The sequence below is a fragment of the Drosophila sulfurigaster genome, chromosome 2R (assembly GCF_023558435.1).
Source record: "Drosophila sulfurigaster albostrigata strain 15112-1811.04 chromosome 2R, ASM2355843v2, whole genome shotgun sequence".
Lineage (NCBI taxonomy): Eukaryota > Metazoa > Arthropoda > Insecta > Diptera > Drosophilidae > Drosophila > Drosophila sulfurigaster.
In genome coordinates this window covers 36090023-36217447 of record NC_084882.1, presented here as the reverse complement: position 1 = coordinate 36217447, position 127425 = coordinate 36090023, and the positions used below count along the sequence as shown (strand labels likewise).

Genomic DNA, 127425 nt, shown 5'->3' with positions numbered 1-127425 from the left:
AACGTTGGAGCACGTAATGTCCTTTGAAGGACAACAACCATCATCAGCGTTGTTATTGGCATAAATCAATCTCCAACTGCCGTTGAAATTGTATCTGAAATTTAAGAGCAGAGACCAGAACAAGTGTAGCCAAAATCTGCATTCGTCGCCGCATCTTCTCATCGCTTTTGGTAATTAGAAGAATCGTGTCCAGCTAAACGATAAATGCAAAAATGGGCAAAACGTCAGTTGAAACTGCATTTCAATGAGCTTGTGCCGCAACTGCGCCTCTGGCAGCATAATGATGTTGCCACAATTCGGGTTCTGCCTCTGTGTTCTGTTGTGGCCATCTGTCTGCTGTTGCCACTTGCCACCAAAAATTGTACGGAATAACATTTTGCATGCCTATCTGATGGCCAGGCAGGCAGGCAGGCAGCTTCACTGTTCCCAGTTTCGAGGTCGCTTAGCTGTTGTGTCATTGCCATAATGAAATTGGTATGGACGCTACTGCTGTGGGCTGTATTTTCAACCGACATTTGCATAGAGAAAACTCGCTCGTTACGTTATGAATACACCAACAACGTGCAACATGCAACTCGAGTACTCGAGCTGGCTTTTCGGTGCCAAATTGTTGGCCAAATGATACTGTTGTGTTGCCGCTGTGCAGCTGCTCTTGGTTGGCATTTTGGCGGCATTTTCATGCGCGGATATTAAGTGGTTCAGTTTAGCTTTTGATTAGATGGTCCTTCTTTCCCTCCCTTACTGGGTGCCAAGCTGTGTGCCACCAAGTGGCGCTGTTGTGGCTGCTAAACCATGCAGCTTGCATTTCACTTAGTTGACCCACTTTGTAAATCAATTTCGGCACCGAGTTGCGTCTCGCAATTAGCAGGGCCAATTGCTGCTCTTGCTGTTGCTGTTGCGCCACTCCCGGTTATCCGCCCCGTTGGACAGCATAAAACCCATAAAGCTGTTACAAGTATGCTGCAATTAGCATTTAACGAGTGCCACATGTTGACCAACAGCAGCAAGTTTCTCCTTCTGCTCCTGCGAGTGGGTAACACTTTAGACGCCAAAGACGTGCTTGGAATTGGAGTTGGAACTGGGAATCCAACCGAAAACTATGCACATGCCACACCACAACAACAACGACGACGACGACAACAAGCTCGAAAAATGTCATCAACAAAATGCTAGCAGGAAAACGGAAACTCTTTTGTTGTCGCAGCCAGCAATTTTGAATGACTTTCTCATATGCATTCGTATTCACATTCGGTTATTTGGTTTGTTGCTTAGTTAAATATGGCAGCACTTGGCATTAACTTTATTGCCAGAAGGCAACTCTTACAGTTGAACTGGCTTTCGAGTACAATTATGGGGATTAAAGCATGTAATTCTCAATATTTTTCATCATTTCATATTTGTATACCATTTATTAGGCTTTCAAATGCAAATCTTATATATTAATGAGATGCAAGTTAGTCTTTAAAGGTGTTGTATCAAATGTATTTAAAATTGGTATTAACTTTAAAAGCCAACTCTCACAGTTGAATTGGCTTTCGAGTACAGTAATGGAGATTAAAGCATGTAATTCTCAATATTTTTCGTAATTTTTTTTAAACGCAAATTATTGTTTTACATTTATTGCCATATTAAAAGCAAATCTTTTTGTTCATTAAGATGAAAGAATGCCTTTTAACGTCTTCATGTTAGAAGGAACTATTAAAAATTGATATATATTTTACTGCGAGAAAACAACTTCAAATTGAATTGACTTTTGAAAACACTTCTGATTTTTCAAATTAAAACATCTTATTCTGACTGTTGTCCAGCAGTTATTTTTTTTCATTAAAAACAAGTTATTCCATTGTCATGTAAAAAAACTCTTAAAATTATTATTTTTAAAGGCAACTATATAAAATATGTATTAACTTTATTGCCAGAAGGCAACTCTCACAGTTGAATTGCCTTTCGAGTACATTTATGGGGAATTAAAGCATGTAATTCGCAATATTTTTCCTTACATCATTCATAATTTCTTCATTTATTGAATTTATAGTCCTTTTGAATGAAAATCATTTTAGTTATTGAGAAACCAGGATGCCATTTAAAGTGTTGTTCTTATAAGAAAGTATCTAGCTGAATTGCTAGAAGAAAACCCATAGTTGAATTGGCTTTTAAGTAAATTTCTGATTGCTCAAAGTAAAGTAATACTTAACATTTTCCATAACTTCTTTATTTCTTTAAATTAAGTATATATAATATATACATATATTCAATTTATTATTCAGAATATATGATTTTTAAAGTGTGGTTAAACAACTATTTAAAATCTCAGTTGATTGTTATTTAAATTCCTTATCTATTTAATATCTTCTCATATCTTATATCTGAATGCTGTCATTCAGCTTCGTCGTCGCCTCACAATTATTTCTTCGCTAATGTTGGCAATTAATACTTTGTTCTTGGCACATTTGGATTTTACACAACTGTATGCTTGCCTGAAAGAAGTTGTCTTAAATTTCTGGTAAACTTTGGCACATTTTGGGCATTAACCTTTTGAAAAGTTCGTGAGCTCTGCGTGTGCTCTCTTCGATTGCTCGAAATGTGCCACTAAACCGATAAGTTTGTTTTTCGGCGGAAAACTTTAGCATTTCTTTCGCAGGCATTTCGTGGCATTGTTTTTCAGCGTCAAATAACTTCTGAGCACACTCGTCGTATACTCGTTTATTCGCTGCCACACGACGCAGTTCATTAGCATTGGGAGTACCCCCTTTTGGAGTACTCCAGTGTACTAGTGTTATCCAAGGCTAGCATCTTTGGCATCGCCATCGACAATAGCTGAGTTCTTCGCATTATCTGGCAGCCCTTATCTAGAATACATAAATTCCAGCCTAGACTTGCGTTGGCAAACTTTCTTGCGGTTTGCTTTCCTTGTGTGTGTGGCAGAGGGGACGGGGGTAGACTGGGAGTGCGGGGGCGCTAATTAAGACACGCAAAAAGCGGCAGCAAGACAAATGTTTCTGTGGCACGTAAGCGGCGCGTCAATCCTCAGCTGTGAGCTGTGAGCTGTGAGTCTAGCAAACGCCCTCGAGGCAGACATTTTTCTTTCACTTTTCCGAAACATATTTTCCTCCTCCTCCTCTTCATCTTTTTTTTTTGTGTTTGCTTTGCTGTTGTTTTAAAATGTCCGAAATGCCGCGCAATTCGCCGCCTCATAAAAAAATGTCAATGAAGTGATTTATAAAAAAAAATGTTGGGGAATCAAAACAAACAAGTAAGAAAGTTACAGTCGAGTGTGCTCGACTGTGAGATACCCGCTACCCATTTTTAATAAAGGCAAAATATTGCGGTATCATTTTCAAAATATACCGAAAATACTAAAAATACTAAAAATATACCAAATGGTATGTTTGGTATATCGATACAGCACACCATTCAAAATATACCATAGACGACACAATGTACCAGATTGTCACCCAAAGCAACTCAGACCCCTAGTAAGTAGGCGTTTTTGCCCATACAAAAGTATTTCTTTAATAACTTCCACAATTTTTATCTGATCGCAACCAAATTTTCAGGAATCATAACTACTACAGTAATTATTGTATATACCAAAATTCGTAGCTCTAGCTTTAAAATTACACTTGTTATTCGATTTTTTGATTTGCGGGGGCGGAAGTGGGCGTGGCAAAAATTTGAAACAAACTTGATCTGCGTGCAAACATAACAAATGCTGTCGAAAAAAATTATAGCTCTATCTCTTATAGTCTCTGAGATCTAGGTGTTCATACGGACGGACGGACAGACACACAGACACACAGACGGACAGACGGACAGACGGACATGGCTATATCGTCTCGGCTGTTGACGCTGATCAAGAATATATATACTTTATAGGGTCGGAGATGCCTCCTTCTACCTGTTACATACATTTCCTGCCGGCACAAAGTTATAATACCCTTCTACCCTATGGGTAGCGGGTATAAAAATATGCTAATGTGGCACGGTTAATCAGGATGGCCACGTGATCAACTGGGCTGGCCAACTTATTAGCCAGCCTGTTATTTGGTTCGCCAAGCAATGCCCAGCAATTTGTATTCCACATTCCAATAATGTCTTCATACAGCGCCCAAAGCATTTGCTTTGCATTCTCTTTGAAAAGGTAGGTTTATTTTTTAGAGAAGTTCATTACGAGTTGTAGAGAAGAATGTGAGATTATGGAAGAGTCTTTAATTTTGGATTTGGATTCTATCTTATACTTATCTAAAATAAAGTCTTAAGCAATTCATTGATTCAAATTATTGAGTTCATTAAGAAACTCTAATAGTTCTTTAAATAGAATACCATATTGTATTCAATCTTCGTTTCTAAAATAAGTTGTTAACGATTGAATTGATTTAAAGAAAACTTTATTGTTTTATAGTAACTGAATAGAATTACCTATTCTAACTTAATTTTTAGAGAAGTTCATTACGAGTTATAGAGAAGAATTTCGATGAACCTTTATTGAAGCTTTAAACTTCTCTTAAATAAGTTCTTATACATAGAATGTCTTTTTATATATAAATTTTATTGTTTTTAGTAACAGAATAGTATAGAATTTTTAGGGAAGTTTATTACTAGTTGAAGAGAAGAATGTGAGATTATGGAATTGTCTTCATTGAAGCATTAAACTTCTTTGCATAAATTCAAATGTCTTTTTATATAGAAACTTTATTGTTAAGATAGAATAGAATATCTTAATAGTGTATTCAATCTTCGTTTACCTCAATTCCTTCTTGTCATTTGTTTTCTCTATGTATTTTGTTTTTTTCTGTGTTTGCGTGCGCAGAGTCGCACATTAAGTTTTAATGCCATATTTTATGCTAGCAAAATGTATATAAATTTACTCACTGGCCAGCCGAGCTGTTTTGTGGTCGTTGTGTGGTCTAATCAAATCAAAAGTGAGCCAGAGAGAAAGGGCAAATCAGACAGAGCGAGAGAGGAAGAGAGGGCAGCAAAAAAGAGCGAGCAGCAATAGCAATCCATGAATTAGTAAGCAGACATGCAAAGTTTCTCGACCAGCACCTCAGGAGTTAAAACTAAAGAAAAACTTACTCGACTGCTTGCTGCCTACACATGTATGTGTAAGGACTTACATGTGTTTGTGCTATGGGGCATAAAAATACTGTGGAGAGGGAGAGTTGCGCATACGACGTGTTGTCCCAAGCGAAGAGCGTAAAGTTGCTGCTAAAATACAAACAGCAACAGCAACGAGTCCAAGAGGAAGTCGCTTCTAGGAAGGCGCATGTATAATTAGAGCTATGAAGCATGTCCGGTGAAGTTTTGCCATTGAAATGCAACTACAACAAAACAAGAACTGCTGCAAAACACACACACCCATACACACACACACACACACACACACAGTTCTACACTCGCATTGCATTTGCAACTTTTGAATTGGGCAAAAAAGTTGCGCCTTACTGCGATGCAATGCGATGCTATTGCCATAGCTTTTCTCCCCTTTTTCCTATTCCCTTTGTTATTGTTATTGCTATGACTGTAAAGTTGTTGCTCTTGTTGCTGTTGCTGTTGCTGTTATTGTTGTTGTTGGTCAGATATATTTTATAGTGCCAGGAGCATGCATCACAACAATTTCGCATATGAATTTATGTAGCTGTAGTTCACTTTAGCCAGTGCTTGGCCTCGCATTGCATGCTAAGGTCTAGCTGGATAGACCAACGACAACAAGCCCAACTACAAATAATTCCTAGTAGGGAGCCCAGCCACAACTTTATATATATTGTATGTGTTGTATTTGTAGTGTGTGTGTGTGTGTGTGCAGGTTTATCCCTTGATTTATACAATAATAAACATAAATGTGCATGAAACTTCTTTTCAAGCTATCGTTGGCTTTTTCGAGGAATACGACTCTGCGATATCGTGCCTATAACAAGAGTGAGAAGAGGGGGAGAAGGGAAGCTAGTTAGAGGGTATCTGTTAGTCAAACACGAATAGCTGCAGTGCTTGTGCATGTTTGTTATTTACTCTCCTTCTTTTTATACCCGCTACCCAGAGGGTAGAAGGGTATTATAGTTTTGTGACTGTAGGAAATGGTATATCAATATACTATTACATTACATATATATATTCTAGATCAGCATCCACAGTCAGGTTTGTTAGTACTTGGTATATTTTAAATGCAGTAGTATATTAATATACCATTTGGTATTTATTTATATTTTAAATGTAATAGTATATTGATATACCACAGTCAGTACTGTAAATATTTGGTATATTTTGAATAGTATATTAATATTCCAATTTAGTATATTTTCAATGTAATAGTATATTGATATACTACAGTCAGGACTGTCAATATTTGGTATATTTTGAATAGTATATTAATATACCAACTTGGTACGTTTGTAATGTAATAGTATATTGATATAATGCAGTTAGTTTTGTAAATATTTGGTATATTTTAAATGTAATAGTACATTAATATAATGCAGTTAGTTTTGTAAATATTTGGTATATCTTGAATAGTATATTAATTGGTATATTTTTAATGTCATACTATATTGTTATACTACAGTCAGGTTTGTCAATATTTGGTATACTTTGAATGTTGTAGTATATTAATAGTATATATTTTGAATGTAATAGTATATTAATATACCAAATATATGGTATATTTTAATTACTACAATATTTTGATATGCTGAATAGTTGGTATATTTTAAAGCTGGCAGTTCATTAATATACCAAATGTAGCCTTTAGCACATTTCAGTATTCTTAGTATGTTAATTAGGTATATTAGGTAGAATAATACCGCACCTTTGCTACAAAATTCGAGCATTTCGAGTATCTCACAGTCAAGCACACTCGACAGTAGCTTTGTTACTTATTATTAATATCATTTTGTTGAAGTTAAGTAAATATTTTGATGCGCGGCAATTGCAATTTGCTCTAGAAGTAGAAGTAGGACAACAGCTTAAAGTCGCTCAGTTCACTCGCTGCTCGAAACTTGTTTGCATCGTAAGTCAGCAGCTGCACCCATAGAATGTTCAACTTTAGTCCGATTACAAACCCTTTGATGGCACTCCTCCCCCTCCCCCCCTAAGAGCATAGAAGTGCAATGAAACACGCCAACTTTTTTGAACGCCAAACACCGAGCAAAGACACAAATGTTGCCGGCATTTATTTTTATTGAGGCCCAATGGCTGACTATTTGGCTGGCTGACTGAGTTGGTGGCGTGGCTTATGGGCAGCCATTTTTGGGTGCAGCTCGTAACGTGGCGTCGAATGTTGTGCACATTACGGTTAACACCGCTTAAATGCCGCGACTTTAAGGAGCGAGTTTATCGCGTCATGCAACTGACTGTGGCAGCTCAACTCTCATTCGCATTCGTATTCGCATTCGCATTGGGGAAGCGAGAATTGTAATATATTCGACTGGTCGCAGTTGCAGGCGTCGTGTAATAATGTTAAATGTCAGGTGCAATGCAGTTGCAGTTGCAATCGAAGTCGCTGCCGTAGCCAACAGCAGCTAATTAAGTTGCCCCCTCCTCGTCTGTTGCAAGTTGCCATAAAATATGCCCAGAGTCAGCCGCATTCCCCAAGTGCAGAGCGGAGGCAAGGCACTTGCCACTTGGCTTTAGAACCAACAGCAGACGTTTATTGCGAGCAGTTGCAATGTGGCACGTGTATTTAATGGCACTGTGTGTGGCAAGTACAAAGTCGATGCGAGTCATGAAGTTTTCATTTGTTTTGCGCTTCAAATTTACACTCAGCACGCAAACGCAGTTGCTCGCCTCCACTTGACTTGACTGTGATGAACAGAGGGAGGCGGGGGCGTGGGTCAGATGGACAGACGGAAACTCAGCCTAGTATATTAATGTCTTACTTACGTTGCAAGTGGCAGCTTTAAGCACAGCTCACAGTGAGTGCATCGAAGCTTGAGATACATTCAAGTACATTAGCCAAAATGTGTTTGCATTTCCGGACAACCCAACCAACAGTGCCTGCTAACAACTTGTCTACACTGATACTTCTAAGCAGCTTTAAGGTTCTTCAGTGTGATTTTGTTAGCCTTGAAGCACAACTTTTGCCGAATAATTAAGTATATATTATATGTGCCCTGTTATTTCTTTAATTAAACATCGCCCACTCTTCTCTTCTATGTTTTTGGGCCTCTCTGAATTATTGCCCAATAACTTTGTAGGCATTAGCTCATCATCAATTTGTTGCTTTCTGAAATTGGCAGCAATCACGTTATGTTCATTCAGACACACCCACCACACACACACCACATCAGAGAGAAACACATACTTACATACCATATATGTTACATTTAATGTAGATTTGTGTAATTTTCAAAGTGAGTTTCGTTCGCATGACTTATTGGAGTACCCTCTTCGCCCCCTCTTTCTCCTTCCTTCCTTCTCCCATCAGGTCGCACTCCTTTGCTTTTTTTGCTTGCTTTTGCCTTTGCTCTCTAACTCTCTGACTCATTTATATCCTTTCTCGTTGATTAAATACAAAAATTGTTTGACTTTATTTACGCGCATGCAATTAATTAAATTACAGCAGACAATACTATATATATCAGACAAGACTCGAGCCAAATCAAATTCGTACATAAAAAGCGCTGAAAGCACATAACAAACAAGGAGAAGAAAGAAAGGGAAAAATAGAAGAAGGAACACGGTTTTTTCTTTATAGCCGGATATTGAATTATCATTTGACGCGCCACTTAATGCAAATTTCAATTTATGCAGCGCCAAAAAAAAAAAAAGCAGAAATAGGAGTAGTTCGAGTCCTTGGCAGATATCCTCGCGTTTAGTTCAAAGTTTACGACTTTATTTCATGACTTCTTGTCATTTAAGTGTAACACGCCAGTTTTACCATAATGACGGAATTGCGTTTTAGTTTCGACCCGACCCGACCCATACATCATGTATTTTCTATAATATGAAACACATTAAGTCTGTCAGGTCGTGGCACGTGCCGCCAAATGGCGTTGCCAATAAAGTTAAAGCCCTCCTCATATAACATAAAAATAGCACAATGCTAAAACACTAAATATATGCAAGCGAAAGCCCATTAAACAGAGTAAATTTGCATTCAAACAAGAAAGTCGCAACTATCTAGCGAAAGTGACGAAAGCCAAATACTCTAAAACAAATGTCAGACTAAGTGAATGATCTACGCATGCGACCCTCTCTAAGGGAAGGGTATCACGTTTATCCAGGTAGACTTTTTGCACACGTAATTTTGTTTAATTGGATGTGTCAGGCGTGTAAATTTATAATTAAATTACTTGAACTTTAACTACATCGAATGCAATCGCACTTACATAATTGATTACAACAAATTAATTTAGTTAAAAAGTCAGCCTAAGTGCGTGTGGCATAAATAAATACCACCCCGGGCTATTTATATAATTATGTTAATTAGCTAGAATTGCTATTAACTGTTTATAACACGCAATTACAGCGTCGCTCGTGCTAAATAATGCATTCATTATAAAAAACAAGACATCGAGTATTTTAAAAAAGTGCAAAAAACAATTTGTCAGAAGTGGGATTCGAACCCACGCCCTCAGAGAGGACCAGAACGCTCATCGACCCTTCTATGAAAGGCAAGAATGTATCTTGAGTCTGGCGCCTTAGACCGCTCGGCCATCCTGACATGTTGAATCGAGGCTGCCAAAGGGCTGACATTAAGTGCGAACGTAAAATGAATTATACTTTAAATTATTTTTAGAACGATAAGCGCAACGTGCAGAGCAACGAAAATAAGAATAACAACAAAAACACGAGTTTTCGCGCCTCAGCGTCGACGACAGCGTCAGCGTCGCATGTCTGCGGGCTATTTTTAGACACACGCTCTTCTCGTTCTCGCTCTTGTTCTCTCCAACGAGTTGTGGAAGCTTGCGTGTGTGCTTTCGGCTTTCGGCGGAGAGATGTGAACTTTAATTGTTGCATTGTTAAGCAGCAAGTGCTGCATACTTTTAGGTGCATTCGTTTTTCGAACTTCGCATGAGCGAGGAAATTTAAAGCATACTTTTGGGCTGTTCTCATTATGTATTCAGAGCAATTGCCCCAAATGGAACGATGCCATTTAATTTTGTAAAGAATTTAAAGTTTTAATCAAACCGAAAAGCCTCCGAAAGTTTTGGCAAATGATGCTCATTCTCCGATTTTACAATTCGCATTATTGCCTTCCTACTCCACCCACATCCAAACGGGATGATGGCACATTAATCGCCCGCAGAGACACGGACATCTACATTTACAGCTTGGACTGTCGACTGGCGATGCGACCTTCACACAGGCAATTCAATTTCAATTTATCAAATGCTTCAGCAACTTCTCTAATTGAATTCCATCTCGGCATAATTCACAAAATATAACATTTCAATGCAAAGAGAGCAGCACAAAAGGCATTTTGCTGCCCCTCTTTGATACAGTTCAGTCAGCCAAAATGCGAGTACTCAAATCTATTATATGTTGCTCGATTTGCTCCACTGTTGTCATTCCCCCCTCTCTACTCCTCTCTCTGTCGCAATCACGTTGAGCAGATTCCTTGCCACATCAACGCGATAAGTTTGCTTATAAATCACAATCGGCCATCGGCAAAAAGGAGATGGAGCTTTACGAAGGATGCTCGGCTTCGCTCTGCTTTGCTCTGCTCTTGCTTTTAAATCGATGAGCATCGCAAAATTGACAATGATTTTTTAAAAATAATTTTATTACTTCATTCAGTGGGGCATTCATGCAGACAGAGACTGACGCATACACAACGCCGACAACATCAGTCCATCAGCAGGCTTCTGTGAGGCTCGCTTGTCCTGTGATTGGATGCAGTCATGCGCGAATGTAAACGCTGTGCTTCGATCCACTCGAGAAGCACTAATATAAATTATGCCAGTTTTCGCTTTCGCTTGGCTCTTTAATTAAATGCTCGACAACAGAAAAAAACATAATCTAATAATTATACATAAAATTATGTTTGTTCTTGGCAGTACTTTTTCGTACCTCACTTATTATCTACTCTCCTTTTTGGCAGTGTTTAAGGCCAGCGTGCATCGTACTGTTTGATGACATAAGTCAGCTTCTTAATGGCCAATTCCACCTGCTCGTCATCCACCTGGTGATAGAGCACCAGACGCATAAATTCCCAATCTCTAGCGCTGGCTTTGAGGACAATTCCTGCTCCCTGCTTGTCGGTCACTCCGGCTGCGATCTCCTCGGGCTCGATGACGGCCAGATGCTTGGCAAACTCATCGGCAGCGAGCTTGGGCTGTTTGATCTGCAGCAGCAGAATATTGGTCTGCACAGTGGCCATGTCAACAACGATATTCGGACTACGCAGCTTATCCACGCCTGTCGGAAATTAGCCAGATGAATTGATAAAACACTGAAGCACAGTCGAGCGAATTACCTTCTGCGATGAGCTTAGTGTGCTCATGGTCCTTCCCCAGCAGCGGAACCACCTGCTCCAATGCCACGAGGCCAGCGGCAGCCAATATGCCCGCTTGCCGCATGCCACCTCCCAAAGCTTTGCGCAGACGATGAGCTCTTCAGACAGAGATGAAATAGATGAGACCAGGGAACGATAGCAACGACGAACGATGAACAGCGAACAACGATTACTCACTCTGCAATGAAATCCTTAGAGCCCACCAAAACAGATCCCACGGGCGCTGACAAGCCCTTGCTGAGGCAGACGGACACCGAGTCAAAATCACGAGTGATGCGCTCCACGCTGACGCCCAAAGCTGCGGCCGCGTTGAAAACTCTCGCCCCATCCATGTGGAGGGCAATTCGAGTGGTGCCCACACCAGGTTCACGGACCAAAGCCGCCAGCTCATCGAGATAGGCGAGGGGGAATCACCTTGCCACCGCAGATGTTGTGGGTGTTCTCCACGACAACGAGCGAGGTGATTGGCTCGTGGCAGTCCTTGTAGTTGCGTATCTTGTGGCGCAGCTCCTGCAGACTAAAAGTGCCGTCCGGCTGATTTCTAATCGTGGCTAATTGGACGCCAGCCAAGTGTGAGGCGCCACCTAAAGACAGAGAAAGAGGAGGAAGTGTTGCAGTTAAAAAGTACTCGGAATTATTGGTGAGTGTTTACCTTGTTCATACAGAAAGATGTGCGATAAATCCCCAACAATAGCTTCTGCGCCACGTCGATGGCAATGAACCATAACTGTAAAGAGAATCGAGGGGGGGGAAAACCAGTTGCAAGTGAAGTTATGAGGCAAGAAAGTACTATAGTACTTAGTGCATTTTCACTTTTCATAAAATGAAAATTCCATTAGAAATATTAATTCACGAAGCTGACTTCACAATGGACTCGACATCGCATCGCATCGCTCTGCATCGCTGGCAGGGCAGCACGTCCAATATTTAAGTACATAAAAATAAAAATTAATGTTATGTATATGGTCGCCCTTAACCTTTACGATTATGAGCCTGATGCATGATACGAGTCGAGTTCTTTTCTTCATTTTCGTTCGCTCGCTCGTTTTTGTTTTTGTTTTCCCATCACAAGGCGCGCTCGAAGCCAATAAACATTAGCGAGATAGGAGCCCACACCCACACCCACACAGCTAGAGTTTAAACTCGAGAGTCCGAGCAGAGTCCTTATTAAAGATTCAGAGCTCACATCGAGCCTCTTCTGTGCTCGATGTTATTTATGTGCACGTCGTGCCTTACTTACCCGCCAGTAGATTTCCCATGGTGCCGCTGGGCACAAAGAGGCCCGCCTCCTTGCCGAAAATGGCCGCCGTTCTCGTCTCCAGTTCGGTGACAGTCGGATCCTCGCCATAGACATCGTCACCCACTACAGCCTCAGCCATGCGTGCCCGCATCTCAGCCGTCGGCTGGCTGACAGTGTCCGAGCGTAGGTCAACAACGGTCGTAGACATTATGCACTGACTGTGTTAGGGATTTTGTGGGTAGAGAGCAATGCGGAAGTTAGCTATACGTTTACACAGAGAGAAACCAGAACCTAGATTACAAAATTCTTGATTTACAATCTTAAGTAAAGATATTTTGAAAAAATCTTGATTTCAAATCTTGGTTTAAGATGTTTTCGATCTTAAAAAGAACCATCACGAAATAAGATTTTTGAGTTGAAACAATCTTAAATCATGACTTTTACATTTTAAGATTAAAAAAACATCTTATTGTGAGATTAAAAACTTGATTGGAAGAAGTTTTTCTTCTAGATTACAAAGGAGATTGCAAATCTTGATTCAAGAATTTCTTGATTTTGAAGGAAAAAAATTTGGTTTCCTGAGAGGTCAGAATTCCTTTTCCTTAAAATTAGAACTTTATTTTGATCTTTTTTGCCGTTAGCTCAGTAAGTAGAGTTGCCGCAAATCTTTGTTCTTGTGATCGTTAGTCTTGGGTTCAAGCTCTAGTCGTGTTAATTATTTGTAGATTTTAGAATAAGCCTTCCTAGTTCAATTTTGACATGGAAACAATCTTGATTTAAGATTTTATTATTGATTTTAGCACCTTTTTTCTTACTGTGTATGTATGTTATGTACTCTGGGTATTGAATGAGCTGGGCAGCAAATCGAGTTGATTTCGAATTTGCATAAATGATAGATGCCAACTTGACTTGACTTGCACTCTATTCCTGTTTTGGGCGGTGTCTAGCCTTCTTGCTCCTTATATAGCAAACGACAAACGACTGACAACTGATGAGTGACGACAAGTGGCTAAAGGCAAACGGCAAATGGCAATTAAAGTACATTCATTTGCATTATCATTCATGAAATTGATAAGCTTGGCCTGACGTGGTTGTCGGTTTGCCTTAACCACGTCCTAAGAACACGTAAACATTTACAGATAAATCCGAATCGAGTGCAATTCACTTTATTTATTGATAGCAAATTACAAAATCAAACAAACATCAATCGAACGACAACCTTCTAGACGCCAAAGCGAATCACACGTGTTTTTGTTTTTGTTAACTATTAACTTTCGATTATCAGTTCGACGACCGAATTTTCCACTACTTTTCACTTGCAATCACATAATCAGCGACAAGAGCAACACGTGCTTTGATTTTGAGAGAGGAATATAAATAAACCTTTGCCACATTCCGCTGACAATAACAACGCAACCACAATTTGCACTTCACTTCAAACCAAACTGATTTATTTAATAATATCAAATTCGTTTCAGTAAAAAAAGAACAACACAAACAAAAACAACTCACAGATTTGGATACTAATTGACGAAGAGAGCGCAAAGCGACACAACTTGCTGGGAGCGGCGACAAAAAAACACTAAACAGCTGGCAACAACTGGGAGAAGTTCCCTGTCGAGTCTCCAGCAGAGCACAAGAGAAACGGTTGTTCTATCAGCTGAGCGAGAGCGGCGATCTGATGACCGCGTACAGTGGGACAATGCTGTCAATTACTGAGCAAATTCCAATTGCATGAAATTTTTGTTTGTAATATATAATCTAACTTAGGAAGTAAGTTAAAACTGAGAAATTGGGAAACTTTCGCCAGTTCAAGGATTATGAAGATGATTTCTGCTTGAAGGAATACTCTCTATGTAAGGATCAAAAATCGCAAATCCTTGCACTAGTTAATTTGATAAGATCTCCTAATATGTTAATAATATGTAATATGTAATAGATAGCTCAGATAAACATCCTCGCATTCACACCTATCCTTTGGAAGACTATGATGTGTCCAAAGGACAATTAAATAATCCTGTCAATAGCCAAGATTTCGTAAACTTTATGTAATTGTTTAATATGTGGATGATGTTTATAAAATGTATTAAAAAATATTATCTGTAATAGATGTAAATAACAAAATATAATCGAACAAAACTTACCCCGATGTCCTGCGGCAGGATATGCCCAAGAGATAAGCTAAATACGTAAAATGACCTTTTCACATTAGTCCTAACGCTTTTGTATCCTTACAAATTCAAAAAGGACCTACATTTTTGTACTCACAGCATCCAAGGCTATCGATCTGCATTCAACGATAATTCAAATTTTATAAAAAATCTGACTAAAAATTTTTTAAAGGGGGGAGCATAGAAAATTTGTAAAAAAATCTGAAAATACGCCGTAACTCCGCCATTTCAAGGACGATTGCGATGTCCTTTGGTCATCAAATAGATTTTCATAAACGAAATCGATTGACGCTGGAAAAAGGACGAAAATCCTTACAGGAGTTGAGATAAAAGGACATTTTAAAAATTAAAAAAATAGCTATATCTCGGGAATGTCCTTGCGTATAATGTCGAGTGATATGTCAAACTAAACCTATCATCAAGGACTATCATCCTGCCAAAAGACATCAAAATCGTCCTTTCGGTTCTCGAGATATTCAGGATTTTGTAAATTTTACCAGTTTCTTAGCGACCCGGAACTCAAATTTCACAAGTGTTGGATTCTTAGATGACCCCATAATGTTTTGATGCAAATCGATAGAGTTCGTTGTCCTGATTCCAGCAAAATTTATCCCAATGTCCTGCGGCAGGATATGCCGAATTTATGAGCAAAATTCGTTAAAGGACATTCTTATTTTAGCTCTACCGCCTTTGTATCCTTACAAATTCAAAAAGGACCTTCGTTTTTGTTCACAAGAGACAGGACTATCGATCTGCATTCAAGGATAATTTAAATTTTGTCAAAAATTCAACCCAAAATTTTTTACAGGGGGGAGCACAGAAAATTTGTCAAAAAATCAAAAAATACACCGTAACTCCTCCATTTCAAAGACGATTGCGATGTCCTTTGGCCACCCAATATCTTTTGGCAAGCGAAATGGAATGACGTTGGAAAAAGGACGAAAATCCTTACAGGAGCTGAGATAAAAGGACATTTTTGAAATAAAAAAAATTAGCCATATCTCGGCAATGTCCTTGCGTATCCTGTCGACTGATATGTCAAACTAAACCTATCATCAAGGACTATCATCCTGCCAAAGAACATTCAAATCGTCCTGCGGGTTCTCGAGATATTCAGGAATTTGTAATTTTAACCCGTTTCTTAGCGAAATTTTTTAAGTTTTGGATCCTTAGATAACCTTAAATTGTTTTGATGCAGATCGATAGAGTTCGACGTCCTGAGTGCAGCAAACTCAGTCCCGAAGTCCTGCGGCATGATATGCTGAAGTTATAAGCTAAATTAAATTGGGTAGTAAATAAAAGATCTCGTTGCATTTCTTTGGTATTTTTTATTCAATGTTTCTGAAATTTTCACTAAAATTGTTGCTACTTCTAACATTTTTGCATTTTGTTTTTGTTTTTGTGTATGTTATTGTTTTTGTTTTTGCTTTGTTACATTGTTTTATGTTTTTTTTATGCTCTCTCTCTGTGATTGGCCAACAAACAAAGTGCAATGCGTGGCATTGCGTCAGATTCAACTACATTAGGTACGATTCAAAAATGTACATTACTTTTGTAAAAACGAAACGAAATTAACTATAGTTATGGTCGATACAAGTAATTAATGGTAATTGTTAACAGTAGTTTGATAACTCTTGAAGTACATCTTTTTCACGCTGGAACTAATTCGACTAACTAATAAGACAAATAATAAACACAACATGACTCTCAACTCTCAGGAAGAGTGCCGTGGTACGCATTCTGATAAAGCTACACGTCTGATATCGATCGATATAGTTTAGTATCTCTTATCAACTAAATTTGCAACTTGAGGGTTGTGGGGAAGGGTTAAGGGAAGGGAAGTATTATGCATTAAATTTACATATTATAAATATACATGTTTGTTGTTGTTTGTTGTAAAATGTATGAAACAATTATAAATAAATATTTAGCAAATAGTTGTTTTTTTGTTATATAGTCTTTTGAAGAAGTTTAACTCGAGTGCAATGCATGATTTAGTTTTTTAGTTTACACTTTTTTTTGTATCAATTCAAGTTCTGCTTTTGGCACCCACTGTCGTGTGTGTGTGTGTGTGTGTAGGTGAGTAGATTATTGTTCTAACTACACGATTTTTAGCTGCTCAGGAAGATGAACCAAGAAAATGCACACAAGATATAGTACAACAATGATTTGTTTGCTTGTTTCCCTTATTGTTTTCCATGCTTCGCTTTCTTTTCTGTTTTTTCTCTGTTCTGTTTTTGGTTTTTGGTATGTGCAAGGATATCGCTGGGCAGCGCGACCTTTTACAAAGGTCTTCGTCAACGCTTACTTCTAGACAGTACACAAGACACACTCAACTAATAGCTAACTTTAGACTCTAACTCTGTGCTTAGCGCTATGACGACAAATCCGTCTCGGATGCATCGAGTTCGCCGGGCGGATTCCGCTTGATGCAATCCCGTATGCTTTGCAGTATGATGCCAACTCGTCGATCGAGCGCCTCGAGATGCGGTTGCCACAGCACCGGGCTGACTGGATCATTGCTCAGCGATTCGCCCATCACCTGTGAGAGCGGCTTGGGTCCATTGTGGAATCTGAATAAGAATAAGAAACAACAAGAACAACAAGTAGTTGGTTTATCAGTTATGGTAAGCAAACATCTTTGCTTTATGGTTACTCACTCCAGCAGCTTGGTGAGCGTCGTCTTGCGTATCAGGCAGCATTGCAGAACAGGCGCCAGAATGGAGAGCTCATCGTGGAAGGGACGGCCAAAGCCACGGCCGTGGTCCAAGTGGAGGGGGAAAGTTTCGTTGCCATAGATTCTGCAAATGGTAGAATAATGGAGGCAAGTGTGGTTGTCAAATTGCGCATACGACCCATGATCAAGGCAGTGTGGCATAATTGCCAGCAAATGTGATTAGAGAAGGAAGGGAGGGAAGGGAGGGGAATTGGCTTAGCTTTAGGGCGTGCAGCCAACCAGGTGTAAGCGGACTCCAAACGATGTCATCGTTATGTGTGTGGCAGACGCTTTTGCATAGCAAACAATGTGGCAACTGGCAACGGGCAACCAGCAACGGGCAACGTCTGCTGTCTTCGACTCGCAGACAGATTCTGGTTTACCTTATGCATCAGCTGCATGAGAATATCTTTCCGAAGCATTGCTCCCAAACGCTTAACGTAGTCCTTGCCAAATGCATGCGCTTACTCACAGCAACAGACGGCAGACTGCAAGCATACGGAGCGTATACGTAACGTGCATAGTAGGCATGAAGCCAACAACGCCATTTATGCGGAAATAAGCCAATCGCATTATGTGTCTCATGCCAAGAGAGACTCAACCATTTATGCACACGCCTCAGCATTACCCATTATCCATTACCATTCCCATTCCCATCTCCATTCCCCCCAAACTGGGTCAATACTCACTTGAATGTCTCGTAATGATGGCGATCCATGTTGCCGGTGAGAAAATCAAACACAGCCATATCCATAAGGTCCAGCAGACGTCGACCTTCATCGTAGGGCGGAATATCGCGTACCTAAAGAGAGAGAGAGGAGACAAAATCAAAATGTGAAATTAAATTGCAGCTCCAAGGAAATGAGTATAAGGAAGCAAAAGGAAAGGCAAAGAAGGATGCTGGTTGAAAGAAGAAAATAAGGACTTAATTAAGTCAAAGGCGATTGCCAAGCCTGCACAATACAATCTGAAGTAGCAGATTCCAGTGGCAGAGGAGAAGGCAACTCGAGCAGAAGTAACAAATAAAAACATTTGCATTCCATTCGAGCTGAAATGCAAATTACAAGTAAGTAAAAGTAACCGCAGGAAGCGCTGCAGACGACAAAGCATGGCGAGGACAACCGGAAGTGGAAATGAAAATGGCACACAAAATTGGGGTAAACTCCAACTCCCCACTCCCCACTGAAGTGAAGTAGAAGTTGAAGCTGAAGCTGAGCCACTCGTTTACTTACCAGAGCACAATAATTGGCATCTGTCTCCCATTGAGCCTTCTTGCGTTTGTGATAGGAGCGTCGCCAAGGATGCCGCCAGAGCTGCACGAGAAGATGAAGATAGAGATGAAGAAGACGAGAAACCAAAATCAATATCAATTTGAGCTGTTTGAAGAATATAAAAATCCAAAGATGCTTCTACTGCTGCTTCTACTGCTGCTGCTTCTGTTGAGTGGCATTAATATGCCACACGAGTGTGGCAGAGGCGGGCAGAGGGAAGCAGCTAAAACATTTATTTCTCATCTCGCAATACGACAATATTATTTTTTATTCAGTTTTTCACTCGTTTTCCTCTGCAGCAGCACTACAAGCGAAATTAATTTTGCTTAAATGAAATTATTTGCGGGGCTGCTGCCAAGAGAAGCAATAAAACTTTCTCTCTGACTCTCTCTCTCTTGACTCCCCTCTCTTTGGTCTCCCCCAAAATGGGATAGCAAAACTTACCTTTCGTCCCTATGCATTTGGCAATGGGGCAAAGAGCGCGGCGCGTTCAGGGAAGCATTTTTGTGGGGGGGAATCGCAAGGACAACAACAACAACACAGTTACCAAAAATATGTAGAAAAATTAAACAGAAAAAAAAAACGTTGAGAGTGGAAAGAAAAAATCATAATAAAAGCGCTGGGCAAGTCTGTGTAATGACCAGAATCCCGCACTTGCCACAAAATGCAGCAAGGAGGCAAAGCAAATAGAAAGCGGCGCACAAAAAAAACATAATGCAAGCTGCCACAACGGCAAAAGCAGAGGCAAAAGCCGAGGCAGTTTCAGTGGCAAGCATGAACGGCAGCAAAAAGCAAACACACACACACACACACACAAAGCGAGCATATAAAAAATAAAGCACGAAATGTAAGGTAAGTTAACGGTTACACGGTGACTATGGAATATAATGGAAAGAGATTGTTTGCATATAAAGCAGCAGCAACCACGCCCCATAAACTGCATAAATCAAGCAAAATTAAATTCACGCTGAAAGACAAGCAAACGCCGGAATGTGGCATACAACTACTGCGATGGGGCAAGCACTTTGTGGCACGTTAAATGCTCACAAAAAAAATCGCATTAAAGATTATCAAATGCATTTAAATGATGGAAATTGCGGGGTGCTTTTCGGATGTGGGATGTGGAATGTGTTTTAGGTGGATGGGAGATGAGATTAAGCCAAAAAAAATATGATAAAGATTTCATTGTTAAGATGAAATTAAAAAGCATAAAAGCTAAGCCAAAGATTAAACATCCTAAACGACAAAACTCACTCGTAATATGGGTAAAAAACATATACCAATACAATTTTTTAATTGTACTTTAAGTAAGGATGACTTTTATAGCTCTCGATTAACATAAAGAAGAGCTAAGAATAATTTTGGAAGAATTTTTCTTGTTTTAAGATAATTGTAAAAAAGTATGAATTCATACTCAAACCAAAATATTAAAGAAAAATAGTTCTAAACTTCTATTTTAAGAACACAATTTTTAAGATGAATGTTGTAGTTTGTTCAGTGTATTTTCTAACAAATGCCTCACCTATTAAAGGCTGAGCAATCTATTCTCTAATTAGCAAACTAATGACACAAACACACCTTAAGCATTGAATGCATAACATTCACTATAAAAGTCAAGTAATGAATCTCTTAAATACAAATTTGTATAATAGTTGTGTCTTCCATATATTCCTCTGTTGTATTCTAATTCCCCTATAGAAATTAACAAGCGTGCAAATCAAATTTGCAACTTAATTAAAATTCCGCACAGTTACAACATTGTTTGGCGTTTTCTTAACTCAGTTTTCTGTGGGGGCAAGCAAAAGCAACTCTTAAAAGGATAATAGTAAAAGTGAATAAAAACCGAAACAACAATAGCAGCAACAATAAGAGCAGCAACAACAACAACAAAGACAGCAACAACACCTCTGCATTTTTCTCTAAAAACGGTACTAAAGAAAAATGATCTCCTGTGCATAATTTACAGTTTTGCCTTACGCTAAATCTCAAGTATACACTTAACCATTTTCTACTTGTTAACTGCAAGAGAGCCGAAAGCCCCAGCAAAAACAAAAACAAAGGCGTAAACAGAGCGAGAAAGTCGCCAGGAAGATACCCTTTAGTAGTGGCTATAAACGCTGATGTGGGACATCTCGAAAACATGGCTTAAATGTTGTTTAACTTATTCATCAGTTTGCATATTTTAACTGCTACCTGTGCTTAGGCTTAAGTTGTGTCTGTGTTTCCCCCCTTTGGCAGCTTACAGGGTATACACAACAAAAAAAAGAGAACAGAAAATAAAGAGAATTATTCCTTTGAGGCACGAGCCCAGCCCTGTAAAAATAAAAATACTTGGAGAGAAAAATGTTTTAGCTGCGGCAAATCTGTCTGCAAAATGCTGGGGGACATGGTCAAAGGGATAAACCCTTTTCTCTAAGCCAAAAGGTGGCTGAGTCGGCATTTTGTTGCTGCTCCTGCTGCTGCTGCTGCAAGCTGATGGAGTTGGGTTTTTGGTTGAAATTTTCAGTTATTTGCATTTAAAAGCCGTTGCTGTTGCCGTTGCCGTCACAGTTGCCTCTGTTCCCGTTTGATGGAGTGGACTCTAGAATTTATTAACGTCCGTCTGTCTTTCTCTGGTCTCCGTCCGGGTTGGTTGCATTTATATTTCATTTTACGCTTTACGAGTTGCTGAAGAACTGATACAATATTTTTGTTTTTAATTCAAGCAGCGGCGCAGGCGGCAAAATGAATGAAATGAAATGAAATTGCCGAGCTAGGAGCGACGAGTGCTCTGCTGACTCAAACAAAGGATACACAAAAAGTAAAACAACAAAATAAGTAAAAATAAAAAATTATGCAAATTAAAAGCGACTTTTTTTCTCTTGTTGTGGGGATGGCAACATGAAACATGAGGCGAGAAGCGATGAAGTGCCACATCCCACGAAGCACGAGTAACTAGTTAAAATTCTCCCCCGGTTTGCTGTGAACTCTGGCAAATGAACTGCTTCTGTCCCAGGGGTCAGCTTATAGAGCTTATTTCCAGATACAAGAGAGATACCTGTTGCGGGCGGCCACTTGCCGCATGCCACATGCCACACACCACATGCATGCTCTTCTAAGTAAATAATGTGATTTGTTATTTAGTTTGGCCAAGCGAACGAAATTAGTAATGAAAGCGAGGGCCAAGCATATAAATTGTAATCTGGGCGCTACGTTGAGAGTTGAGAGTTTGCCGTGCATTAATCAAATACCACTTAGCAGAGAAGAACCACCATGAGTTTTCCCTTTTTCACACTATGACTAGAGATGAGAGTGAGATGGAAGTAAATACACACAACATACCTTGCGATTCGATGAGTCCAGGCTGGGCAGAAAGGCGGCAAATGAGCCCTCGAGCATGTCCGGATTGCCACAAATGGCATGCGAGGTGTCACAATAGTACGAGCACTTGCCATGGAAGCATAAATTAAGCGATGGCGAGACAAAGAATGTCTTCAATAAATTTTCGTCGGCCTTTTGATATATTTCGGTCGTAATGTTCAGCGTCCGACCTGCCACAGGCATGGCGCGACGAAATCCGAGAACTCTGCAAAGCAATGAGAGAAACAGCAATGAAGAAAAACAATACAAAACATTCGAGATCTGAGTGTGAAATAAGCGGTAAATAAAGCGACCAACAGCAAAAACAGTTATGCTAAGAGTTGGTTAAACACAACACAAGAAAGAAATCTATAGTCGAGTGTGCTCGACTGTGAGATACCCGCTACACCCAATTATATTATTATACTAAATTAATATACCGCAAAAATACTAAAAATATAACAGAGTGTCTATTTGGTATATTGATATGGTACCAAATTACTATTCCTCAAAATATTATATTGTTATAATACTACATTTAAAATTGTGGTATATTTTATTGCAAAATATACCAGACAAAAGTATTTCTTAAACAACTTATAAACCAAAATTTTCAGGAATCATACATTACAAGTGCTGTCAAAAAATTATATCTCTATCTCTTATAGTCTCTGAGATCTAAGTGTTTATACAGACGGACGGACAGACAGACAAGCAGGCATTGCTATATCATCTCAACTGTTGACGATGATGAAGAATAAAATATATAAAATATACCGAAAGGATAAAATTAGTATATCGATATATACTTCAATCTACTTTCAACGTAACCATGCTCTTAAAATATACCGCAAAAATACTAAAATATACTGAAAATTGGTATATTGATAAAATATTTCTATAAAAATATGCCTTGGAGTACAAACTATACCAGATTGCTAAAAATATTGAAATATACCGAAGTAAATATTTGGTATATCGATATAGTACTACAATCAAACTATACCAGATTGTCAGCCAAAACAACAAACCCCGATCGCAGCAGCAAATCAAGAATATATTATGATCGTTTATATTTTCTGCCTGTTTAATACATTTCCCTTAGCCTCAAAGCTATAAATACCCTTCTTCCCTATGGGTAACGGGTATAAAAATGCGAAACTGGGACATTTTTCTTTTGCCTCATATATCAATAGTCAAAGATTTTTCCTCTCTCTGGCTGGCTTTATAAAATTTATCTTTTTCACATTTAAAATTTGGCTTCAATTTAATGCTGAGCTCTGAGCAGACTGTATCACAGCAACAGGTGAACAAACACAGCAGTGGAGAGAGGAAGGAGGGAGAGAAAACATGTTTGTTGACCAAAAATTCTTTAGCAACAATGAAAAATGTTGATTGCGTGTGCGACGAGTGTCGCCTGAGGTTATCAGTGAAATGCCATAATTTTATTTTGTTTCAGTTTCAGTTTTGCTGTTGCTTTCGGTTTTGTACGCACTTTAGTTCATTGTTTTGCCGGGGTCAACAAGTTGGTCCCTTTTAGCAAATTGCAAACTCTAGAAAGTGAGACTTGACTTGACTTGACTTGATTGTATGTGCGTGCAAGTTGGTGCTTGGTGCTTGGGACTTTCCTCTTGTGTTGTCTGACAGCAACAATTACACAAGTTCTGATGTTTATCTAAACTCAAAAATGCTATACGCTCAGATCTCTGTGTGTGTGTGGAGTGGTCTCGTCTGGTCAGTATAATGGCCAAAAGCAAGCAACTGCCAACTATGCAGACAATTTGAATCTAAATTAAGGCTAAACATGTCAGAATGGAGAGAGTTGGTCTGCTCCTCTCTCTATCTGTGTGTTTGTACAAGTTAATTAGTCATTAAAAAGGTCGTTTGCCCTCTCTGGCAGCGAGTCCTGTGGGTCATCTCATTATTTGGATGAGACTGCATTTATTTCCATATGAAATTTATTCTTAAACAGCATAACATATATATTTCTCTAGATGCTGTGTGTGTTCGTCGTAAATCATTTTATTGCCACCATCGTAAATAATAAACATAAATTGATGGCACCTTTTGCTTTCCCCCTGAGGCTATTTGCGGATTACCACAGACTTCGTTCCCAATCTAACAGAGCCAGACGGACTCATAAACCTAGACTAGAGCCTAGCATTAGCTAATTTGATTGCTTTAAATCCGTAAATGGAGCACGGATTTGTCAGGTGTAAAGAATGTTGTAAATAACATTCGATCGATCTGTCTCTTTCTGTCTGTTTATTTTCTAATTGAATAACGTAATTCCAATTGCTGTACAATTTGCATAAATATTTGCGTTCGTCAGAGACGAAATGTAATTAAAAATGAAATTTAAAATAAATATGCATTCATTTCGAATGCAGTAATGAGAGCGATGCAATGAATTTTATTGCATAAATTGCACTTGCATTCAGTTCACTGCGTACTCTCATTTCCAATGGCCTTTACAAAGGAAAGAGAGAAGGGAAGAGAAAAGAGAAGCAGAAGGTAAACTCACCTGTCCAAATGGAAGGCTGCAATCTCGGCATTGTGACGCTCGTAGTCTGTGAAGTAGAAGTGATTGGGCAACGTTTGCTGGTCCCGCGGAAACCTGAGAGAAACAGATGTGCAACGGCATAAAATAATAAAGCGATAAAATAATGCAAATAACAGAAAGTAAATGAGAATTGCGAAGTGAGAAGTGCGAAGTGTAATGCAATAAATTGAATTTAAAGTGCGGGTGCCAATTGAATGCATTTGCATTTACAGCTACATTCAAGGCGAGGCACAGAAACAGGAACAAGAACAGAAACAGGACCAGGTAGAAAGTCCTGTCAGCTGGCAGCTTAATTACTTACACGACGACACCGCAGCGCAATTCACAAAAACGTTTCATTTAAATTGCAAATGAAGAACATTAAAAGGACACTTTACACTTTGGCAGCTGCTGTGGTTTCTCAGCTGCTGTGGGCTGCTTGACCAACTCCAACGTTGCAGCGCGTTTAAATCTCATTAAAAAAAAAAAAGAGAACGCGCGTATAAATAATTTAAATTGCGAGCTGCTTGAAGTGCCACAGCAAACTTAACATCGCAATGCTCGATGCATCGCAGTACATCAACGAATTGTCCATTTGCGTGGCCACAGAAAAGTCAGCATTGCCGTGAATAAATTATATTTACTCAACTCAACTCAACTCAGCTCCGACAACCGATGTCGGTTTGAGTTTTTATCAATTATTGCGATTCACTTGCACTATATACATATATGTGTGTTCTCTCTTGGCATTTTGATTGCCATTAAACTTACCGCATTGGCTTCATTAGAGCCTTGATGTCATTCGGATACTCGATGATCAGTTTCAGTTGTGTTCCGCCCTCCTTTTGCACTGTGAAATACACAATTAATTGAAATCAAGTTAAGTAAAAACTCGCTGCACTTGCATTTAATTACGTCCAGAGTTCAAAATTCGCACATCGTTGCACAATTATTTTTGGAAGAAGCTGCCACAGAATTAAGGGCGAGGCAGAGGCAAGCGGATATTGCAATCATTGAAATTGCATCAAGTGAAAGTGCATGAGCAAATTACACTTGACTAAATTGCAATTAAAATGCAAGGCATACAAGCTTACAAAAATATTGCGTATACGCAAAGTAACCCCACAAAGAAACCGACACGAAAATGCTGACCTCTTTTGTTGGCCCTGTGCACTCAACTGGGCATTGCCCAATAATAGACACATCAAAAGCATATTTTTGCTACCCGTACAAGTAAATGTAAATGTAATTAAAAGCAAGTTTCTCTCAGCCATGCAAACCACATACCACCAACAACAACAACAACAATTGAAACAAAAACTAATCTCATTCTGCATTAGAATGCAAGTCGAATAAATGGACAATACTTAACAATAAAAACAAAGCCAAAAAGGGAGCAGTTGCTTAACCCAAGCTTAAAGGAGGTGAATTTTGTCGTTCAACACTGCGTATGATAAATGTGCACCGATAACTAAAGTTTGCGACTTTAAAGTGTCATTGTTGTTGCTGCGAATGAGTTTAGACTTTGTCTTGAACATTTTAATGTTGTTGCGTAGTTTTTGCGCCTCGTGCAAAAGTTTATTATTAATAAATTACGGCCAGAGCAAAGTTTCGAATGAAAATAGTTTTGCGTGCCACCTTGGCGGAGGTCTCAATAATCCCGGGCAACTTTTGTGCAGCTCCTTTGCATAATTAAGTTAAATGTGCAGCCAGCCAAAGGGCGAATGCAGACGAGGAGCGAGAGGAGTAAGAGAATGAGAACTTGGCGTATTTATGGCTTTACAATATGTGTTGCGATTGAGAGACAAGCTCGGGCTTCGTTTCGTACTTACCCACATGCTCGATTGGCAGCTTGATCATGTCACGTAGCACCGCATCGACCAGTGTATCCTGTTCGCTGTAGAGCTCCTTCTTGGTAATGCGCAATTGGAATCGCTCCAAATTGCTGGCGTTTGCTCTGCAACACAAGCGTGAAATAAAAGAAACTTTTTAGTCAGACTCAATCACACAATTGGGGATGTGCAGGCGACTGCGCTTATAAGTATGCTACGGAAATGCTTTGGGCCAAAAGCACACACACACACACACACACACACACAGACACTCGTGTACTTGAGAATAGGTATCAAGTTGCCCTAATGATTGTCACATTGATTTGTCAAAGCAACCAACGGCAGAAGGCAATCGCTAGACGACGTCGTCAGCTGGCGCAGCAAATCTTTTGCCTCTTTGTGTTTTTTCAATGCCAATTTGGCTTTCAAATGCATTCTCCGCCCGCTGCTTCCACTTCCATGACTCTCTTTCACATTCGCAGACTGAGATTGAAAAACTGAGGCAGAGAGAGAGACGGGGACAGATACAGAGAGATAGCGATAGCGATTGAGATACGCATTTTTTACGCTGTAATCTCTCAAGCCTCAGAGGAAACCATCTCCAACTTCTTATGCGTCTGCGATGGCCAGCAGAAAAAAAAAAATGGACTTTACTTTTATCATACACCATGTTGCATATTTCCTTCTTCCTTCCTCTCTCTCTGGGGTTTAGTTTTTTGTCTTTTGACTGCTTTTGCTCTCGCATTTGAAACAGTTTATTTAAGCACATTTTTGCCCAGTTTACTTTTAGTTTTGCTGTCAAAGCATTAAATCCGATTGGAAATTGCAGTTTAAATGCGCCGCAAACTGTTTAAGTGGCTTTGCCTCGATGTTGCATACTTTTCGTTCGTATCGAACTGCAGAGAGTGAAATTGCTGACAGTCCACATAGAAAACATCTAAGTAAGCTACAGTCGAGTGTGATCGACTGCAAGATACCCGCTAACTGTTGTGAATAAATGCAACACAGTACTAAAACGTATACCAATGGCTATCTTTGGTATATTGATATACTATAGTACTACATTAAAAATATACCATTTCAAATCGTAACATATACCATGTTAATATACCGCAAAAATACTTTAGGAAATACCAGACTATACCTAGTATATTGATATAGTACTGTATTCGAAATATACCATAGTATAAATATACCGAATCAATATACCACAAAAATACTAAAAGTCTAACATGGGTCATATTTGGTATATTTATAAAGTGATACATTAATTATATACTATTTTTAAATATACCAAATTAATATAGCACAAAAAATGTAACAAACAATTTTGGTATATTTATATTTATACTACATTCAATATATAACATTAAGAGTAAAATATACCATATTGTCAGCTAAATCAATAATCATTGGGTAAAAGAGACGTAAAGACAACTTAGATAAATGCCAAGAGAAATATAAGAATGACAAATTGAATTGTTGCAATTTGCTGTTGCTGTTGCTGTTGCAACTGCTGTTGCAGTTGCCGTTGCAGTTGCAGCTGTTGCCGGTCAGTCAAGTTGCCAACTTGAAAATCTGGCCATGGACAAAAAAGGGTTGACAGCTAGCAGCAAAGCATGTTTGCGGCATTGTGCGGCATGTTTATCACGAGATAATGTAGTCACCATTCGCCCAACTCTATCCATCGCTTGGCTGAGCTCACGTAACTCCCATGGCCATATTCCGTAGACGTAGTCAACGTCGTTGTCATCGTCCTTTTACCCGTTGTCATTGTCATTACTGCCACTACAATGATTGCTGTTGCTGTTGCTGCTGTTCCTGACTTGGCTGCTTGGCTGCTCGACTGTCTGGCTAGCTGCTGCTGTTGGCCCAAAGTCAACTCGCTGGAATCCTTTTCATAATTTGCTTGATGACGTCTGTGATACTTTACGCAGGCAATGCTTTAATGCTGTCCCTTCCTGGTTGCTGCTGTTGCTGTTTGCCAACCTTTCAACTTTTTGTCGCCGCCACTCGCTCCTCAACTCTAGTCGACTCGACTCGACAGGAAGGAAACAAATGTCTGAGAGCCAAGCCCCTTGTGCAACGAGCAGCACAAAATGACTTTCAATATTTTAACTTTTTATGGAAATGGCGACAACTTCCTGACTACCTGGCCTGAGCTTGTAATGAGTCAGTTTTCTCTCCGTTGCACTTTAAATTCTTAAAGCGACTGTAGGAATATATTTGGACTGCAATTAAGCATTAGTTCCAATGGCTATTTCTTGGCAACAGTCGGCAATTGTCATGAGCTGGTCAAGAGATTGACAAGGGTTCAGTTTCTATTTTTTTTTTTCTGTCTGAGGAAGAAGATTACGAACGCAGCTGCTAAGTGCGGTCGACACTTTCCAACCACCAGCAACAGTAAGGCAGCAGGCAGCAGGCATCATCATACTTCATTCGAGTGGCTCAGACTGAGTCCAATTTCTGCGCATGTTTCATTTGTCAAATGCCACAGCGGGGGGCAAAGCCAAGAGAGGGAGAGCTGAGAGTTGTGTAATTGATGAAGCAGCTCGCCCGGACATTGACTAAGCACCGACCACTGTCCAGAACTGGCAATATGTTGAGGTTAGCGGCTTCTTAAAACATTTCGCCAGTTAATGCGAGTTTCGAGTTGCTTTCGATTGCAATTGAGTTGCAACTAACTTGCCGCCATATGCTGTCCTTCAACAATAGCGAAAGCGATCACAAATCCCTTCCATCCATTCTACTCCTCCTCAAAAACTGTCAACCGATGTAAATTTGATTATGCAATCCGTTGACAACTTTCAGTCTCCTTGTTCACAGTTGACAGTCTCCAGAAATAGCCAAAGAACTGACACAATTTTGTTGGATAATTTATGAACAAAGTTCGGATGCGGATGATGCTCTGCTTTGAGTCACTTTTGATGGAAATGAAAAGGAAATCAAAAATGTTCAAGCACTTCTGAGCAAAGCCAACAAATTAAACTAATTGAAAAGGGATAAACAGAGGGATCAAATGAGTTTTACTGATAAAAATATGAAAAAATTAATGAATGTTATATAAGAGTAGATTACAAATGAAATAAAAAACTGCAATAAACATTAACTGCATTCTATATTTTAATATTTCTATATTGGTGAAGTAAATTGAAATCTTCTAAATTGCTTTCTCTATTCTAAATCGATTTTTCCCATGGTGCAAATGTGTTGCAAACCTTTAACTTTTAAACAAACATTTCAAACAACAAAATGTTGCCGTAGCAGAAAACTTTCACTTGAAGTTTCTGTGCTTATCGTTTATATATATTTTTTTGCGTTTTCTTATATATTTTTCGTTTTTTTTTTTCTTGCGATTGCAAATGTTTTCTCTCTGTGGCCCTAGTAGATATAATAACAGCTGTCAGTCGGCATGTCCCGGCTCTGTCCTAAGCCCTGTGCTCGGCTTCTCGTCTTCTCCGTCTTCGTCATCTTCAAGCTCCGCCCCATAATTGTTTCAGCATAAGAAAATGTCAGTAAACTTTGCCATCGCTGATTTTGCCGTGCAGCTGCTGCTCCACAGGGAGAACGAAAACCAGGAGCAGCAGCTCAGAACTAAAGCCCTAGCCGGAGTCGGAGTCAGCGCCAGAGACAGAGCTATAAGCAAACCACAGGCACTTCTAGAGCAGCTCGACGTCGTGTGCTTAGAAAGTGAAAAAGTTTGTGCGTGTGAAATTGTGGCAAGGCGGCAACCAAAGAATCGCCCAACAAGGCAACCGCGGCCAACAATCCGGCGACGCGACGACAGCAACGACTGGCGAATGGCGACTCTAGAGTGTAGAGCGGAGAGCGGAGAGTGGAGAGCTGGCAACCACGGGCGGACATTTTGAAGTGAGTTACAAGAGAGCAACAAGAACAGGCGAACGCACAAGAATGAAATTAAACTTATATTGTTGCGTTTGCCGGTCTACAAGGATAAACTTTAGCAGCGAACGCGAACATTAAAACCACTGACAGCAGCAGCAGTAGGAGTAGAACAACTAAGAAAGCTACACTCGAGTGTGCTCGACTATGAGATACTCGCTACCCATTTTAAAGCAGTGCTGTATTAATTTTAATATATCAAAGACTATATTTGGTATACTGATATAGTAACATTTAAAATATGCAATTTTAAAATATACCAAATTAACATACTGCAAAAATACTATAAATATACCAAAGGCTATATTTGGTATATTGAGTACTACAATTTAAATATACCATTATCAATTTTACAGCATGCCAAATTAATATACCACAAAAATTATCAAAATATACCGAACACTGCCTTTGGAATTTCAGAAATAAAAGAAATTATAGCTATTATTGTCTGTACTAAAATCCTAGACTATATATACAAGATTACACTTGTTATTTGATTTTTATCCATTTGCGGGGGCGTCACAAAAATTTGAAGCAAACTTGATCTGCGTGCAAACATAACAAATGCTGTCGAAGAACAATAATATCTCTATCTCTTATAGTCTCTGAGATCTACATAGGTGTGGTGGCAGACAGACAGACAGACGGACAGACGGCTATATCATCTCTTTACTTTACTTTATTGGATCGGAGCTGCATCCTTCTGCCTGTTACATACATTTACTGAAGGCACAAAATTATAAAACCCTTCTACCCTTCTGGGTAGTGGGTATAAAAAGAGGAGGTGGAATTATAGCATGAGTTGGAGTCGGAGTTGGAGTTGGAGAAGGTGGAGCAGCTGCAACTGGGAACTCGCAAAATGTCAGCGCACTTTAGTTTTACACACTCGCCGACATTGAGCATAGTCTTTTATTACGACGCGTCTGTATAAACCGCATCGCCATCCGCAGTCGCATCCGGACCAGGAGTTGAGCCGGGGCCAACAGCAGCTGCTTAACTTGCAGTTCGAGCTTAATTCTCTCTTCCTTTTCGCTCTCTCTCTTAATTTTTTTTTTTTCGGTTACTTGGTTTGTAATTCGCTCGAAATAAGATTGCTGTCCCAGCTCAACGCGGTCGCAATTGCAGGCTAATTAAAAATTTGTCATACTAATTAAACGCACGCCACCGCGTAGACGTGACGAAGAGAAGAAGAGCGACAACGACAACGACAACAACGATGACAACGACTACGATGAAGGCCAAAAGGACATCGGGACATTGCGGCTTATGGTAAATCAGTGGCACTCGCTGTGTCAGTTCTTCTAACAAGCACAAATTTTTGTAATTATATTTCAGCTAATGGAGAAGCGCGAGACCCACTGTGCGCTCTCTATCTCTTGTCTCTGCTCATATTTCATATTATAATTTTTAGGGGAAATTTGCATTTTTTCGTGTTACGAGTAGTTGCATTTCTTTTTTTTTGCAAAAGAGATGAAGATAGAGAATCACCTGCTGCCTGGCTACAGTGCAGTGCAGTGCTGTGTTGCAAAAGTGCTGACAAAGCTGCCACTTGCGCCACCCTCGCTGCTGCCTCGTAAATATCTTCAGCATGCATAGCCAAGACAAAAGGCGGCCTAAACCAACCACACGAGCTCGGAGTGAGCTCGGCACGCGCTTGGCAACAAAAGCAGCAAGCGGCAGCGAGTTGACAGAATTTTAATGAGATATCTCTGATGGCAGCAGAAGCTATGCTTGGGATCCAATTTAGGCTATATCCTAAAGCCTTCGCCAGCCAGAAAAGGTATCCTCACATTGTTATAAACTTTGTCACAACGTGGCAACAGATGTGCGAAATCTTGCCAGAAAGTTTCATTCTTTTCTATATAGCATTAACGCTGCTGAAATTTTAAGCTGCATTTTGACTTAGGACTTTGCAGCTTGTTAAGACTACTTATGACTCCACGCGGTGGAAAGTAAGTGTATTTCCATTTCTACCACATGATGCATGCTCTACACTAACATACACTTTGCTATTTCTTTGATTTTTTGCCTCTTTGTGCTGTGGCAATTTTGCTTGTTAATGAAATTTGCATTTGTGCTACGTGCAGCGCAAAAGAGCATTTTGGCTCCGTTTCGGTGATGTGCGATAAATTAGAAAATCAAGCACTTTTATGCTAATGCCAAGAGCGCAAAGGCAAACAGCCGCCTCCAGGAGGCAAACAACGCCTAGAACAACATACTTTCAGTTTGACAAGTTTTAACCACTTTGCATTTTCCCCCATTTGCGTTTTATTATCATTACAAGTACGAGTATTTTTTTTTATCCTTTTCACTGTTAAACTATTCGAGCAAATGAAATCACTCATACGCCACGTTTTCAATTTTGATAAAGACAGCATGAACAATCGCTTCTACTCTACGTAGAGGAGGGAAAGAAGGAATATACCTAAGCTGATTACTGTGCAAGGAAATCAAATGAATTCGCAGCGAAATAAATTTCATTGCTGCACTAAGTGGAAGAGAAGCTGAAGCTGCGAGTCAGAAAAGTCTGAAGCAGCTCGATACGGGAATCCGCATTGATTTCTTTATTGCAGTTTTATTTGATTGCGCTCATATGAAATTACGTATACGCAATGTTGAGACAAGCACACACTGTAACATTGCGCTAAACTCTCATCAGCGTTATCAGCGAGTGGCATCAGACAACACCAAACCACAGTCGGAGGGGAGACAGACGGACAGACAGAGAGACAGTCAGCCAAGACGTAAACGTTAACGTTAGAGCAAATATCTAAAACGTAAATGTGTCACGTAAATGGAGCGTAAATTTCAATAAAAATCATTTCAATTTCACCAAAGCCAAAAGGACTCGTAACTGCTTCAAACGCACACACACACCGCATCGCATTGCCTAGGAAGAATTTGGGATTGGAATGATTTGGGAGAAAGAGAAGGTGAATGGTTGTCTACTCGGTTGTCTGGCTTTGGCTTTGCTACCCCACAATTACAACAGTTACAACAACAGTTGCTGCTACGCGTGCCTGGCAAATCTAAGCGAGACTGTAACCAAAGCAGAACGAAGCGAAAGCCAAAGCCAAAGTCAGGAAGGTAAAACACTAAGCATTATGCCTTCCGCTTAAGGGAAATTGAATTTTTCGTCCAGCTTCCGTTCATCTGGCATTAACAATCCTCGGAACACAAATCACAAATCACGAATCGCACTTAACTACTCGACACACTCTTTAACTATCATTCACTCACCCGACTTGTCGATGCAGCATCTCGCCTAGAGTTGGATTGTTCACAGACACATCTGGAGCATTGTCCACAATGACGTGCAGATATTCATCGCTGAGCAGCAGCTTCTGTAGATCGATGTAGCGATCATGTGGCGTTGGCTTCCGTGTCGAAAGCGTTGAGCCAGCGACGACAGCTTCTTGGCCGCTGGTTGTGCCACCGCCGCCGCCATTTTGACTGCCCGATGCTTGGGCCTGAGTGGACGCCTCCTTGGAGCCAGAAGAGTTGCTGCAACGAGAAAAAAGAACAAGAACGAAAGAAAATAAGATGAAGGCCATAATTAGTTTGACGTTGAGGCGCACTTGACAATGGACCAGCCACTTACACTTAATTGCAACTCACAAGTGGCAGTTTATGATGCACTGTGCAGCAAATGGAAAACGGCCAAGAGACCGAACGAAGGCTGAACCCTGAACACTGAACACTGAATGCTGAAAGATGAGAGACGAGAGCCGAGTGGCTCAAGTTGAGCATTTAAGGACATGCTCCACAAGGTAAGTTGAAACTTTGACTTTTGCCTAGGACTTAACTATCTAAAGCCCACACGCATTTACACGTAGACACACACACTCACACACATACGCAGCTGGGCTGCAATAAACCAAAATTACAAGCACTTTTGATGGAAAGTGCATGCCGTAAGTCGAGGCTGCACAGTGGCCTAAAGTGGCAATTATGCTGGGCAAATTCTAAGCAAATATAACTTATTGTTTCAGCAGACTAACTTTGGCATTTAAGCCAAATGTTTTGCAACTGCGAGCAAGCCTTAGTAAGCCATTAGTTCTCTTGGTCATCAATACAACGTTATTCATCTGTTAAAATCAGATTCAACAAATTTGAAATTACTTTTGAGTTCCATGTATTTCAGTCAGTTCTTTGTATTTCAAAAACTTTGCTTTCTCCGATTGAATTTTAGAGCCTGCACAGTTTTGACCGACGCTCTTAAATGGAAAAGACATTTCACAATTCGTCATCATAAATTGTCTCCCGAAATAAGACAACACGTAAAAAACATCCAGTAGAATGTTTTAATTTTAAAATATACCAAATTAATATACCCCAAAAATACTTAAAAATATTTTAAAATCAATATTTGGTATATTTGTATAATGCTACATAAAAAATTATATTTACAAATTTTGAATATACCGAATTAATATACTGCAAAAATTCTACAAATATACCAAAGGAAACTTTGGGTATATTGGTATAATACCACATTCAAAATATACCATAACGTGCAAAATATACCAGACAAAAGTATTTCTTCTTCTTATGTAGGCAAAATTGTGACTCTATCTCTTATAGACTCTGAGATCTACATAGGTGTTCATACGGACGGACAGACAGACAGACATATGAACTTTGACATTTAAACTAAATGTTTCACAACCGTGAGCAACCATTAGTTTACAATTAGTTCTCTGTATAGTTAATGGAATTCTCTCAATACAAAGTCATTCATCAGTTGAAATACTTTGACCTACAACGTAGAGCGTGTGCATGTATTTAAAAGTATATTTTAATTACTTTAGACTATCAGCAACTTTTGCTATAAATACTTTGATAATTATTTCGTTGCACTGCCTTGACTTTTGACCATTGTACTTTGTCAGTGAAATAAGCAGCAGTTGAGCAGTGCTTAGAACTGATATAAAGTTGCTGCACTTTGTGCTCTCCCATAATATGATACACACACACACACAGCTTGGTTGGCCGAACTGTTTTATATTAAGGTTTAGTAACTTTTAGATTTTGACTAAAGTTGCCACCATTGATGGAGCAGCAGCTCTTGTTGCTGTGACTGTTGTCAGAGTTACCTTAACCTTGGCCAAGATGCTCAGCAAATTGCAGTTGCTCGTTAGCACAATTTCAATTTCATTTCGAGGAGTGGCAGCTTTGGCTTCTATCGTAATTTGAGTGCTGGCTTTTTTGGCCATTAAAATGAATCTCAAATCTCTGCAAATCTCTGCAAATCTCAAATATGCCTATGCGACACAACAAGAGTTGTTGCCCAAAAGGAGTGTTGCATCATTAAGCGAAGGGCTTCCAGGATGAGTTGAGTTGCGTTGAGTTGAGTGAAGACCTTGAGCCTGAGCTGAGCTCAACTGAGCTGAGAACTCGAATCAAGAAGTGCAAATTGTTTTGCCTTAGCCACAAAACTTTGCACATTGTCGTTTAAATTTTTAATTGTTGCAGCAACAATTTGCGATGCGTGCGCTCCAATGGATATATTCCTCCTCCTTCCACCTCTGGCTTGCCACCCTCAGGTGAGAGGATGTCTGTGTTATGCTGCTGTCTCTGGCTGTCACTCAAAAGGAGGCATGCCACATGTGCAGGCGCCCAGGTAAAGTGCGAAACTTTTTCAATTAACAGTTACCAGCAAGCTTTAAACTTTACAGCCGCAACAGCCTCCTTTGCCCCTCTCTCTCTCTCTCTCTCTGTCTCACTCTCTACTTGCCACTTCTGAGTTATCTTTGCCGCAAGGCTTATTACGAATATCTCATAACGAGCTTCAGCAGATTTAACGCATTTAATGCCATCGCAACACACACAAGAAGCTGGCAAGCATGAAGCATGCCACATAATAGCATTTTATGCGGCAATAAGAATTAAAAGCTTACTTTTGTTTGTCTCGCCCCACTCTCCTTTTCCAATTCTATTCATTCTTTGCAATTTTTGATATTTATGCAATGCTCGAAATTGATTTTGTGGACAGCGTCAGATTACACGCTGGCTAACAAGCTGGCCACGTGGCAGCTTAGTCTTTTAGTCTCCTCCTAGTCTGGTATTGTTTAGTAACGACTACGTGATGCAACGGGGCAACTACAAAATACATTTGTGACATTTGCACCGCCGTTTGCCGCAGATCGATGCGACAGCTTTGCTCATTAAACTGTCACGTGACATGCGTAAAGCAGGTGGCACGGCCTTTGGTCGCAGCTCACGGGCCTTCAACTGGACATGCAACGCGATTAATTAAGCGATTGCTGCATTGTCAAGTGCAGCCGACATTTGCCCCATATCGTTGCCATGTAAATCAACAGTCGCGATGTTCTATGCTTCAAAAGGGAGCATAATGACGAGCTGTTCTAGTGAGAGCTTAGTAACGAACTGCATTGATATTTGATGTGTATGATAAGTGTTATCGCGTATTGCGTTAATAAAACATAATTCAAGATATGGCAACTATACCAAAAATATACCGCAAAAATACTAAAATATACCAATGTCAATATTTGGTATATTTTAAGATAACCACTGTACATTTTAATAAGATTCAAGATATGACAAAGATACCAAAAATATACCGCACAAATACTAAAATATACTAAAGACTATATTTGATATATTATGAGAAATCAGCTATCTATTTTCAATAAAACCAGATTTTACAAATATGCCAAAAATATTCCGCAAAATACAAAAATATACCGAAGCCTATATTTGGTATATTCATATAGTTCTATATTCAAAATATACCAAAATATATCAGATTATCAGCCAAAGCGACTAACTTTGAGTGTTTCATACGGACAGACAGACAGACAGACGGTCAAGAACATTTCCTGCAAGCACAAATTTATAATACCTTTTTTCTATAATTATTAAAATATTTAAGGAGAATATCACAAATAATGAAATAGATCATTGGTACCAATTTTGATATAGTTAACGATTAGTTATTAGCCTGCTGAATGCTCTAAATATCACATCGATGTTCTCTCGTATAATTCATCAAAGTAATACCCTATATTTATATTCTTTTCTCAAATTACAAACAACATTTAAAGCTTCATCGCGGTGATCACGTTGAAATGCGAAATGAAATAATAAATAATTCAAAATAAATCGCGAGCCGTCAATTCGGGATGCTTTAATAGAATTTATTACACTGCACTGCACACTGTCTTAGCTGAGGTATCATAATTTTGCATTTGCCACACAGCACAAAGGGACGGACATGGAGGCAACACAAACTGTACAAAGTTTTCCAAAGGGAAACACGGAACACGGAAATGTGGAAACCGTTTTACAGGCGACGGCGGCACCAGGCGACCGACTTATGAATTAATTAAATATTTACTAGCAAAATATTGGCGTTTTATGTTCCCCTGTCAGTTTCACCAAGCAACCAGAAGCAAATGGTGTATCGTGAACGCCTTCACGGCTCGACAGACTGCCTGACGCCCTTCTGACTGCCTTCCTGACTCCCTCCTGACTTCCTCCTGACTCCGTTTCTCCTTCCCTCCTCCTCCTGGTTTGCTGACTTGTTCCCTGTTTGCCTGGCTGGGCCCAGCCTGAATGTCTTGAGACTTGGCAAGCGTATCTTGCTGCGTCTTGCTGCGTCACTTTTTATGCTTTATTACATAACTTCCGCCAACCACCAGCCGCAGAGCAACACACACCCACACCCACTCACACACCCACACGCACACACACTCCCTGCGATTATGTTGGTGGAAAGAAGAAGAAAAACGCAGGAGCAGCAGGTCGACGTCATCGTAAAAAAGCGCAAATGCAACCCCGCTATGAGCTCACACTCACACACAGGTAACTGCTACAGTGAAACTTCCCTAAGAAGTACAATTTATTTTTCTTTTTATCTAATTATGCTACAATTTCTGAGTAGCAAAAGTTGTCTTTATTAAACTTCCTCTGCTTCGAAATAGATTTAACTTAACGAAAGGTTTCACTGTACCTGCAACTTTCCACAATGTGCAACATCCTAAGCTCTGCCTGCTCCCGCAGCACGTTTAGCTAGTAGCAAATTGCGTTTTAATGCCAGACCAAACAACTTTTCTATTGCAACTTTTGTTGCATTTGCTAAATTGAATTATGTACAATGCGCGGCCGAAGCTCCTCTGGGATCTGGGATCTGGCCGTGACGTGCGGTTGGCTTAGCAACAACATTAGCAACAATCTAGGGAGAGTCCTCAGTAGAGGTCCGAACAGATGCCGAAAAGTGTGCTATCAAATAACCCATTATTGAAAATTAAACTCGATTGCACAGCAACGAATTCAGTACTTCGCATTACCAAGGATTCCATTGAGCGATTAGTTTGTTGCATTACAATTATTTTGTGATAAGAGAAGCAGACTTTGTGGAGAGTTTACTTGGTTACATAAATATTTATGTCGAATTAACCATACAGAATTTTCAGATATATTCATAAACAGACAAAAGTAACTGAAAACTTACCAAATTAGAAGCTTGAGCTTAAGGTTGAGCTCAAATAGATCCCTATAATATATTATATTATTGTGTTGCTGTTATACTGATTCAATTACTTAATTAAGTCTAATATATAATAATAATAATAAAAGATAATAGATAAATTTTAAATTGCATCATTACAATCTGCACCTTTTATGGCATTAATCAAATATGATATATTTTAAACTAAAAAACGAATTATCACCCAATTAACAGATAAGCTAGCTCCGTATTAGACTTCTGCATGAATGCATCCAAAACGACAAATGAATCATTTATTCTAAATGTGGGCACACTCTTATTTCTGCACAGTATATTTGGGTGTGAGTGAGTAGGGTAGTATTGTCTGTTTTGATTGACAGTGTTCTCACTCATTCCATAGTTGTACAGCTGTTATTGAGTACAGCAAAATTGGTGTGCAGCAGTCAACATACTGTACAGTATTTTGGTGTGCAGTTTTCTTACTGTACAGTGAGTGAAACTTCATGACTGGTACATACACACATATATAGTTCTCGTGTGTATGTATGTATGTTCGTTTTAAATGTATTTATTATAAAAAAAAGAATTTAGAAATTATTATTATTTAAATTAAAACTAATTATAATATTTATTTTATGTTATTAAGAAATCTATATTTAAATTATTTATATTGTAATGAAGAAACATTATTTTATTTACTATGTCTTCAGCAGTGGCAATTTTTGACCGTTTTTCGCAAATTAAATTTTTGGCAATTTTTTTTTTGTTATGCTGCAAATGAGTACATTCATGCAGAAGTCTACTCCGTATTAATTTCTTCATTTATGTTGTATTACTATACAGACATGCATAGCAAACATTCTTATGTAGAATAATCTGATACATAAAACCTTTAAAATAAGTAGCGGTCAAATGACGTCACTAATAGTCGTTATATCTTTGAAATCGTATTCTTGTCTGAATTTACTTTGAATAATCATAAAAATAACAGTTCAACAAAGACTGTGTTAATTGAGTCAAACATTCTATAAATTCCTGGAATAAACTAATGTTAAATAAGCAACAATCGAATGTGATTTTGACTGTCGTTTTCACCGCTGAAGTAGTCATTTAAATATTTATGTTCTTTCCAAATAATCCTAAATAATAAACATTTTACCTACGTCAAACTGTATTGCTCTTTCTTGCATACTTATCTACACATAAGTATTCTTGAATAGTATAAATTAAATCATCTAGAGAATTAGTAGATATGGAATAATATGACTAATAGTTGCTCTACCTTTATAATCTTATATCTGAAAATCTAATCTAAAACTGATCACAAAAACAGCAGCAGGCAAAGTTTGTGAATTGATTTTCATATTTTATAAAATTCTTGAATAAACTGTTGATACATGTTCTTCTATCGCATGCGATTTTCACTGTCACACTTTCATCAGTTAAGTAACTTTATAAATATTAATATTCTCTTCATACTAAACCCATATAATAACCACTTCCTCTACACCCAATCATATCGCTTTTGCTTGCATAATTCTCTACCCAAAGCTGCTTCTTCATTAACTTAAATTAGATGATCTCTAAACGCACTCAATTTCCATGCTCACACCTTTATCCTTTGCATATTTGTTAGCTTTTCAATCACCCGCTCTCAATTTTGTAGTTGATTGAGAGCAGCTTTAATAAAGAACAAAAACAATTTGCAACCGCATCGCTACTCACCTCTTCTGCAGGAACTTGCGTTTGAACTCGTGCAACATTCCACCGCCTCCTCCACCTCCGGTGTTTCCTGTTCCCAACTCGTTGTAGTCGTTGTTGGTGTTGCCGAAGCGGAGCTTTTGATGCTGCTGCTGCAGCAGATGGCGATTCGCCACACCGAAATCCATTTGCACATCGACAATGAGGAGCAGAGTGAGCAGCACGAGCGTTGCACCGAGGCTAATAGCCAGGCGCTCTTTAAGCTTCATAGTACGCAGGACGGCCATAATGGGATTAGTATGGGAATCGAGGGGGGATTCGAGGGGGGAATTGGCTTTCCTCTTGCTCTTCTCTATTTGACTTTGAGTCTGTGCTGTGTTTGGCTCTCGGAAACTGAAATTCCGCAGCCTTGATAGCCAGCCGAGTCGAGTATTTGGTTGTTGACGTTCGCGTGGCTTCAACTCCTCCACAGGATGCTTGCCGGCTGAACTCGAACGGACGCGTGTCGAGCGCACAATGCGACGCTTGATGAGCACACGTCGTCGCGGTCCAGACGCCCCAGATGCCCCCGATGCCGCTTCACTACCGTCGCTCGGCTGTGGCAGCAACAGCGACTGTGGTTGCTCTAACGCGTCACTCGAATATCGCGATGCGGCTGCATCAACTGCAGACGCAGCACTGACACCAATCGAATGCCAAGCTGCGGTTTGCCAATTGTTATTGTTATTACTATTGTTGTTGTTGTTCTGCTGCTGCTGCCTATGTAAATTGGCAACGGTTACGTCTATTTGTTCAGCTGATAACTTGAAGTTGTCGTCGTCGTTGCTGATATCAGCGCTGATGTTGTAACGCTGCTGTCGCTCCCGGAATCGCTGCAGGCGCTCCGCAAGCGGCGCAGACTGCGCACAGCTGCTGAAAGATAGATAGAGAGAGAGAGAGGAGAGAGAATTTTATTAGCAAAACGATAGCAGAGAGTCAGTCAATCGCAAGCAAAGCGAATGCAATAAAACCAACTGTGAACAATCTGTGTGCAGACCGAAGGGAATTTTATTGGCCAGCTAACAGCATTAGCCACAGTTCGACAATCGACAATCGAGGAACAATCGATCGACCCTTCTTCTATGCAACTATGCAAGTTAAAGACTTTAAAATGAGAGTAATTGGCATATTCATGTGGCACAGCGAAATGTGATTATCTAACATGAATGCGGAGATTGGGCTGTCATAATCCTAGAGGGGACAACAAATGGCCGCCTTGACAAACTTGTTAAACTGCGCTTTCCAACAGCAGTAAAAATATGAACAGCCTGTCAGAGTTGGCTTTGGGTTTGCTATGCTCTCCTTTCTGTCTGTCTGTTTTTTTTTTGGGTTATGTGGCGCATAAAACGGCGTCACGACCATCCGCCATTCGGTATTCGCTATTCGCCATGTTGACTGCTGCCGGAAATGCGCCAGAGTCCATTTCTTTTTTTTTTTGCCAGCCGTTCGTTGTCGCTTTTGTTTTCTATTGTCTGGCGCACAATTTTTTCGTTGCATCAAGCATATTTTTTTTTTCATTTGTCTCGTGTGTGTGTGTGTCAGTCAGAAGCATAACAACGCGAGTTGTTCTCATTGTTGTTGCTGCTGCTGCTGCCACTGATAGCCAGGGCAAAGTTAACGAAGCTTGTCGCTAGCCCACTTTAAAAGCCAACATTGCTTGCTAGCTGATAACAACAAGAGCAGTGTTTGTAACTCAGTTCTAACACTTAATTGCATTAGCACACAGCATGAAAAAAGTGCTAAAATCAAGAATTAAATCTTGAATCAATATTGTTGAAATGTCAAAATATAACCAAGAAGTTTTATTCTTAAATCAAGATCGAAAATCTGCAAAGAAATCTAGCATACAAATTTCTTGATTTAAGATTGTTTCAACCTTAAAATTTTCTTTCAAGATTGTACTTTTTATGATCGAAAAAATGTGAAATGAAGAATTTTATAATCTATATTTCACGCTGTACATTAATCATGCAATGAGTTGACTCATCTTCAGTTACGTAAAGCCCGCATAAACGCGGACTGTGAACGAGTTCAAATTTGACGGCTGTGCTCATTGCTGTCAAAAATTGGCGATTAGAGGCGATGGCTGACAGATAACATGACAAAGGCGCCTTCAGATTACCCACAGCACAGCAAATCGCAAATCGGAGAGGGATCAACTGCACTGCATTGCATTGCATTAAACTTTGCCATCGAGGAGGGAGAGTTCTTGTCAGAAAGCAATTCAAACATTGTGCCAATTGCCAATTGGCAATCGTCGATGCAGCCTATCAAAGTTGCATATCACGAGGCGCTCGGTGCGATGACGATTTGACAGGCACATCCAGAAGGAAGCGAGACCTGAAGACTTGAAGCAGGGGCAGGCAGAGATACCATCCAACAATCAAATCAACTGCAGACATCGGCATCGACATCGACAGCAACAGCGACGAGGTTGCCACGTTAAGCAGCAACTGCAACTGCAACTTCAACTGCAACTTCAACGTCAGTCAGCAATTGCAAGCAACGTGACCCGAGCAAATGGCAACGATGAGTTCAAAGACAAGTATATATACCAGACACACACATACTATATACATATATATATCGAGTACAGCAACAACGACGTGTGATAAGCGACAGCCACAATGGCCCTGCGAGTGATTGAGGGGAGAGTGTTAATAGCAATTGCTATCGCTGCACGTTGCTGTTGCCGTTGCTGTTGTTGTCAATGTTGCTGTTGCTGCTGTTTGATAAAATTGCTGCGTTGCATTAAATTAAACTGATGCGGTGTATTAATGATGGAATGGCTCGATGGCTGGGACCGAGGGAACGTCAACACCAACAACAATAGCAACAACAACAGCGACTAGCAACAACAACTTCGCTTTAATACAATTGCCGACAACGCAACGGCAACAACTTAAGTGAGTGACAGCAATTTCCCTTGCAATTTGCAGATCTGTTTTTATTAATCACATAAAAAGAGAAAACAACAAGAAAGCTACAAATGAGTGTGCTCGATTGTGAGATACCCGCTACCCATTGTGATTAAGAGCGGTATTAATTTTTAGATATACCAAATTAATACTTCTAAGTACTAAAAATATACCCAATAGCAATATTTGGTATATTTATATGCCCAAATGTATCATGGAGTGTAGAATATACCAGATTGTCAATCAAATTAATTTACCACAAAAATACTAACATTATACCAACGAATATATTTGGTATATTTATATGGTCAAATCTACCATGTAGTGTAAAATATACCAGATTGTCAGTCAAATTAATATACCACAAAAATACTAACATTATACCAACGAATATATTTGGTATATTTATATGGTCAAATATACTATGAAGTGTAAAATATACCTGATTGTCAGTTAAATTAATATACCACAAAAATACTAATATTATACCAACGAATATATTTGGTATGATATATTTAGTATAACTTTCAAAATATACGATAGAGTGAAAAATATACCATATTTTCATAAAACTATGGTAGGAATCATAAAAACTTAGATATTATTATTGTATATGCTGTCGCAAGAATATTATCTCTATCTATTATACACTCTTAGATTTATGTGTCCATACGGACAGACAGACAGACGGACATAATTAGATCTTCTCAGCTGTTGATGCTGATAAGGAATATATAGTTTATAAGATCGTAGTTGCCTCTATCTTCCTATTACATACATTTCATAGAAGCACAAAGTTATAATACCCTTCTACATTATAGATACCAGGTATAATAAAGCAAAAAGCAAAAGTAGAGTTAAGGGCAAACAAGTTCAATATCTTCATTTCTTCACTAAAAATATCCGCACATGTGAAGAACGTGCGAAGCGAGCAAATAATTCACATAGATAAGAACGAGAAGAAGAGAGAGTGAAGAGGTGAGGAGACGGCGGAGAAGGGTCAACCGAGGGCAACAGAACTGTTTAAAAGTAGAGAGGAATTGACTTCGCTTGTTGGCCTCATTATCATCGTATTCGCAGTATAAATCAAACTCACTTTCAATCAAATGACAAATTGCTTTCCGCTACCTTTCTCCTGCTCAATTAGCTGGCAGTCAGTGAACTCGTCGACAACAAGATTATGCATTTTCCCCTCCACCACCCCTCTTCAAGCTACGCATGATTGATTTTTGGATACAATTCCCACTCAACTATATATATAGAAAAGACTCTGTGTTTGGCAATTTGGTTCGATGAGTGGCAAAAGCGAACGCGTAACCCGCACAATCTTGACTCGCAAATCAGCAAAAACTCGAAATCAAATCAATGGCGATTGTGCAACAGCTAAAATTGACACGCTTAATGCATTCAGCATGAAGCAGAGCAGAGTGGCAACTGTTTGTTGCATGCCACGCATCAATGAGGTTGAAGAATGTCATTCATTCTGCTTTTGCTGTTGCTGTTGCTGCCAAACAAATCGAGAGTGGCGGGCGGGCAAAAGACTTATCGATTTGCAATGCGATTCGTTTCGATTCGATTCGATTGTTGTCAGCAGTTGCACTTGAGCTGCTTACGACTGTCAACAACAACAACAACAACAACAGCAATCAGGCAATCGAGCAAGCAACTCAAGCCAATTGCAATCCGATATGCAAATGTCTAACTGTTGCGATTCGATTCGATTCAATTCGCTTTGATTTCATTCACCAACAGGGTCAAGGTTGCAGTTTGTATTTTCTTTGGAAAAATAGCAAAATGAAAAGCGTGGAAAACTTCCACAGAATTTTGCTGCTTTACAAATTAAACAATGATTCATTCAGCTGCTATTTATTCAGTTTTGTTGTAAGCCAACTTACTTCTTGCTTTTGCTGCCTTATCAAACTGTTTAATGCAAATGCTGCTTGTAAATTAGCGAAATTAATAAAAGCTAAATTCAGCTGCTTAATCCATGCTTAATTCATTTCACTTAAAGTTTCCCTCAGCTTCAGCTTTGCCTTTGCCTTTGAGCTTTGTCAATTTACCTTTCGCTGTGCACACTTTGACGCTGCTGCAACTTATCAACCTCATCCGCATCCGCCTCTGCATCCCCATTATCATCATCGTCCTCGTGCTCATAGTAATTGTAAGCCGGAGCTGCAGCTGAATACATGAACATTGCTGGCTTTTGGTCTGCTTTGGCGGCTGGCGAATCCTGGCGTACTTCCAGGTGATTCAATGTCTGAGATTTCTCTGTTGCACTGCCCCAGGTCATTTCATTACCATAGTCAACAATGTTGTTGTTGCTGCTGTTTCGCAAGAATCCAGCCAACTTAAGCTCCAGCAGCTCCTGCGGCTGTTGCTGCTTCTGTTTTTCCATGCTGCTGTTAATAGAATTTTCCGACTGACTCGCTGCACCCAGCCAGTTCTTTCGCTCGTGCCAGGAAAGCGATGGGCGACGAGGCGTCTCTTGCTGTTGCTGTCCTGTGGCCAATTGCAGTGCACTGTTGTCCCTTTTGCTAAAGCCATACTCTGACTCAATTCCATACTCATGCCCATTTCCATTCTGATTCCCATTCTCATTCCTATTGTCCATCGCATTGTCTGAGCGCCAGTCATGGCCCATTGAATTGCAGTTAACGCCATTGTATTGTTTCATTGCTGATTGATTCCTAGTCATTGGCAATTGATTTATGCCTGCTCCGGCTGCTGTTGCTGCTGGTCTATTGCTCCCCAGGCGTATGTTCTGCTCTCCCCTGATAATCGCCATTGTTCAAGCTCGCATTATTCCCATTGTAGCCCGCAATTTGTCCCATGGAACGTCTCAGCTTGCTGCTGCTCATCAGCAGGTCAGTCTCCAGCTTCTGTTCCTGCTCCTGCTCCAACTCCGGCTTCGATTGTTGCCGCTCCAGGCAAACGCTGCTCTGGCTGCGCTGTCTCGCCGCCTTCCGCTGGGCCAAAGTTGCCGGCGAGGGCGCAAACAGACTTCGTATGTTGGCATTGCGTTGAGTGACGTTAATTTCAGTGCAGCTGCCGCTTCCACTCAAGCTGCCTCTGCCAGCGTCGCTGCCTCGCTTAACCTGAATAATTGTGAAATGTTTGCAATTGGGGTTTTCATTGCTTTTTTAGCTGGGAGCGGCTTTTGTTCTTGGCCGTTTAACATTGTTAATTGGATTGGCTCTGGCTCTGGGAGAAACCATGACGCTCAAGGCGATTCATGCGCAAAGGAAGTTGAGCAACAAACAACACGAGTTGTGAGTTCTTTTTTACATTTTGTGTTAGTAGAAAAACGCAGCTAAAGAAGAGACTGAGGAATGATAACTCGGCAACGTCAGTGTCAACGATAACGATAACAATTGTTATAAGCAAGGCGAGCGAACGAACAAGGAACGAGGAGAAAAGGACACGTGAAGAAGCTAAGCCAACTTTGGTCAACTCAATGGGCAAACATAATCGGATGAGTTATTTGTGGAACAGTTTAAGCGACAGCAACGAACAGGAACGGAACGGAAACGGAAGTACTTACACTGCTTGCCAGCGATATCCTTGAAGCAAGTGACATCGAAGAAGACGTCGAAGAAGAAGAAGTCTCTGGCAACAATTCAGAGGGTCATCAAGTACCTTCTATGCACACTCTCTCTATCTCTAGATGGATGTCTCGTATGGATGTGCTGTGCTCTGTATTCTTGAAAGCCGGCTCAATCTGTTCATCCGTGAAACACTGAAACTGGCAATGCCAAAACACACACACACACAGACAGTAGCGAGAACAAGAGAGAAATCAGTAAAAGACTCGCAAGATAGATGGATGGAAAAAAGAGAGAGAAAATTTGAAACGTAAGACAGATTAGCATAAGCGGATAATTCTCGCAGCAATGAAATGGTAACAAAACAGCAACTTCAACACAATTGGGAAGCCCCAACTTTATGTGGCAAGCAGCATGTGGCATGTGGCGTGTGTGAAGCAACCAAGTGCTGATGCTAAGTAATTCTCAAATGCATAACAAACAAAAAGCTTGCACCGAAAAAGACAAAGCCACATTCCATTCCATTCAAATGGATGTCTGCTTCTTTCCAGGCATCTTCTTCTTCTTCTGTCTAGATTTACAGCATTTTCGCAACGGGATAAACGCATGTGTTTGGCGCCCAAAAGTATGCAGCAATATTTTACAGCCAGCTCAGACAAAAGCTGAGCAAAGCAAGCGAGAGCAATCAACGTAATCAGCTCAACTCAAAAGTATTGTTGCATCGCATCATATCAATATTTGAACTGCACTTGTAATTGCAATTGAGAGAGATTCCAGGCATTCACTCCGAGCTCTGCCTAAGCTGATTAGGTTTAATATTAGCCAAAGAAGAGTCGAAGAATGTTCGATTTTATGAAATGAAATGAAATTTAAAAATGAAATCTTCATGCACATTTTTGTTTGTTGGCAATCAGTCAGGCAAGCGTCAGTTTGTGGTTGTGATATGTGTATGTGTTTCGATCGGAGATTGCCAACTGATTCACTCAAGGTTCAGCGTGCCAATGATTGTTTATTTATCCAAGTAATGCTGCTGCTCCTCTGCCATGTTCCCACTTATCCCTAGTTTTGGCATTTCATTCACATTCACATGCAGCCAAGTTGCTGTGAAATACGAGCACTCTTTTCTATCTTTTTTTTATTTCGCCTGCAAAATAATCAAAACTGGGACACACACAGAGACACAGACACAGACACGAAGCAGAGAGTCAGATAAAATGTGAAACTGGATGGAAGACCTTATCTGATGGAACTTTACATCTGTTTGTTTGTCCCACAGAACGATGTTGTTGCTGCTGCTGCTGCTGCACACAAAAAATTGCATGTCAAGTGAAATTACTCGTTTGCTGTGGCAACAAATGGTGATAGAAGAGGGGGGGGAGTAAGGAGTAAGGATACGCATATGCCAGGCTTAGAGCACAGTGATATACGCAGACGACACTTCGATCTGTTCGGATATGTGGCTAAGAACGATAAATTGAGATGAATGTCTGGCAGTTTCTCTGCTCCTGTTGCTATTCTTTATTTTCTGTGATGTGAATAGAGTACATTTGCCTGCTCTCTGTCTATCGTGCTGTCCATTGAAGGCGACGCATGATAAACATTTTTGGCACTTCTCGATCGAAGGCTTTAAGATGTTGCCCAGCTATTGAACTGTGCGCCGTACGCCATAAATATTTTATAGTGCACTTCATAGAGCCAAGGGCCATAAAAAAAATGGAATCGAGTGGCAGAGAGCAGAGGGCGGTGCAACCATTAAAATGCAACACGCATTGCAATTGCGACGCATTGCATAATTTAAGGCGTTCGCGCACGCAGTCAACTGCAACAATCAGGAACAAGCCGAGGCTGACGTTGTATTCACGAGTTGCAGTTGCAGTTGCAGTTTGCTGATGTCGACCATAAAATATTCATTTAAAATGCAACATGCAACACTTTGCATGACGCATTCAACATATTCACTTCACCCACTCTAGGGTGTCACATGCAAATGCCAGCCTTGTGAATGTTGCATGCCCCGATGACAGCTTCAAACGGACAAATGAACAGTTCCCTACCCTATCCTGAACCTTGAACCATCCTCGCTTCTAATCCATCCTGACAGCAGGCATGATACTACTACGTGTATTTGGCCGGGGCTTGGCCTTTAAACAGTTTGCGATAACAAGCGGCATAAAACAAGGCAAACATAAACAGAAACCGAAACTGAAAATGCAAATGGAAATGGAAATAGGAACGAGCACTTACCAAATAACAACTGCCAACTGCTGTCAATTGGATGATGCCACTCCGATTGCTGCTGCTGTTGCTGCTGCTTGCCACAAATAAGCCGAATCATCAACTGCAAATAAAGCAAACACATGTTTAATTAGCATTTCAATTAGTCAAAACTGAAGCCCACTCTCTGATTTATAATTATGCTCAAATGTGAATTAGATACTCTCTCATATCTTTGAAATGATTAAGTAATTTCCATTGGATTGCAATCAATATTCAATTCGGAATCGAGCTCAAACAATAGATTTGACTTGTCAGCTGTCATTCGAATTGCGATTGCAGTCTGGTAATTATGTGTCTCTCTCTGTCTCCCTCTCTCTCTCTCGACGCCATTTGCTATGTTGCCTGATAATGCACAACAGTTGTTTGGCAAGAATACGCCATATTCGTCGATGGCAGACGCCATTATAATGGGTCGCATATTAACATTGGCTTTTAAAAGCAATATCACGTTTGGATATCCAAAGGCAAAGACGATGCAGGAAACTCTTGCCCTCTCTTGCCTCTGCAATTATCCAATTCACTCAGACGTGGCAAGATAGTTGTTATTGTCGTCATCGTTGATCGGACAACCGTGTTCCTCAGAGTATTTATACTTGCTAACTATAAGCTAAAAGGGTATTATAACTTTTTGCCTCAAGGAAATGTATGTCCTATAGTATTTACTTGTATATGATTCCTAAAAATTTGATTGCGATCTGATAAAGATTGAAAAAGTTTTTTAAGAAATACTTTTGTATTGTATTTTGTATTTTGCAATTGGGTCTTAGTTGCTTTGGCTAACGATATCTGGTATATTTTGTACTCTATAGTATATTTTGAACTATATCAACAAACCAAATATATCCGATGGTATATTTTTAGTATTTTTGGGGTATATTTTGTCGGTTATGGTATACCCCAAAATATACCGCAACAATACTGAGATATCCCGAAACCTTTATTTGGTATATAGATATATGAATATACCAAATATGGGATATTTTTAGTATTTTTCTGGTATGTTTTTGGTATATTTATAGAATGTAATTTATATAAAAATATACCGAATGCTATATTTGGTATATCGATATTATACCATATTCAAAATATAACTTAGAGTACAAAATATATCTGATTTGCAGAATATAGTTTTATTGCAAATGATTAGCGGGTATCTCAGAGTTGAGTACACTCAAATGTAGTTTTCTTACTTGTTTTCTATAAACGCAAAAATTTATAGCTGAAATAGCCATCGGCTGTGCCTAATTATGCTCTGCTGCCGTAACAATTTTGCGAGCTATAGATTCAGTTTGAGATTCACGATGTTCACGTTTTGCCTTTGCCTTTTGCCATGATCATGGCTCTCATGGCTCTTATTATGAGCCCAGCTAAGCCAAGCCACGTTTTGCACAAAAAAAAAGCGAAAATGCAGCAGCAAGAAAAGGGGGAAAACTCGAAAAGGGAAATTTTTGCTGTGCTCACGTAATTGAATTGCAGGCAGCCAGCTAAATTGGCATTTATTATAATAAAAGCAAATATGCAATTTCACTTTTTTTTTTGTTGTTGACTGTTGTCTAAAAACGTCAACAAGGAAGCAGATAAACTGAAGACAGAAAGGCAGAAACTCGTTTCAGCAAAAGGTGAGAGGATAAACGAGACGTGTCAAATAAGCATTTGATTATACTTCAGGTGATAATGGGACAGCAGTTAAAGAGTGAACTAAACTATACTCTAACTGCCACACAAAGTGAAACTCAAAGAGAGCACTTAATCAGCTTACGAGTAACTGCAATTGTCATACCCAAAAATGATGCTTTACTCGTAATGCGTGCAATCCTCTTAGAGAGTCAGTCTCTCGATAAGTACATTTTTAATTAAACGCACATTAATCTGATTTTCTTTATTAATAAATCATTAAATATGGCAAAGGGGTCGCTTGTTGTTGTTGTTGGTTGACAAACATTTCGAATTGATTGTGGGACAACACTCACTCGATTTCTAATACTCAACGATTAGTTTATTGGCCACCGCATTTATTTAGATTTCCAACACCGAGGATGCACCACAAAATGCACCGCAATCTGCATTTGATATACGAATGAATAATTAAACAGGGTATGCGGTAAATGTGCCTTATTCGTGAATGCAAAATATCGAAATTAGCGAATGCAAATAGTACACAAATCCCATAAATATTTAAAATGACAAAATGCCAACGTCAGAGAAATAATTAAATTGAATCGAATTGAATCGAATGGCGATTGCGACTGCTAAATTGTGTAGCAAAAATTAGAATTTTAATGAAATTAATTTATGCATAAATTATTATTAATTGAATGCTCGACCATTCATGCATTTTTCAGTCATTTACCGCTCTCTCTCTCTGTGTGTGTGTGTGGACTAATTCGATTATATTTATGCGAGCACGTCGAAAAGGATTTACTTTTGAATTTAAATCGCATTAGAATGCATTTCTTTGAACTCCCGCAAATCCCGAATTTATTTTAAGCCAAAGCAACGTTATCGCGACATCGATTAAATGGGCTAAATCTGTCTCTCTCTGTCTCTGTCTCTATCGCTGTCTCGCTTTCGAGTTGCACATAAATTTGGCAAATGCATTTATTTTCCAATTTTCAAATTACGAATGCGGTTTGCTCATTTTCCAGCTCGCATATTGAAAGCAATTATACCAAATAATTGCGTGAGTGTGTGTTGCCAACTCAAAGTACAGACAAGTATCTAGACTGAGTCGTTATTCATCTCAGACACAGAGACTTGTGGATACTCTACCAAAGAAGTGACTAATGAATTGTCTGACAAACACTGTAGTTCACTTTTAGTTAACTGTTTTCAATAGTTTACACGCTAACCAAGAGTAAAAGGGTCAGGCAGGAATATATAGTATATGGTATATATTCTTAACAAATACCGAATAATATACCACAAAAATACTTAAATACACCGAAATCCGATCAATGAAGGACTGATATACCAAATATGACTTTTGGTATATTTTAGTATTTGTGTGGTATATTAATTTGGTATATTTTAAAATATAAAATTTAATTTTTTAATGCAATACTATATGAATATACCAAAGATAGGCTTCGCCATATTTTAGTATATTTGTGGTATAATAATTTGGTATATTTTAAAATTTCAAATTATATATTTTTATTGAAGTATTATATGAATATACCAAATATGACATTTGGTATATTTTAGTATTTTTGTGGTAATATACCACATTTGGTATATTCTTAAATATAAAATGTAATTATTTGAATGCAGTACTATGAATATGAATATACCAAAGATAGCCTTCGGTATATTTTAGCATATTTGTGGCATAATAATAATAATAATAATAATAATAATAATAATAATAATAATTAAAATCATATATTTTTAATGTTGTACTATATGAATATACCAAATATGACCTTCTGTATGTTTTAGTAATTTTTCGTAAATATTTTAAGAATAACAACGCGCTGTGTTGCTTATATTCAGAATCGAGTACACTCGAGTGTAGCTTTCTTACTAGTGGAAAGAGTATCTCCGCTTTTACGCTCCTCACTTCAAGTGCGACAATTGAGTTTTCCATTGCGCCACACAGCAAACAATTTCCGCATTTAATTACATTAATTATAGGCAGGGATTTAGGGCTTTCGGTTTAGTGTTGCAGCATTGAACTTGAAACTGGTTGCAAATTGCCAAATGGCTTGCTGCTAGTGCCACAATTAGTTGCCATTTGTGAGGCGGGTGGCAACACTTTCATGCTCCGTCAATTGGTGGCGAAGCGCGTGAAATGCTGACGTTGTTGTCAACAAAGTTAACGCTTTTGCAAATTGTTATAATTGTGTGTGTTGTGTTGTGTGTTGTGTGTTGTGTGTTGAGTATGAGAATTAAACAAAATCCATTAACTCATAATTTTCTGCTATGTTGCACTCGCTGCGAATGCAAACAGCAACAGCAACGAGAGAACACACTGTCGACAATTGAGCGTTCAGTTTGTTAAGCCAAAAGGCAAAATTGTGCGCAATTTAACGGCAGAGCGCGCTTTGCCACACCAGACCAGAGACGAGAGGCCAGAGGAGAGGAGAGGCCAGACCAGAGACCAACAAAAGCGATGCGCACGTATCCGTGAAATATTGTGAAAATACTCACAGTATTCACAACGTTGCTCGTGCTGCCAACTCCAACAAGCAACAGCCAACAGCCAACATCCAACAGTAGCTACAGTCAACAGCAAGAACAACAACAACAACTTCGACTCCAACTCCAACTCGTACTCGCAGTTAAGAGCTGCCACTGCAATTGCGGCAACAAGAAATCTTTCCAAAAGTTGAGGGAGATCGCTTCAAACAAAATTCACACGACGTTGTCGTTGTTGTCGTCGTCGTCGTCGTTGTTGTTGATTATGGGAACCACTCAAAACGAGTTTTATTGTTATTATTGTTATTGTTGTCGTCGACTTTGTCGTTGCCGTTGTCGTTGTTTTTATACTTGTTACCCCATAAGGAAGAAGGGTATTATAAATTCGGGAGTGCAGGAACACAAAGAGGAAGTCATCTGAGTCACTGCTATTTTTTTGTTTGATTAACAATCTGGTATATTTGATACTTTTTAGTATACTTTCTATTTTATGGCATATTTAATACTTTGTGGTATATTTTGTACTTCTGGTATACTTTTAATGTATTACTTTATCAATATAAGTTCGGTATATTTAGGTATTTTCGGCTGACAATCTAGTATATTGTCTACTTTTGGTATATTTTTAATGTAGTACTTTTTTTTGATACACCATATATAATATTCGGTATATTTAATGTATTTAAAGTATCACTTTATCGATATATATTCGGTATATTTAAGTGTTTTCGGCTGACAATCTAGTATATTGTGTACTTTTGGTATATTTTCAATGTAGTACTTTTTCGATATAGTCTTTGGTATATTTAAGTATTTTTCTGACATTTTTAATTGGTATATTTTTGGAATATGGTATATTGAAAATGGTTAGCGGGTATTTCACAGTCGACCACACTAGATTTTAGCTCTATTTACTCTGTTGTCGTTGTCGTAATTTGACTGTTGCAAGTGAGCTGCATTGTGTGGGCTGCATTTACTTTGCATATGCTTTATATACAACTGCAACTTGCCTTTATTTCTTGCTCTGATGATTCACTTTTTCGCCACACTGTGTCAGTCATAAATCTAATGCTAATTAGCAATTCGTTCGAGCTTTTTCACAGCTAAACAAAAAGCGCTTAAATCAATCTCAGCGCAAGTTACTAATTAGCAAGTTAATAAACTCAAAAAGTGTAAAAAGTGTATTCACTAGTCGTATTTCCGTTAAACAATCGTTTTGTACAGGAACTAATTGAATTTGTTTACATTGCGCTTTGTCTCACACAATTCGAATTCACATTCGCGTGTGTTTTTGTTTTTTATTTATTAACTGTAAATTGCTGAATTAAAAGCAATTACATAATTTCATAACCAGACAAAGTCACACGTCAGCGGCAGACAAAACGACTTTATTAGCAACGCAATTGCCGTAAAAACTTGGTCCGCCCTTTGCTTCGATTTGATTTGCAACTTTAGCGGACACAATTTAAAATAAATATATTATGTGTACTTATTATAATTTTTGTTGTTATTCCGTGTGTGTGTGTGTGAGCGACAACATTGAGTTGACAGGGGAAAATAAACTTTTTCTTTCTTTCTTTCGGAGGGGAGAGGAGATTAAGTATACGCAGTGTCGCCAGCGTCGTCGGATATGAAGATGGAGATGACGATGATGCCGGCCGGAAACTAACGGAAATCATTAGACCCTGCACAAATGACTCGAAGTGCTTCTGCTTTTACTGCTGTCACACTCTCGTCGAGTACGATGGGAATAAAACGAAATTACGCAATAAAACTGAATGCGAGTTCATAATAGAGAGCCAAACTATAAAGCAAGTTTATATGCATATTTAATGATGATTTCTAATACCAAATAAAATGTCAAATTTCAGCATAGAAGTTGATATACTAGTTTTGCAATTTCATTATAATTCTTGGTATAAAATATATTTTATTTCTATCTTTTCCATAGTGCGTTGCTCTACGATATTCTTTGTATGTTGTGATATTTTCGTTTGCCCTTCGCACAAAAGGCAAGATGTGCCTTTAGAGGCATTATTGTTATTGTTGTTACTAGTTGTTGGCTCTCTGGTTGCTGGTGGCTGGTTGCTAGCTGTTGGTTGCTGGCAGCTTATGCTCGAAACTACTCAAATATCCGGAATCATTATTATAAGAATGTGCCAGGGCAAAAGAGAGGGCAAAGAGCGACAGAGAGCGGACGTACTGGGGACAGGAAGTAATTAGAGCAGTGCACATAATTGGTAAATTATTTGCGCAGCCCGTTAAACTCCTTGATGGCCGTGAAAGGGAGCTGCGATTTAGCTGAAACAGGTAGCGTTAATTACGCCAAATGAGTCGAAGTCAGCGGGGAGCTGCTTCGTGGTAATACATCACAGACAGCCAAGCGCAAACTAGGCGGGAACTTTAAAAAATTACCCCTAATAAAATCAGTAGCGCCAACGACAACGTAGCGTATACGCAATGTGACTGGAGAGAGGGGAGGGGAGGAAGAAGAAACGTTGCCCGTAAAAAATAAAAAGCAGATAAAAATCAAATTAACAAACGAAGTGAGCACACCAAAAAGAGGAGAAAAATGTTCGCACAAGTAAATAAAACTGCCCCAGCAGAACGAGAGTCATCTGATAAAATAAAAAAAGGGAGCTGCTGATGATGCTGCAACACCTGGAAAGCTGGGAAGCTGCTACAAGTCGCTCTAGCTTGTCGCTTGGACAGAACCAATTTATATTTATGTATATGCAAACATTTGTTGTTGCCGCTGATTGCGCGAGTGAAATGAATTCAGCTGCTGAGAAATGAGAGCCCAAAATGCTGACTGGACTCTCGCTACTGACTAACTGACTCGACTCAGCTCGACTCGACTCTGCTCGATGGATGGCAGGATAGCTCGCTAGGTGGTTGGCTTGTAACGTGTGTCGCGCGTTGGCAATATAAAAACCCAATTTAACAATGACCAAAAGGACATTTACAGAAGCAAAATTTAATGACGTTGGCGCGAAGATAAAAACGGGAAAAAGGAAACCAGGTGAATTAAATGAACACACACACACAGAGGCAGAGAGTGACAACGAGGCTGCTGCTGGCGAAAAGTGTCCTTAATCTGTTTAAAAGCCCAACGTTGCCACCGAGCGAGGGCATCAAAATTAACGACAAGAAATTTAAAATGTAATTGACAGGCCAACTGACAGAGCAACTGACACGGCAGCGCAGCTCGGCTCCGGCGGCAGTTATTAAAACACACACAACGCGTTGCGTATACGCAACGTGGGCCCGCAAAGCCGGAAACGAAAATGCAGCATTAAATGCAAATAAAGCAAAACGACAAAGGGAATGAGGACGAAGATGTGAACAAGTGTGGGTTGAGGACACTTTTCGCCGCCTGTGTTTGGCCGTTAATGTCGCTGTGAGCTGCTCGTAATTGCTCTCAGTGGAGGGCTTAGCCCTTAGTCTCGTTCTCTCTCTCTCTCCCTCTCTCTTTTGCCTGTTCATGTGTTGCTCGCCCAATGCTTTATTTGCGTTTATCGCGATCATTTCGGACGCCGCTTTCCGCTTGCTGCCGCTGTCCTGTTAATATGCCAATTTACATTTACATTATTTTTATTGCACCCGCGTCCCTCGAAATATATATTTGTCATATTCAATGTTGGAAAATGTGGCAATGAGTGTGCGCTTGTGTCAAGCATGTTGTGTGCTTGCGCTTATCGCATAATTGCATTGCACTCAAGTGCTGCGCAAAGTTAAATTTAAATGCTGCCACAAAATGGCAGAGAGAAGCCCAAAGCCATAACAATTAGAAGCAATTGCTACTCGCTGCCAACAGCGAACTGTGAACACAGGCGAAGCAGGCAGCAATTTCACTTTTCACGTGCAACTCGTCACTGGAGTGGCAACTAGCGGCGACGAGTGGCAACACGAGTGGCAAGAAGACTCTGACTACCGACGACCGACGACTGATGAATGACAGCTGCCTGGTGGCATCGTGGCATCATTGTAAAGGTAAACATTAAACGTAAATCTCATGGCTGCAGCTGCTCAACTCAACTCAGCGAGTCTTTAGCCGGAAGCAACGACGCATGCGAAAATTTCACTTTCAACTCTTGACTTTATCTACAAGTTGGACAACAGAGCGCGACATAGTTAGATACAACGTTAGAGACAACGACAACGACAACATCGCTGACTACAGCAGCATCAAAGACAACAATAACAATGAATGTGTTGTAGCAACAATGGATGAAGCGCGGTGTGGGGCACAGCCGAAAGGCAGAAGTAGCTAAGACAACAAATCTCATGTTTCCATGCAACACACACACATGTGAGGGAGGCAGAGGTAAGTATTATGTGACAGCAGCAAGTCGAAGGATGCCGTCATATATCTTCAGTCGTAAAAGAAAAGAAAAAGAGTTGAGGCACCAATGCAAGCGACATACACTCTGTCCACTTAAAGTTAGTTGCAACTGGCAACTGGCAACAAAGTTTGTCAAAATTGCAACAATGGCAACAGAAACTGCAACAGCAGCGCGTACGTGCAACGTGCAACGTGGAGCGTGCAACGTGCAGCGTTTGGAAGATGAGCTTAATTGCGAAAGCGAGAAATGTCAAAAGGAAAATTATGAGGAAATAAAACAGCTAATTGGTAAACAATTAACCTGCAAAAGCTGGCGTTAATGCGATTCAGGATTAAAGCTGCTTAAAGCTGTTTAAAAGCTGCTTAGACCAGCTATAAGCAGCTTAAAGCTCATCAGCTGTTTCTCAGCTTCTCTTCTCTCTGCTTATGACGAATGCCAATAAAGCATAAAACAGCTTCAATATAAAAGTGTTTTTTCAACATTTATCTCGCATAATATCAAATTAATTGCACTCCTCTCTCTCTTACACTCTCTCTCTCTCGCTCGCTCTCTCTCTCTCTCTCTCGCTCTCTTTTTCTCGCTTTTCCCACTGACGTATCACACTTCGAGAGCAACAGCAGCAACAACAAGCAAACAACAAGTGCAATCAATTGCATCTTGTGCCGCATGAATGCTCGACTGAATAGGAGCACATTGCGTGTTCTCATCTGAGTGCCCCAGCCACTGCCACTGACTCTGCCACAGTGTTCTTGCAACTGCCCCTGGCAGCTAGCTGGGGTAATAAATAGCTGCAAAAAAAAGTTTCAAGTGCATTGCATGCGGACTGCATGAGTGAGTGAATGCTGGGTGAATAAAGTGAATGAATGCGTGCTCCACACACATCTACGTTGAAGTAAAGGATTCAATCCATAAAAACTACGACTGACCCAACACAGCAACACAGCAACAACAACAGCAGCAGCGACAACCACACAATCGCCATTTGCTTGTTGTTGGACTGACAGGCGACGAATGCAAATCACAGAGAGACCTCCTCTGCCTCCCTCTCTCTCTCCCTTTATCAATGCGCTGAGTTGAATTACAATCGGTACTTTTACTTTGCAACACCCTTGGGCCTTGGCGATGATATTGATTTGCTGTCATTATTGTTAGTTTTTGTGTGGAGTAGAAAACACAGAGGGAGACAGAGAGGATGAGGGAAGCTAGGAAGCGAGGGCGTTCCCTTTGCTCCGCCTAGAGGCAGACAACACAAAACTCTCAATGCGGCACGTGTGAAAATAGTATACACTCCTCCACCTCGCCCTCTAGCCAACCCCTCAGGCTCAACCAGCGACGAGTACAAAATTTGAATTTACGCGACGCTCGATTCGCGAAATTGAAATTGTTATTTGTTGAGTTGAGCCAAGCAGCCAAAAGGAGCAGCGTACGAAATATATATTTACAGCAACATTGAGAGCAAAAAAACGAAGAAAAGTTTGTGGTTTCCAGTTGCCAGCGGCATCTCCACACTCCAATTTTCCTCTCCTCGCATCCAATATACAAAAATGTTGTAGTCTCTCTTTGCCAATATATATTTTAGGGCGCATTTTACATTTGTTGTTTTTTCTCCACTGGCAGTAATTGACTTTGGCCAATGCAATTTGCATGCTGATAGTATATTTCCAGCAGCTGCATTTTAATTGTGTTCATTGTGGATCAGAGCAGAGCAGAGTGTGCGGCCCAAAAAACTCAACCTAACTCAGGCTGTGCCCCAATAGTTGAGTTGATTGTCCACAAAACACAAGCCGGAGTCGTTTAGCTGAATGGCGGAGAACGGAGGACGAGGGCCCCAAAAGTAAAAGCAAACGAAATCAATTGTCAGGTCATCTGTCAATTTGTTTGTTGTCTAGCTCAGCGCAACACGACAGCTGTCAAGGGAAAGGGGTTGCAGTTGTTCCCGTTCCCGTTCCTCGCTCCCTTTTCCCCTTTCCCCTTGTAGTTGAGGGTGGCAGTTGCAAAGGTAAACATGCCAAAACACAAAACGCTTTTAATGTGACGCGCAAGTTGCAACAAAATTGCCGTCTTCTCATTGCGAGAATTGAGACAGGCAGGCAGCAGGGAGCAGATAACAGACAGCCTGACAGACTGATGAACTGACTGAATGACTGACTGACTGACTGACTGAATGACTGACTGACTGTCTCAAGTCGCGGAAAAGTTCAAAAGTTCGTTGTCGCTTGTGTAAACAAATTATTTGTTTAAGCTGCTTTTCCTGCCCAGGTAATTGGCCACGCGAGCTTGGCCAACGCCAGAGTCAACACATTCAGACATTTGCAATACCCAGCAAATGATTGCCCAAAGGGGTATGCTCTATATTAAAAGTGAAGGGTCTAAACTCTCTGCAATTGCAGCTTTCACTTTAATTATTTGCCTTTTCATGACAATTATAACTATCAACTGTTTGGCTAAATTTTGTATATGTCCGATACTCAATTCGGGTATATTTTGAAAGTAATACTATATCAATATACCATATATGCATGGTCTATAGTATATTTTAGTATATTTCTGTATACTTGTTTGGTATATTTTCAAAATATGGTACCTAATATAGCTATTTGTATCTTTTTGTAGTTTGTGGTATTAATTTCAAATATTTTTAAAGTATAATTTTATTTCAAATATATCGCATATACCAAATATAGTATATATAAGTATTTTGCGGTATATTAAGTTGGTATATTCTTAGAATATGGTTTTTTTATAATGGGTAGCTGATATTATATCGATATAACACATGTATAGCCTTCGGTATATTTCAATATTTTGCGGTTTATTAAATTCGTATATTTTTAAAACATGATTTTATTAAAACTGAGTAGCTGTTACTTTATCGCATATTGCGGTTTATTAATTTGGCTTATTTTTAGAATATGATTTTATGAAAAATGGGCAGCTGCATACCATATGTAGTCTCTGATATATTTTAGTATTTTTGCGGTATATTAATTTGGTATATTTTTAGAATACGGTTTTACTGTCAATGGAAATACCAAAAATAGTATGTGATATATTTTAGTATTTTTGCGGTATATAAATTTAGTATATTTCTAGAATATCGTTTTATTGACAATGAAAGCAGGTATTATATCGATATACGAAATATAGTCACGGTATATTTTAGTATTTTCGCGGTATATTAATTTTGTATATTTTTAGAATATGATTTTATTAAAAATGGGCAGCTGCTACTATATCACATATACCATATATAGTCTGTGGTATATTTTAGTATTTTTGCGGTATATTAATTTGGTATATTTTTTAATACATACACAATGGACACACTTTACTCTAGCTTTCTGACTTGATTCAATTTACAGCGCATCTCAAAGTTGTGCACTTCGTGAGTTAGCGTCTGACGTTTGCCATTTATGTGGCATTATCGACTTGTCGCTGGTCTTTTGTTATGCAAGGAGCGAGACCATTCAGTGCCGCATTGCAGTCCCGATTTTAGCCTAATTAGAATACAAAATGCGACCGACTGCTCGCAATTAGTTAACAACTGAACTGAACTCTCTCTGTCTCTCTCTCTGGATGGTTTGACATCTGGCAGGCAACTAGCTAACTACCGAATTAACATTCCACGAAATGGCAACGATTAATAAAGCACTCGAAAATCAACTCACTCAGCAATGGAAAAAATAGCGAGCGAATATCTATCAAGCTGCGTTCACACCATTGCCATTAATCAAATTAATTGAAATTGATGATATACCTTTTGTTCGGCTTCGGCTTCGGCTTCGAGTGTTTCCTCTTTGAAACAGCGCCGCGTTTACGTAATTGCGTGTACTTATGGCCTAAGCACAGAATGTTTGAAGTACAAGGATTAGACCGCTTTCCCTTTCCCCTTTCCGCTTTCCCTTTCCCTATCCCGCATTGTGGCGAAAAAGAAGCATTTATGGCATCCCCTGTGGCGTAGCCTTTTCGGTCTACTAATTATTTTGGCTTACTCGAACGTTAATCCCTTAAAAGCCCCTGTAAATTACAGTCACACAAAGAAGTAAACACACACACAGAGAAGGCTTTAAATGTTTGCCGATTGTCGCAGTTGACAACGTAATGAATTGAAGTTTTAAAGGCTTCAGCACTATCTGATTGAAATCAAAGCGAAGCAACAATTGTTCATCCTCATTGCAAGTGACACGACATTATTCTCGTGTTATTTGTATTTAATATAATTAATTAAAACTGACGACGAGTCCACGCATAAACAAACTATTTTGTCCCAGTCACTCGCAGGCGCTGAAAAATGAATGTAATACACACACATTTGTGCGGTTTTTGTGCCTGGGATTTTGAGTCGTCAAATATTTGACTCATTTAAATGATTGAATAAGGCTCTGAGAGCTCTGAGCTCTGTAACAAATGGGGCAACGCGCTAAGCTGTTTCGGTTGCAAAAAAGCAAATAGAGAGTGTGGCAGATATCTGCCAGAGAACTCTTAACGTGGTCATTACATTTATGGCTGCCATAATAATGAATAATGTATAACACACACACTCATACAGAGAAAGAGAGATTTTAGCGTGGCAAATGCTTTACGCTTATTTACATGGAATTAAATTGAATGCAAAATGAGAGAATCACATCTGAATCGAATTTCGGGCTCGCATTCATATGGTTTGGTAATCGATGTAAGTTCGGGGGCATTATGAAAGGCATATTGAATGCGTAACTAAAGCAAAGTTAGTTAGGAATACGACCCCCAAAAACCGAACCGAACCTCAAGGGCGTTTGTGAGTGGGCGGGTCCTAGTATTTTCCAATCAATTGAACTCCAATTTGCATAATTTTCAGAATGTCAACGTAATGTGCATATATGAAATTCGATTATTTTCCATTGAACTGAACTGGAGACATTGAAAGTGGACTACAAGTGGACAAAGGACAAATCGTTCAGCTACAGTTCTTCCTACACACACACACACATATATACACACCCACACACTCATACACCTACACACACACAAAGGGTCAGACATTGGGTGTGTCGTGCAGAGAGAAACAAACATTTTTTCACTTTTATATGTGTTTTCTGTATGTTTTTATATCGGGGCGGACATCGAGACAGACAGACGGACAGACAGACAGACGGACAGACAGACAGTCGGACTGCGGACTGCGGACTGTGAGTGACCCCAAAGCAATGGGTTTGACTCAAAAACGTATAAAATGCTAACAAAATGCGAGAAATACTGAGCAGAGAGCAGGACACAAAAGCGGGAATGCTGAATGCCCAATGCTGAATGTGAAAGCAATAAAAAAAACTAGTAACAAAGCTACAGACGAGTGTGCTCGACTGTGAGATACTCGCTACCCATTTTTAAAGTACCTTATCTTCAAAATACACCATAGCGTACAAAATATACTAGATTGTCAGCAAGAAGTTTAGTAAAATATACCGCTATTTTGTATATCGAAAAAGTATTACATTCAAAATATACCAAAAGTTCCATTATCGATAAAACCATATCCTAAAATATACCAAATAACTATATGGAGAAATACTAAAATATACTGAAGTCTATATTTGGTATATCTATAAAGTACTACATTCAAAATATACCAAAAGTTCCATTGTTGTTAAAAACTATATCTTAAAATATGCCGAATGAATATATGGGGAAAATACTAAAATATACCGAAGACTATATTTGGTGTATCGATAAAGTACTACATTTAAAATATATTATAAAGTATAAAATATTCCAGATTGTCAGTCAAAAATACTAAAATATACTGAAAACTGTATTTGATATATCGGTAAAATACTACATTCAATCATAAAGTACACAATGTTCCAGATGGTCAGCCAAAAAATACTAAAATATACCGAAAACTACATTTGGTACCGAAATCAAAATATATCATAAAGTACAAAATGTTCCAGATTGTCAGCCGAAATGAATACTTAAATATACTGAAGACTATATTTGGTATACCGATAAAGTACCAAATATACCAGATTGTTGATGATGACTCCTTCCGTCTGTCAAATTTCTAATACCCTTCTATGTTATAGGTGACGGGTATAAAAGCGAAGCCTGGCAATGAAATTCTCGCAACGCTTCGCTTCGTTTTGCTCGTTTCGCTTCGTTTTAGTTGTGAAAAACTAACACACACAAGCAGGCAGCTAAATGAATTTTAGAAATGCCGAAAATACCCTGCATATAGCAGCAGAAGAAGAAGGGGAAGATTATCATTGCTAAACGATTGAGTTATGATAACGCGCTCAAGCTGCGGCTGCCATCGAGCATACCCTTTTCTTTTCTTCTTAGTCACGCTTCTCGAGCAGAGAATATGCGTGTCCTTTTTGTGTGCATTTTACACACGCCCACGTGCCCAGTTCCCTATGGCAAAAAGGGTAAAATGTATTTACTGTTCTCCTCGTTGTTTTTTCACTTCTCTTCGTTTTATTATTTTTTGCTTGAGAAATGTGAAAAACACGCAAAGCAGTCACAGTCCTTGTTGTCCTTCTCCTTGTTGTCCTGTTCTTCTTCTTCGACAGCCCAGCCCATTCAGAAAATAAGTTTGAGTTTGAGTTTGTCCTCGGCAGCCAAAAGGCAAGTCACTCTCTATATCGACCATCGGCCATTGAGTGTTTGTGCTTTTTGTGGGCGCGCGCGAGTCGTAAAAATTTAATTAAAAAATTATTTTCGCTAACAATAAAAATCAACACTTCGCGAGGCTTGAATTGTATAGTGAACTCGACCCTCAAGCTGATGGCTGATAGCTGAAAGCAGTTGTCAGTAAGCGAAATAATGATTAGGCATACGCTTGACTGCCATAGTCGAAAGAGAGAGAGATGGGCTTTCTGCCACGCCCATTAGCAGTGGCAAAATGTGCGAATAATGTCCACGGACAACAACGGGCATTTACGGCCCATTACGCCCCCCAGACTTGAGCTTCTTTCTACGCCCAGACTCTTATGTGTCAAGCCAAACAAAATTATGATGACGACTTTTATGAGACGAACGGACAGGACAACAGGCATTGTCCTGCTCTGTTGGCTCTGTCTGTTGGCTGTCTCTTGTCTCCAAGCGGCCAGCAAGTCAATAAAAATTCAGTAAACCTCTGTCGACATAGGCTCAAGGATTATTATTGCTACTTTATGACGGTTTATGTGCCGAGAGTGTGCTGTGTGCTGTGTGTGTGTTTCTTCGACCTACACACACAGGGATTCAAAAAAGGATAAATACACAAGCATCGAGAGTAGAGAGCAGAGCAGAGAGTTAGTTGTCATAGACATTGATACAAGTGGTAGATACAACAATGCAAATTGTCTCCACAGCTGACCAAACTCAACTGAGCTGTAATCCGAGTGAAGTTTATTGGAACAGAGAACGGAAATTATGCTTGGCCTTGAGGTAACTTTACATTTGCATTTGCATTTCCATTTCAGTGAATTATCTTGTTTCACTCTTAACAACAAAGTTAACAATGTTTGTTTTTCGACTTTTTCGACTGATGAATGAAATTCATACAAATTCTCACGCTAATTATGCGCTCGAGGAAGAAGAAAACAAGAACCTCTAATGACGTCCACAATTCCACTGTTAATGAAGACGCTCAAACTGAAGCTGAAGGTGAAACCTCAAGCTGAAGCTCAGACTTAAGCTCTTTGGCCCAATTTCAATGCCAGCCCCATAAAATTAGCATACTTTTCCACACTTCTTCTAGATTTTCCATGTTTTTCGAATATTTTCGACATGGCAAATACGTTGACACCTTTTTTTTGGCGAAAAAAAACAGAAAAGAAACAAGTAAAATGGACATTGCTAATTGCAAGCGGGCGGCTCAACAACGGCTTAATTACGCCGTGTTGTTGTTGGTGTTTGAGTTGACCTTTTGACGTGGCATGTTTCAATTTCATTTGCATAATTTGCGTCGTTTTAATTTTTCTACATTTTCTGTGGCAATTTTCACGTAGCATTTGCATAAAGAAAATTTCATCAATCGCTCGCAAAGTGCAGAGAGAGAAAGAGAACTTTTCGGGCAACATTAAAACAAATATTAGTTGTATTACAATAACCAAACAACAACATGGTAGAAAAAAAAAAAAGTGTGCTACAAACTAAACGAACTTTTTACGGGCGATATTTGCGCATCAAATTAGTTTTCTCGCACACGTTTTCAATTTTCGGCACTGCAAAACTTTGTCGAGGGTGTCGAAAAACCAAGAGAGAGGGCGAGAGAGGAGAGAGAGGAGAAAATGTTATCTAGGGATGCGAGAGAGGTCGAGAGAGTTAAGAGGCAAGAAAATAGGCCAGGAGCTGATGGCTGATGGCTGCTGGTTGCTGGTTGCCATTAAAGAGGATTGAAGTGCAGTAAGCTTTGGAAACTGGGTCAATTACCGTTGAAAATAAACACAATTTAAAAGTAAACTATATACTATGAGATGCTCAGCTCAGCTCGAGAGCTCTAAACTAAATATTACTGTAAAGATAAAAAGCAGCTTTGCATTTGCAAGTTAGATAAAATATTTAATATGCATTTTACTTAAGTAACAATGGAACAATGCGACAGCCTTGCTCAAAATATTTGCAATTACACAAGTACAAGTTAATTTGCTCTTACACTACACACACAAACACACACACACACACACACAGCTGGCTGCTCATGAATATCCGATTAGGCGGGCCCACATTGCGTATGTGCAATATTTGTTGCGTCTGTACAAATATGTGCAAATATTTGCCTGTTTACCCAAGCTGCCACCAAACTCGCAAACTCACAAAACTGACAGCTTGACAAAAGTGACAAAAACTGATAAATGGATAGAGTGGCATATTGACTGACAGGGCTAAAGCTTTGACTTTGTTGTTTGCCATTGATTTTCATTAGTTGGTAATTTGCCTGACGCAATTGATTGTAATGCATTTAAATAGAATTAAAATAAGTTTTACTTAATGCTAATGCATTTTAGCTAATTGAAGGTATTAAGTATTAAATGTGCCATTTAATTATCACATTCAATAGCTATCGCCATTTAACGATAGCATTTCGAATTAATAGTTTGTTTAAACTGGCTGCAACCGCATTTTAAAAGCCTTTTTTCAACAGCCACTCAGTTTTATTTACATATGATCGAGTCAAATTTTTCTGTTTTCAACGGTAAAACAGAATGCAAACAAACCTTAAACAAAATGAGCGATCAAAATATATGATAAATTGAAGAAGTACGATTTATAAAAATCCGATGTGCAATTTGCATAACTTTGCACGCATTTTTATTATAATTTTTTGTTTATCGACACTATCGATGACTCAAAAATTACTTTCGTCGAATATCGATGGCGCCCTCTAGCTGTGGTGAGCTCCGTTTCGAGTTCACCTCGTTTAAATATCGCGTGACTCAAAAAAATATATCGAAAAATAGTTTGCGATATTTTCACAAAAAAAACGGATTAAGAGGCAAATGTGAAATTTCAAATATTTTAAAAAAATTAATGATAAAACATGAATTTTTGTTGGTAATGAAGAAGCAGCATCAATGATGCGAAAATGATTCCGAAATGTGGCCGTATCTTGGCTATTATTTTGGTATATTTATCGAAAATTGCGTAATGTCGATCAAACCTCGCCAATATTGGCTAACGGATATGAAAAATGCAATTTTTTCTTATGCATTTTTCCCAGGAGAACATTTAACATATCGAATATAATAAAAAACACCGAGGAAAACCGAGTATTTGGTGCAGTGAAAAAAGTGAGTTATCGATCGCAATCAGCTGTCTATCGCAAATTTTGGCGTTTTAATTTAATTTGAAATTGCTTTAAAAACCTATAAAAAAAAAATTAGCTTAAAATAAATCTAAGCAAAGCCTGACATAATTCTTATTAAATATCCGCAATCAAAGAATTGTCTTATCGATGCTTTTGCAAATCTACTTGGAACTTTTCGATACATTTCGATCGCGTTTTAACAATATAGAGTTTATAGAATCTGGTCACACTTCGGCAGGAGAAAACGGTTACACGGACGCGTCCGCGAATTCATTTCACAATTGGAAGCGAAGATGGAGACATCGGATCAACAGGCATCGCCCATAATCGAAAGGCGCGAATGTCAGATTAAATTTCATCGTCTTCGTGCGCCGTACAGGACTATTAGTGACCGAAATATCCTGAACTTCCTCAGATTCCTTAATCCGGAAATACGCAGTACTTCGCTGGTTTGCGAGGATTGCTATATCAATTCGAAGCAGGTCTACTTGCTTTTAAAAGCGAGACGAGCTAAGAACAAAGATGAAGGAACCGACTCCATATCAGACGTAAGCAGCGTGTCGAGTTCGGTAGTCTCGGCTCCATCGTCGGCAATCTTGGCTCCATCGACAGACTCAACATCCAGTCAGGAGCAGCAGACTTCGCAAACATTGGGGGCCAGGCGCAGACGCGATGATGATGACGACGATGACTATGAAATGTTGAGTCCAAATGCTTTTAATGGGACACGATTGCCGCATATTCAACCCATTCCCAAGCGTCGTAAAGATGCTCTTGACCATTTGGATCCCCTCTCTCGGGCCATAATAGAGAAGGGAATGAGGGGAGGCTGAGTTTCATCTGGAAACCTGGATCATACGAACGGAAGCTATCAATGGAGTTAAATGTAACCTCCTTCTGTTCGAAATAAAATAAATAATTAAACTGCTTTCTTGTTTATTTTTTGTTGGGAATATTTAACATATTGATACACGAACTTTTCTCGTAATTTGAATTTAATTCAAAAATGGAATGCTTTGTCTGGGTTTTGACTTCCTTCATATTGTGTCGCAGTTTTCTAGGGGAATACTAATAGCCTACATTTGTGGCTGTGGCTAACGCAAACAAATTTGAGGCGTGCAAATATTGAAGCAAGGTATTTGAGTGTTGTATGTGTGTGTGTATTTGTATTTGGCATACACAGATGTACATTTGCGTAGAATGTACAGAATTTGTTTTCCTTTTTTTTTTCTTCCATCCAATGTCCAACATGCGCAACATTTTTTATCTGGCCATGACATGCTAATGCCTCCGTTGATACGCAGCAAAGACCTAGCGATTATGTGTCCCGATCTCCGGACCCCGAAGCAAGACCTTAAAGCCTGGGCAAATACAAATATGTACATATGTATGTATGTATACGAAAGCGGAGATGATAAAGAGAGAAAAAAGCTTTTATAGCTGCCATGCAAATGAAATGTAGCACATGACTAATCACACAATGCAATTCTATTTTGATACATGTTGTAGTTGCTATCTAATTATCAGCTGACTGCTTATTAAATAAAGAGTGTGAACCAAGGGGCAAATACAATTCCGTAGTTCGTGGTAGTGACAACAAAAGCCGCCACTTGTGTGTGTGTGTGTGTGTGTGGAAGATAAGGCAACAATTGAGAGAGAGAACAACTGCACAACACTTTTTTTTTGGGGGTGGAGGCTCAGAATCTAGATAACACAACAAATGTGGGAAACTATGCAACCTGTGACTCCAACTTCGACTTACGACAAACAACAACTACATACATATGTACATACTTATGTATGTATGTATGTATGATAAGTCTGAGTGACGTCAATTCTCTTACTCTGTCTGTCTGTCGCTGGCGCCCACTTGATAAGCGTTGCAAAATTGTCTGTGTAAATTGTTTTCCCAGCATTGTTGAATGGCTTTTACTTACCACCAGCTTGTCTGTAAAGAGATAAAGAGAAAGAGTGAGAGTGAGAAAGACAGAAGAAAACTTGATTAATATGCAAATGCCGAGCAATTTGATTAACTAGTTCAGTACTCTTGGCTTAGCTTCGGTTTTAGTTTTAGCCCGCACGTTTCCGCCGTTGTCGAGTAACAAAAGCAAACAAAGTGGGCTTAATGCACTTGACGTGACGCTGGCCTCAAAGTCAGGCTCCCAGCTTAAAGTAAAACTTAGTCACAGACTTGACAGATGCAAGATGCAAGTCAAGAGCGCGCTGCTTAAGCTCCGCAATAGTTTTGCGGCTCTCGAAACTCAACACTTGGCTGACTGTTTGGTTGGTTGGTCAGTTTAGTCGACTCTTGGCTGGCTTTGCAAATGTCACAATCGGCTTAATGGCCCACACACACACAGGCAGCCAAATGCTGAGAATGCGAGAGTCGAGTCATGTGCAAATGTTTAAGGTGCAATCCACAAGATGCCTTGACGTTTGATATGTGCGCCAAACTAATTAAGACATTGCTCGACTTGTTCTTGTTGTTGTTGTTGCTTGAGCTACGAGTTATGGGTCAACCTTTTGAGTTTCCAGCTCACTCAAAAGCTCTCGCAATGCATACTTATGTATGCATGTGTGTTTGTGGTACCACTGCACAGTGGTCACGGGCATAAGACAAAATTCAAAACATAATTCATAACAAAGAGCTATGGGTCAAAATTCAAAACATAATTCATAACAAGACAAAACTTGCAAAAAGTAACGAAATCTACCAAGCAAACCGGTTTATTCTAGATATCTAACGGGACTTGCTCAAAATAGAATTCAAGGACAGCATTCATAACAAGACAAAATTTGCAAAAAGTAACCCTCTAAAATGCGCAAGCAAGCCGCATTTTTCTGGATACATACATATGTAACGGGACCTGCTCAAAAGAGAATTGAAAGAGAAGAGAAGAAGTGAACACGTGTTCATTTGCAAGACGCAGTTGCTAGAGTTTTGGCGGTATCGATATTCTGGAGAAAAAACGAAGCATCGATACAATGCTTTCAATGATACAGCATCGAAGTATCGCTGTTTTTGCGCAATAAACAAAACTATTAAAAGAAGAGGCAAATTAGTAAATGCATCGTTTATACTTAATTTAAATGTTAAAACTAATTTTTGTTTGTTTTTTATCGACGATAAATCGACTTATCGATGTTACCAAAAAATACTAAGCATCGATACGATGTCTTCAACTGTAGGCTTAACATCGATATATCGATGTTTTTGCCCAATATCCAACACTATCAAAAAGGAGGAAGCAAAAAAGTAAGTGCAACGCTTATATTAAAAATAAATGTGAAAGTTTATTTTGTTTTATTTTCTAGACTTTGTTACATAAAATAAAAGGTTGCAGCAAGCATTTTACCACATACAACATAGAGGCCGAACCACTGTGCACTGTGCACTGTGGGCACTTAATGTTAAGCTGCTTAGTTGTTAATTGAATTAGTTTACGAGTGAGGCATTGCATTCGCCTTTGGCTCTATGAATTGCTTATTGGCGCATAAAATGCACTCGCTCACCACACACACTTGCACCCACACACACACGTACATACACCCACACCCATACAATCGCACCCACAATTACACTTGCACTTGATATACAATTAGATTCTTTGTTGTGGCTGCCAAAGCCAAGCAGCTGCAATTCTTTTTTGCTTTAGTTTTTTTTTTAATGAACATTTAATTGGTTGCATCTTGGCTTTGAGTCTGCGACTCCTCTCTCTCTCTCACTCTTCTATGCTGCTTGCATAATTAAACGATCTTGGGGGCTCTAAGTAAATTGTTTAATTAAGCCATTAAAATGCCATAAAAATAATTAGCAGGCCTAGACGGAAGTTAAAGGCAGCCCCATGGTGAGTCATGGGATGGAGATCTAATACCAAATAGAGGCAAGAGTTCAAATGGCTTTTGACATGCGACTCTTTCGAGTTTAATGAGCTAGGCGCCAAGCTCAGAGCAAGGTTAAAGTGGGCAAAACTCAAGAGCTGTTGGGTAACACAAACACAAACAGCAACAAAAGAAAACAACAAAATACAACACAAACTACAATTAGCATTGAGTGAAGCAACAATCAAAGCCCGCTTGCCATGTGGAAATTTCATTAGACCATCAATTTAAGAAGCGGTGTTGAAACTACTTTTAATAAACACCTTCATGGCAGCAGATACTTAAGTTAATCAGTAGCCAACTTATCAACCTGCTGGTAATGGCCAAATGGCCAAATGACCCAAAGACTTGACTCTGGACTCGGAATGTGTCATTAATAATGACAGATACATCGAGTGTAACAGCAAAATTGACATGCAGGCTGTCACCATAGCGATAACTGATTACAATATCATTAATTCAAATAGGCCACAGTATCAATAAACCATTAAACACGACATCGATGGGAAAACTACTGAACTTATTACTCTCAGAATTAAATTTTCTACTTTCTTTTATGTGTGCAATTACCCACATTTAATTCTCTCTCACTTTCTCTCTATTCTCTATGCTAAGTGCAACTCAATTATGGAAAAAATCAATGTTTAATTAAAAACAATTAATTGTTTTCTCGAAAGTTATGCTGCTGTGTTAAAGTTAATATTAATTGTAAATAAAAATGTCATTCACAAAGGCTCGCCATTTTTTATGACCACCTCATATGTTTTTTTTATTTTTGTTGCTGTTGTAATAACTTTTGTGCATTCACTTCATATTCAGTTTAATTAAATTTTAATAACGCCGGTAATTTATATCACGTTCGCAACAGCAGTATAAAAAGAGAAATTTGCACAAAACAATCCGATTTCATTAGAGAGAAATTCAAGGGGAGTGAAAACCCTGAGGCACAGAATCACATCTCCATTTCATTTCATTTTCATTGAATTTTATTTTATACCACAACAACAGCAACAACAAAAATTACTACATAAATTTCATTGATTCGAGAATTCGATAGACCAGCAAATTACACAGAAATATTTCTACTCGAAATTGTCATGATAAATAATAGCAAATTGGGGCGTTTCACAATTGATAAATCAGCCAAAAACATTCGCTAACAAAGAGGCTTTGATTTTCTATACTTTCCGATTCCGATTTCATAAATTGATTCCGATTTCGCAGGTGCATGATCAGTTTTTTCCACTTGAACTTCTTTCTCTGTGTGTTGAGCGTATTTAAATCAATAATAATTTGCAAACTCGATTTCAATGGAATGATCAAAGTACAACCACACATAAGCAATTAAATTCGCATCCAGTGTTGCGTATACAAAATATACCGACATATGTACAAACATATATCAAATATTAATTTGTCCATACGCCAAGCAAAACAATTTAAACACAACGCCAGAGAGAACGCACAAAAAAGAATTGAATATAAAAATCTGTACACAGCCGCACAATCATAATGAAAAATGAAAATAAAAAACTAACACAGAATAACAACGGGTTAAACCAATTTAAACAACAACAATCCCACACAATACAAAAAAAAAAAAACGCTTTCCCACACGTGAAGTGTCGCGAAACTTTTTGATTATATTTTCCGGGGAATGCAACAAAATTGCAATGTCAATCATATGGCTAGATTTTTCGCAGTCGGATAAAAATACTGCTGCAATGGATGTTATATGTTTAAAGTGTTTGTGTAACTCGTTTAATCAATTACATGACACGATGAATTTACAGATTTTTAGCCCACAAAATTGTTCAATTGCATTTCTAATCAAGCAAATATGTGAAAAGAAAACAAATAAGTGCGGTACTAGTACTTAAATATATCAAATTAATACTGAATGTACTGGTATATTGATTTATCAAGTGCTGTTGAACGAAAATTCTAACAAATTAAATTACAATAGCCTTTGGCTTTTTTTAAATGGTTGAATGGATGTTGAGGCATAAATTCAATAAGCTCAATAGTAAGTATACGACACGTTGCTTAAATACTTCATGCATTTTCAGTCCAGCAAATTATTGAATTAAATTTCTAATCTAACAATGATTTAAAAAGGAAACAAGTAAGAAAATACGGTATTAGTATTTAAAAATGCCAAATTAGAATACCGAAAAATACTGAAATATGTGAAAAGGTATATGTTTAATAAGCAAGCAAGAAAAAATGTATGGTATAAACATTGAAATATACCAAAATGAAATACCGAAAATATACTGGAAAATACCAAAATGTGTATATGGTACGGTTTTAGTATTTAAAAATACCAAATTAGAATACAAAAAATACTGAAATATGTCAAACGGTATATGTTTAATAAAAAAGCAAGAAAGAATGTATGGCATTGAGATATACCGAAATGAAATAACGAAAATATACTGGAAAATATCAAAATGTGTATATGGTACGGTATTAGTATTTAAAAATACCAAATTAGAATACCAAAAATACTGAAATATGTTAAAAGGCATATGTTTAAAAAAAAGCAAGAAAGAATGTATGGTATAAGCATTGAAATATACCAAACCGAAAATATACTGAAATATACCAACATGTGTATGTGGTATATATATGGGTAGCGAGCAGAAAAAAGCTTAAATGATGCATTTCAAAAATAAAGAGTTTACTTCAATCGCATTTAGAAATGGTCGAATGTGCGATTAAGGGATAAATTCCATAAGCTCAAAAGTAAACTATCAGCAAACTGTCCCTCTCTCTGTTTCTGTCTCTTTCTCAGTCTCTGTCTCAGTCTCTGTCTCTGCAATTTCCCATCGCAGCTATTGCGTCAACTTTCGCTCGGTGCACACGCTAATTGAACTTTCAATGAAACTCAAGTCTCATTAGAAAGTAAGAGCAGAACGAGGCAAGAGAGAAGCGAGTAGAAGTTGAAATAGAAATCAGCGCGGCTTGAAAATGAAATTAAAGAACAACAGAAGCCAAGCTGAAGAGAGAGAGAGAGATGGGGAGTGATTAGTTTTCTACGTCTCTGCTTTGTGTTCAAGTTCGATTTCGACGTTGACTTCGACTTCGTCTGCTGCTTCAACTTGTTGGCTTTCTTGCAATTCAATTGAAATCAAATCAAATTAAATTAAATGCAATTATTTTATCATCATTTGGCCAACTAGCTAATTGGGTTAAGTGCGTTTGCCGCTTATCATCAGCTGCTGTCCAGCTACTCACCGCACTTCACCGCACCGCATTGCGGTGACTAATCAGTGAACAACACGGCATTGTTTATGGCTTGCACTTCAAATTAATTGGCTCACTTTGAATTCGCCTCGAAATTCGAAATTGTTGTTCTAATCCAATTGACATGGCGCGCAAATCTACTAAAAAAATTTCCAAAGAGCGTGAAAAATTCAGCAATCGAGAGAGAGAGAGAGAGAAAAGTGTCAGCGCCAACAAAATTCCCCAAAAAACTTTACACAAATATGTTGTGGTCTGTCTCTGTCTCACTCTCACTCTCTTGGTGTCTCGCTCTATTGCCGCAGTTGTCGCCAGGTAGACAGCAAGAACCGCAAAAACAACGACAACAACAGCAACAACAACAAATTGCGTTAGCTCCCAGTGGCCAAAGGTGTGAAGACAAAGACAAAAACAAACACCAGCCAAATGTTGTTGATGTATGTGTGTGTGTGTTTAATGCAGCTTAACTAAAAAAGCAAACAATAAGGCGAAAAAGGTGGAAAGGCAAAGGTCAATATTGAAAATTGATAAACAGGCAGCGCTCCACTGAAAATAAAAAACAACAAGAACAGGAGAAAAGCGAGAGCACAAAAAAACAATCGAGGGCTATCAAAGGTCTCGGTTGCTGCCGCATCGCTCAACGCTGCGGTCTTATAATTAAAAGTAAACAAATTGCGAAACTCGAAATTAAATTTCGACAAAATTTTGCGTCGCGTTTAATTTTAAACTAGAAATAAATACATCAACATCAGCATGAACATCATCATCATCATCATCGTGAGCAACTGAGCAGCCAGCCACAGTACACAAAAACAAATTGGAGCATTATAAATAGAGGAGACTATTTTTGTATAAAGCTCTTAGCGCACAGATCTAAACAGCAAAAAAGAGGAGAAACAATGGGACGGACGGGGTGTGTATTTTAATTTGATTTAAAACAATTACACACAGCTCCTCGCATTTACATAATCAAGCGGTTCCCTTGAGAGAAACAATTAAAGTCATTAGACAAACAAGCATAATGAACTTGTCTCAAATAGATCGCGACGTAATGCGATTACCAAAGAATGTCAGGCCCAACAAAAATGGGACGCAAGCTATTTATAATATTTAAATATTATAATGAGCAAATCTTAAGAATAAATTCTGAGACACAGAGAAGGCAAGATGAATTTATTACAAATACCACAAAATACTCATGCATGTAAAATTCAACATTTTATTACATTTTATATTTACTCAATTGAAAGAAAATCCATTCTATATTAACTTGACTTGAGGTCATGCGTAAAAATGATTTTCAAGCTGGCTCGCTATCGAAATATCCGCATAATAAATGCAACTTCTCCTCCGAGCCAATAATAATCCCCCATTGGGCATTTAAATACATATTGTATTAATTTATTTTCTCATTTCTTTCACATTTTTTATACCAAAATGCCAAACGGAAGTTGCCATTTATTGCATAAAGAAATAACATCCGAAAATGCATGTAATATTTTGAAATTAAATTTCCAGATTTTTTCCTCTCATTTTTGTTGTTTTTTTTATTTAATATTATTTGGCTGACATGCGCTTTTCGAACTGCCATTTCATGGACGAGCAAACACAAGCCCAAATAAAATGGTCTTTGTAATAAACATTTACTATACATAACTGAGTGAGCTGTAGCAGATTTACTTGTGTGTGCTGTAAGAGCAAAACAATTTCACGCTATTTATTTGGGTTTATCGGCAAAACAGTATTTTGCAATAAGTGCTAATACCCTGTAAGCAGAATAATATTATTGCGTGCAAACTAAAATTGAAGGTCTGCTTTCAATAATATTATTTTCTATACCCGTTACCCATTGAGTAGAAGGGTATTATAACTTTGTGTGTGTGACAGGCAGAAGGAAGTAAATTAAATTATATAATTTATGGAATCAGAAATGCATCCTTCTTTATTCTTGATTAGGGTGAACCGAAGAAATATTATAGCCATGTTTGTCTGTCCTTTGTCGCCTAGATCTTAGAGACAGCTCTCTATGGTATATTTTGAATGCTGTAGTGTCTTAATATACCATATATAACTTTGGCATATTGTAGTACTTTTTAGGTGTATTAATATACCATAGTTCAAAAGTAGTACTATAGCAATATACCAAATATAGCCTTTGGTATATTTTTTTAGTATATTATTAGGAATAATACCGCTCTGATTTGGTTTTATTTATATAAATACATTAAATATAATCTTTGGTATTTTTAATATTTTTGTGGTATATTAATTATATCATTGTTTGAATATAGTACTATATAAATATATCAAATATATAATTTGGCATATATTTAAAATATTTTGGTATATTGTTTGGTATATTTTTAAAATAATACCACACTTATTTTAGTATATTATTAGGTATACTTCAAGAATAACACCGCTCTGATTTGCTTATATTCATATCAATATACCAAATATAATATTTGATATTTCAGTATTTTTGTGGTATACTAATTATACTGTTCTTTGAATATAGTACTATATAAGTATATCAAATATATAATCTGACATATATTTAATATATTTCGGTATATTATTTGGTATAGTTTTAGAAAAATACCACACTTTTTTGCTTTTATTCAAAATAGAGAGCGGGTATCTTCCAGTCAAGCACACTCGTTCTTACTTGTTAATTATTCAGCATGGAATGGAGTGAAGTGTGTTCTTCAGTCATGTTGTTATTTATTACCACCCGAGTCTGAAGAGGCTTTTACGATCAAAGTGATGGGCCACACTTTGATATAGTAGCAGAGGCAAATAAATTAATTAATAATTAAATAATTTAATAGAAAATGAGCTCATGCAGTGATCTCATCAAAACTACCCAAGATACGAGTAATAATAATATGTTTTGCTATTCTCCCATCGAGTGTAATCTCTAAACAAATTCAATTCACACTTGAGATAGTGTTGCAACACTTTTAGAGGCCAACAGAAAACACAACACAAGCAACGAGTAGACAAGTTGTCTGCAACTAATATTTATGGAGATTTCAGATTCAATTATCATCAACTTTTGCAGACTTGATTGCTATGCTAAAATGCAAATTCGCACAGCTCGAAAAGTTGAAGGCCATGGCGAAAACCTCTCAAATTTTGTTGTTAAGGAAGGTGTGTGTGTGGAGTACTCATTTTACTTTGGGGGGCATAAAAAAAAGGAAATATATATAAAAATAAACTGTGATTCTATCTACTTTATTACTCTTGAAGTTCTTGAGTGGGCGTCAAATCTCATTTTTTGTTTTTTTTTGTGTGGCACCCAAAGTACGCAGTGTCGTGTGTCGTGAACAATGTGCGTCATCAACGTGCCACGCAATTAATGTAAGCGAAACAATCTGGATGACAGCGACGCAGATGCGTTTCCATTTCGTGTATCCCAAATTAAATTCATTTCAATTATACGCCAGACAGTCTGACTGTCCCTCTGCCTGTCTCTCTGTCTGTCTGGGGCTGGCAAAAAAAGCAGCGCTGAAATCAATCAGATTCTGCAATAATAATAACAACAACAACAACTCGCGGGTCAGCTACGAAAATGGTTGCGGCTGTTAGAACTGAAATTATTTGTGGTTGAGCGACGGCAAAGGTTTAATCCAAAGGTTGCCTGCAGATTGCGACACAAGTATTTAGATGGAAACGGGGGCGCGGCACGCCCCCAAGCCCACAACACCAGCGACTGTCACTGTTAATGCTAAGCGAGCATTTTAAGGTTGGGCTCTGAGCCCAACACGCTGGTTGCGGTTCGTCTGCTGCCGCCGCTTTTCAAGTGTGTTGTTTGTTCAACGAGTTTTCCACATCCAAAATGCTTAGCCCCAAATAATAACGACTTAGAATGAGTGTGCTCGGCTGTGAGATACCCATTTTGAGTAAAACCGTACAGTATTCATTTTAAAATATAATTTGGTATATTATATATACCGCAAAAATACTAAAAATGTGACAAACGATACATTTAGTATATTTATATGAATAATAGATAGGCTGGGTGGTATTAAATTTAAAATATACCAGATTAATATACCGAAAAAGTACTAAAAATATACCAGATACTATATTTGGTATATTGATATGAATAAAAGCAAAACAGTGTGGTATTTATTTTAAAATATACCAAAATAATATACCACAAAAGTACTTAAAATATACCGAATAACATTATTGACATATTTATATGAATAAAAGCAAAACAGAGTGGTATTCATTTTAAAATATATCAAATTACTACACCGCAAAAATACTTAAAGATTATACCAAAGGCTATATTCGGTATATTGGCATAGTACTAAATATACCATAGATTACTAAGATATACCATGCATTTCTATATTGTAAATATACTAAAGAATACTATTATATACCAGGCATTTCCACATTCTAAATATACCATAGATTACATAAATTATACCAGGTATTTCATGGATGCACACAGTTATAAGACCCTTCTACCCTATGGGTAGTGGGTATATAAATATATACCGTAAGTACCAACTCAAGCATGGCCAATGCTCCGTTGCTGTTACTGCAAGAGTGGAGCAATTTAGTTACTTTATTTTTGTTGTGTTTTTTTTTTTGAGTATCCAGTATTCTATAAGATTTAATTACGACGTCCTCTGCCTTGCCTCTTTCACCTGCACTGGCTCTAGCTCTGGCCGAAAAAAAAAGTTACAAAAAACAGTTACGCTTTGTATTTTGTGGAAGTTTAAGTTTTTTTTTGTTGAGCCGCCTAAATGCTGCCCCGTTTGTTGGCCCCCATTTTGGTATTGTTCTGCTGTTCATGAGCTTTGCACTTTTGTAAAAATGTTTGACACAGTTTCTGGGTCGTTTCGCTGCCGCTTCGGTTGCTGAGATTGAGACTTTTCGCTTTGGTCTTTAAATAAATGCCATTATAAGTAGTTCTGCTTTGAGATGTCTCTATGCTGGCGTGAAATTCTAAGAGCTACCAAAAAATGAAAGCCATGCCCCGAAAATATCGCAAGTCATGTTCTGGAAAGCGTAACAAAAGAAGCCAAAGAAAATTGTATCTCTTAGTATCTTTTCGTATCTTCTCACTCGCATCTGTCCCACACACACAAACACACACAGTATGTGAAACAGTTGGCAACTAAATTACATCCGACATATGAGGAAAAATACAAGACATACGCGCTAAACTAAAGCGATTTTAATAATGCGTATCGTTTACACTACACAGACTTTTATAACTCATTAACCTTTCCGCCTAGAAACTTCTATCTTTCCCATCTTTGTATCTTTTTCTTTCTTTCACTCGCTCTCCCCAGGTGAGCGTCTAGCAGCCAATGTTTGGTTGCTCTGTGTTCTGTTTGTGTTTGTTCAAGTAATATCTCTGGCTTCTGTGTCACTGGCACAGCCAAAGAATCGTTTGTATCTTAAAGATACACACAGCACAACATTCGAAGCGACGACGCTTAATGTGCTTCATTTGACTCGCATGATTTTCACATTTTGCTAGCGTCAATTAAAATTTCGATTTTTGATTAATCATGCAGTTTAATGGCATAAACAACAATAATATCAAGATCAACGCAAACAACAAAAGTGCTTTAATTTTTTATTGAGTGTCGAAAAAAAAGAAAATAACAACCGCATGAGACGGAGAAAATGTTTAGAAAATCAAAAGTTCTATTTTATGTATCGTAACTTTTGCTTGTGGAGTATCTAACGGTCTCTGCAGTTACTTTCTCATTTGAAGAGAGAGAGAGAGTGCAACGACCGATTAAAATTATATCGTTAAGTGCAACGGAAATGTGTGTGCACAATGCACTGCAGCTTATAATAATAAAAATCATAATCTACATACCGAAAAGGAATATCATAGGAATGGCTTTGGTGAAAGCCAACTACGATTCACAACTGGGCAATCAAAACAAACCTCAAGTGCGACTTCGACTGTGATGATACAACAAATGTAACAAGCTAGGCATACAAAGTAAAGATCCGACATTCAAGACCCTTCCCCTCTTGTAGTTTCCCCTCCCTGTTGGCATGTGCTGCGGCTTCCTGGTCTCCAGTGTCGGATGCGCTGCTTTGCATACTAATGGAAGATAAGTTATTTTAGGTATTTAACACACAGCGCTCGCCCAGCAAATATGGAAACGAGACCTGAGACTGGGTGTGATGTGTATTCGAGACTTCGAGTGTATTCATGAGTAGTTTGACTAGTTTGAGTTACGTTCAACTGAGCATAATTTACACCAATGCAAACTCAAAACAAGTAAGAAAGTTACAGTCGAGTGTGCTCGACTGTGAGATACCCGCTACCCATTTTTAATAAAGGCAAAATATTGCGGTATCATTTTGAAAATATACCGAAAATACTTAAAAAAAACTAAAAATATACCAAATGGTATGTTTGGTATATCAATATAATACCACATTCAAAATATACCATAGACAGCTCAATATACCAGATTGTCAGCCAAAGTAACTAAGACCCTTATAAGTAGGCGTTTTTGCCCATACAAAAGTATTTCTTTTATAACTTCCACAATTTTTATCTGATCGCAACCAAATTTTCAGGAATCATAACTACTATAGTTATTATTATATATACCAAAACTCGCAACTCTAGCTTTAAAATTACGCTTGTTATTCGATTTTTTGATTTGCGGGGCGGAAGTGGGCGTGGCAAAATTTGAAACAAACTTGATCTGCGTGCAAACATAACAAATGCTGTCGAAAAAAAATTATAGCTCTATCTCTCGTAGTCTCTGAGATCTAGGTGTTCATACGGACAGACGGACGGACACACAGACACACAGACGGACAGACGGACATGGCTATATCGTCTCGGCTGTTGACGCTGATCAAGAATATATATACTTTATAGGGTCGGAGATGCCTCCTTCTACCTGTTACATACATTTCCTGCCGGCACAAAGTTATAATACCCTTCTACCCTATGGGTAGCGGGTATAATGATACGAGCCAATTATTTAACTAATCGTGGATACCCAACAACTAAAGTCGATGGCTGTTGGGGAGCTGTTGGGAGGTCAGCCCATGAAAATAAACAAGTTTGTGAATCACTTGGAAACGAGATTATTTACATTCTCTAGGTCGAAGTGTTCATGCTCTCTCTCCCACTCTCAAGTATGAGAGAATTCTCGGTTCTCGATTGTTAAATTGTTAAGCAATTTGCATTAATTGAGTGCGAGAAAACATTGTCTTCAGTCTCAGACAAATCAATTGAGGGCTTTCAATTAAAGTCAAGATTCAAATTGATTACCAGCTTTGCGTGTTTCTTTTGGGTAAGGGTATTGAAACAGTCGACTGTGATTATGTATTTCATTTGCTGTTGCAATTTAATGCACGAAAATTTCATTGACACAGTTTTTAAAGTTTTGTTTCTTGTTTCTTGTTTTTATTTTATTTCACAGTGGTTTTTCCTCAACGACAAAACTCGTCTGCAACTGTAAATAAAAATCAAATAACTAAAAGTTTGCCAGACCATCTTGTATCTTTGTTAAGCATATGCAAATTTATGTAGAACGCACAAGATTTTGATTGCCCGGGTCGTTCTCTTCTTTTCTGGTACTCAACCGGTTCTCATGCAAGACATTCCAAGAAGAATGCACGACGTCGACGACGACAACGATCAATGACTTCATTTCAATCAATGCGAAAGAACTTTCACAATCAGCTAATTGATGTATCTTTGGAAGACAGTTCAACAAAATTATCTAAACACGCAAATTATATAAATATACCGCATTAATATACCGCAAAAAATACTAAATATATGCCATACGCTGTATTTGGTATATTGATATGAATAAAAGCAAAACGGTGTGGTATAAATTTTGAAATATACCGAATTAATATACCACAAAAATACTAAAAAAAAAAATACCAGTGGCTATATGTGGTATATTGGTAATACAAATATACAAAATAACATAATTGGTATATTGATATGACTAAAGCAAAACAGTGTGGCATAAATTTTAAATTATGCCAAATGAATGCATCACAAAAATACTTAAAATATACCATTTGCTATATGTGGTATATTGGTATAGTACTGCATTCTAAATATACCATAGAAGAATGCAAGACAACGATCAATGACTTCATTTCAATCAATGCGAAAGAACTTTCTCAATCAGCTAATTGATGTATCTTCGAAAGACATTTCAACAAAATTATCTAAACACGCAAATTATATAAATTGGCCAAAACACCCGACGCTACACTCTTTGCTATACATATTTATATTTGATCTACATAATGTTATACTATATACATATCATTTCTGTGTGCTCGTTCATTAACATTCAATGCAAATCTCGTCGCGTCTCGCACGTTTCTGTGTAGTTTACATTTTGCAGTCACTGTTTATTGGCGTTTTTGTTATTTTGATGTCACGTCATTTATTTCGGGTGCCGCTTGCAATATTTTGTTTTTATTTCTAGTTGATTTCCTGCTGCCAGAGAGCACAACAAATTTGGGCATCGACAATTGTCATTTATCGGCTTGGCTCCCTTTGAAGTTTACTTGTTTTTTTCGATGGGGGAGATTTGTTGCTAATAGAAAAGACTATTTCATTTCGCAAACGTCGTTACATAAACGTGACATTTACTTAGCTCGCAATTGTTTCAGTCTTCAGTTCATTATAATTTATTACTATTACTTATTATGCTTATTGTTATTGTTATTGCTATTGTTATTGCCATTGTTGTTGCTACTATTTGTTTCTGCTTTTATTTTTCAGTTACTCTTGCCTCAGCTTTTCTCGTTCAAAGCCCACGCGATGTGTCGACATCACAAGCATATTATATATATTATATATATTTCGACAAAGCTGACTGCAGTTGCAGCAAAATGATATCATTTAATCAGCGAGTTCTTCTTATCAGTAAATTGTGCTCCACATTCGCTGATAACGAAATTACCAAGAAGCCGAAGCTTACACGTCAAATTCAAAGGCAACAGGTGAATGTCGACGAAAAGCTTTTCTAAACGTCGCCTGTCCACAAAAAGCTTAAAACTTTCCATGCGCCATCTATGCAGAATCCTTGCGAAGCGCGCTTAGATTTGAGCTTTTAGAAAGTTTCGCTTGCCATAAATCGAGCATTAAGCTTGGAAGCGAGGGAATTCAACTTAAAATTTATAATAAATTGCGAAATAATGACAAAAATTGCTTTTCAATGCAAACTGAGAACTGGAAAAAACATTAAAACGAAATAACGTATAATGAGAAAGGAATGCTGAGTTTAGCAAGCTGCAAATTAAATACCCTAATAAACAAAAAGTTCTAAGAAATAGTCAGCATTTATATATTCAATCGAAGGGGAACTAAAAAAATAAGCTAGCTTGGCAAGTTTTATGAGGATAACTCTAAGAGTGCGAAACTAGTTGGCAAATAATCGCATGGACGGACGGAACGACGGAATAAGCGAAGTTTCACACCTTTCGACATAATTATAAGACCCTCTGCAGAGTATGGAAATGAAGAAATCGCGAGTAATGTGCTTTATTGTATAATTCTGCGTGCTTGCATTATTTCGTTTTCTTTTTTGTTGTGTTTATCTTATGCTGCAGTTAAAACAACAGTTAGTCGGAAGAGAATCGGTCGGAAAGAAAAAGAAATCGACACAAAGAACCTGTACTTTGGGTTGGGCTCGGTTCTTTGGTCTTGGGTCTTGGTATCGTGGTATCAGTCAGGTAACGGTAAATGGGAACCCTCATGTGACTATATAAAAAGCCACAACAGAAACAATCGAAACTGCGACTGTGGCAGGTATTAAACGTCAATGTCAAAAATACATTTAATAAATCGTTTGGCTTAATATTTTGCTGTATGTTTATCGCGTGTCATTTTTCCAGTTTTGATTCGATATGAATTTCCCCATGGCTAATATATCATAAAGAAGCGGACAGCTCGTCAATTTTTAATGCAATCAAATGCCGGCAAACAACATTATATTAAAATTGATCAAATGAAAATTGTGGGCAATTACAGCAGATTCATTCCGATACATAACAATGATATATTGCTCTCGCTTCGCGTGACTCTTGATGACTTCAGACCACATCGACTATATACTATATATATAGTATATAGTTGTTATATCGATGTGACAGTCGAATAACTTCATGCTGATCTTAACTTGTGCGAACATGTGAAATGCGCAAATTGAATAGATTAATCCTAATTATTTAGATAAATTTACTCTTGCTGCTGCTGTTGGATTAAGTAACTGATTTAAGAGTGCTTCCAAGCACGCAACTTAAACGATTTAATAGACTTCGAAGCTAGGAAAAAAACCACAAAAAACAGCGCAATCAGCAACTACAAGATTTATGACTCTTAAAGTACACATTTTACACAAATCGCTAAGTAAATGTCAGCTTAAGTGAAGTTTTCAGCGATGTAAAAAGAAACCTCCGAAAATACTGAATTTCAACTCAACATAAAAATAAAATCAACTATTGTTTTGCGAGCATGTGAAGCTTTGCCCAACAAAATATGAATTGAATACGGATTGCGCAGACATTCATCCAAATGTTTGAGCCAGTTATTGTTGTTGCTGTTGTTTTTTGGGGCTATAAACAAAGGCCAACAATGAGCTGGAAAAAAAACGTGCTGATTAATGTTCCGCACACTACAAATGGCATAGGTCAGTTACACTAATTGAAATAGAATGTTTGAGGCCAGTTGCTGTTTTTATTATTTCTCTGCTTCTCTGTTTTCTGTTTCGCTCTGGTTTCATCCATTGAATACTCGTGGGTGCTAAGATCACATGAGAGGCGCACGATCAGTTTACATTGCGTATGCTTTTTTTGTTTATTCGTAGATACGAATGTGAGTGTGTTTTTGAGTGGCTTGTGAATGGGCACTCGATTCACCAACTACTTTAGAGTAAGGGGCTGTAGTTTAGAAAGCACCAACTCTTAACATACGAACGTTCGAGTAAGTAGCTCCTTTCACTTTAGAATGCGACTGAGCCAAGTGAAAGTGCAACAGGCAACGCGATGCGATGCGATGAACAAACTGGCAAAGTCATCTCAGCGCATAAACGAGTTTAATACCATGGGAAGAGTCAAAGAAGTCAACAGGCAAAGAAGTGATTAATCAAAAGGATGAACTCACTTAAAGCTGAGATTAATAAGCTTTCTAAAAGACTATAATATCTTTCATAATATTCAGGTTGAGTATAAGAATAAAGAATGAGCTCAGCTATAACTAACACTCTTTCACTCAAACACAGTATGAATATTTAAAATTTCTTACATCAGTATTAGAAGTCAATGATATTATTGAAAAGAGTAACTCAAATAAAGCTTATTTAATTCTGATTTTTAAAAGAATATATTCAAGATTTGTTTAACTAAACTTGACATCAAAATAGTAATAGTGTTTTTATTGAATATGTATACATATAGAAATGTATGTATATATATAAAATATAGAAAATATATTCTATATTTCAAAATATTTCTTAAAAAGATTTCACTAAAAAACAACATATTCAAAGTTTCTTACATAAGTATTAAAAGTCAGTGATAATATTGAAAAGATTAACTCAAATCAAGCTAATTTAGTTGTGATATCTAAAAGAATATATGAAACATTTATTTAACTATAGTTGACATCAAAATAGTAAATGTTTTTAATATATAGAAATATATAATATATAGAAAATATATTCTATATTTCAAAATATTTATAAAAAAGATATCACTAAAAAATAATATATTTACAGCTCCGTACAATTTCAATTAGAACTCAGTGATAATGTTGAAAATTTTGACTCAAATCAAGATAATTTCATTCTGATTTCTAATAAAATATATTTAAGATTTGCTTAAAAATAGTAAATGTTATTATTGAATACGCCAAGCTACGCTAAATATAAAAAACTGGTTTTTCTAAGAGATTATAATATTTGCTTTTTAAAAATATGTTAATTATAGATTAATTATAGAGTTATTTTTGATGTCAAGGTTAAACTCAACTAAAGTAAATATTGCAGAAATTGCTTAAAGAGAAAAAATATTTTCTTTTCCCTTGAGATGACATCAACAAGTGTCAAGAAAGCAATAAAGTGCATAGGAATTTGCAGAGTGACTTGGCACAAAAAAGCTCTCAAGGATGCAATTGACGTTGGCTTGGCAACAGCCGCTTGAGCTTTTTGGTGGTCTAAGCTTTTCAATGCCCTGGAGCTTAAGAAAGAAAGTCAAAGTGCAGCTGACAGCTGAGAGGATGAGATTGAGGATGAGAGCGAATCACGTGGCTGGCAAAAAACAAGAGAGAGCGTAAAACGAAGAGAGAGAGAGAGGAAGAAGGATGAGAACTTCGCATGCGTGGCAAATGTCAAAACAAGCAAAGCTTTTGATTGTTGTTATTGTTGCTGCTGCTGCTGTTGTTTGTTGTTGTGTTGTGTGTTTGCGCCTGGTGTGAGTTTGTTGTTTATTGTTGGCCTGATTTGACGAGGGCACTGTTACACACACGCACACTCACACACACAGAGAGAGGGAAGAAGAAGAAGAAGAAGAAGGAGAGCCCATTGCAGTGCGACATTGATTGACATGATGAAGTGGCAAATGCAGCACTTGAGAGCTGAACACTGTGCACTGTTCACTGTTCACTGCTAAAGAGTGCTGCCCACTTTAAGCACAGTCCCAAGTGGGCGTGTCAAAAGGGAAATGCAAATGGGAGCGGAGATTGGGCGCAACTAAGTCATGTGGAACAGAAAAACACAAACAACACAAATGTCGCATCGCGTCACGTTGTCTGGGGACAGAAACTAACATAAATAAGGCGCCACAGCAGCAGCCACACCCCCCTTGGCAAGTGAGAGGGCGCCAAGGTTAGGATATTCAGAAGGGGGAGGAAGGTGACAGCGAGTGCGTGGGGAGCGCTGTGGTTGGAGGTCATTTTGTCAGCAGCTTGTGCAATCAGCTGTTGCTAATGAAAAGCGTTAACAAGCCCCAGAGTTCAAGGCAGGCAAGGAGCAGACACCGACACACACACACACTCACACACATACACACATTCTCACACACAGACTGGCATTAAAAGTCAGCCTTTATTGATTTTCTAGCCGTTTTTTACGCTGCTCGAAAATTGGCAGCTCGAGGAATTTCCAGGAAGCAACGAAGAGAGGGGGGGAGTGGGGAGACTGATTACAACTAAGCTACAGCTAAGTGGCTAATTAGCTAATTAGCGATTAACTTACCACACTCCAACGTTTTGATGTCGATTCCGATTTCAATTTCAATTTCAATGCGATGAGGTTTTAAATGTAACTTTTTTACATATATATGTTATTAATTTCTTTTTCTTTTACTGTTTACGCTTTATTGCACTCACAATAATTTATGTGCAGTTTCTTTTCATTTGTTGCAATCTCTTGTATATATATTTTATTTATCTGTAACTATTTCCGCTTTGAATTAAATGCAATTGCCAATGAAATTATTATACATTATTATTACACATATAGATTTCAGTTGCACTCGCGAACAATTTGAGACTTTTGCACACGCCAAGTATTCATATATTATATATATAACATATTATTCAGTTGACCGCGGGGTCAGAGATAAGAAATTTGAGGAGGAGATAGAAAATAGACTAACTGCTTTCCTTATCAAAACACACTTGCAATCAAAATGCTGACACAGTGGGAAAACACCAACTGGCAACTGAGCAAATTGAACAACAATGCAATCAACAAACACACACAAACACACGAGACACAACACAAAACAACGAAAGAAACAACTGCAACTTGTAGTACACGTTTTGTACTCGACTTTATTCATTCATACGCTGTTTACCGCTGTTTAGTTCAAAGCAGAACAACACAAACGATAATGATAACGGACAAGCAGACAAAGCGAGAGGTGGCGATGGAGAGTGTGGGAGCGGTAGAGTGGGAGAGAGACACCGGTGATATACACACACACACACACACACATGCTTCGACTTGTTTATTCTACTAGTTTTAAGCGCCTTAAGTACTCAGTACTGAGTTTTTTATTGTTATTGCAAGCAATTTCACCGCATCAAACAATTTCACTTTGCACATCAAAAAATCTTGTTGTTTTGACAACCAAATCGCCAACGCAAAAAACCAACAACAGCAACAACAACAACGATCCGTGAACTTGAGCTGCCAAAGAAATTGTTGTTGGTTTCTCTCTATGAATTGATTATTATAGTGTGGTGCCTGTGTGTTGGTGTGTAAAAGTTATCAAAGTATTTGGATATTTTTAGAATTATTTATGCACTGCACAACAGTTGTAGTATTAAAATATTATTGGCTATTTTATTATTAAACTTTTTTTGTGGTTTTTGCAGCCCGCAACTTGTATAAAATGTGTTGTATTTGTGCGATGTCAAAAGAGAGGCGAGCGTGAGAGAGGTTAAAGCTAGCGCGCGTGGGAGATGAAAGATGAGAGACGCAGAGAGCCAGAGCGAGAGAGCGCGCACAAGCACAGGCCACAGGCAGAAGTAGAAGTCGAAATAGTAGTAGGTAAGAGGGAGACGCAATCAAGACGAGACGAGGCTGGCTAGACCTAAAACCAAAAACCGAACCGAATAGCGCAAACGGCGAAACCCAACAACTAAACACAAAAGTAACAACACACAGCGCAAACACTAAACGAACCGTGCGCGTCGACGTCTCGGACATCACAGCGGCACCAAGTTCCGATAACAACTGACTGCGGCACAGCAGCGGCTCGTCGAGTTTTGTTAGTGGGGCTTTGCGTTTGCCTCTGCTTGTGTCTTTGCTTTTGTGTTTGCGTTTGCTTTTGCTTTTACCTACGTATGCTGTAGTTGAACTGCGACTGTACGATGGTATGTGTGTGTGTGTGCTAGTGCTCAATCAATTGACAAAAGTTTTGCAGGGGGCTTAGCTTTTCATTTACGACGTCGCTCGCTCTCTCTCTTGTGGCGCTCTCTCAACTTGCGCTTGCTCTCACTACGTGAGTTTGGCGTGCGCTCTCTCAGCTAAACAGCTGTTTAGTTTATACAAAATGTAAACAGACTGTGAAAAAAGCTTCTTTTTGGCTTTGCTTTGCTCCTCTCACAATTTAATTGAAAATAATTGTAATCAACGGTATAGGCAACGGCGACAGCTGAAACAACAGTAAATGCAACAAAAACAAAAGCCAAGGTAGACGGAAACGAGTTTCTTACAAAGTGACGGAGGAGGAAGAGGAGGAGGAGGAGGAGGTGCTGTGACCCAGGAGGGGGGCCACAAATTGTGTGTTACCCTATTTCAACTCGACGAATTGTAATTTCGCTTGTCGTCGCGTCGGACCCAAAAATTTGTGTCACACACTAACCGAAAAAAATAAAGGCGAAACCGAAATAGACGAAAACGGACGCCAAAGAATTTCTCAGCTGGCTGCACACACAGAAGCAAAGCAAAGCAAAGTGAGGCGAGGCGAGGCGAGGTGAGGCGGGGTATTCGACCTAGACCCACATAAGTACTACGTTGAGTACAATGCGCCTCGGCTTAAAGCAATTGCTGGCGGATTCTAACGGAAGCCTCACCAGCACATTACGTATACGTACAGTTGGACAGATCCCCCGGTCAAAGGCGTTATAAATCTTGCGCAACGGCTCATTGGCCTGGTCTCTGGTCTGTGAACACCTCCAAGTCGAGCTGACGAACAATGGATCGTGGGCATAAAATATTTGCACTACGGCATCGCAGTAATTATGGCCGGGTCGCAATTTGTTGTTTGATTCGCAAACGCTTCATTCTAATAGCCCATTGTTGGTCAGTGTGCTAATGTGATTAGAACGCCGCTTTCTCATTGTGTTTGCTGTTCTTGTTGTTGTTGCTGTTGTTGTTGTTGTTGTTGACCCGGCCACTTGTTGCTGAACGCTTCACCGCCAACAGCCTTGCCAAAAGCAACAGCAGCAGCAGCAGCAAACGGAATGAACCCATCGGCCAATGCTCGTAAATTTGTTACCTGACATTTCCGCTTCTTACCTCGCTGATATATTCATTCCCATTCTCGACTTCTCTACTTGTCTACTTAGCCAGCGGCATGACGTACTCCAGATACACTTGTCCAACTCTTTGATAAATGATTCATTCTTCTAGGTTTAAATCCATTCCTAACAGCGCAAGAATTCTTCTGTAAGATAAAAAGTTAATACGGATCCATTAATAAAAGAAATATATAATCTAAAAAGATGTTTAGTAATTATTTAAGTTACACATCAAAATTAGTTATCTTCATAAATATGTACTTTTGATCACGGTAAAGCTTAACAATAATAGATAGATAATAAACAATATCATGATTAAGCTTAAGCATAAAATATAGAGAATTTACTAATCTGTCATTACCCATTAAAAAAGCTTAATCATATTTTGAAGAATAAATAGTTTAACATATAAGAAAGATCATTGAAATTTCATTTAAGCTGATGTCTTTTGTTTCTATAGTTTGAAATATAATAGAGATCATTGAAATTTCATTTTATCTAACATCTTTCGTTTCTATAAATATAGGTCTAATAAATATAATGAGTATTGAAAGATCTGGTAATAATAGAAAAGACAGAAGACTGTAAAGAACAAATTTTAATCATTCCGTTTTATTTTAAATTTATGTCTAAGTCTGTCCATTAAAAGAGCTTATAATATACTTGTGAACAGAATAAACGAATAGCGAAAACTTTAACGAGAGTTTTCTAATCTGTCATTACCCATTAAAAGAGCTTAGTCATATTTTGAGGAATAAATTGCTTAATGATGATCATTGAAATTTCATTTAATCTGATGTATTTTGTTTCTATAGTTTGAAATATAATAGAGATCATTGAAATTTCATTTCTGATATATTTTTTTCAATACAGTTTAATAGAATAAAGATTCAAAAAATTCTTATTAAAAGGAAGAAAGAAGATTCTAAAGAAGAACAAATTTCAATTTTTCCGTATTATATAAGATATTAATCTTTAATTTAGTAACAGCTTTTTAATCTAGTTGTTAACAAATTAATTTCATTTAATCTAGAATGCTTTGATAAGTTTGTTCCTTAGAACTATTAGAATAACAAATACTATACATCAGCAAATAAATTTGTTCTTTAGAACTTTTGGAATAACAAATACTATACATCATCAAATCTCTTCTTATATCATCTTATCTCAAAAAGAATGTAGACAAATTTTCGAGATGGAATGTAAGATTTAAATGAGAAATTACGCTGCTTGCTCCAAGAACTGTGAAGACCCTTGAGCTCTGTTAGAGTATCGTGTGGCCTGCCATATATATAAATAGAAACTAGTAAAAGTCGTTATTCGTATTTAGCCTTTCATTTGTTCAGAATATGCGCAAGTGAGCGTTGTGTTCAGATACACGCATTCTCATGTCATTGTGCGAATACTACGAGTATCTTGTAGTTCGTTTGCTGTTCACTACTTTCAGTCCGTCTGTCCGTCCGCCCGTCGGTCTGTCCGTCTGTCTGTCTGTCTGCTGTTTTGTTGTCTTCTGTTTGCCGTTTGGCTTTGCGCTTTTGCTCACAATCCAATTAGAAAGAACAGCTAACGAGCGACCGAGAAGAGTGCCCTACTAAAGTCAGTATCAGTCAGCGTCAACAGTTTTTCTTTTTTGGGTTTTCTACGTGCCGTGCTCCCAATTTGAGTCAGCTGCTATTTCGATCTTGATGTCGATGTCATAGACGTAAAAGCCTCTGAACATTTATGCTACAATTATAAATAAGTATTCCCCCAGAACTTTATCTCTTTTGTGTTTGTGTGTGACTTATGGCTGAAGGCGTTGGAAGTTGCGTCAGTTTGCTCAGTTTGGAGGCGCTTAGCTCATGTTTTGCTAGCTGCTATCTAAACACTCGAGACATATAATTTATAATAGACTATCTTCCAGTTAGTCAGTACTTTACTTTTACGCAGTTGCAACTGGATTTCAGGTTATTGGCATCGGAACTAACTGTTTTCACTGCGCAGGTAACAAGTGCCATAAAAAGCAGCCAACGTAACTTACGAGTAACGTGGCCAAGATGTAAACCGCAAGAACCAGTTCGCTTCGTTCTCAAATTCGAATGCGAAACTGGAGCACATCATTTCTTATGAAATTCCTAAAGATATGCTAATAAAAAGCCAGCAAGAAAGATGTCGAAATCTCTCACTCAAGAATGTCAAAGTTTAATCTCTCAGAGCCAAGCCAAGCCCAGCAAAAGTAATTGTTTGTTGTTTGGCAGCTGCAATCTCGTATGGTAAATGGTTAAAATGCATTTTCGCTGCAAAGATTGTGGCGTCATTTTTGCCCAGTTTCAGCTTCAGCTTCAGCTTTGGCTTCATTTTCGGGCATGCCTTTTGATTTTCTTCAGTGCTGACAGCTTTGCTTTGTTTGGCTTGAAAGCAAGCGTAATATACGAGCCTTATTTTTTTGGCTTATAGCCAAATGCAGAGCCCACAGCAAATTGGAAAGTTAAACCGCAGTTTGAGAGAAGGAGTGAATTATACCTTGCTATAAATTATAAATCAATCAACAACATCTTTGGGCGGCATAAATTTAAATCGACTCTTTTATAATATTGAAATTAAATGTTGTGCATATTTGCTTCATTTTGCTTTTATAATTCGCAGCAAGTTTTACATTGTTGCCAGTGTTTTTTGTTTATAACAATTGCCAGCACTAACTTTAGTGTTTGTGATTCACATTTTGATAGAAGAAACGTTGCTAAGAAAGGGTTGTGAAGACTAATTTCTTAAGCACGATGCAGAGAATGAAAAATATAGAAATTACTTTTATTTAATTATAGTTATTTAAGAAAAACTTTTGTATTACAACAAACTCCCATGAAAAAGAAATTACATGCTAAAATAAAGACTGAAATCCTGAATCAAGATAGTTTATATGTGAAAATTGAATCAAGAAGATTTATTCTTAAATCAAGAGCGAAAATTAAAAAAAAAAAATCTTGAATTTTTCAATCTAGATTTATTTCCCTGTGCACCGCATTTGAGTCTTACTTGCTTTAGCTGATAATATAGTATATTTTGTGCTCTATGGTATATTTTGAATGTGTGTTAGTACAATATCGTTATAACAAATACAGCCTTTTTGGTATATTTTTTTAGTATTTTGTGGTATATACATATATATATTTTGTACTTGGTGGTATATTTTGAAGGTGCTACAATATTGATATACCAAATATAACCTTTGGTATATTTTTATACCCGCTACCCATAGGGTAGAAGGGTATTATAACTTTGTGCCGGCAGGAAATGTATGTAACAGGTAGAAGGAGGCATCTCCGACCCTATAAAGTATATATATTCTTGATCAGCGTCAACAGCCGAGACGATATAGCCATGTCCGTCTGTCCGTCTGTCCGTCTGTCCGTCTGTCCGTCTGTCCGTCCGTCCGTCCGTCCGTATGAACACCTAGATCTCAGAGACTATAAGAGATAGAGCTATAATTTTTTTTCGACAGCATTTGTTATGTTTGCACGCAGATCAAGTTTGTTTCAAATTTTTGCCACGCCCACTTCCGCCCCCGCAAATCAAAAAAATCGAATAACAAGTGTAATTTTAAAGCTAGAGCTACGAATTTTGGTATATACAATAACTACTGTAATAGTTATGATTCCTGAAAATTTGGTTGCGATCAGATAAAAATTGTGGAAGTTATTAAGGAAATACTTTTGTATGGGAAAAACGCCTACTTACTAGGGGTCTGAGTTGCTTTGGCCGACAATCTGGCACATTGTGCCGTCTATGGTATACTTTGAATGGTGTACTATATCGATATACCAAATATACCATTTGGTATATTTTTAGTATTTTTTTAGTATTTTCGGTATATTTTGAAAATGATACCGCAATATTTTGCCTTTATTAAAAATGGGTAGCGGGTATCTCACAGTCGAGCACACTCGACTGTAACTTTCTTACTTGTTTTTAGTATTTTTGCGGTATATTTTTTATTCGGTGGTATATTTTGAGTGTAATACAATATTGATATACTAAATATAGCCTTCGGTATATTTTAGTGTTTTATGGTATATTTTTGTATGTTAGTACAATATCGATATACCAAATACCGTCTTTTGGTATTTTTTAGTATTTTGGGTATATTTTGTACTTGGTGGTATATTTTAAATGTAATATAATATTGATATACTAAATATAGCCATCGGTATATTTTAGTATTTTACGGTATATTTTTTATATATTTGTAGAATATGGCTTTACCCTTTTAAATGACAATTCTAGCTAGGTTTCACTATTTAGAAGTTCAACTAATGTAACTTTTTATGCTTTGCTTCATAGATAGAAAAAGGTAGAAAATAGTTTAAAAATACTATAATTTTAATAAAGTTGAATACTGTGCGATTTTTGAAGACAACTTTACTACTATGGAATGTGATAGAATTGAAGCAACAGAATGTCTTCACTCTTTGCTCCATTTTTGTGATTTTTCATGCCTCTTTTTACAGCGTATCTTCAAGTTAAGCAGCTTAAAGTTTGCTCTCCACGTTTTTGAATTTTATAAGCGCCTTGCACGCAAACCGAAAGACAGCCAAGCCGCAAAGACTAAAAGGGGAAGAGAGAAGGGGGGAAGTCTTCGCTTGCAAGTCATCATGTAATACTCGTAGCCAAGAAATGTAGCGATGAGGCAAGGCCCCATCAAATAGCCGCGTTGCAGTTGCAGCTGCAGCTCTGAGTTATGCCAGAGTGTCTCTAATAAGTCTCGACACTCACTCAAATCGACTCGACTCGTCTCGAAGCGCGACGACTCACGATGAGCTCTGAGCTGTGAGCTGTGTGGCTGCCATAAAGAATCAGAAATTGACAACGGAAATTAGGCATAAGAGCAGCTCAGACCAGACTGAATGCGAGTTATTCAACTCGCCTTCAAGCTAGATAATTTGCATAAGAAGGCGGCTTAGAGCAAACGAATAGATCGAGTGCATATGAATACACTCACACGTTGAAGTATTATGAGCAGACACGTCTCTCTCTCTTTTTCTGTCTGGAAACGTGAATTGACTGCAGAGAAGATCATTCGCCTAACGGTTGCTAATTTCATAAATCTTGTGCAACACACTCGCTGCCGAAAATGATCGAGTATATGTATGAATGAATGTGAGTGTGTGTGTGAGTGTGAGTGTTTGGGTAAGTGCTCCAAATGATATGCGCAACATGCGGTTGTTGTAAATTTCTTCCTGCCACAAAAAACTGGTCCACCGTGACCCACAAAACAGAGCCGCATGCAACTCGGCTCGATAGGCGGCGTCGCATTGAAAGTTGCCTGACGAATTTAACACTCGAGTTGCAAGTCAGCATAAACAAGCCATTGAGAAACTGCAAGAAAACTAAAGTCATACTATATGATATGCAGTATATAGTATATACTAAATATAATTCTAAATGTCACTCTTCAATATTCTGAATGATTATTTTTCTTTTCATTCGTTTCGAAATAAAAAATTAATATTTAGTATAAATATACATATATGGTATAAAGTATATACTATATGTGGTATAAAGTCACTCTTCAACGAATTCTGAAAAATTTCATACTCGAGTTGCAATTCTGTATAAACAAGGCATTGAGAAACTAAAGTTATAATATATAGTGTAAAGTATATACCAAATATAATACTAAATGTCATTGTTCAATATATTGAATATATATACTGAGTCATACTAAATAGTATAAAGTATTTAGTATATACTAAAATGTATTACTAAATGTCACTCTTGAATATTTTAAATAGTTTTAGTATACTTTATATGTTAAGGTATATTCTTTTCAAACTTTTATGCATAGTATATACTAAATATAATACTAAAATTCATTCTTGAATATTTTAAATATTAATTTTGTATATTATATATATATTCTATTCACTATTTTCCAATAAAAATCTAGTACATATTTATAGTATATAGAATATACTATATATTGTGCAAAGTCTTGAATATACTAGATAGATTTTTTTCGCTCTATTATAAGTGAAAAGAAATATTTAGTATTTAGAGTATATACCATATACTATAAATTGTATGAAGTCACTCTTAAATATAATAAATATTTACTTTTTGCTAAATATATATTGTTTTCACTGTATTATAAATAAAAAGAAATATTTGGTATAAAAATGTAAGTATATAGTTGTAGTATATACTAAACATTGTATTAAATTACTCTTGAATATACTAAATATTTCTTTTTTACTATACATAAGTTCATTTCACCCTCTTCGAAATGAAATGATCAGTATATCATAATCATCATGCACAAATAAATATTGTATATTATTTATGGTATAAAGTTACTCTTTAATATACTAAATATGCCTCTTATGACATATTCTCTTCACTCTTTTATAAACGTAGTATTTCTTGTAGTCACCTCTTTAAATGCTGCAATTACGATCGAGTCATCATCATCATCGCTGAGTGCATCTTAATTTTGGGAGATGAGTAAACCCAGAAGCAAGCAGCGATCAGCAGAGAAGAAACTCGTTCTGTGTAACTCATTATTCAACGCACATTTCATTTAAATTAAAAAAAAAACAGTGTTATTAAAACCACAAAGCGAACAAAGAACCTTCAAATTGAATTTCACAAGAAGAAGGAGAGAAGCTCGTTTGTTGTTGAGGCACAATTATAAGTACCACAAGTAATACTTATGTTGTTCAGCAAGAAACAAGCAACAAGCTAAACGAGTAGTTTAAAATACTTGTAGTTTAAGCTGATTACCGAGCGAGACACAAGGGTTAACGACCAGACGCGAAATCAAAAAGAACAAAAATTGAACTCGAAAATTTCAATTGAATTTCAATGTCGAGCAACTCTTTTCGATTAGAGTATAAAACACGCGACAAATGCAAATTGGAAATGGAATTGGAAACTCTAGAAAAGCCAGAGAAACTGGCACAAACACCCAAAGATACAGAGAGGGAGATAGCTAGAGAAGAGTGAGAGAGGGAGACAGAGTTAAGACGATATTCGTGAGCTGGCCTCAAGCTGTTGTTGTCAATTGGACAGCAAAACGCAATTTGGGTTAATTGTTGTTGCACCGACGCATTCGAGATTTGGATTGAGACTTGGAGTCTGAGCTGGAAGATGGAATATGGAATTGCGAGTGAAATAACAGCCAATTAATGCAGCGGAAATGCAGCGCAAAAAAAAAGAAAAATGAAGGTGCATTAAACACGTCATAAAACACTGTCACTTTTTTGTGTTCAGCAAAGTCAGTTGAGTGTGTCGCCAATGGAAATGGTTGCTGGTTGCAATTTACTGGTTGCAAGTTACTGGTTGCCAGTTGCCACACAATTACGCGTTGGGGCAGCATTCTTGCGTGCAAGCCTTGACCATGAAATAGACAAACAGCAATTGCAACAATTCCAACTCCAAGGCAATTAAATCGCTTTGAAATGTTCGTTAGAAACTGAAATTGTCCAAGTGAAGATTGTGTTGCAGCCAAGTCTTTGCTTGTGGTCAATGCCACAGAGAAAGAGATAGAGACAGAGATAGTTGTTGCTCCTTTGACTTTGGCTCTAACGAGTATTTATCATTGTCATATTCGCATCTAGTTCAACTGGTTTGCTAACCAAACTCAAACATCGCTGGCCAAAATGGAGCTGTCTGTCAATTAGCGACAGCTCAACAAACACACACACACACACACATACAACAATATGTGACAGTGCAGTGAACTATTGTTATTGTTGTTGTTGCTGGTTGAAGTCTTCATTGTTTATGATTTGTTAATGTCAACCGGCTCGTTGGACACACATAATTGGCTATGAATATGCAGAAGCGCAGTCCGCAGTGACATGGCACCTCACTCTATCTCTCTCCCTCTCTCTCTATCTCTCTTCCGCACTTGAATTAACCCATTGGCAACCACTAAACAAGCAAAACATTATTCAAACCTCTTTAATTACCCCTTTTGTTGTATGCAAAACTTAAATACCGATTTTTGGTGCATTTCCCGTTATTTCCGTGTGTGCTGGGCGTTTTATCAAATACTCGCTGAAATTGCATATCCCATTAATAACGGTAATTACATGCAAAACGATCTTCAACCAGTTTTCAACTTCGATCAAGTGATATGAAAAATGATTTAAAGCGTTTTTCACGCTCTCAACTCTCAATTCACTTTCGACTTCGACTTCAATGGGTTTATTGTTGTGTTTGTGTTATCCATTTTGGACTTAATTAGAATTAATGTTTAACACATCTGCCACTTAATTTCAATTGATATTAAGCATGTGCTAAAAGCGCAGTTAACTTGTGTCAAGTGTTGTTAACAGTGTTGGGAAACGTATGATTAATGTTAGCTTCATGTTTGCATACTTTGAATAAGTAAAAATAATAATAGGTATAGAATTATTTACATTTAAATTTTATAAAATTAAATTGGTTCAACAGAGTATAGTTTAAATGCATTGCTTAGTTCAATTTTAATATAATAATTAAATTGAAATGTATGTAACAGGCACAACGAGTCATTTCTGATATACCAAATATAGTTTTTGGTATATTTTAGTATTTTTAAATACACATAATTAAATTGGTTTGACAAATTAGTTCAATTTAAATATAATAATTGAATTGAAATGTATGTAACAGGCTTTTCTGACATACCAAATATAGCTTTTGGTATATTTTAGTATATTTTCATTACAATAGTATACAACAAATATAGAATTATTCCTATTTAAATATACAAAATTAAATTGACCTAACAAATTATAGCATAGATGTTTTTTATTTCAATTTAATAACAACAATTAAGTTTTATATGGCATTGCTGATATACCAAATATAGATTTTGGTATATTTTAGTATTTTTTAGGTATACAAAATTAGATTGGTTAAAAATGTATAGTCCATCTAATACAAATAAATTTCTTTTATACTCTATAGGAAATGAAAGAATCATTTCTGATATACAGAATATAGCCTTCGGTATATTTTAGTATATTTTAAATATACAAAATTAAATTGGTGCAACAAATTATAGTAGAAATGTATCGCTTACCTCCATCTAATAACAATAATTATCCTTTCTATTCTACATGAAATGTCTGTAAGAGACTAAACGATGCATTTCTTATATACCAAATTATAGCCTTCGGTATATTTCAGTATTTTTTCGTTATACTTAAATAAAAACACCGCAATGTTTTGCTTGCATTGAAAATATCTAGAGGGTATCTCACAGTCGAGGCTACATTAGGTGATTCTATTTAAATTCAGAGGGATAAAAATGCGCTTAATTGAATTTAATATTGTTAAGCTTTCCCAAAGTTGATTAACCCATCTAATGTGCTATGAAAAGTATAAACTTAAGCGTGGTTTAATGTTAATTATATAAATATTTCTTAGTTCAAATAAAGAATGGTAATATAAGTGATATAATTATGTCTTTTCATAATAAACGAAATTGATCATAGAATTAAATATTTAGCTTAGCAGCACCTAAGGGTTAATCTGCGTATGTGCAATTTTTGAAGGTGTGTAGAAACAAGAATTGAGATCAGTTGCGTTTAACAAGTAAAGCAGTGTTGTTCACTCGAAAATGGATTTACCTTTATCTTATATTCTCACTCTGCTAATAAGCTTGACAACTGCAACAACGACTTTGCCACCTGAATATTGGACCAGAAAGGAGTCAATTAACAGGCCAACTAAATCCCCCGCTATCCCTAAGTTACCCCTCGCCATACACTATGAAACACTCTGTCCGGAGAGCATGTATTTTATTCAACACCGACTGCACGATGCTCTACAAGAAAACAATTGGTGGCGTGGATCTAAAACTGTATCCCTTTGGCACAGCGAAAGTGAGTTTGATCAACTTAATTATTGCTACAGTTTGAAATATTGAAGTAGTTCTACAATAATACTGATCTGAACCGCATGGAAGTCCATTGTCAACATGGCGAAAAACAATGCGAACTGAATGCGCTTCATGCTTGTATTTTGGAAGAACTGGAAATTCAGTCTGCTTTCCAGTTGATCAATTGCATGCTGCGATCCTATGGCAATGGTATAGATGAGTATTTCAGGCATCTCAAACTGGATGTCACAGCAGTGAAGAAGTGTAAAGAAAGCAGAACAACAGCGGAGATCTTCACGCCCTACGGCAAAGAAGCACTCGCTATTCAGTTGTCCGTAGCTCCCAGTATTGTGTTTGATAATGTAAGTATGCCTCTCAAACTGTATTAGGTTTTACATTCACTGTTCTTCACAGCGCTTTGAGCCCCACCAGCCAGTGTTGCCAGTTTAGCAATTTTATGGCTAGTTCTAGCCATTTTGAAAGGCCGAATGCTAGAAAAATTAAGAAATTGCTACTAGCTATAAATCTAGCTACTTTAAAATATACTTCAGCTATTTTCGGCAATTTTCTCGAACCCGTGATTTAGGTCTGTGAAAATTACCAGTTACAGCGAAAATACTCTAAGTGACTTGAGTGAAAATACTTATCGAACAGTGATTTCTACTTTTGACCATCACTGCTTTGTGTGTTTCATCTCTAGTTTGTGGTGTACATTAAGTGACGCAAAAAAAGTGATGCAAAAATGCCTAAAGTGCTTTATACGCAAAAGTTTCGCGATGCTTGGATGCAGGCTAGTGAGTTCAAGTCCTGGATCCGGAAGGATGAGACGGATTTGTCAAAAGCTTACTGTAGCTACTGCAAATGCAGTATTAAAGCGAAAATATTCGATTTAAGGGCTCATGCTGAGACGAAGAAGCACATTTCGGCATCGAGTTGCTTCAGTCAAACCAACAAAATTTCGTATTATTAATATTCCTCTTTATAGATACGGCCTGCGCAGAAATGGAAAATGCTGCCACGATTATGAAGTGCCAACAAAATTTTTAAAAATGATGGCCGAAAATGAAAAATATAACAATGAAGACAGTGAAGATGTAGATTTAATAAAATCATTATTGGACATTTAAATTAAAATTCAATTTTTTGGTGTTTTTGGGGTAATTTGGTTATTTTTTGGGGTAACAAAATGTTAGCCATTTTTTCAGCCATTTTTACAAACAAATTTGCTATTTTCAGCTAGTTTTTTTCGTAAATCTGGCATTATTTTTTGTTCAAGACCTGGCAACACTGCCACCAGCAGAGAAAAATTCCCTACAACTTCGAGGCTTTCTTCTGCAGCGCGTATGAACGAAAATTCCGAATTAAACTTCCCCCTTGCGATCGATTAATATGTGCCTGTCAATGCCAAGCGCTTCTAAACTGTAACAATACGAACTTGAACTAATAATAAGTGTCAACTGCATGCTGCGCATTCAAAACTGTAAAAAGTAGAGTAAAATTCCCTGCACAGTAAAATTCCCTACAACTTCGAGGCTTTCAAAATTAAACTTCCCACTTGCGATCGATTAATGTGTCTTCCTCTCGATGCCAATTGCTTCTAAACGGTAACAAAGCAAATTAGGTGTACAATTAAATATACTTTATGTTCCCATGCTAAAGTTCCCAACTTGTGTATTCAGTATTTAAATAGATAACTTATTAAAATATTTCCAATTTTATATTCATAACAATAATAATAGAAATAATGAAATTAATTCTTTTTATATTTATGAAAGATAAAAAAATGTTTATTAACCAACTTATGTATTCAGTATTTAAAAAATACCTTATTAAAAATATTTCAAATTTTATATTCATGACAATACTAACAGAAATAGTGAAATTATTCCTTTTTATATAAACGACAGATAAAAAATGTTTATTGCCAAACATATGTGCAATAATCAGTATTAAAAAGATAACTTATTAAAATACAGTATGTCAAGAAACTTTTTACACACTGAAAAAAACATATTTTTTGACTTTGCATGCAAAAATAAGGCTTTAATATCTTTTTTTCCATGTTTTTTTAATACAACACCATTTTATAACTTATTTTAAATGAGTATGTTTAAAAATAAAAACAATCTAGCGAAAGGTAAAATTTTAAAGCAACAAAATATGAGTTTACACATTTTTTGTCACTGTATTCGTATTATCTATTTTATAATCATAACAATAATAATAGAAATAGGGAAATTATTTCTTTTTATATTTAAGAAAGATAAAAAATGTTCTTCAGGCAATTAACAACTTATCAGTATTCAAAAGATAATTTATTCAAATATTTCGTATTTCATATTCATAACAATAATAATAATAATAGTGAAATTATTTCCTTTTATATTTGTGCAAAACAAATAAAGTTCTCCAGACCATTAATTAAATTCTTTTAGCACCCCCAAGGGTTAAAACTGCGTGTGTGCAATGTTCTAATGTGTATATTTAATTAATATATTGGCTTAATGTGTATAATTATTGGTTTAATAGCGGGTAAACCAAGCACGTAATTGGCTTTCGCATGTTCTGTCGTGTTTGCTAAGCAACCGCAATGGGTTAATCGACTAAAATACACGCAAAGAGTGTGTGGGAGAGCGAGACGGAGATGGAGATGAGAGAAGAGAGAACGAAAAGCAGACGCGCAGATCTAAATATATGAACGTATGTGTGTGTGTGTGTGTGTATCAACGAATTTATATTCATAGATAACAACGGAACTGAACAAAAAACAAAAACAAATGCGAGTGGCTAGTTTGCATAGCAGAGAAAGAATGAGAAGGGGAAGGGGAAGGGGAAGGGGAGAGAGAGAATGTGCACGCTGATCGCTTTTGTAGTTTTATTTTAGAACACACATTTGAGAGGAACTCAAAACAGTTGCGTTTCACAAGTGAAGCTGTGTTGTTCACTCTTCAAAATGGATTTAACTTTCGCTTTGGCTTTTATTTTGACGACGCTGCTGATAAGCTTGACAACTGGAACAACTTCAACAACTGAGATCAGCAGCAGCAGCACAACTGCATCCCCCCGCTATTCCTAAGCTACCCCTCGCCATACACTATGAAGCACTCTGCCCCGATAGCATGTTCTTCATACGACGCCGACTGCACGATGCTCTATTCGACAACGATTGGTGGCCACGCGTGGATCTAAAACTTTATCCCTTTGGCAAGGCGAATGTGAGTTCTAAAGATTTACCTTTATCGCTACAGTTTGACAAGCGCTTTGTTAGTTCTACAATAACACAGATCTGAACCGCATAGAAGTGTATTGTCAGCATGGCGAACCAGAGTGCGAACTGAATGCTCTGCATGCCTGCATCCTGGAGACTCTGGAACTTCAGTCAGCTTTCCAGCTGATCAACTGCATGCTGCGTTCTTACAGCAATGCTATAGATCAGTGTTCCAAGCATCTCAAACTGGATGTCACGGCAGCCAAGCAGTGTAAAGAAAGCAGAACAACAGCAGAAATTCTTAGACCCTACGGCAGAGAGACACTCGCTATCCAATTGTCCTTTGTGCCCAGTATTGTGTTTGACAATGTAAGTAATATGCATTTCAAACTGTAACGATTTTTACCTCTTCTACTTTCCACAGCGCTTTGAGCCCTACGAGCAGAGCAGTATTCGTTACAACTTTGAGTCAAATTTCTGTCGCGAATACGAAACCAAATTTCAAATTAAGTTGCCAACTTGCGGCTGATTAATGTACATCTGTCAGTGCCAATTATTCGTAAACTGTAATAAAATCAACTTGCAATAATTCCAGTCCCAGCTAAAAATGGGACTTGCGTAACTTAGCTTAGACACACACCCTCAACATATTTCCCTCCCGTATCGTATGTGCTAAAAACCTTTATTCACATAGCAGAGAGCTTTAGGCGAAGCAGCTTCGCCGCATAGCAAGCAGCTTTGAGTAGCTTGCTCGCAGCTTTTAGCTGTTTGATGTGGCAACGCTCAAACCAGTTTTAGCTTTCTGGCAACCATGCGCAAGGTAACGGCCGCTTGCTTTTCGTAACGTCTGCAAACCAAAAACATTGCAAATGATTAAGAAAAATAGATAAATGTGTGAAACATGAGCGCTTATTAAATGCAATAATCTAGGTAATCAATTCCAAATTGGCTGCTAACAAGATTAAATCGTGCTGGGGCCAAGCCATAAAATCGTAATTTATTAAATATCAAATTGCAGACGCCCCTTAAATTGCGACACATCAATATTTTGCAATCTGAGGCACAACACCTCGGGGCAAGCTATTCAACATGCCACATGCAACATGCGCTCTCACAAAAAGAAGAAGCGCCATACATAATAATTTGCCAGACGATTTGTTCGCGAATTCACAACCAGTTTTGAGGGCGATGATAACAGAGGGGAGAGCTGAAGTGTGGGAGGGGGGAAATTAATGGCTTGGCTACTGCGAATAGATTCGCTGGGATCTATTTTCGCTTTGTTGCGAGTTGTGCTCTAAACAATTGACAGTAGCAAAAAAAGGTCAGCAAAATTTCCCTGCAAAGCATTTTTTCGATTACGTTCACCTTTACTTAGGGAACACTTCTTGGATCTGGGTAATATTTTGGTAATATTTGTTTTTAGTGATAGTAAATATTTATAACCAAATTTTTGATATCATTTGCATTCATTTTAGTTACAAATTATTATTCAAAATTGTATTTTATTAAAAAATAAAGCAAAATTAGAAAGTTTTCCCTCAACATTAGCGACTAGAAATGTTTTCACTGTATTCCAGACAAAAAAAAGGTCAGCAAACTTTCCCTTCAAAGCAGTTGACGTTTACTTTTACTTGGGGAACACTTCTTAGATCTGGGTAATATTATATATGGGAAATATTTGTTTTTGCTGATAGTAAATAGTTATATACAAATTGTTTATATCATTTGTATTTTTAATTTTAACTACAAATTATTATTTTAAATTGCATTTTATTAAAAATAAAGCAGAATTAGAAAATACTCTTTCAATACTAGTGCTTAAATCACATTTCGATAGTCAATCAAAAAAAGGTTAAACAAAATATCCCATCAAAGCAGTTTTTCGATGGCGTTCACTTTTACTTAGGGAACACTTCTTGGATCTTGGTAATATTTGTTTTTGCTGATAGTAAATATTTTTTTAGCTAAATTTTGATACCATTTGCATTCATTTTAATTACAAATTATTCAAAATTGTATTTTATCGAAAAATAAAGCAGAATTAGAAAAGTTTTCACTGTATTCAAAAAAAGATCAGCAAAATTTCCCTTCAAAGCAGTTTTTCGATGGCGTTAACCTTTTCTTAGGGAACACTTCTTACATCTGGGTAATATTTGGGTAATTATTTGTTTTTGGTGATAGTCAATATTTGTAGGTAAATTTTTGATATCATTTGCTTTCATTTTAATTACAAATTATTAGAAATTTGATCGAAAAATAAAGGAGAATTAGAAAGTATTCCCTCAACGCAAGTGACTAGAAAAGTTTTTACTATATTCCAGACAAAAAATGATCAGCAAAATTTCCCTTCATAGCAGTTTTCGATGGCGTTCACTTCACTTATGCCATTCAAAATTGGGTGATATTTCTTTTTAGTGATAGTAAATATGTATTTTAAAATCTTGTATATCATTTGCATTCATTTTAATTATAAATGATTATTTGAAAATGTATTTTATTAAAAAATAAAACAGAATTAGAAAATATTCCCTCAAAAAATTAGAATTAGATTAGAATTAGAAAAATTTCCCTTCAAAGCAGTTCACCTTTACTTAGGGAACTTCTTAGATCTTTTTCCAGTAAAAATTGGGTGATATTTCTTTTTGGTGATAGTAACTATGTATTTTAAAGTCTTGTATATCATTTGCATTCATTTCAATTACAAGTTATTATTCGAAATTGTATATTATTAATAAATAAAGCAGAATTAGAAAGTATTCCCTCACTAGAAAAGTTTTCACTGTACTCCAGACGGGTTCAATGTCACGCAATGTCAGGGTTTGAGTCTGGGTTAAAGTCTAGGCTGGAGTTTGAGTCTGCGTCTAAGTCGGGTTTTGCTTTTTGTCTTAGGCACATTTCGATAGTCAATCGATTCGCTGTGTGTGTTGAGCACTTACGCAATTTGTTGCCAGCTGCGACTGTCTGTCTGTGTGTCTGTCTGTGTGTGTGTATGTGTGAATGTGTGTAAAAGTGTGAGTGTGTGTGTGGCATGCCCAGCGGGGCAAGGTTTCAAGCGCGTGTCAGCAGCAGCAGCAAAAAGCAGCTGAGAGTCCACTACGAATGCCAGCAGGCTGTAAGTGGGCGTTTTGGGGGGTCGTGGGGTCAGCAGGGGGCGTGGCTAGTGCATGACAGAGTGCCTAGACATTCCCCCGCCCCCCTGTTGTGCTTTGAATTCGAGTTATTGCCAGTTATTTCAGACGGCGCTGTTGCTGTCGCTGCTGCAACAAAGCGTGGCAGCAGCCAGAGGCATTGCTGCTGCTGTTGCTGCTGCCTTTATGGCATGTAAACTGAATCTCAGTTGGCGAGAAGCGGCGAAAAAATTTTAATTTGCACACAGAACAAGTTTAAGTGGCAGGCCATGTGGCAACTGAGGGCGCTTGTGGCATCAATAGTATTGTGTTGACGACGCAGCGGAGATGCGATTTAGTTGCAACCCCCCTCCCTTTGTCCCCCTTTTACACTCCCCCTGGGTAGCCGCAAGTTGCAACCCCTTTGGGCTATTTGGCCAAAACTCGTTTCGCACAGAAACAACAACCGCTGTTGCAACAACAACGGCAACTGCAGCAACAACAACTGCAACTGCAACATCAATGGCGCTGCACAAGAAGAAAAATAGCAAACAAATTTACTGCCAATTTGCTGCTCATTTCGCTTAGGAAGGTGACATGGCCATGCAACATGCGTGGCATCTGTGTGGCAGCGTTGGCATGCATGTGGCATGCAGCACACACAGCACACAGCAGTGTGGCAAGGGGAAACTCCGACACACACTTTTCGAGCGTATGTGTTTCGCATTTTTACACTTAATTGCTCCGCTTTGCTCCAAATTGAACAGACTGTTAAAAGGGGGGAGGAGTGGGGAGGAGGAGGGAGGAGGGGTAAGGTAGTGGAGGGGGCGTGAACGAGGGCGTCGACTAGCGTGAAACCTCGAGCTGGGCAACAAAAAGCGCAACAACGGCAGCAAAAGGGGCTTAAAAACACACACACACATACTTACATATATAAACAAACACACACACTTACACACACACAATTACACACACATATATATATTACACACACATGTGTAGTCAGGACTTTTAGTTTAGTTTGTCGGCTGCAAGTTTATGGAGTTTTTGGTTCGAGTTCTCGATAACGTTTAAAATGCCAATAGAGCGAAGCAGCCCCGAAAAACGTTAAACAAACAAAACAACAAACGAAACAACAACAACAACAACAAGAATGGGGAAAACAGGAGCAAACAACAAAAGGCTGCAACTAACTATTTTCGGCGCGATAATCGCCGTCAATTGCATTGGCAATTGCAATTGCAATTCGAGTTGGAGTTGGATTTAGAGAAGGGGAGCAACGTTTGCCTTTTGCCGAATTTGCGCAATTTGTGGCAACTTTTGTGGAACATAATTTTAGTGGCAATTACTTGCGTGCCACGTGCCACCAATGCATGCCTCACCTCTCCATCTTCTTCTTCTTCTCATCAACTGGCCAGCAAAATATAAAAAAAAACACATGTTAGAAAGCTACAATTGAGGGTGCTCGACTTTGAGATACCGAATTTCATAAAAAACCCATATTTCAAAAATGTACAGAAAATATTAAAATTTGTACCCATTTTAAAAATAATCATGTTCTAAAATATACCAGAAATATACCGCATATACTAAAATATACTGAATGCTTGGTATTAAAACAACATACATATATAAGAAACATGTAAGAAAGTTGCAGTCGAGTGTGTTCGACTTTGAGATTCCGAATTTCATAAAAAAAACATGTTTTAAAAAATGTATAAAAAATATACCACAAGATTACTAAAATATTTCGTGGACACTCGACTCTGATATACTAATTTTCAATAGAATCATGTTCTAAAATAAACCAGAAATATACCGTATATACTAAAATATACTGAATGTTTGGTATTAAAACAATATACATATATATTATATATATATTATAAAACATGTAATAAAGCTACAGTCGAGTGTGATATACTCATTTTTAAAAGAACCATATTCTAAAAATATAACGAAAATATACCGCAAAAATACTAAAATATGTTATTCTGAACATACTGGACTCTAAGAAACCCGTTTTCAATAAAATCGTATTCTAAAAAAAGAATAAAAATATACCACAAAAATACTAAACACATTTACAATGCAACAGTATTCTACAAATTTACAAAAAATATACCATAAAAATACTAAGTTATTCCGAACACACTCGATTCAGAAATGTCCATTTGCAATAAATTCATATTCTAAAAATATACCAAAAATATACCGCAAAGTAGTGCGAGATACACATTCTGAATAGAACCACATTCTAAAACTATACCGAAATTTAACCGCAAAAATACTAAACTATTCTGAGGACACTTGACTCTGAGATACCCATCAAAAGAACCATATTCAAAAAAATTCAGCAAAAAAATATAAAATATATACTGAAGGCTCAAAATATACCGTAGAATATAAAATATACCATATTGTCAGCCAAAGCAACTTAGACCCGATTGACGTCTCGTCTGTTTGACGCTGATCAATATATATATATTGTCATAATCTAGACCCGATTGAGGTCGAAGGTGTCTTCTCCCGACTCTTACATACATTCCCTGCATTCACAAACTTATAATACCCTTCTACCATATGGGTAACGGGTATAAAAAAGGAGCAGCAGCAGCTGAATTTATGCGCTAAAACTTCCGTTTGATTTGAAGTAGAAAAATTGCATGCAATTTGATTTGGCCAAAGGATGAAGGTGAGAGGACGGGGGGGAAGGTTGATCGGGTTATTCATTTAAATTATAAATGCATGCGGAATGTTTAATTTTTGAATAGCCAAGGATTTGCAGTCCTTGCCACACACACTGAGACTGAGAAAGTGAGAAAGAAAGTAGTGGAAAAGTGACGTTCACATTTATAGAAGGCAGCACATTCGATTCGCATTAATCTTCATTTGTTTCAGCATAGACTGGCTGCCCCTTCGTCCCGTTATCCCCCTCTCCCCTTGTGACTACTCCTTATTCAGCTCCAGCTGCAAAAAGGACAAATACAAATCGCAGAGCAGAGCAGAGCGAAGCGAAGAAATGTCTGCGAAGAGGAGAAAAGCCATAGGTCATAAATTAGATTTTCCATTAAGCATATAAAAGCACCTTTTGGTTATCCTCAAATGCGTCGTTGCTCGTTTTCCCCGATTTCCTCGATTTCCCCGATTTCCTCGTTTTCTTCGCTTGCCTGCCTGATAAAAGGCAAAAATCCAACTGTGCTGCAAAATCGAAGAAAAGCATTGAATAAACGAATGAGCCGACGATTGAGCTGAGCTGAGCTGAGATGGGGAGAAGAATGTTGTTGGTCGAAGTCGAAGGTGTGCAGCAAGTGCAACGAGGGGGCGTGGCAGGAGGAGGGAGGAGGGGGTCAACAGCAGCCATATTGAATGGATTTGCACAAACGTGCTGCAAAAGTTTCTGCTGACACAAAAGGATGCAAACGAAAGACGCAGCGGGAGAAAATATCGTCGAAGGAGCTTGGACATATTTTTGCATAGTATTCAAACACTCACACTCATTCTGAGGAATGAGTACACTCATTTGCGGCTGCCTTTATGAACACAAGAGTTATTGCCATTCGCATTGCTTTAATCAGCTAAGGGCGCAAATGAAGGCCACATTGAAATCCCGTAAACGTTAACGTAAACGTAATGAGCCTTTTTCGGCCAGCCCATAAAAAGTCATATAAACATTTCAATTAACGTGGAGCACACGTAGTCGATGTCTCCATCTCCATCTCTGTTCACACCTGCCAAGCTCTGGCGATGAATGAGCCATGGCTTTGATAAATTGAAGCAACAGCAAAAGACGAGGCATGGAATGTTCTCCTGCTGCTGAGGTCTTCTCTGAGGTCGTTTCGTTTCAATTCATGCCATTGCCTGGCTAATTTAGTGAGGAAATGGACACAGCCACGAGAGCCAATGGCCAACAACCATTCACAGCAACAGCAACAACAGCAGGAGGAACAACAACAGCAACTACTACGTCAATGGGCGACGACACAAATGTGTCGTATTCAAGGTCATAAAACGTGCGACACACAACCGGTAATCAAAGCATGAAATTAATTTCCAATTGATTTTGGACCCTCAGTTGCTCTCTGCTTTCTCCCTCAGTTCCAATCGCAATCGCTGCAGGAAGTTGACCAACGGAAGTGCGAAACGATAAACAGCCAACCAGAGAGAGAGAGAGATGCAGAGAGAGTGTGAGATGGGAAAAGAGAAGTCCCCAGCATTGGAAGCAGAAGCAGCTGCTTGGGGCAGTCAAAGTGGGGGTGAAAAGAGGGGAGTGAGTGGGGCATTAAACGATCAAGCGTTTAATGACACCCGGCCAGCCATTGATTTGGCCAAGTTACGAAAGAGACTCAGAGACTCAGAGAGAGAGGGGAAGGGGAAGGGAGTGCTCTATGGTCGATGTTGAGTCAACACAGCCGCAGGGACAGCAGTCAGTCAATAGACGAAAGGACACAGCTCAAGCAGCGAGGTGCACTTCAATGCTAATGAGAAAAGTGTCAAACAATTTGAAGGGTAGCAACATTAAACACTTTCTTGATGTCTTTACGTGATATATAATGGTATCATATTAAACGTACATCAAGATTAGAAAATTTAAGCTCAAGTTAAACTAAATTCTATTCATGTCAATTTAGAATTCTGAAATACTGACTATTGAAATAGCTTCGTATTATTTTACCTTAAGAGGTAAGTTTATGAAAGTATATAAAAATAAATAAATACTAAATAAATTGCATAAAAACATATGTGTTTGTTTAGGCAAAATACTTTCAAATCTCTTGGAAGCTCTAAATTAAAAAAATAATGAAAAATGTTAAGAAATTTCCCAATTTGCATTGTAAAAAACAAAAAAAGAAACGGAAACATATTGTAAATACATGTGTATCAATATGGTATATTTTGAATATTGTAGTATATCGATATAGTATATTTATTGATACAGTATATATTTATGGTATATTTTTGAAGTATATTGATAATAGTATATTTTGAATGTCACAGCATATCGATATGAAATTTTTTGAATGTAGTAGTATATTGTTATGGTATATTTTCAATGTAGAATGTTGAATATAGTGATACATTGCTATGGTATTTTTGAAATGTTACTACCCTATTTGACATGGTATATTTCGAATGTGGTAGTATATTGATTTGGAATATTTTGAGTGTTGTAGTATATGAATATGGTATATTTCAAATACTGCAGTAGATTGCTACCACGGTATATTTTGAGGGTAGTATTATATTGTTATGGTATATTTTGAGTGTAGTATTATATTGATATATCATTTATATATTTTGAATGTAGTAGTATAAGGATATATCATTTATAGATTGTTGCACATATATTTTACTTTCGAACGGATGCACATATATTTAATAATTCCTTAGTTAGTCTTCAACAACTGGCAACTATCAAAACAGCAACATACAAAGCTGCCCTCGTTGTCAAAGCAATGACAGCAACAGCGACAGGCATTGAGAAGGCATGACCATCAATATGAGACGAATGCCAATGTCCCCACTCATGCAGCACAGTTGAGACCAGAGCAGACCATAACAGAAGCGCAGAGCAGCCAAGCATCAGACCAAGAGCAGAGCAGCTGGCAATGGTCAGAGCAACACTTGGCCTAGGCCGCAGCACAAACAACTGAAGCGGGGCATTTAATGTCGCTCTGGCTGTCATCACCCCAAATCGAAAACACAACAAAACCCAGTCGAAAAGGAAAAAAAAAAGCTGAGAAAAACGAGAGCAGAGAAAAAATGTGACAGACGAACCAAATGAGAAGCGATGTGGATGTGGAATGGGGGGGAGGGAGGCAAGAGGATGGCATCCTTGACGTTTGTTCGCTCGTTGACGCCCAAAAGCAACTCGCAACGCTTTCACTCTCTCTTCCACCCCCCCTCTTTCCCTCTACCATTCCTCATTGCGGGTGTCCAGAGTCCCGTTCAGAGTGCGAGATGTGTTCCATGTCTAATGTCGAAATGGTTAGTTTCACTTTTTGCGTCAGAAATCGTAAAATTGGATATAAAATTTTACGAGCGTGTGGCCTCCCCTCTCCCTCCCCCTTCTCTTCAGCCACCTCTCCTGGCTGACCATCTCGAGTGTGCTCTGTTTTCTGTTTGACGATGACATTGGTGGTAGATGCTTCAGTTGCTGCCTCTGTTGCTCTTGCCGCACGAATTTGTCCTGCGCCTCTATTTCGTATTTGGTCACGGCGCAAATTTTTGATGCTTAACTAGAAATGGCAGCTGAAGTGGCAGCAGCAGCAACAACCACAAAAACAACAGCAACAACATCGAGGCAACTGCGTGTCGAGCAGCATTTTGTGTTTGTGCGTTTTTCCTACCGTTTTTTTTTTGTGTTGGTTGCTGGCAATAAATCATTTATGCAAGTTGCTGTTGCTATTTGAGTTGAAATTTGTTTAACAATTTTGCTTGTTAAAAATTAAAGCGCCCTAGACTCGACTCCACTTCAGTTGCAGCCACTTCGCTATAAGGAATCGTCTTGACTTTGGCTTTGTCTTCCAATTTTATTATGCCACTTTTGTCTCCTGTGTGAACTTTTGAGTTTCGAGCTGCGCCAAGTGTGTTGTGGCAGCTGAAAAGCTGCAAAGCTTGTAATATGCAATAATCTGCGATACACTCCAGCACAAAGAGAGAGAGAGAGAGGGAGAAATGAAGATAGAGATAGAGACGCATACATATGTCCTTCTGTAGATTCATGAGCAATACATTTTATAAGCATCATTGTGCATATTGGATAAAAAATAAGCTTAAAATACAAGAATTGCAAGAATGAGAGGAGTGTAAGACTAAAAGAGTGTGAACGACTAGAAAATACCCTTGAAACAACAGTTGTTGCTGCTTTAAATGTTCTGTATGCAGATTTGATTGGTTTTCAGTACTGAGAACTAAAGCGACGACACATAGATGGCGCTGCTGTCAATTTAATCTCAATCACAATATTGATTATTTTTGTTAAGCTATAACTTGGCTATTTGTTAAGCAATTGTTATGATTTTTTCAGAACAGCTTAAGAATATATTGAAATATATGAATATAATATAATAGTTGGTTGATAATAATTGTTAGTTTCAGTTGAAAAATGTGCAAGATTTGCAAAGATGTTCTATTCTTTATCATATTTCATTTCTCAGTGCCATGCAACTCGTTTCTTAAACGCTTTTTCAATGGTCGCAGGGTATATGGAAATACTTGGATACTTGTTGGCGGGCTGCGAAAGCAATCAGACGCCACATAAGTAGAGAAGAGAGAGAGAGAGAAGGAGTGAGCAGAAAGAACTCGCTCAGCTCAGCCATTGTGCCAAATGCTCAACAGAGCTCCAAATATCCTTTTAAAATTGTACCAGCTGCCAGGCAAAAAGCGAGGGATATGACTGCAAACACACACACATACACATACATATATATACCCATACACATAAAATGTATTTGTAAGTCTATTGTAAGCGAGTGTGTGTGTCGGTGTGTGCAGCAACAAAATATTTACAAAATTGTAATGGAATATCAACAGATCATAAAATCATGCACATTTTATTTGTCATAGTCAAAGCCGTAAAAGAAATAGCAAAAAAGGAGGAGCCAAAGGGGCAAAGAGAAAGAAATGGAAAGTATATTGAAAATAAAACGAAAGAGAGAGGGAAGAGAGAGAGGGTGAGAGGGAGAATACTTTATGGGCATTACTCGTCGCACAATGCCAATATACATGATAGAAAATTGTGGTATTTATTGAATGGCTTTTTGCCCATATCCATATCCATATCGATATCCGAGTCGACCTACACACAACATTCAAACTGAATATTCAGTGTTGTGTTCGAGGCCGCGGGGGACATCCTTAGATTAAAGGATTCGGATTCGGTGTGGATTCGGAGAGCCCACAAGGAAGCGGTCAATTTCTTGATGGCCACAGTGGGCAGCTACTTAAAATTTAATTTGAAAATTGCCCTGACCACAGGCAACAACAAACAAAAACCAAGGGGAACGCAGCTCGAGCTCCAGTTTCAGTTTCAGTTGCCAGTTTCGAGTTGGAAGTTGCCACAACAGTTGCCGTGACAGGGAACTTAAACAAATGTCGCTTGTGACTTGTTTGCTGAAAACTTTCAGCTAATTTTTGATTTTAACGAGAATTTTCGAGTACAACCCAAGGCGAGAAGGAGAGCGCAACTTAAGTTGGTTGTCGATTTGGATGTGGGACATGGACAACGTCCAAAAAAATAAGTTTAGGGAGGGAAGCTAACGAGAAAATGGCTGGCAAACACTTAAAAACTTTTACGATGAGCTGCAGTACGAAAAACCATGACGAAGTCGCAACTTGGAGTCCAAGTCGAAGCCTGCACTATGGAACACAATAGCTGAGCTCATGGGCTCATCAAATAAACATCTCAATTGCGGCAAGTAATTTGCATAGCTTGCTTGCATCTTTCAATCAACTCGAAACACACAGACAAACTGCTTCATACTTTAATTGTCGGCAATTTGATGGCAAATTGATCCACTGTGCATTATGCTCAGGGACAAACACTTCAATGCTCCCCACGGTTTACTTACCCGCTGTCCAATAACGTCCAATCTAAGCGTGTCTCAAAACAAAACTCTTGACAGTCGTCAGACAGAGCTAGAAAGAGAAAGAGAAAGAGAGGGAAGTATATGCATTACATTTGCACTTAAAAGCAGTCAGCAGCTCTCGGCTGCAAAGCCAAACTATAAAATTAATGCTAATTATAGGCAGCACAGTCCACAGTGAACTGGCTATTTTCGGGGCAATTGTCAAAGCTGACAATTTTACTTTACTGTCTATTTTATTGGTGGCCTTCGCCAACTCCAGTGAACTGAAAGTAGCAAAAAAAAGGAAGGAGAAACCCTATGAAATTGAACACGGCTGACAGTAGTAATAACCAGGCAGATAGACAAAGGGCAACGGGAGGGAGGAGGGAGACAGGGAGGGACAGGCAGGAACATAGAGGAACAGTGAAACAGAGAGTGAGTCAACAGGGAGGAACACAGAGGCTTAAACCCCACACAGCAGAGGAACAGTGAGGTGAGAGACAGTCAGTGAGTCAGTGAAGCAAAGCCAGGCCAGGACTAAAGAAGCGATAAAAACGAGATAAAATAAAGCAACCATATAAAAGTAATAACTTCGACCCTGATCGCAACCAAATTTTCAGGAAATAACAAAAATAACAACCAACAAGTAATTTTTTGATTTGCGGGGCTACAGTCGAGTGTACTCGACTGTGAGATACCTCTATCTACCCATTTTGAATAAAAGCAATATATTTTGCGGTATTATTCTCAAAATATACCAAATATACTGCAAAAAATACTAAAAATATACTAAATGGCATATGTGGTATATCAATATAGTACCGCATTCAAAAATATTATACCAAATGGTTATATACTATAGTAAAATTCGCGACTCTAGCTTTAAAATTATGCTTGCTATTTGATTTTTTGATTTGCGGGGCGGAAGTGGGCGTGGCAAAAATTTGAAACAAACTTGATCTGCTGCTGTCGATGCTGTCGAAAAAATTATTGCTCTATCTCTTATAGTCTCTGAGATCCAGTGTTTCATACGAACGGACGGACAGACAGACAGACGGACATGGCTAGATCGTCTCGGCTGTTGACGCTGATCATGACTATTTATACTTTATAGGGTCGGAGATGCCTCCTTCTACTTGTTACATACATTTCCTGTCGGCACAAAGTTATAATACCCTTCTACCCTATGGGTAGCGGGTATAAAAAGAATGCTATATAGTAAACGTGGTTGTAGTTGTAGCTGGCCACAGCGCAACTGAAGTGAATAGTCTTGTTTTATGGTTTATTTAAAAGTCAACTGCGAGCCAGACGCCCAGCCAAACAGCCAGAGCGATAAACCAGCCCCAGTTTGTCAATTGACAGCGACGAGGAGGAGAAGGACGATGAAGAGGGGACTGCAATTGATGCGGCAATGGCTGTGGCAGTATCAGCTAGTAAACCTGCCAAAACGATTAACAGCAAACAGCAGACGAGGAAGAAGGTAAGAGAGAGGCGAATCACCTCAACTACAACCTCAAGCTCAGGCTTAAGCCTCAGCCCAGAAAGCCAAAAATTCATTTGCCTGAAATTACAAATTACGGCACTTGCAGTTACCAGCAACCAACAGCAACCAGCAACCAACAGCAGCAGCAGCAGTCAGTTGCTGTCAGCGGCAGCAGCAACACGCACCCAAAGGGGGAAGTGGAAGAAGGGAGCAACTATTAACTCAACAAGCATAAAATGAAGCAGGCCAAGGCAAGAGGCAAGAGGAAAGGGCCACAACTAGTTGGGAGCGAAATGTCCAGAGTCCATGCTCCAAGTTAGGTTGGCTCCACATTCATATGGCAGCTGAGCTGGCAAATAAGCCGACAGCAGATATTGTCAACGTGTGACGCTGACGATGATGCTGAAGGCAAACTGAGTGGGAAACGTAGGCAACCCCTGATTATGTTGTTGGCCTGGCCTGGCCTGGCTTGTTACCTTTCATATTTCAAAGCCGTCAACACTTTTCAACAAACACACAGAGCAAAAAAAAAGTGCGATTGCATGAAGTGGGAGTGAGAAATATTTACTACAAGCGTCCAACGGAGCCGCAATTATGACAAAAGTATGGCTGGCATAAATTTTGCACTTGTTGGGTAGCAAAATAAAGACCAAGAACGAGAGAGAGTGGAGTTGTGTGTTGTTATGACATTTGTTTGGCTGCGAAATAAAGCGACGCATTAAAGTTAATGACGCCCAGGAAGGTGGCTTAAAGTGCCAGTCACTCAAAAGGGCCGCCACAGGCCGCAACCAACCGCAGGCCGACAGCCAAAGAGCCACCAACCGAGAGAGAGCGAAAGGAAGAGGAAGAGTGAGAGTAGCTCTCCACTCACCCAATTTAACCTTCCCTTCCCTTCCCTTCCCTTCCCTTCCCTTCCCTTCCCTTCCCTTTCTTTCCTCCTTCTCCCTGTTCTTGCCCAGGTCACAAGCTGAGGCGGAAATTAGAAATTAAGTCGCTCGCTGTTTGAATATAAATTTAATTAATGTTACACAAATGCTTAAAAGCCTGCATAGTTTGTTTGCCATAGACCACCGCCATAACAACAGCAACAACAGTAGCAACAACAACAACTACAACAAGGAGAACAAGGGCAACTCTGACAGGCAACAGCACGCGCCTTCCGACCCCGGTTTTCCGCTTGTGCGATGCGAACTTTTGGACGCTGTTTAATAGTTTTCAAATGCTTGTCTAACTGACGCCTTCCGTCACTACACAATATACTACAACACAACAATACACATTTACATAACCAGACCGAGGGTCGATTGACAAGTATTTGACAAGGCGAGAATGCGTGCGAAATGTTTCCTGTTAAGTGGGAACTTGCTTTCGTTCATATAGTCTTTAAAAACAGTTGAATTTAATTGAAATTCTTTACTTTGCTTAGAAAGTATCTAATAAAATATGTCCTACTTTCTATAAGTCAATTTTTCACTATCTAACGTCAATTTCAAAAAGTCAAATAAACACTTTGATCTACGCAATTCAGAGAAACTTTTGATCTCGTTGGGTACGTCTTCCTATTTAATTGTACATCACAATTTATATGTATTTTATTTTAATTCATTATACCATTTCATTTAAGCTATGTCCTATGTCTACATACATTGAAATCCTTATTCATATGTATTTAATTTTAATGTATTTTATTTCAAATTTAATTAGGAATACGATGTAGACATATTTCATAGCTAAGATACAATCAATTAAAATAAAATAAATTAATTAATTAATAAATTACCTTCCTATGTACAATAAGGTTTCTTACCTTCCTATGTATATTAAGTTCCATACCTTATTGTATTTTATTTTAATTGATTATATCTAAGCTACAACTTATGTTTTCATCGTATTCCTAATAAAATATGATTTTATTTGTATTGATTATATTTCCTTTTTATTAATTTTTTTTTGCTATTCATTTATTTTTATTACATTTGATTTTTTAATTATAGGTTTTTTGGTATTCAAGTTATTTTCCCTTCTCTCTAGTTATATATATCTTGTTTATATCAGCGTTAACTGTCAACATTTTTTCTTAGCCAGCTTCATCCACCACTAAATATATCTGCTAGTAATTATATATTAAATACAAGTTAATCTCGTGGTTAGCCCGCAAGCACAAGTTCAATAGAAGTTTAATTAATTGGCGCGCCGACTTGGAGTAATGCTAATAATGAAGTATAAACCGCAGTTCTAATTATCAAAATTGAATAAAGTGGCCCTCTCTTGACTTCCACGCAATGGGTGAGAAAGAGGGAGGGGGAAATGAGCCAGGGTTGCCACCACTCAAGCTGGTCAACAGTGTTGACTAATAAAGGCGGAAGTGTATCCGTTCCGCTTGCGTCATGTGTGTGCCGGAGTCCTTCAGTCCTTCAGAGCTTCAGAGCTTTCGTCCTGCTGCAGTTCATTAATTATTTGCCCCACAGCAGGCGGGCAGCCTCCCCTCCCCTCGCTCCCCTTTCCTACACTATACTACTGCGCATTTTTCTTCTTCCATTTATTTTTTGTGTGTGCTATTTGACAAAGGGAAAGTCGCTTAATTAGTTTTACTACTCGGACGTTAGAAGTAGTTGAAGTTTATTATAAGCGCAAACTTTGACATCGATAACAACACAATGTCATTTGCATGTGCACTGCCCCGCTTTCCCTCTCTCCCCTCTTTCCCCTCTCTACCCTCTCTATGCAGCTACATGACAATGCTTTTAATGGCATTCGCGCTTCCTTTTTTGCCCGCTTTCCGCTTCCCGTTTCCCTTTTCGCGTTCTCTATTGACGTATAAGCCAAATAACATTTTTGGTCAATGTGATTTGCATCTTACAGCGGATCGAGCGAGTTTTGCATGCGCTGAAATTCGCTGTGTTGACCCCGCACTGTCATTATATCATGCTAAATGTCACTGACTGTTGCTGTCACTCACCCAGCAGACACAGAGCGAGAGCTGCTGGCTCCAGGCTATGTGCCAACACCAACCAGCAGCAGCAGCATTGCCACTTGTGCTGCGGTTGCGAATGCAAATAGCAGCAGCAACATTTCCATGGAATTAGTTAACATTTACCAGACCAAATGCCAGCAATAACAACAGCAAGTAAGACAGCTAAGCTGTTTGACTGTGAGATACCCGCTACGAATTTTGAGTAAAAGCAATAATTTTAAAATATACCAAATTAATAAACCGCAAAAATACTAAAAATATACTAATGATTATATTTGGTATGTTGATATTGTATTCAAAATATACAGCAAACAATGTAGTATTAATTTAAAAATATACCGAAATAATATACCTCCAAAAATACTAAACATAGTATAAAGGTTATGTTTGGTATATTGAATAGTACCACATTCAGAATATACAGCAAAACATTGTCGTATTAATTTATAAATATACATCAAAAAATACTAAATATATACCAAAGGTTATATTTGGTATACTGATACAGTACAACATTCAAAAAATACAGCAAAACAGTGTGGTATTTATTTAAAAATATACCAAATTTCTATACTTTAAAAATACTACAAAAATATACTAAAGACCATATTTGATATATTGAGTACTACCACATTCAAAAATATACCGTAGAGTGAAAAATATACCAGAATGTCTGCCAAATGGTATTAATTTAAAAATATATCAAATTAATATACCTTAAAAATACTGCATATGTTTTAGTATATACATATGCAGTATTTTTAAAGTATATTAATTTGTATTTGGTACATTAAATAGTATCATTCAAAATGTACAATAGATATACAACAAAACTACTATAAAATATACCAAAGATTATATTTGGAATATGTATATTATAGTACTTAATTCAAAGTATACTATAAAGTGATAGAAGTGATAGAGTGATAGAATACTAAATAGAATAAACCGAAAAATACCAAAAATATTCCAAAGGCTATGTTTGGTATATTGAATAGTACTACAAAATGTATCAGATTGTCGGTCAAAGCAACTAGTGTACTTATAATTCCCTTCTAACCTATGCGTCGCGGGTATAACAACAACAACAATAACAACGACGGGGACTGGCTGTCGCCATTTGTAAGCTGGACAACCAAATTGACAGTGTTAAATTAATTTGAAAATACATGCAACTGCTCCAACTCTGGATTCCAACTCCAAACTCTCGTAACTCTGCCAACTCCAACTCCAACTCCAGTTCCATTTCCATTCCCATTTCCATTTCCATTACGCTGGCCTAGGTAAATTCAAATGCAGAGAGCAACAACAAGAGCTCAGCCCCAGGGCCGAGAGTCGAGTGTCGAGTGTCGAGAGTGTCTGCGTTTCACTGATTTTAATTAATTCATCTGTCAAATAGGATTAGTTTTATGGTCCACATTGTGCCCCCGCTTCTGTTGTTGTTGATTGCACTCGCCACTGATATTGGCACTTGCGGTTCTCCGTTGACAGCCAACACTCTGCGTATTTGTTTCGTCTCTCTCTCTCGTCTCTCTCTCTCTCTCTCTCTCTCTCTCTTTGTTGTCCATGAAAAATAACTAATTTATTGCAAACAAAAATGGCAATTTTGGCAAGCACGAAACTGGCTTTAAGCTGCGCTACATTCTACTTCGGCTTAATCACATTTTGTTGGTCAGCGCCATTAATGAGCCATAATAATTCAATAAACTGAAGGCAATATAAATTAACCTGTTGCCCAAAACGCTCAGCTACACGCAAATTTCATTTCACAAAGGCACACATACATATAGTACATATATCTGCTTAGAGATATATGTAGTTGGAGATACGGGGCAGACATTAGGCGCACATCCTGCATAACGTTAACGTTAACGTGGATGTTGCTGCAATGGAGATGCTTTCCTCTTTACTCCTCTCACTCCACCCCGGGGGCAGTCATATGGCCCATTAGGCACAGATTTTGTAAATTATGTCAATAATTCAATACAGAAATGCCAACGATGCTGACATTTGGTACATGTCGCCTTCCCTTCTCTCTCTTCCTCTCTTCAACCTCTATTAGCCACCTTAATGACAACAACAACCAGAATGTCATTTGCTGTCTCGCTGTCTTTGAGTTCGTGTCAAATTTGTGCGCTGCTTCCATTGTTAATCGCCCGGTCATAAACCCAAAAACAATTAACTTAATCAAATGCAATTGAGCAATGTCATTTGTGATTGTGCTTGTGCTTGAATGCGAATGGAAATGGAAATGAGAATGGGATTTGCAACTCCTTCCAACTGCTCCTTCGTGTTGCCTGTGGCATAACCTTTGCTCATATTGTTTATGTATGCTCGCGATTTAGACTCAGATGATGCTGCTGCTGCTGCTGCTGCTGCTCCTCGACGTTATTAATAGTATTGTCAATCGCAAATTGTGCCTAGGCTTTGTTAGGCACTACTAGGCAACGAGCCAGGCCAGCTGACACCCAAGCTCAGCTCGGTTCTCTCTCTCTATCTCTGTGTGTGTGTTTGGGGCGTTGTCATCATCATCAACAACATTGTCGTCGAGGCTTTTTGGGGCCTCGTTTGTGCCTCGCATTGTGGCTGAAAATTATTATAGCGGTTATTATTCACAGTCAATTACATTGCCAGTGAGCGAGCGAGGGAGACTTTGACAGGCGCACAACAACAACACAACAACACAACACACAACTATCTATCTACTATATATTGCACATAATGACAATTATAATGGCAGCCACAATTATGAATGCCTGGCGATTAATAACGCCAAAAGCTGCGACAACATTCGCTGCCAGGCAACAAAACATTCGACAACTGCTGGCGGTTGTTGCTGGCGGTTTCTATTGTGTGTGCCAGAGCCCCGAAAAATGTCTTGCGAGTGTATTAAAATTGTCAGTTCGGGGTTTAATGCGCTGTCAATTTAACATCGCTTAATTTCTCATTTTGCCAGCAGCAGCAGCCAAGTTACAGCTCATAATTGGAGCAAAGAGACGACGTTGCTTGGTTGCCATATGCCATCAATCTAAACGCAGAAACTGTAACCAGGCGATGGCCAAAGAATAGCGTGACGTCAATGTAGAATTTGCAATTAAATAAATCGACTCTTGAGCGCCGTTTTCACCTGCTTAAATGCGTCACTGCAAAAGCTGTAGTTAATCTTGTTTAGTTTGAATTGATTTATCTATTCATTAATATTAAACTTTAATCAGACGCAGCAGCTTCATTTCCTTTTGTTCCTTTCGCTTTCTAATGTTCCACTTGTCGTATGCTTAATATATGCATGTGGGGCGTGCTTCGATCTCGTTAGCGCGTAAATTTAATTAAACTCCAAATTAGTCAATTTTCATTGGCCTTTGGCATAAAAAGCAAAGGGCTTCCTTTTATTCGCTTTTATTTTTGCTGCTTCTCTTGCTGCTGCAGTTTTCTTTGATCCAAATGAAAATAAGAAAGAAATCTGCAATCGAGAGTGCTCGACTGTGAGATACGCGATAGTCCTAAAATATACCAAATTATTATACCGAAAAAATATTAAAGTATTCGTTACCCATCACTAAAGCAGTATTATTAATATACCTATAAAATACTAAATTGTTCTTAAATTATACTGAAAAACTACCAAACTACCAGATATCCATAGCAAATAGCGTTTTCAAAATATACTAAATTATTATACAGAAAAAATACTAAAATTCCAGCTATTCATTTTTAATATAATATAAATATACCAAATTATTATATTGAAAAATACGAAAAAATCAGCTTTCAATAAATGCAAACTGGTGCGGTATTAAAATATACCAAAAATACTGAAATACCAGTAAACATATTTTCAATAATAACAAAAAGGTGGCGTTAGTCGTAAAATATACCAAATTATAAATAAAATACTAAAATATACTAAAGACTATATGTGATATATTAATATACTAATACAACTCAAATATACCATATACCTTCTACCCCATGGCAAGCAAGGTATAATGACGTTCCGCTGTTGTTGTGTGTGTGTGTGTGCAATGTTTATAGTTGTGCTTTTTGCTGTTGATGCTGTTGCTGTTGTGCATTTTCATTTCATTGCGAAGACAGTTAGCAGAGCTCTCGCTCTGTTTCTGTTTCTGGCTTTGGCGCTGGCTAACTGTCAAGCCACTAGAGTTTCGCAAACTAAATTAGGGTTAAGATTGCGAATAAAATGTATTACCCAAAAGAACTGGTCTCTCTCTCTCTCTCTCTGGCTTTCTCTTTACTTGCGACTCATTTGAATTGCATAAACAACTTGAAAAAGGAAAAAGTTCAACGACTGTCGCTTTTGCTATTGCTGTTGCTGTTGCTGTCGCCATTTATCTCTTTTAGCTCAGCGCTGTCTAATGACACGCCCACCACGCACACGCAACTGCAGTGGGGAAAGGCGGAAGGAGGCGGGAGGAGGAGCTATAGCTAACGCTACATTGAGATAGATGGAGAGTAAAATTCATGGAAAGACGGCCAAAGTGACCGCAATTTAAGCCTAAATGCTGTGCGTTTAAAACAACGCCAGGGCCAACGGCTGTGAATGTTGCCGACATGCAATGGAGCTTCCATCTCTCCCCTCCCTTCTCTCCCCTTTCTCCCTCTTTGCTTCCTGTTCATTTCTAACCACAGTCGCAGCTCCAATTTCAGCTGCTGTCGCTGCTTCTAACCAAGTACAAATTTGCTGCAAGGCCAATGCGAGAGAACAGCCTCTACTTTGTCTCTCTGTCCGTCTGTCTGTCCTCTGACTGTCGCAGTCCGGTTTTGTCTGCAGTCTGCAGTCGCCTGCTGTCAGCGCGCCTCGAGCTGTGGGCATACACGACGTATGCGCAATGTGCAGCCCCCTTCCAGCACACCACAGCACTAAATTCAACTACAGTTAAATAAATTTCATGAAATTAGTAATATTTATGCTGCATTATTACCACCACTCACTGACGGTAGCTACAAATAAGAACAGCAGCCGCAGCATCAGCAGCATCAACAGCAGCCACAACAATAAAACTGGCGTGGCGTGTGCCTAAGTAACCGCTCTTTATCTCTTTCAATAACGAGTCTAACGACATCAGCAGCAGCAACAACGGCAGCAGAGGAACAAGAGTAGTTAGGAGCAACAGAACTATGCAATTCGGTCGTCGCTTTTGTTGCCGCTCGAGTTGAATGAATGACATAATGGTGGAAGACCACAATTTCAAAAGCATACTTAACAAATATTACGAAATACTGCGAAAAGTGCATGCAACAAAAGAATAACAACAACTTCAAGAGCGACGGGGACGGGGAGAGGGGAAAGAGCTCGTTGCAGTGGCCACTATGCCATAGAATGGAGTCCAACAAGCCTAGGTGGAACCATCAGACAAAGGGGACGAAACAATGCAAACGACGCGCCGTGGACAACAGAAGAGACAACAGACAACAACAACTCGACAGCAGGTTGAAGCTCACGCTGAGGCCGAAGCCGAGGCTAACGCTAAGGCTGAGAGCTGAGGCTGACAGCAGACTCCGCTGAGAACCGCAATCAAACTGCAGATGAGAGCGTGAGTGCAGCGATGATTAACGAGTATTGCAGAAATATATGACTAGCAAACTAATTGATGACAAACTACTAAGGGAGGACAAAAGGAAGCGTAATAAAAGTGTGATATAAAATCACAAAATATTTATTATCGGTATTTATTTGTATATGATCATAAATGATCTTAAGGAAAGTATTCTCTAATTGAAAACAATTACTAAAACACACTCCGAAGATAAAGGTGAAAAAATATCTTAATAATAGAGAGGAGTTCCATTAAAATTTTATATGCTATTCAGAGTTCATTTGTTGTTGAAATCTTTAACTGAAAAGAGTTCAAAAAAGTATCGATGGCATTGGAAGATCAATAGCTCTAATTAATATCAATCAATTCAGTGCTCTGAAGATAAATTCTGAAAGGGTTATTTCATTTGCTGTTCAAAGCTTTAACTCAAATAAATTCAATAAAAGTATCGGTAGAATTGGGAGATTGATAGCATCTAGTAATATCAATAACCTCATGATGTAGGAAAGATGAAATGGGACAGACGAATGCACTATTGAATTGTTTCTGTTTATAATTATATGTATAGAATAAACTTTTTATATTACTAGACAATTATATAACCAGACAATTATATCAAATGTGGATCACAAAATTAGTAGTTAAGCGAACATCTTAAAGAACTGTATTACAACTTAAATATTGCTTTAATTGTAGTAGATATTTCTTTGTTCTATTTGGTATAAATATGTATTCAATTGGTAAGTTTTATAGTATTTATATTATTTGTGGTAACACTTTCCATATTAATGAACTTTGAAAATATTTCATTGGTATATACAGTTAAGAAGCCCCTCTCAATTTCTCTTCCAATTAAGATGCCTTCCTCAATTTGTACCCGTGACTTGCATTTTGCTTGTCGTGTCACGTGCTCCGCACTGGCTAAGCGGTAAGCTGACACTGTTGCTGCTGCTGCTGCTTTGTTAGTGGTGTTGTCTGCGGCGTTGTTGTTGCATTAAATAATAATAATCATAATAAGTAATGTAGGTAGGCAATGCTTTCAAGTGAGCAACAGCAGCGCGTGCTGCAGTCGAAGAGTCCAAGAGCAGAGTGAAAGGGATAGAGTGTAGAAGAGGGGCAGAAGAGCAGCACTTGGGCCGGCTAAACGTCATGCAAAGTGCGCCAAAAGGACACTAAAGGATGCTGTCGCTGATGTTACACTTCCTGGCCCTTAGTCTGTGTCTCTGTGTGGCAGGCAGGCGACCTGTGTGTAGCCTGGCCTGTGTTCATTTGCCTGTCAGGATGGCAGGCTGCCTGCCTCCTGTCTCCCATTTGGCATTGTTGTATTCTAAATTCCTTAGCCTGTTGTTGGCTGGCGTTTAGTTGTTGTTAGTTGCCACGAGTCCTTCACGAGCCATAGTGGCTCCATCTCTGCTCTCTCCACTCTCCACTCTCCACTCATCAGCCTCGTCAGCACGTCCCTGCAAATCCTTTAACAGGAGGTGCTCCTTGTATTGTTATCTGCCTGCAGCTCTCGCTCGTTGTTGTCGCCATTGTTTATACTACATACGTGTAGCTCTCTCTTTCTCTTTCTGTCTCTTGGCTTGCGCTTTAACTATGGCTTAGCCTACTGCAGACAAATACTTTGTGGTTCACATGCTCTCAGGTAGCTTAGACCACACAGAAGAAGCAGAAGCATCGTCATCATCATCATCAGTGGAATCATCATTGTCATCGCCAGGAAACAAAACAAAACAATGCAGCAGATTTTAGCCTAGGCTGTTGTGTTGCCCGAATTAAGCTCGAAATGATTTAATGAGCATGTTTTACCTAAAATGTAGTAATTGTCACGTATTACGTGCTCAGCCTGAAGATTTCATACGCACAC

The 127425-nt window shown here is 38.2% G+C and overlaps 5 protein-coding genes, 1 long non-coding RNA gene and 1 other non-coding gene across 7 annotated transcripts; 4 read left to right on the top strand and 3 right to left on the bottom strand.

The window, feature by feature from the left end:
* Positions 1–9539: 9539 nt before the first annotated feature.
* On the bottom strand, positions 9540–9658 carry Trnal-caa (transfer RNA leucine (anticodon CAA)). The gene is made up of 2 exons: positions 9621–9658; positions 9540–9584 (listed from the first exon to the last, which is right to left on the bottom strand). It is a non-coding gene; the product is annotated as a tRNA-Leu (tRNA).
* A 1041-nt stretch (positions 9659–10699) lies between these two features.
* LOC133837409 (uncharacterized) lies at positions 10700–13677 on the bottom strand. Its single transcript, XM_062268157.1, is given in 7 exon segments — positions 10700–11355; positions 11414–11550; positions 11630–11859; positions 11861–12036; positions 12105–12179; positions 12693–12910; positions 13508–13677. Coding segments are annotated over 6 exon segments (1140 nt in total). The 5' UTR covers positions 12901–12910; positions 13508–13677; the 3' UTR covers positions 10700–11041.
* A 2494-nt stretch (positions 13678–16171) lies between these two features.
* Positions 16172–89530, bottom strand: LOC133835900 (uncharacterized). The gene is given in 16 exon segments (XM_062266061.1): positions 16172–17436; positions 17524–17664; positions 18269–18381; positions 18812–18892; positions 22172–22415; positions 24714–24806; positions 25503–25581; positions 26564–26688; positions 33707–33970; positions 40668–41555; positions 45661–46397; positions 46399–46695; positions 47142–47342; positions 49387–49480; positions 88041–88250; positions 89478–89530. Coding segments are annotated over 13 exon segments (3297 nt in total). The 5' UTR covers positions 47178–47342; positions 49387–49480; positions 88041–88250; positions 89478–89530; the 3' UTR covers positions 16172–17237.
* LOC133836849 (uncharacterized) lies at positions 67965–68504 on the top strand. The gene has a single exon (XM_062267437.1). The coding sequence runs from the start codon at positions 67965–67967 to the stop codon at positions 68502–68504; it is 540 nt and encodes a 179-aa protein (XP_062123421.1).
* Positions 89531–100605: 11075 nt separating the features above from the next.
* Positions 100606–101091, top strand: LOC133836848 (GILT-like protein 3). The gene is made up of 2 exons (XM_062267436.1): positions 100606–100668; positions 100718–101091. Exons 1-2 carry the CDS (start codon positions 100606–100608, stop codon positions 101051–101053), a joined length of 399 nt encoding a protein of 132 aa, XP_062123420.1. The 3' UTR covers positions 101054–101091.
* A 2474-nt stretch (positions 101092–103565) lies between these two features.
* LOC133835899 (GILT-like protein 3) lies at positions 103566–104461 on the top strand. Its single transcript, XM_062266060.1, has 3 exons — positions 103566–103879; positions 103933–104241; positions 104297–104461. The coding sequence occupies exons 1-3, from the start codon at positions 103784–103786 to the stop codon at positions 104399–104401; spliced, it is 510 nt and encodes a 169-aa protein (XP_062122044.1). The 5' UTR covers positions 103566–103783; the 3' UTR covers positions 104402–104461.
* An 8207-nt stretch (positions 104462–112668) lies between these two features.
* LOC133837943 (uncharacterized) lies at positions 112669–113246 on the top strand. Its single transcript, XR_009893888.1, has 2 exons — positions 112669–112967; positions 113059–113246. It is a non-coding gene; the product is annotated as an uncharacterized LOC133837943 (long non-coding RNA).
* Positions 113247–127425: the final 14179 nt, after the last annotated feature.

Coding starts and splice junctions, on each gene's coding strand:
- LOC133836849 (XM_062267437.1), top strand. CDS start 67,965: ATGGAGACATCGGATCAACAGGCATCGCCCATAATCGAAAGGCGCGAA.
- LOC133835899 (XM_062266060.1), top strand. CDS start 103,784: ATGTTCTTCATACGACGCCGACTGCACGATGCTCTATTCGACAACGAT. Junction 103,880..103,932: donor ATCCCTTTGGCAAGGCGAAT/GTGAGTTCTAAA, acceptor GCGCTTTGTTAG/TTCTACAATAACACAGATCT. Junction 104,242..104,296: donor CCAGTATTGTGTTTGACAAT/GTAAGTAATATG, acceptor TACTTTCCACAG/CGCTTTGAGCCCTACGAGCA.
- LOC133836848 (XM_062267436.1), top strand. CDS start 100,606: ATGCTCTACAAGAAAACAATTGGTGGCGTGGATCTAAAACTGTATCCC. Junction 100,669..100,717: donor ATCCCTTTGGCACAGCGAAA/GTGAGTTTGATC, acceptor ATATTGAAGTAG/TTCTACAATAATACTGATCT.